General features: G+C 40.6%; 8 protein-coding genes and 1 non-coding gene across 14 annotated transcripts; 4 read left to right on the top strand and 5 right to left on the bottom strand.

Annotated features, from left to right (window-relative positions):
* The first annotated feature begins 12,759 nt into the window (after nucleotides 1-12,759).
* Nucleotides 12,760-26,709, top strand: cdc42ep1a (CDC42 effector protein (Rho GTPase binding) 1a). The gene is made up of 4 exons (XM_073489305.1): nucleotides 12,760-12,877; nucleotides 18,445-18,550; nucleotides 20,571-21,456; nucleotides 24,992-26,709. The coding sequence occupies exons 3-4, from the start codon at nucleotides 20,985-20,987 to the stop codon at nucleotides 25,717-25,719; spliced, it is 1,200 nt and encodes a 399-aa protein (XP_073345406.1). The 5' UTR covers nucleotides 12,760-12,877; nucleotides 18,445-18,550; nucleotides 20,571-20,984; the 3' UTR covers nucleotides 25,720-26,709.
* Nucleotides 26,710-26,917: 208 nt separating this feature from the next.
* sh3bp1 (SH3-domain binding protein 1) lies at nucleotides 26,918-39,477 on the bottom strand. Its single transcript, XM_073489304.1, has 18 exons — nucleotides 39,208-39,477; nucleotides 35,139-35,181; nucleotides 34,905-35,009; nucleotides 34,740-34,816; nucleotides 34,306-34,417; nucleotides 33,726-33,802; nucleotides 33,554-33,641; nucleotides 33,392-33,460; nucleotides 33,192-33,282; nucleotides 32,938-33,074; nucleotides 31,872-31,983; nucleotides 31,412-31,493; nucleotides 31,248-31,328; nucleotides 30,549-30,662; nucleotides 30,050-30,147; nucleotides 29,532-29,703; nucleotides 28,988-29,358; nucleotides 26,918-27,801 (listed from the first exon to the last, which is right to left on the bottom strand). Exons 1-18 carry the CDS (start codon nucleotides 39,255-39,257, stop codon nucleotides 27,515-27,517), a joined length of 2,166 nt encoding a protein of 721 aa, XP_073345405.1. The 5' UTR covers nucleotides 39,258-39,477; the 3' UTR covers nucleotides 26,918-27,514.
* A 2,053-nt stretch (nucleotides 39,478-41,530) lies between these two features.
* On the bottom strand, nucleotides 41,531-47,386 carry pdap1a (pdgfa associated protein 1a). Its single transcript, XM_073490133.1, has 6 exons — nucleotides 47,218-47,386; nucleotides 46,299-46,381; nucleotides 46,145-46,219; nucleotides 43,872-43,996; nucleotides 43,568-43,719; nucleotides 41,531-42,866 (listed from the first exon to the last, which is right to left on the bottom strand). The coding sequence occupies exons 1-6, from the start codon at nucleotides 47,228-47,230 to the stop codon at nucleotides 42,832-42,834; spliced, it is 483 nt and encodes a 160-aa protein (XP_073346234.1). The 5' UTR covers nucleotides 47,231-47,386; the 3' UTR covers nucleotides 41,531-42,831.
* A 558-nt stretch (nucleotides 47,387-47,944) lies between these two features.
* cby1 (chibby 1, beta catenin antagonist) lies at nucleotides 47,945-49,550 on the bottom strand. 2 transcript variants are annotated; one of them, XM_073489942.1, is made up of 5 exons: nucleotides 49,466-49,550; nucleotides 49,132-49,230; nucleotides 48,841-48,946; nucleotides 48,587-48,699; nucleotides 47,945-48,432 (listed from the first exon to the last, which is right to left on the bottom strand). In XM_073489942.1, the coding sequence occupies exons 1-5, from the start codon at nucleotides 49,469-49,471 to the stop codon at nucleotides 48,352-48,354; spliced, it is 405 nt and encodes a 134-aa protein (XP_073346043.1). In that variant the 5' UTR covers nucleotides 49,472-49,550; the 3' UTR covers nucleotides 47,945-48,351. The 2 variants fall into 2 exon arrangements, with proteins under 2 accessions (XP_073346043.1, XP_073346044.1); XM_073489943.1 differs by lacking the exon at nucleotides 49,466-49,550 and adding an exon at nucleotides 49,381-49,443.
* A 437-nt stretch (nucleotides 49,551-49,987) lies between these two features.
* trnar-ccu (transfer RNA arginine (anticodon CCU)) lies at nucleotides 49,988-50,060 on the top strand. Its single transcript has one exon. It is a non-coding gene; the product is annotated as a tRNA-Arg (tRNA).
* A 925-nt stretch (nucleotides 50,061-50,985) lies between these two features.
* plbd1b (phospholipase B domain containing 1b) lies at nucleotides 50,986-58,728 on the top strand. Its single transcript, XM_073490170.1, has 10 exons — nucleotides 50,986-51,215; nucleotides 51,951-52,034; nucleotides 52,371-52,512; nucleotides 52,605-52,751; nucleotides 53,495-53,639; nucleotides 54,858-55,058; nucleotides 57,741-57,881; nucleotides 57,993-58,178; nucleotides 58,336-58,442; nucleotides 58,552-58,728. The coding sequence occupies exons 1-10, from the start codon at nucleotides 50,986-50,988 to the stop codon at nucleotides 58,726-58,728; spliced, it is 1,560 nt and encodes a 519-aa protein (XP_073346271.1).
* Nucleotides 58,729-60,064: 1,336 nt separating this feature from the next.
* Nucleotides 60,065-83,113, top strand: kctd17 (potassium channel tetramerization domain containing 17). 4 transcript variants are annotated; one of them, XM_073489102.1, is made up of 7 exons: nucleotides 60,065-60,478; nucleotides 71,801-71,909; nucleotides 73,663-73,754; nucleotides 74,644-74,739; nucleotides 76,202-76,327; nucleotides 76,839-76,977; nucleotides 78,978-83,113. In XM_073489102.1, exons 1-6 carry the CDS (start codon nucleotides 60,116-60,118, stop codon nucleotides 76,935-76,937), a joined length of 885 nt encoding a protein of 294 aa, XP_073345203.1. In that variant the 5' UTR covers nucleotides 60,065-60,115; the 3' UTR covers nucleotides 76,938-76,977; nucleotides 78,978-83,113. The 4 variants fall into 4 exon arrangements, with proteins under 4 accessions (XP_073345203.1, XP_073345201.1, XP_073345202.1 ...); XM_073489100.1 differs by having other exon boundaries at nucleotides 74,644-74,787; XM_073489101.1 differs by having other exon boundaries at nucleotides 74,641-74,739.
* Nucleotides 83,114-83,195: 82 nt separating this feature from the next.
* Nucleotides 83,196-99,905, bottom strand: gucy2cb (guanylate cyclase 2Cb). The gene is made up of 26 exons (XM_073490169.1): nucleotides 99,900-99,905; nucleotides 98,966-99,033; nucleotides 98,493-98,708; nucleotides 98,008-98,123; nucleotides 96,455-96,557; nucleotides 95,929-96,043; nucleotides 94,390-94,531; nucleotides 93,592-93,674; nucleotides 93,319-93,427; nucleotides 92,619-92,704; nucleotides 91,490-91,588; nucleotides 90,925-90,984; nucleotides 90,763-90,834; nucleotides 90,572-90,676; nucleotides 90,291-90,377; nucleotides 88,878-89,010; nucleotides 88,649-88,786; nucleotides 88,415-88,491; nucleotides 88,231-88,322; nucleotides 87,911-88,069; nucleotides 87,137-87,329; nucleotides 86,879-87,053; nucleotides 86,551-86,649; nucleotides 86,240-86,334; nucleotides 85,998-86,074; nucleotides 83,196-84,976 (listed from the first exon to the last, which is right to left on the bottom strand). The coding sequence occupies exons 1-26, from the start codon at nucleotides 99,903-99,905 to the stop codon at nucleotides 84,763-84,765; spliced, it is 2,919 nt and encodes a 972-aa protein (XP_073346270.1). The 3' UTR covers nucleotides 83,196-84,762.
* Nucleotides 99,906-108,410: 8,505 nt separating this feature from the next.
* On the bottom strand, nucleotides 108,411-118,750 carry csdc2a (cold shock domain containing C2, RNA binding a). Of its 2 annotated transcripts, XM_073488953.1 has the most exons (5): nucleotides 118,574-118,750; nucleotides 112,794-113,166; nucleotides 112,393-112,515; nucleotides 111,319-111,517; nucleotides 108,411-108,635 (listed from the first exon to the last, which is right to left on the bottom strand). In XM_073488953.1, exons 2-4 carry the CDS (start codon nucleotides 112,979-112,981, stop codon nucleotides 111,355-111,357), a joined length of 474 nt encoding a protein of 157 aa, XP_073345054.1. In that variant the 5' UTR covers nucleotides 112,982-113,166; nucleotides 118,574-118,750; the 3' UTR covers nucleotides 108,411-108,635; nucleotides 111,319-111,354. The 2 variants fall into 2 exon arrangements, with proteins under 2 accessions (XP_073345054.1, XP_073345053.1); XM_073488952.1 differs by having other exon boundaries at nucleotides 108,411-111,517.
* Nucleotides 118,751-122,425: the final 3,675 nt, after the last annotated feature.

The raw sequence follows: 122,425 nt of genomic DNA, 5'->3' as shown, positions 1-122,425 counted from the left end.
GACAGCCTGTGTGAATCCATAAATCATTCAGATCTCAGATCTCGGGACACCCAGCTGACCTGAAAGGTGACATGGCCGAGGTCACAGGCTGAGACATGGACATTGTGGTCAGAAACCCATGCTGGAGTCCAAGTAGTTTAAATGTGGTTTGCAGAGGCTCAGTAGGTTATAATAGCTCAACAACCCAAACTGTGCTGCATAAAGCAGCAAAAAAATGACATTTTTAGACTACTGCAACCGCAGACCTTTCCAAATATGATCATAAAGTTTGCCACGATAATCAGTTGAGGGTAGATGTGGGTGTATATCCATGAAAATCATCATGTATAACTAGAAGAAAAGTCTATTTTTTGTTTTTTTAAAGAGCAACTTTACCTCGTGTGTTTCAACTTCTCACTGTGCTGCAGTGATGTAGAAGTGTTCTCCAGGGCGCATCAGTGTACTGTGACATCACTGTTGGGTGCCTTTGACATGATGAGCATATCCACCCTTCTAATGTCATGTTCAGTCAGTATGGACGCTGTGGTAGTGTTGGTTGGAGCAGTTCACAAATTGCTTTTTTATGACGAAGCTTTATGTAAAAGTTTTTTGTCCTTTATATGTGTAAAACTTACTGTTTTTCACATATCAAGCCATTACTTTCTGTTTTGGGCCCAGGATTGGTTCAGAAACTTGTACTTTTGGTCACTCTGACACACAACCAGACATCAGTTGGTCTGGTCATGGTCTAAATAGAATTTTAGAGGCTCCTGAACCCTAAAGAAGTAATCAATGTGGTCAAATTTAAAGTTCAAAAAGTGACTTTAAAACCTCACCAATTAAAATATGTTGTGTAGTGTGCAAACACGTGTTTGTGTGTGTTACTTTAAAACTAGGGTTGGTAAGAAATCTATTAACATCCTGACAGCAATCAATAAATCAAATGCTCTAGGCCTCCAATAAGCCTATCCAGTCATTGTATTCGGTTCGAATGAAATGATTGGACAGCCTACGGTGCATGACCAGAAGGCTTAGTGTGGATATATTGCTAAAGTTATTCTCAAGCTAGGTGCCCAAGAATGACAGAGAATGTGCAGGGTAAATTTCCCAACACTAACATACTAACAATGGTCCACAGTAGCGACAGACTGTTGTTCAGCAGCTAACTCGGTAACCCCTGAGTCAAAGAACAGAGCATCTGCAGAACCAACAGCCTCATCCAGCAGCTAACCCAGTTAGCACAAAACACACCCAAAGCAAAGAGTAATAACTGTCAGGCCAGTCTTTTTAGACTGTGGTACGTTCATGATAGCTATTTTGCTTGTGTTTATGAGATTTTTGTATTCAACAGAATTGTTTATGAATGTATTTATTAGACTGTGGAGCACAAAGAACTACACACACTTCTCCCAGGTGGCCACCGAGAGCGTCAGGACAGTCGGTCTAGTCTGGCAGTTGATGTGTTTTGGAGGAGTGGCTCTAAAGGGAAGCCTGAAGAGACACTTTCAAAATGTAGCTTGCTCTTGCTGGTTTCTACAATCTTACCCACCCCAGCTTTAAGTATGTACACACCTTTTTCAAATGTGTAATGTTTCCATGCACTGTATGTATGTGTGTTTTACACAGATGAATGAATGGACAGAAAGTGAAAATCCAGCATAGTGAGAACATTTCCCTGCTTCTCACTATGGAAAGGGATAAATTTAGGTTAATGATTTTAATTGGGTCTATAATGAGGGTTTAAGTTTAGCTATTTATTTAAAAGGAAGATCAGGACAGTCAATTGTGCTGTTATTGGAACATCCTCATACAGTAGTGTGCGTGATTAAGAAACAGGACAGGGAACATGACGGTCTTTGCCGGGGTCTCTGTGTTTGTGGTGTGTGTATGCATGCGCCCGTCTTAGTGCGTTTTCCTGTTTTAGCCTCACATGGACATAAAGTGTGGTCTCACAATAGCCCATTGTCCCGTCTCCCTACACGCTTCCTGTCAGGTCAGAATTCACGGAAATAAGGACATAGTGCAAACAAACAGCGGCGGCTACAGCTCTCTCTCCGCCGACTGTCGGGCCCTCCAGGAGGAACCCGGCTTTGACTCCGGGGGTGGGTGGTTGCGTTCCTGCCAGGAAGCTAATCAGCGTCGCATCCCAGTTTAACGAATGTAAGAGATCCACATCTACAGTATGCATGTGTGCACTTGAATGTGGAGTGATGGGGACTGGAGCAGGGGGTGGTGAGGTGTGGAGGGTGGAGTGCAGAAGGGTTGGGGTTTGAGAGACTAAACCAGGAATGGTGGGGATTTTCCAACAGAGGGCTTTATGGTTTACAGTGTATCAAATAGAGCGTGATTACACTTACAGTATGCTGGTTTTCTTTGGTGGGAAACTTTTCACAGTTTTAGGTTTGGGAGCGTATAGTCGAAACATGATCACTCTCTTTTTCAGCAGCCTGAGTTTAAAAAGTAAATCTCCCTTTCAATGTTGACAAAGTTATTACAGAAAACTACTACGTAAAGAGTTTTACACCTTGAACCATAGATGTGACCTTACAACAGCTGACTCACACACAATGTAATGTAACAGCTAGCCTGGCTCTGATTTGAGCTTCATACCACCACCTCTGAAGTGCATAGTTAACATGTTTGTTTGTACAAGAACAAGATGAGCAATAACAAGATGACAAGATGAATCTTTACGGGGGGTTATGTTCCTGATTATTTGTATTTAGCCAGATGCGGTAACCTCTGGGAGGCTCTGCAGGTCATTTTCGGTATAGAATCTGTTAATTCATGTGCTTCAGATGTGTTGTCATGTTGATTTTAACTCACCTTTGAAGAAAGTCAGGCTGGCTCTTCCCCCTGGCTTCCTGTCCTTATGCTAAGTTAGACTAACCAGCTACAACTACTGCCCGTTGCTTTATACTTAGCGTGCAGACATTGTTGAGTTGCGTCGCTGTTCTCATCTAACTCCTGGCGAAAAAGCGTATGAGGCGTACTTCAATAATGTCTAACTATTCACTACTACTACTACTTTAACCTGGACCACTTTAAGCTCCTGAGCAAAATAACAGATTTACAATATAACAGTGTTGAATGTGAAATTCCAGTCCAAGTCAATCATTATAACAGCCAGACAGCAGGCTTCATAAAGGTAATCAATGAAGGTTTTGTGTCGGATAAGATGGTCAGGTATTCGTCTCTATCATCTCTGTCTGTAGTCTCATTTAACTCATGCAACTTAAATGTGTATGAATAAACTTTACAGCTGTTATCAAGTGGGCCAGGTAACACCATCAATCTGCGAGTGTATTTGTGCCTATGTGCCTGCATGCTTGGAGTCCAAGCACGGTGCTTACTGAAGACCACTATAACCACTGGATTTTCCTTTGATCAGCGTTTTTCATCCACTGTGTGTTTAGAGGACTTATGGACTGCATGTGTGTTCGTGTGTATGCTCAGACATGTGTGCATGTGCAACAGGTTGAGGGGTTTCTGTGTCAGTGTTATAACTGCTTTTGTGTGTACATGCATATTTTCCTACAGAAGTAAGGATGACTGGACTAAATATTTTATGGCACAGTTATGTATGTGAAAGTTTGGATGTGAGATAAAACGTTTTTTCTTTCAAAATGTTAATTTCTTGCCTGTAAATTGAAAGAGCCTGTAAATTTTTACATCTATTTCAGAGGCTGAAGTAGCTGAAATTGCTAGTTACAGCTGAAAGTAATCTGTAATCTTAAAAAGGAGCACTTACCAGACATGCACTAATGCATACAATCACTCTTCACATATACCAAACATAATACTCACATCCACATGAGCACACATGCACAAAAACACACACGTGTGCTGCCAAATCCACAGACAGACTGGGGAGCAAAGGCTGGTTCAGGAAACACACTTGATGAAAACAAGACATTTGGGATTCTTTTCAGTAAAATAGTAAAACAGCCCCTCCTGAACACATAAGTCAACCAAAATCCTAGACGAAGGGAGAAAGGGAGTGAGAGCGCCAGCACCTGTGTCCACTGCAGACTCCCTAGACGGACGTTTGGTTCCAGACTCCTGAAAAACACAGTAGCTGCTGTTATTCTAGGAGTCAAATTAGCGGACGGGCCGCCGAAGGTTGGAGAGGCCTAATTTAAACCAGTCTGGTCTCTGGGGAGCAGATCATGCCGCAGAAACAGGATTTACTAACTGGGACTCAATCGCTGTTTTAATGTGCACCGCTGCGATAAAAACGAGGATATTACTTAGACTGAGAATTTGAATTTAATTAAGTTTGGTTTTGTTTGAAAGTGAGAAATTTGTGCTTTAAAAACAGTCTGTTGGCAGGCAGATCGTCTGCTTCGGTGTCCAAAACTCACACAAAGGACACTGGGACACTCAAAGGCATAGCTGGATTTTTGGGGGATTTTACTCTTTTCCTACTTTACCAGTGAGAAGAAGTCATGTCTGTTTTCTTAATGTCTCAGCATGTACTATTCATGGCATGCTGAATGATGAGATCAGTCTGTTTTAGCTTAATCCATGCATGTTTATAGGATCAAGTAGCAGCATTGTAATAAAACTCTACCAAAACACGACTATTCCTGTAAGTACACACATTATATACAGTACATAACTCTAATGTGGCTGCACAGTTTGGGAGTAAGACCTTTTTCCAAACCATTACTTATAATTTCAGAGGGCTGTTGTTCATTACCTGAAAATGTCTCTGGTCTCAAATGAAAATATATTACAGTTCATGGCTGGCTCAGTGGTGATTTTCTTTGAAAATTACTTTGGTAATTGGTTGAATTTCTTGGGCTTGCTGCTGGAAATGTTTCCAGCATATCTGGCAGGCGTTTGCACTGTGTGAAAGTAATTTCCTGGAAAGACATCCCCACGTTCTGACTGTGAAAAAGTCATCCTGTTCTGACACACCAACTCACTCCCTACACATCTTCCTCCTCTTCTCCTCCAGCCTCCCTTAATCTGTCTTCCAAAAACTGTTTCTCCTCGATCTCATTGTCTGGTTTTTAGAGCTCATCTTGACATAAGATGCTTTGAATTGACTGTTTGCGAAGGCCCACACCCCTTAGTTACTTTTCCAACCCTTGCCAGACTGCCCATTCTCTCACGGCACATTTCCATTCTCTCACACAGTTTACAACAATAACAATGGCACTTTTAGCACTAAACTCTTGGTTATTTTTTAAACATTCATTATTCATTTTAGACAGAAGTAGAAAAAAGCACCATCTCATTTCTAGCCAGCTATTGCAGATTTTGCCAGCTTAAATGACAACTCTTGGTAGCAGATTTTATCAGCTGCAGCTAGCTCTCAATTAACATTTCAAAAAACAGGGACTGGAGGGTGTGCTCCAATTATTAGGGTATCACGTTGCTCAGTCTCTCGGGAAAGCTTATGCCAGGGTGTTGGAACAGTGGACCAGCTTTTTACCCTTTCAAGGCTGTTTAGAGGAGGTCATGGAAGAGGACGTATGACCTTGTCCTCTAGTCAATCCTGTGGGGGGGAACTGCAGGAGTTTAGGGTACTGTTGTTGTTGAGTGTTTTGGACCTTATAATCAGTGGGTGTTGGACTGCACCAGGGTTGTCCCTCATCACAGATTCTGTTTATGATTTTCATAGATCTCAAGGCGCAGCCAGGGAGAGGAGGGCATCAGGTTTGGGGACTCTAGAATTGCTTTTCTTCTCTTTGCAGATGATGTGGTTCTGTTAGCTTCATCAGACCGTGATCTTCAGCATGCATTGGAGCAATTTGCAACCAAGTGTGAAGAGGCTGGAATGAGAGACAGCACCTCAAAGTCCAAAGCTTTGGTCCCCCGCCACAATACAGTGGATTTTTGGGCTCACCCTTAGAGATTGGGTAAGGAGCTTAGACAACTGGAGGGAGCTCAAAGTAAAGCTGTCAAAAGAGAAGTCCTTTGATTGGAAAATCACTGTTCAGAAGAGAGGTTTAGTAGACGGTAAATTCCCTTCTCCCCTGTGGTCAGTGTATTTCATAAATATCCATGACAAACAATTCTGCTTGCTCAATGTTTAAAAGGAAAACAATTATTGTCCTTGTTCCTGAACAAAATGCTGCGCCTCAGGCCAGCAGCTGCAGCATAAAACACATTATTTGCACACTCCAGCTGACAAAGATCATGGCTGAACTTTGCCTGTTCCAGACACCACTTGGAAGGATTCACCAAGACAACAAGCCACAGACAAATTGGTTGAGGCCAGTAGAGCAGCTTTGACATTTGCGGAACAAAACGTAAATCACTGCGAAAGGGTCAACAAGCGCGTCAGACGCTAACGCTTGTCGTCACACACCTACTTATGAGGCAGTCTCAGGGATTGATTTCAGACCAAAAAAAACATGTATTCTCACAATCATTGCTACCACTAGTGGTCATAGGGAAAAGATCTGACCCTAAAAACCAACCCCCTCCTCTTTCTCCGTCACTCTCTCTCTCTGTTGTTTTCCCTCTAGTTGGATATAATTACCCCTTCATCATGCTCGGGAAAGCAAAACAGTGATCTGTATCTCTATATAGGAATGGTGGCCCAGTCTAAACACAGCCGCTGTGTTGCCGTGCATACGCATGTGTGCGTGTGTGAGATGGGATATAAAAAGAAGCAGATCTCAGCATGCATCACCAGTAAGTGACACATGGAAGTGGGTGTCTCTGTCTGTGTGTGTTTTCATGCAATAACATGAAATGTAATTTGTGTGTCAGTACACATCACCAGGTAGGCAATGAGCATGTCTGGGAACCTGTTTGTGGTTGCACCAATTGAAGATGGGGAAACACACACACACACACACATACACACACACTGACATGCATCCTTGTCATCAGAACAATGTCCACTTCAGGTCATTACACTATAAAAGCTTTTCCAAAGAAGCAAATGCCAAAGTGGGAGTGTTTCGCCACAGAGTCACTGAAGTCTGTGTTGTGTGTTTGTGTGCGACTCTCAAAGGGACTTGACACAGGGCTGCCCAGAGCTATGAGAACTGGTGCTCGGTTCTCCCCTCGTGTGTTAATCAGAGAAGAGTGATGAAAGTTCCCGAAAGAGAATAAATCAGCATTTAACAAACAAGAAGGGAATTCGAGGACTCCGTATGGTCAAACTGGTCGGACTAGGAGGAACAAAAGGTCAAACATAAAGGTGGCAGGGCGTCGAAACTCACACGTTTTGGAATCACTCGGGTTCAAGTGAGAGATGTACGAGTCGTGAGAGAGTTGGAGGGAAAAAAAGAGCAGTGTAGACCAAGAAAAATGAAAAACAGAGGGGGAGATTGTGAAAAAGCACTAAATTTGTAATCTTGCCTCCCTTCGGAGACCCAGATCTGAACGGCATCCAAAAACTTGTGAGCTTTTTTGAACAAATAGCTGACATGCCTCGGAACAGAGGTTGTTTATCTTGGGATGGAGTGAAGGGGAGAGAGAAGAGGGATGCAAGGAAAGCATGGGAGAGAGGAAGGGGGGAGGGACAGGAACAGAGAGATGGACAGGAGGATTTGAGATTGTGCAAAAGAAATACAAGAGAGAAAGAAGAGAGATGAGATGCATGGGAACCAGGCTATAAAAAAAAACAAATGACAGTTTCGGCAGATCTACAGGAATAATATTTTGCTTCTCAAACTCACAGCAACAAAGACCCAAGCAGCCTAAAAATCAAGACAACCAACAGGTCCAAACAGAGACTTAATGTAAGAATGTGTGAAGTCAAGACTTGTCAAACAGTGCTTCAAACACACCAGTAACAAAGTGGTTTGGAAAGACAGACGAGGACTGGACAACACCATGGAGTCTGCAGGAGAATAAGTGACAGACATAAAAAAAAAAGAAGTTGTACAAAACTCATTTTTTAGTTGTAGTATCTTAAAAGGCTGAAGTGCTGAAATCATTACAGATAACATATCAGCTAAGATAACATCATTTAAAAGCACTGACTGAACAATTAGATACAAAAGACATATTTCAACTAAGGAGTCATGACAAAATGAAAATACACACCACTGTAACAAGAGGACTGTTCACAATTTACTATACAAACACTTCAAATATAGACCTATTACCAAGGCAAACTTAAAAGCAGCCCTTAGTCACTGTAATGACTCAGGCATTCAAACGTTTTTAGAGTATGAGGTTGGATTAAGTCCATGATTGAACCAAAGCCAAAAACAAAGGAAAGGAAATCTCAAAAAAATAAGTAAAAGAAAGTCTTGAGAAAAGGTGTAGCTTAAACCTTTAATGGGAACAATGCAACAAGCAACAAACATGTTTACCTTGTATGGTTGTTACGGATAGCATGTTAGCTAACAGTTGCACATTTACACACCCAGCAGACACAAAGCAACGTTAGCATTCAACTGGATTTGGTGTTTGGTTTTAAACTCCGCTCCACTCCAACATTAACTCTGCTTGAGGCTCAGTTTTGGTCTCCACCAATGCTGGACACTTGAGAATGAACCAAAACAGTAAAGTTGCAGGCAAGAAAACCAAAACAATGAGCTAAAACTAAGGGGAAGTTTAGAGTTAAGTGATAATTATCTATGGGTTTGACAACACAAGTGACAGCTTAACATTACATATTGGTGTCATTATGAAAGTATTGCTTTCCTTTTACCGAGATGGAGGTAAATCTGGAGCTCGGAGATTACTTTTTAATATTTTCAGGACTAAAGTGTGAATTATCTTCACTTCTGTTTATCAACTTGACTCCAGCTATGATCCACGGAGGTGACCTCCATTGTCGGGTTTTTATGTACTGTAATGTTGACTTCAGACTGGAGCTGGAGTGGAAATGTTTACTTCATGAACATAATGTTACAGAGAGTAGAGGGGGAAAGAAGAAAGAAAGCCACAGTCTGTGGTGAGTGCTGAGTTGAGTGATTGACCTGAATTCAAACACACAGACACACACAACCTTGGTTCGTGCTGTGCTCACTATCTTACAGCTAATGTACAGTAAAGTCACCTGGCTGGGCGCTGGTGGTGAATAAACCATTAAACAACCACTATTGCTGACTAAAATCTATCTGACATGACTTGGGCACAAATGTTCACAGACAAGGTAATGTTTTAGTTTTATTCATGTTGTGTTTAGTCTTGTATGCCGACTTCCTTCCTCACTCTCTGACTCACTCTAGGAAGTTAGAACAGGCGACCAAATGAAACGCACCGTTACCTTCAGTAAACTTGTGGATTTCTCTGAGTTTGAACATTTGTGGAAACATTTGGGATACTGTAACTCGATAAAATGTATAACAAAAGATCCTTTTTGGACATTTTAATGCAGACTTCTTACATATTTTATGCTGTTGTTTATTCTACATTTTTCTTTTTGTCAAAATCCCAAAATAAAGACAAAAACCAACAATGCATTAGTCTGTCTCTCAAAATGTTTTGACTTCCTTACTCTATTTGTGGCTTATTCTCTGCATCTTTTTTTAAAAAAAACATAAACATAAACATAAGGTGCTTTTGTTGGTGCATCACCATCATAGTGTATGTGGGATTGACTCAAACTACAGTGCACATGTTTATGGTGATGATGGAAATGTCAACCAGTGTGACAGTGTGGCTTATTAATGTGTTTTCAATTATTCAACAGCGGGGGTTGTCCAATGGTAAAGAGGAACAAGCTATATCAGGCTTTGGCTAAACAAACAATACTGGTTAATAGGAATAGTTCCATGTTTCCGTCTCTTCAAAGGATTTGTCGACAATACAAATAAATATAGTATATCACCAGCCTTACTCTTTGACAAACACACTCATATTTGTTTAGTGTGCCAGCTGTTTGCATGCATCCTGAGGTGTTAGCTAGTCGTTATCACGGGGAATGTTTTGAAAAACCAGTACAAATCTGGATTTTCGGTAAGAAAAAGAGCTTGTTGATTCTGAAAGTTAACTGGATGCCAACTTTTTTGCCACCTTTGCCAGAAAATCTGGAAATTTGTTCAGCAAACATCCAAAGTGAATGTTGCCTTGTGAATCTGCTGAAAGCACCGTGCAGCCTGGCTGCTGACAGTGTCAAACCAGTGTCTGTTGGAGAGGCAGTGCCAACACTTCATGCCCGAGAAGTGTGGGCATAGGTGGCGGCTGGAGACAAGACAGACCAAATACAGACATGCTGTTTGACACACACCACCATGGAATTCACACACACACACACACACACACACACACACACACACACACACTGACACACAGGCAGACACTAATCCTTTAGATGCCCTCCAGTACTGTATATACAGATTAGAGGTGGGTATTAGACAGTGTCTGTGCTTAAAGGACACCATTCAGCTCCTTTGTCATGAAAAAGCAATGAATCATCTGATGCTATAATGATACGGTGGATTAAACAATTAAATGAGTCATACTGAACACAATTGAAGGCACAGTCCTCAGAAAAGGTGGACCCTGATTGGCTGACAAGAAAACCTGTTGTCCCCCCCCAAAAAACACCCACACATCCCGGACCAATCAGTAACAAGTAACAACGCTTTGTTTTGTCATTTGTCATTTCCAAACACTAAAACAGACAAACAGCATATTCCCTTAAATTTCAACAAAGTCCTGTCAGTGTGAGATGTTGTTCATGAGGGGAAGACAAAATGAATGAATGGACAATATGGTGACCAAGAGGTGAATCTAGTGATTGAGCATGACCCTGTTCAAATGTAGCAAAGTGCCCTGATTGGATAGATTTTAGTAATACATTACTGATTGGAGCCAAGTATACTGGATTCATTAAGAAACTTACCTTTAGTGAATGTTGAAAATGGAATAACTGCAAATTTAACCATTTAATTAAAATATTCATTTTTTTAAAAATCTTTCACAACATGAGTCAACAGAGACTGTTAACTGCTGTGCGATGAGGAAGGGTGTTGTCTGAAACAGTGAGGGATGGTGGTTTTCCCGATGGTGTGTGATTGTGTTTACTTCCGCCTGCCTACGTGTGAGCTCGTAAGTGTGTGTGTGTGTGGTATACTGCAGGGAAGTACTGTAGCACTAAGAGGTGGCATGTGGCTGTGGTGTGATCGGTCGTGGTGTACGCTGGCAAACTTACTGGCCACCTCGGAGCTTTAACGACAGACAGACCTGTTGGAAGCCTTTGAGGACGGGGTGAGGATGCTTCTGTTCCTGTTGATAAGGCTCTGTTTCCTGTTGGACAGGTCAGCAGTGGGACCACTGGCATGTGCACTTTATGGGACTACATCTCTGACGACTGTTGTTCTCCTAGCGTTGAATGAAATTTTGCAGCAGTCAGTCAGTTAAATGAAGTTTAAGGTTGAAACTGTGGAGATTTTTTACGTAAAAATCTACTTACCTCATCAGCATAAGATTAAAAGGTGTGTATGCAACAGAGTAAAATCAATATATCCCTCTAATGGAAATGGTTTAATGGGGATTCACTATGTTTCATGTATGGTCACTTAAAAGCAACATACAAACCGTATCATAAGCAGCAACTCATTAGCCATTTGTCCAATGACTCACTAGACTCTTGATCTGGTTTCCTTTAGTTGAATCATTACACCACAACATGAGCAGACTGACGTCATTTCTTTAAGGCTTTCAAGGGATTTCAGTTCAGTTTTCAAACAGTTACATGGCAACGTGAAACACTGCCCCAAGTGCAGATTTTAGCTTCCATTGTTAGTAAAAAATATGGACAGTTTGACAGCTTTTAACACACAAGAACAACATATATATTCACCTGCCCCCACGTGGGCCTATTGGTAGCCAAAGAGTCGCCAGATTATAGCTATATAACAAGAGCAATAACACCTAAAGCAATATTAAACTGTGATTTAAATGCAATAGCTGTTAAAAGTAATATTATATTGGGAATAGGGAACTATGTATTTGCTTTTTTGCAGAAAGGTCAACTAAAAGAAACCACTCTCATAATACTTTTCAAATGAAAAGCTACAACCAGGCGACATTTAGCTTAGCTTAGTATAAAGACTGGACAAGAGGAAACAGCTAGCTTGGCTACATTAAAAAGAAATAGACCTAGTAGCTCCTCTAAAGAGATATAGCTGATATTATGATATTTTTGTCGAAATTTTATGAGATATAACATGTTCATTAGTGAGTGTTGGCATGCAGATTTGGTTACCTTCGGACAGAACCAAGCTAACGCTAGCTGTTTTCCTGTTTCCAGTCGTTATGCCATGCTAAGCTAAACGTTTCCGTAGCTTATACTGTAGCTAGCGTACAAACATGAGTGGTATCAATATTTTTCATGTAAGAAAAGAACAAGCACATATTGGAAAATATCAAAAATGATAACTGCTCATATTAGCCTACCGTGAACAGATGGTTGGTTATCTACAGGCCTGCAGTTTCACTTGTGTTAGCCTAGTTTAAGTTATTGGACAAACTGAGTCACCATGAAACAATTTCATAACTATGTGTTTCCCTCTTGCTAAGCGTCAGCAGAGGCTCAGCTGATGAAGTCTGATGATTATCACTTGACAGATTAGAAAAGACGGATGTAAATCACTCCTCAGAATCATAATGAGTCATGTTACAGCGCCCCCTAGTTTGGCTGTAAAAGATGATTTCCCTACATGTTTACTTTCAAATCGTGTTGACAAGTCAGTTGACATGTTGCAGAGAGAGACATCAGGCCGGAGCGGGGCAGCGTGTGGGAGCTCCCTCTGATGGTTTAATCGGTATCTGATCCACTGCCCGCCCCGCCCCTTCCTCCCCTCATCCTCCGCGCTGCGCCGCTGCACACACCCGGCGCACCAGCGGGACAGTCCGGCTGCAGCACCGGCTCACTCGGACCGCGCGAGCCTCAAAGACGCTCCTGTTGGAGGGATAATTACCCCGGAGTCAGCCAGTCTCCTGCTTCTTCCTGTCGCAGCCTCCTTTGGTGAGTTTATTCTCAATTTTAACGTGAAACCACTTTAAAGAAAGACACACAATGAGTCTGTAACAAGCTCATGGGGAAAAATCTGTTGTGACTTTTTGGTGCATATTGAGACTTGAAGTTTATCCGCACAGTGTAATTTAATCATTGTGGGTATGTCATAGCCTATGTCCTGCAATATCCCTCTACTATGATATTCTTTAAAGTGTTTTTAATTAGTTTTGTGTGTATTATTTCCTCCAGTACGTTCTGCTGCTTGAAGGGGCAGTAACTTAATAAAAGAACCTATCAGTCATCTCCTTTTAGCAGCATATAATGCAGTTATTAATTATTAGCAATGTTTTCTCTGCTGAAACCATCAAGTGGAAAGAAAAATCCTCCAGAGAAAGAAAGCAAACATATTAGGTTTAGTTTCAGATAAGGTTCAGACTGTTATCAGACATGGTGTTAACGCTGGTGGGTAAGTTGTTTTAGTGCTGTGAGAGCCTTTTCTCAGATGTCAGACATGAAACTCAATCCTCTCTGTCACATATTTATATCCAGCGGCAGTATATCATTACTATTCCCCCACGTTACCTTGGTCAGAATAAACTCCACCACTGCTTATCACTGTGCCTTATAATTACAGCAGTTACATGACATAACCTATCAATTTTCATACATGTCACTGACATTACTGGTGCAACACGACATGGTGAAGTTGAAGTTGGTGCCCTTGAGGTGTTTTAATTATGGAGACCAACAGGCGGGCACAGTGCTGGACTCATTACAAGCTTGGGGGGGGGGGGGCCAGAGGCCTTGTGACCTCTGCAACCTGCCAGCAAGCCACGAGGGGAGGCCACCATGTGAAATACCACACACACGCACATTGATCGATGAGCTTGTTGGCCCGACAGTAAACAAACGTGCTCATCGGTGATCAATAAAAAAGCCAGCCGGCTGTAGTGATAAGAACACAGAATCCAATGAACAACATGAAGTGATCAATTCAGCCCTCGTAACTGCAGTGGACCTGCACAGCGTGAGGCTTTTTCATGTTTAACTGGAGCCATAATTCCCCAGTTAGTCTCCGCAGAGTAGGCGTACAGTATATCCTCCTCGAGTACGTGCTTTGATATTTCCGTGTCGGCCTCCTGTATGCCCTCAGCTCAGCCAGCAGCAGATTATTAACACATGCATGTAATGTGTTTCATCAACATTCCCCTCATATGATTTACACTAATGATACAGCAGGACTTTACAAAGTAAATGAGTACAGACCCTCCCTGGGGTTTTTCCAGTCTGTTCCCCATCTTTTTTTAAAAAATTTTTACCTGAGTTCTACATTCCTCTGAGGGGGACCTTTTGTGACCTTTGGGTGTCATTGACGTAACCAACCAGGAAAGGGTCAGAAGCAGAGGTGCGAACTTTCAATCCAATAGCTGTATTTGTTTTCACACCGCCTGGTTCTCTGGCTTTTATTTCTTTCTCTTTTTTGCCACACATGATGATGTTGGTTAAAACTGCTCCATCATGGTCTGTTGTAACCAAATGGTCACAGCTCATCTATAACAACAACGCTCCAGTAAAGGATGACACCACAACTGGTCACTGCTGTCAGCTGTGTGGAGGAACGACTCCCAAATCCTGTTCACCAACCTAAAGTAGTTATCATGGATTTGCAATGAATTTAAGATACTTTAGGAAACAGATTTTAGTGGACCGCGTGGGTGAAACAAGAGGACATTTTTGACCAAACCGCCGTGAGTTTTAAGTTTGAAATACAGGGATAGGCTGAGGTCTGTTTGTTGACTGGCAGCTTTCCAAACTTTGACTGCATGTGAACTTCTCGTATGATTGATGTGGACGACTGTGAAGTTTCCCCAGCTCTGGCCGGACTCCACCTCTCGCTGTTCCCCCTGAAACTATACAGTGTGAAACTTAAATATGAAACTGAGAGTATTTTGTGCTGGCAGTGTGAGGGACGAGAACATAGACAACAAAATCAGTGGGTCCAAATTCTTGTTGAGGGATAAGTACCTTTATGAAAGAGCAAAATATAAACTTAAGTTTTAGTCTTTTATCAAACTTATCAAATTGTTCTTGAATGAAAGTTGTTACTGGCCAATATTGACACTGATATCAATTTGAGAGTTTAAAAAATGCAAAATCATAACATCAGCTGACATCTGTTTCTTAATATGAACGTGTGACAACAATCCCGACAAAGAGTTCGACATTTGCTTTCTTGGTAAGATCAATATCACTCACATGTGTGTATTACAAACATGAAGCTACCAGCACATCCTTAACTTAACTTCCATACCTTCATACTTTATGTATTCAACTTAAGTTACGTCATTTAAGTGACTACATTATTAAGTTAAAGCTACTACAAGGAACTTTTTTTTTAACTTTCTTTGTTGGTTGATTCTGGCTCGCCCTGTGGACAAAAGATGAACATGCTGAAATATAGTAAACATTGTTTTAGTAATTCATCCTGAGCACTCTGGCATTGAGGATAACTTTAATTACTACACAGAAATATCCAATCGTCTGCAGGTTGCGTCTTCTTATTTTGGTCATATAGAGGCATTAGTGTTAAATTGAGATTGTGTCATCACCAGTTAAAAGTTTGTTGTAGTATATTTAAAATAACCCAGTGTTGACTTTTGGTTTCAAATGTCTCCAGTGTGAAAGTCCTGCGTTTGTTTGACCCATCCATCCACCACATCCTCCTGCCTATGTGGACTAGTCATTACTATGGCCACTTGAGGTCGCCACCCAACAATAAACGCAAATAAAAAGATCGTAATAACCTGCTTTCACAGTCAACCTTTATGGTTGTTTTTCTGTTGAGGACAGGCTGGACAGACACCTCCTAAGCTCACTAATTAACCTATGATATTTAATTTCCCCCATGTTTCCCGTTTCTGTGCTAAGCTAACTGGCTCTAGCTTCATATTTACAGTACAGATATGAAAGTGGTATCTATATTCTCATCAACTCGTCAAGAAAGCAATTAAAAGGTTTTTTTTCTAATATGTCAAAATATCAATTTTAAGACAGAGCTGGACATTTTGCAGTACATAAATAAACTTGTCACTGCTCTCTGGTGGACAAACTCTGTAAAGGGGGACACTGTTTCAGAATGCTCTTAGAGATGCCTTTGCATTCTGGCACCGCAATTTCTTGATTCTATTGGCCAACATGTACAATGATACCAATATACTGTATATGTGATAAGATAAAATTGTCCAATGATACCAGTCATGCATGTCTCAGTCTGAGTGCAGTGTCTATATTTGCTCAGGTAAACTGACCCCTGTAATGAAGAGAGGGGGACTCTGCATGTGTAGTGGAAAAAAGCAAGATGAAAAGAAGCAAGTTTATATATGAGCACAGAAGAGATATAAACCAAACAAGAGAGGCAACAAAGAGGGCAAATTGGTACTGCCATTTCCAGCAGATTCAGGAAGCAGGCAGCCTCAGAGAGTATGGATATTTGTTGAAGCATGAAAATGTTTTCTTGGCTGAGGAGGAAGTGTAGCCGTGTTTTGCTTGGACTCGGGCTGAGCATGGACGGCGAAAATAGGAACGTAATTGAAAGTCAAAGGGTGAGCCTGAAAAATGTGGCCTTATCTTGTATGTTTGTTCACCTGGTTAGCGGGGTTAGTGAGTGAAGGACATGAGAAGAGAGGGACGGTGAAGGGAGGGGAAAACCCCCCCATGAAACACAAAGTTCACTGCTGATTTTATTCAAGACAAACTGTAGCAGAGTAAACATTTGAGTTTAAGTCATCAGAAATAGAGATTAATGGGTGCGTGTGTGCCTGTGTGGGCCCAACAGCTGTTTCAGCCTCCCCAAGTCAGTCAAAACACTCAAAGAGAGGCAAAGAAAAGAAATGAAAGGGGAAGAAGAAGAAGAGAGCAATTAAAGAGAAAAACAGGAACAGAAAAAAGAAAGGAAAAAGAGGGTCAGAGAATAAGCAAAGGGAAGAGGAGGAATAAACAAAGAGAGGAAAGGATTCAGAATGGGTGTTAAGCGACGGGGGAAAGGAAGAAAGAGAAGATAAAAGAAGACAATTAAAGTAAGTATGGAAAAGAAATGAGAGGGAGAGAAGAATTGAGAGAAGCCGAAAGAGAAAGAAAAAGTCAGGAAAGAGGGAAAGAGAATGAAAGAAAAAAAAGATGGTTCACTCGAAACGTGGTTTCAATCAGAACCAAGGTTGAGAGGAAAGATGTTTGATGGTCGTAATCGAGAGAAAGACTCAACCGACCGATGCTCTGCTCAGGAATGTTTTCGTACACACACACACACACACACACAACACACACACACACAACACAACACACACGGCTCCTATTAGACTGTGGTTACTCTGGTTTACATCCAGCAAAGCCACCTCAAGCAAATACTGTACATAGTGACATGGAAATATTTTATTGAGCCTGTCTGTGATGTACGAATTCACCAAAATCCCCTGAATTGTGAGATGCCCAAAGAAAGCAACTCGAAAGCTGCAGCAGAAAGATGAACTAACAAGTTTGAACGCAGGTTGTTTTTTTGCCCCCAACATTGTCTGTACTACTGATCTCTTGTTCCAAGATTTCTGGGCGTCCAACAATTTTGTCTGGGACAGCGTTGAAAAAAAGCTTACAATCAGTGTCCGACAGAGCGTGTCAGGCTCCAGTTATTACACTCCTGATCCTGCAAGAATGATGCAGGTGTACTTTTTTTTTTTTTTTTATTAAGTCATGAAGACACAAGGGGAAGGTCGTCTTGAAACATGAAACAATGCAGTGGTTTAAGAAAAGCATCTAAGTCCCCAAAGATAATGAACTTGACAAGTGTCAAAGGTTACAATACTTCAGGACAAAAGTCATGATAACATGATAAATAGCCATGCTACCAGTTCAGTGCGGTACTTTGAGTTAAATGCTAATACCAGCATGCTAAAATGCTCAAATGGGGGGGGGGGGGGGGGGGGGGGGGGGGTAATTGAGACATTTCTCTGAAAACGATAAATGTCAACTTCATGGTGGCACCAGAGGAAAGGTCATTGGATCACTAAAGGATTCACCTTCTGGGAACCACGAATGTGCAAAACTCATTCTACCCAATAGATAAAGATGAGGCTAAAAATGGTACACACAGATGATAGGTGTCAGAAATGTTCAATGGTGCTTATTAGTGCTGATAATATAAAAGATGATCAATCTGATTATATATGTTCCTGAGCAGAGTATTTCTCTGATCGCATCCATACACTGAAATCTGAAAGTCTTTTATGTCTCAGTTGACATATTTCTTCCTATCATTTTGCCCTGCTCCCCTCACATTCTCCTCTTTTCCTCTCTCCTCATCCGACCTTTCCTTTTTGTCTCATTTCTCTCAACATCCATTCCTGTCATCTGTATTTCTGCCTTGAGTTGCCATCCTCCCCCTTCACTCCTTTCTGTGAAAATGAAACTTAATGTTTTTTCATTCCCTGCTTCCTTCCATCACTTCTCACCCTGCCTCGCTTCAGTTTCAATTGACTCCCATCCTCCTTTAAAACTCTTTTTGTATTTTATTTCTTCTCTGACAGGAGCCAGTGAAGCAGCCGAGGAGTGTGGTAGCAGCCAGGCCTTTCCCAAAAAGAGGCACCCTACCAGGGGTAACAGAGGGGATAAAGGATTAGAGGATAATCCAGGGTAGGTCCAAGTCCCTCCTGTTGAGAAGTCCCGTACTCTTTTCTGATATCCAAGAAGCAGGCAGGCAGCCTGCTACTGGGATTATAGGGTTAAAACTAACTACCTTTTAAAGACTCAAAATATTGGAGGTTTTGTCCTTGTGGTGCTTTTCAGGCCATTTATCGCCTCGGGTTGCTGGCTGCTGTATTTGTGTAACTCAGAAAACAAAGGAGCAAGTGCAAACAAGGATCACAGAGTGGAGGGAACTCAGGAGAGTTCAGTAGGATAGAAGCGTATGTGCAGATAAAATGAGCTTCGCCCGGAGGGTCCAGATACATAAGAGGTTTCAGAGGGAGCGACCCCCTCAGAGCTGTGGTCAAAGGTCTTTAACAGGATTACAGGCAGAGACAAAACACCAGAGCTTTCCGTAAGCACACAGTCAGAGTAATTAATGGCTCCTTGTGTTTTCCTGTAATACTGTAAGTTATCAATTAGGCTGAGGTTTTTCTTGTCAAACCTTGTTATAGCAAGACAAACTTTTGCCCTTATTGGGAAGCACATCGTGTCTGTCACTGGGGAGCTGTAATCAGATATGTGGCCCGTCGCTTTAGCGCGGTTCATGGGAACGTGCACAAGGTCCCAGCAGGATCACGCCGTATTAGATTCGACATCACACCTCAGTATACTGGTCCCTTGCGTCCCTTTGTGAGCCTTGATATGGCTCTGCTCGGTGCTGGTATGTGGCGTGTTTCCTCCCTCTCGGCTCCCAGATGCCCCTCTTAAAACGCCAGCAAGGGGAAGTGGAGCGGAGGGCCTGGGACTGCGGTCAGCAGCAAATTAGAAGGGCTGCCTTGGACCTGACGCAATCCCCATCTCTTGAACCATAGCAGGTCATTAATGAAGCCAGACGGGGCCGTGCATGTGTGGGAGGCCCGCCGACATTTAGCTGCTGCAGTGGAAAGCTTTTAAAGAGAACCAGAGGTCCTTGTCAGGACTGCCTTATGCTATCAAAATATTTTAGAATTGGATATCCATTACTCTGCTGGCAAAGAACAACACATGAGAAAAGGCCAATTTTTTGTCTGCCTTCAATACAGACTTATAGACTTATGGAGGTATGGAGCTCCAAAACAGACAAAAGGCTGCCAGTCAAGTCAAATTATCACTGAACACATGAATTAATAATACTATTAGGCAAAGAAATAGCTTTAAAGCTTACTTATATTTATTATATAATGTTGTAGCTATATATTATAATATAATAATAATATATAATAATATAATATAATATTTCAGTGAAAGTCATTGACCTATTCTTTATTTTCCTGTGGAGTGTGAAAAAAGCATTTCTCTTTTTTAGCTAACTGATTTAAAATTCCATTTTGATTATAGCATTATTAAATCAATTCATGTATTCCATTTTTGAGTCATCCAAAACTCTTTCACTGTCTTTTGACGGTGCTGAGGCTCCATACACAGGCAGTCTAGCAGTACTTCTCGGTAGCAGCGGTGATTTTCTTATCAGCAAATTTTCATTATCTCTTCCTATCTCGCCGAGCATACTTTGCCTGTTTATAAACAAAACTAAGCCCGTTGAAGGAGGTCTGCTGCTCGGCTTTAAAAGCATGATAAGTCTTTTCAGTGAGATGTAAAATGAACTTTGTCCAACCTTCAGGCCAGACAAAGCAGGACAAAATGGAAGCAGGAATTCCCTGAAAGTCCACCCATTTTACGGATACGAAGCAGACTTTGGTTTGGTGCACAGAGCAGTGACTGTGGTCTAAATTTAGATGGTTCCAGACCAGCGGACCTTTGGAACGCGGAATCCTAAAAACCTGCGGAAAGACAGATTGTTTCAAAATGCAGTGAGGTTACTTTACAACTACGTACAGCATTCAGGGTAGCGGTCTCTCGCTGAATCTCGCTTCCACAGAATGAACTGCAAATGTCATCCATTTCTCTCAACATCCCTCAAAATCAAATACATCCCTGCCTGTATTTTTAAGATAGATGTTTTTTTCCCTGCTTTTACTCTCAATAGATGGTTCCATGGTGCGACCGCAGAGCCGTTTGCAGCTGGACTCAGACCTATTTCTGAGCTGATGTCGACAAAGCCAAAACCCGAGGCAAGCGGGGGAAACCAGGCGACCTGACCACATTGCTTCCAGGAACACAACTGCACAGTGTTCTCCTCAATTTATGTCTGTTTAATTGAGCCAGCTATGCATAACAACGAGCTACAAACAGTGGGACAGAGTTTGGCCTGCACATGATAAACAGAGATAATATTCCAGTGAACTATTTGGCCTGGAGTTCAACTTTTTACCATAAGAAATTATCGTGGAATAACCTTTGAGAGGAGAAAAGTTTGCCAGTTCATTTTTGCCATTCAGTGGGATTTAAGGACATCGTTTCAGTCTGATTTTCAAGAAACAGTCAATCACCTCGTTTGACCATGAATCTTCAGGAAAAGCTGTCAGGCCTCAAAGGCCTGGTCACACACTCCCACAGCAAGCGCCGCTATAAAGGCGACCTCACATTGGACATGATCAGCCCTCCTCTGGGTGACTTCCGCCACACCATGCACGTGGGCCGTGGCGGCGATGTATTCGGGGACACCTCCTTCCTCAGCAACCACGGCGGCTCGGCCAATGCGAACAACGGGGAATCGGATTCTATTTCCAGCCCCGACAACAAGATCGGGGCGTTCTTCTCCAGGACGCTCCGCCAGATCAGGAGGGGCTCTGACAACCGACCCAGAGAAGTATCCAAAGATCTGTCGCCGCCACCGCCTGTCGTTTCTCCCATCATCAAGAACGCCATCTCCCTTCCCAGGCTGGATGTGGATATGCCTAATGGGAGTCCCACCACCAAACTGCTCTTCGGCAGTTCTCAAAACACGCCAGAGGAGAAGAAAAGCTCTTATGGTGAGTCCTAAAGCTGCTATCATCAATATTGTTACATCAATATTGGATCAAACTACTGTGTGTATGTGAAGTTGATCGCTGTTAGTGAGGAATTATTTCCCAACTTTCCCTCAGTTATAGAGATTTTTGCATCTTTTAGCTAATTGTTTTGGTTTTCCCACCTTAACTTTACTGTTTGGTTGACTGTTATTCCTAATGCAGCAGGCAGTAGTTTTCAGAAATACATTTCAGATAAACCCACTGTAGTACCTGTACCTGTCCAGGGAATGACAGGCTAAGTTAGCAATTTGCTGGTGAACATAGAGGAGCAATTAGCCGGCCAGTATATCCCTCAGGGGTTGGTGGAGACCAAAACAGAGCTAAATGTAGAGAATATATTGCTTACATTCATCAGGTGGCCAGAGAAATGAATCTTTAAGGTGTTCTTTGTCAAACAATTGCACAACACGTTTGCCCTATTAACTTTAATAGGTATTCACAGCTTCTTTCTGCCGCCTCCAAGTAGTTTCAGTCAATCCGTTAATCTGTTTCTGCTACTGGAATTACTGCCTGAACTTGCTGTATTCAGTATGTGTAGGTGGAGAGCATAGTGTCAACACAACTTTGTTGTTGTTATTCAAGATGCATTGTGACTGGTCTATTGAGGCCTCCGTGTGTGTTAAATTTCTTTTGAGATGAATTTCACCACTTAAGATGAATGAAAGAAGCTTTTGCTCTTTAATTCTGAAGGTCTTACACCAGCTGTTTTGGATCAGAGAAAAACTCCTGTACAACTTCACTGGAAATTTCCCAACACGATGTCATGTCATCTTTTTTTACCAGTCATTCAAGGATTAAGAAAAGTACACCATCAAATCCCAAAATGGTCGCTAAGATTAAGGGTAGATGTTTTCTTCCAATTAAATGTCACCGTTGCTAAACATGATGAAACGCGTGGGCAAAGGTCAAATGAGTTGACAGTGTTAACTGTAAACTGCAGAGAGGTGCAAATATCTGTAGAGCTGCAGTGAGACTCATCCGTCAGTTCTACCTAGTAATCAAGACAGATTTGCGCCAGATGTCCTTATGAATCACCTTGGCTCTTTATCAGCAGCGCTCACACTGATAACACACAGAGATCCAGACAGTGCTGGCAACAAGCTGTCTGAGAGGCTGTTTGAATGACCCACATTAACACCACAGGCATGGCTCATACAGTCTGACCACCAGCCTGCGTGTGTGTGTGTGCTTGTGTGTGTGTGTGTGTGTGTGTGTGTGTGTGTGTGTGTCTTAAGTGGTGAATGTAAATGCGACATGGAGGAAAGTTAATTTCTTGTGTCACTTTTTACAATATCACTAATTTCCATACATGACAGTCATGACATGTTGGGAAATACGCTGGTGTCTAGATGAGATTGATAGGCTGCCACTTAGCCAGGAGACAGTTAGCTTAAGTTAGCATAAGCAATGAAGACACAGAGCCCAGCTCTGTCCCCTGTCAAACCACAGCTTGTCATTTTTTACACTTTTTTTCACCACGTTTGTACAAATTTAACAAACAAGATATAACCTCTGAATAACTGGACTTTAATTTTGGAGAGAGCAAAGCTAGCTGTTCCACCCTGCCTCCAGTCTTTATGCTAAGCTAAGCTAACCATATCCTGGCTCCAGCTTCATATCCAACATAGGCCTACAGATATCATAGTGGTGTCAATCTTTACATCTCACACTCGCTAAGAAAACCAATATTATATTTCTGTAAAAAGTATTCTTTTTAAAAAATATCTGAAAGGGATTAGAAGATATAACTGAGTTTTTTAATCTTTGAAATAGGATTAGCAAACATTTTGGAGTGTAAGTAACCAAATCTAGAGTCTATTAGTTCGTGTGTGCATTTTATCTAAAATCTACAACAAAAATCATATAACACAGTTACTTTTGTAGTGATAACTGAAGCTAGCCTACTTCCCTCTGGAGTAGTTATTTTTAATGACACATGGATGGAAGACTCATCAGGTTTTCATCCAACCAAATCCTCCATGTGCTGGTTTCAAAGATTATGTCTTCCTTACTCTCTGGTAAAAGTGTGTTAATCTGTGAAATCAGACGCTGTTTTCTTTGGTTGGTTTAAAAAAACCTCCAGACTCTGCTCGGCCCTTTATGGCTGGCATTGAGAGGTGCTGCGGTAATTTTACCCGTTAGGGTCATGAAGGCAGCAGTGTGTGAGTGTGTGACTTGTTAAGTGATCTGGCAGGCTCAGGAAGATGATTCACTGTTAACGGCGTGGAACAACTCAGCACTTTGCAGGATGGGAGTCTGCTGGCTTGTCATTGTCAGGATGGGGTTACACTGCCCCCTGTTGGAATTGTTTGATAATCCACGTTAAGAGTGTGACTCATAATATTCTGGATTATATTCAGGGTTTGAGAAATAGGAGATTGTTTTCAAATGCATCATCTGGACAATGTGCCATTAAAGTGTTGGTTTTGGGTCAAAACATTTGTGAGGAGGCTGCTTTCTTTCTGTCAGTAGTTTCCTTGTGCCCAGATGTTTGTCTAAAGCTTATTTTGTGTTTCTCTCTGGTGTTTGCCCCTGTCCACACACACTGAAAGGAAAAGTTTGATGTTCATGGGAAATGCGCTTTGTTGCTGGAAGCTAGATGAGAAGATCAATATCATCCTCATGGTCAATATGGAGCCACTGCCAGCAGCTATTTAGCATAGCTTAGCAAACAGAGACCAACGGTTAAAAACAATCTGCCTCGCAGCACCTCTAAAGCTCACTATTTAACATGTTATATCCTGTTTAGGGATGGACCAGTATGTTTTTTCAGGGCCAAGACTGGTACTAGTAATTGTTAGTAATCAAGAAAACCGATAATTGGACATTTAGAATAACCAGTGATGGAATGTAACTTAACGTAAGTACATTTACTCAAGTATTCTGCACTTTACTTGAGTATATCCATTATCTGCTAATTATTCTTCCACTCCACTACATTTTGGAGGAAAAAATTGTACTTTATACTCCTCTACATGTACATGTTAACAAGTTGACACATTTTGTCAACATATTGACAAAAACACTGATTCTGATAATTGGAAAAATGCTCAGTGTCAGATCCAATGATCAGCCAGGCTGATCATTGGCCAATCCCTAATCCTTTTTGCTTAACATGCACAAAAACTGACAGAAAAACAAGAAGTTGTCGTTGTACAAGGGGTTGCTGGAACATTTTTAGGCCTTGTCACCATAAAATTGCGAAGAAACTAGTGGAGACTCCAAGAAGCCAGTGCTGCCCATGAAGAAATAGTCCGGCACATAACCCTCTATAAAACCCCAACTTCTCTTTTTGCATGAATTAAACAAATGGGATATAATGTGTTGATAAGTTCGCTTTAGATGTGCAGGTAGGTGGTTTTTGTTTGCTGGCTGTTTCCCAAAAAATAAGCACATTTCCCCAAAATGTTGATATATTCCTTTAAAATGCAGTACATAAGACAAACTACAAAAAACCTTCTACTGGTTTCATGTGTTGATATCTGTGTCTCCTCAGGTCTGGACTCTGGTTTCGTCACTCTGCCTCGTCTCTCCCGCTCTGAGCGCCAGCAGCCTTCCATCTCCCTCCCCATTTCCTGCTCCCCTAACATCCACCGCGGCTCTCTGACCGACCCCACCGACGCCATCTTATCCACCTGCTCCACCTCCATTCTGACCTCTGACCCCAAACCCACCACCACCGCCTACTCTGACTCCCTTCCTTCCCTCACCTCCCTGGACACCTTCACCTTTGACCTCGGCCCCTCCCTCATGAGCGAGGTGTTCGGCCTGATCGACGGCCACCCTGAGGAGCATAGCCACGCCTGGGAGGGAGAGGAGGCGGGCTCAGCGTGCGGGCTGACCACTGAGGGATCAGAGATGGACTCGGCTACTATCTCATATGTGGATTCGCTGTTGCGGGAGGACTGCGGGGGCGGGAAGAGCCCGCATCAGGTGGAATGGGAGGAGGAAGAGGGGAGCGTGACGGGGGTGAACGGAGTTGGGCTTTCTGTTAAAGTGCCTGATGTGGTGATGGGATCTCCTGAAAGAGTGAGGTTGGGGATGGGGATGGAGAGCGAGCGGTTCCAGAGTGCTACAGATGTGCTCGCACGCCACTATGGTGGCAGCCTCTTAAAGGGACAGAGCAGGATGGCGGTTGCAGATTCAGAGATGATGATCGTCAACGAGGCGAAGAAGAATATGTCCTACAGTTACATGGACGACGAGGATGAAATCAAAGTCTGAGCTGAGCAAATCAGAGATGTTTTGACACTAAAGAACAAACATATTCATCTGATGTATGACTTCTCTGTTACTCTAATCAACTCAATCATCTAAAATATTTTCACGGTCAAAGAGGCTGGCTCTTTCGACAGGATGGGAACTACAACGTGAATCCAGTGTCCTTAATGTTGGATCCTTTACTTTTATACAACCGTGCTTCAAGGATGTACAGTTTTGATGCCAAACTGTTGCTGAATGTATCGAAAAGGAGTGAAAGACTTTTTCAAAAGGTCGTGACTTTAAAAGGACTGAAACATAGAAGAGGCACGTAAAAAGTGAGGATGTGCCAGAGCACGTGTTTAAGATGGCCTCAAAGGAAACACCAGCTTTATTTACTCAACGCCTGTCATTCACTTTATACTTTACACACTTCCTCACATACGAGGGGGGAAGAGTCCTGGTCACTAATAAGAACACAAAGAGGAAGTGGGGACTAGAAAAATATATTTAATCTTAATACAACCTTTTTTTACAACCTTCACTACTATCTCTTGTCAGCGTTTCACTCAGGAATACACTACCAGGAAACAAAAAAGGGAAAGAAGAGATCTGGAATCTCAGACCTCCATCGATAAGACCAGAGAAATTCAAACATCTCAGTGATTATACTACATGGACTGAGGGAATATGACAAGTATTGCCGGTATTTGCTAGCTGCAACTAAAGCCTAAATCATATAATTGCTCATTTTATGCTGCAAACTTTCTATATAGATACCCTGTGCACCTTCTATGATTATGAAGTCCGACTCCTGTATTGCTTTTTATAGAAGAATTGTCATTTATATGTTCTTTTATACAAGTGTACATGAAGATTTCGACTGACCTCCTATAATATGTACTTACAGTAAGAGCACCTGCAGTACGCAGTGCAATTCACATTCATATGCTGCAGTCAGTACCAATGATATACAATGATGATATAAATTGACAATAAAGATGTTTTTAGTTACATTGAATTACCATTTATTTACATAGTGTCTCAGGTTTCACATTTAAGGTTGGTTTAAAGGAATATTACACCCCAAATCAAAGGTAGACCTGAAACATGGTTGTAAAAAGTTTGTTAGTTTTGGTCACTATTGATAATTGCTCACATGAATGCTAATTATTTTGTAGATTGATGGTAAAATCCACCCTAAGAACACCACAACTGACAATTTGATTTGGATTCATTTATTGTGTAGCTGTTTTTTGACCAGAAAGTCTCGCTTTCCAGCACTAACTTTGCATTCTGGGAAATACAGTATCAGTAAAACAGTATAACTGAAGAATAAATAAATGATATTGGTTACAGAAAAGATGCTGGACCCAAAAATTAACTGAACTGCGACACTCCACAACTTCAAATGAATACAGAAAGGTACTGAACAGCGGATTAACAATATTTTTAACAATGCAAATGTATCAAAGGGAAGTTTTTTTTTTTTTAACAAAATACACAAATATGTGTCAGCTACTCATAACCAACCAGGCATAAAACCTTGAATGTTTAAGAGTAACTTAACAGCAGGGCTAGAAAGCAGTGTTTCATTGCCTTCTCAGATTCACCTCTGACCACAGCCAGCATCCCTTATAAGTGCTCTTTGCACCTGTAACGACACCCACCAGTGATGTCATGGGCTCCTGGAGTACAACTGTACATCACTGTGAAAAGTTAAACCACTGGAGGTCAACAACGACAAGACAAAGTTCCTCTTTTAGAACTACCACAAGAAAATTTACACTATTACTGAATGACACATACGTAATTTTTCTCACTGTGCTAAAGATGGAACCGCTTTTGGCTGTGATGGAGGAGGAAGAGGCGGAGGGCAGTTCGGGGCTCTGAGTCCAGGCTTTTTTGGAGGAGGCTTTTTTTGGTTGGCTGGCTGACCTCTCGGTGCTGGTACGGGCTGGGTCCTTGTGTCGGCATCCGCTGGGGCTGTGGTGGGGAGTGGAGGGGCCTGGAGCCTGGGAGGTGCAGGCGGTCTTGGTTTAGTGAACTGAACCGTCACCTGCTCGTTAGCTTGGTTGGCTTTGGTCACGTTGAAAGATCTTTTTGCTGTGGGATGAGAAAAGCAAAACAAAGGGATTATCAAGAAGCCACCTGAGATGACCAGATTAAGAAAAGGGTTGTGATACAAAACAGTTATCTGCAAGAAATGTATTGTGATACAGTCTAATGTGTTAAGTATATATACAGACTTTTGTCCTAAGCGGATGAATCACTCAATCTGATTTATCAGTCTGGATCTTGTCAGTGTTTAGACGACCACTATTCTGTTCTCAAGTTGAGGGAAGGAAGTCTAACATTTGTCAGACTGACTGTTGGCAAAGAGTGCTGCACTGAAATTATATTTTGTCAGAAACCAACCTGGAAGACTAACTTTACTCAAATTTGGAGAAATGTTCAATGTAGGTGGAGGTATATGCTCTGTTTAACATTATAAAATACCTCAGTGGGCTGTGATGTTAAAATACGTAAAACACTGCTGCTTAACACAACATCAGATGATAGTAAAAGTAAAGTAAGAAATAGTTTGTCATGGGAATCAGTTAGTCAGGATGAGAGGACTTAAGGGAAAATAAGGGAAAGTATTTCAGCCTCAACCGGCAACTGAGGCAGTTACAACAATGTGAGAGATGACGCATGACCAAAGAGACTGATATTTTGGTCAGTGGTGTGAGACTTCCTGTTTCCTGTGTACTTCCTGGTTGTTACAGAGAGAGCAGTAGATTTATTTTCTCTCTGTCAGCTCAGCTTGACCCAACAAGCCGCCACTATGACTTTGAGAGAGGAAAAGGGTCGAAGTAAATAATCTGTACAGGACATTACACAATAGAAAAAAACATGCTGTATTAATAATGAGACATGCTTTTGCCCCCAGTCCACAAACAACTATGAGAGAAGGGGCTGCTGCTATTGTAGGAAAATATGTTCTTTTTCTGTGGCTGTGAAGGGACCTTTTTACGAAATCTGAGAAAACCCTGATGATCTCATGGTGATGTCATTGAAAATCTGTGTTGTTGTTGAGTGGTTAAGTTTGAAGGAAGTGAAAATTGGCCAGGCATGAAGGGTGTACCAAAAACACTATTGATTTGCATTATGGGAAATGTAGGATCCAGTGTTTTTGGTCCCCAAATTGGGATTTCTCAGCTAAAATATGTCTCTTGAGAGAATCCCAATTTGTGTCTCTGAACAAAGTCAACGTTTGGGGTTTAGACAGCCACTGGGCACAGTGACTTACGTTTATAAGGTGAGCTGATCTTCACAAGTGCCTTGGGAGAGTCTGGTGGGGCCTCCAAAATTGGCTCAAGCTGGCCCTGGTCTGAGCACTGCCTCTGGGTGGGACTCCTGATCTGACCTGTGCTTGGTGCTGGTCCTGTTGCTTTGGGAACCGGGGCTGGGCCCTGGTTTGCTGCCGAGCTACAGGCAGTGGAAGTGTTGAAAGTCACAACTGGGCTGGGATTGACAGAGAGTGGGCTGCTGCTGGATGTTGTGTTTTGATGGGTTGGTGCTGCTGTCTCAGCTACAGGGCTGGCCCATGTGGTGGTGCCACTGCGACTCACAGAGCCAGATTTCACCAGGAAGAAGCCACCACTGTCCTGAGAGGCTGTGCTGATGGAAAGAAATAGACAAAGGTTACGTTTTTGTAACTATATTGGAATGAGGTCCAAATATTACAAACACCCATCTGCTGCCATTTGGAGCCATTAGAGTTCAAACCCAGGGCAACATTAACTATCTAACCCTGAATGCAATTTGTGAATCCTGCCCTTTTCGAGCAGTACCTGTTTGTCTTTGAGAGAGGGAGGTGAAAAGAGGAGCAGGAGGAGGTTGTGGATGACGAGGAGGAGACTGTCCTGCTCAGTTTCATCCTTTCTGACATCAGAGACTGGGCAACAGGAGCTGACAGGGTGTCTTCTGGGACTTCAGGAAGTTCTGGGATCTCAAAGGATACAGCTGACCGAAAAAAAGGGAAAAAACATCAAATTCATGAGAGCTACATCAAATAGAGAACATTTCATTTGAGAATTGGCCACCTATAACTAATACATACACAATGCAAGGTAGGTAGGAGAAACAAAGGTGAAAATAAGATCCTACAGCTAATTTTACTTGTCCCATCATTTGACTGGTTGTAGTGACGTCGCCATATTCTTAGCGATGAATTTGATAAGTACAATGTAGAATAGAATAAAATATGTTGAAATTAAAAAATTACATAACAAAAAAATCCAAGAATAACCCTTTAAAGACTTAATGCTGATGTCACATGACGGGGTACATCAATGTTTGGTGTTTGTACCTTCGGGGAAGAGGCTGGAGCTGTGCTGAATAAGAGGCTCAATGATCGTCACCACTTGGACTGAAGAAGCTGACGCCATGTCGAACAGAGCAGCTTCTCTAAAGAGGCAGAGATGTGGAGAAGATGGACATGTGGGACAGAGAAAGTCATCACGTTAATTAGCAGTTATTTTAAGATAAACTTAACCAGGGTGTCGCTAAAGTAAAAACATTTATCTACTTAGCTTGAAAAGAACTCTTAAACCACTGAGAGTGTAAATAATGCACACTGCACTTGCACTTGCTGCAAAGAAAGTGTGAGCCGAGCAAACCACCCGTCACTCTGTCTGCTAACAGGAAGTTGCATGCGACCAGCAGGACTGGTTGATGAAATGATTTGCTCTTATTCATCCCTTCATATGAGGACACAAACATGGTGAAAGAGGAAGGAGCAGGCAGGACAGGGAACACGTATGAATGTAGAAGGGTAAAGACGGAGAAATCGTCTGATCACAACGCACCCTTCGGCTCGTGGCCAGAGTAGATTGGGCCCCAGGACGATGGCAATGTTGCTGGGCGTCATCTTGTTCACAGCCTGCTGCTCAGACAACAGAGACAAGAACTGGACCAGGTACCTGACAGGGAGAGAGGGGTTACAAAGTAAGTAGACTAGGGATAAAGGAAGGAAGTCAAAGAGGATTATAAAGGTACCAACAAGACTACACATTAATGCTATCAGATGAAAACTGAGACATCCAAATGGGGCGATTTTAATGTTATAAAGGTGTAATTTGTAAAATATAGCCAGGTTTCGCAGGTACCTCCAAAAAAATAGGGGGCAGCATATCACCAGAGTACAGATCTTTGGCTGTAGCTAGCTACCGTTAGCTAATTAGCTCATGGCTCAGATAGCCGAGGAGCAGTGACGAAAACACTGTTATTTCTTCACACTCTGTTGATAAGTTATTTCTGGAAAATTCTGGCCATATCTTACAAATTGTTGCTTTAACCTGTTTCTAATCTTTTTGCAATAACCAAACAAGAGTCATGCTAGCAGCTCTGTGAGGGTGTAGCCTACTTAGGAACAGGGTTGCTTTGAGCTAAATGCTAACATGCTCACAATGACACTGCTCGGAGATAAGTTTTTAGCCCAAGTGACAATAAAATGTAATCTTTTACCGTGTCATATTCTTTTTTTAAATGTACACTAGAGCACACACCTGAGGTTGTTGTAGTTTTCAGGTGGCAGTCTCTTCAGAAGTGCTTTGAACTGCTCTAGCTTCTCTGTCAGGTCTTTTTCTCTGTGAAGAAGGAAATGAAACTCAAGAAACAGGCTTGAAACCAGAGTTTAATGAGAAATAAACCATGTAGATATCATACACACCCTGCTGCTTTGAACCAGTCACTGTAGAGTTCAAAGGTCATCAGAGGTTCGGGGAGTTCTCGCAGGTAACACTTCAAAGCCCCTGTCACAACACATTCAGAGAAGAATCGTCACAGGGTGATATTAAACAAGCGAAGGTCATATGTTCGCTTAATTACTGCCCTTTTTTGTGTTGTTAGAGACCTAGTAAAAATTAACAATCCATGATACTGTCATCATATTGGCTGTTTTCTTACTTTTGCTATATTCAACTCATGACAGCGTTCACATTACTGTTCTAAAAATTCTCCAGCACACAGGAAATTAAGCATTTTACATTACTGGAAGCTGCACCAGGGGCTGTATTTGGAGCAAACAGAAGAGGAAGTGGGTAGCTAGAGTGGGCCGTGAAAGTCACATTGGCTGAACAGTGCCCACAACAGAAAACTCAAACGAAAAAAACAAATGGGCACATCATTACCAGCCACAGCGTGAGGGTCCATGCTGAACTCGCTGTGGTCGAGCGTTTCTTGATCCAAGCAGGTCTTCAGCCTCTTCACCACTGAGGCTGCCGCTGCCAGACGGAACAGACCCTGAGGGACAAGTAGACGGAGAAAACCAGTGAACCAGTTTTTATATGATTTGATGAAGATTGAGTTGATGAAGTGATTAAGAAAGAGAGCTGCAGTCAAGACCAGCCACGACGACTTTAAGTCAAATTGAGGACCAGGTTAATGGGGTTTTAGTCATGATCAGATGCAAAGACCAGACCAGAGCACTGCTTGTCAAGAACACTTCACAGCCCATTAACAAAGATTACATACATATTACATACGTCACATACTGTATACCACATACTGTATATCACATACACAGTGAAGCTAGTAACATGTAATTAGCAATTATTGGCACGCTAACATGCTGAACTGAGGTGGTTGTCATGGTGCACATGCTTCAATGCATATTAGCACTGTCATTGTGAACATCGTAGCATGCTAAGTTAGCATTTAGTTCAAAGCACCACTGTGCCAGTACAGCCTCACAGAGCTGCTAGCACGGTAATAGATCCTTTCAAACAGATCTTTCAAATAGTATCTACGAGCAAAATGTCCGCTCGCATACATTGAAACACACAGGTATACTCAACTGTATACACAAGGACTGTGAACATGCTGTTTCTTCAGCGGAAATACCTTTCCAGTGCCAAGGAAAAAATATTTACATTTTTTGTGTTGCATCTTGTGTTTTGTTTCCTTGTTTTAACTTCTCTAAGTCTGGGCTTCCTTGTGTTTGGCTTGACTGTTGAGTGTTTACTCTGTTTTATTGACCTCCTGAGTTCCCTGCTTTTGCGTCGTCTGTGTTGGACCCAGGGAAGGTGTAGTTTGTATTAAGGGAATTCAGCTAATAAGAAATGAATGAATGAATGAATGAATAAATAAATAAATAAATGTAAATGTCTTAGTAACTATGAAGTGAAGGTAATATTAAGCACAATTTAAATGTGATTTATGATTCATCTGTGTGAAGTCCGATCCCGTCAGTCCTACCTCCTCCCTCATGCCCGTTCTGAGCAGCATGTGAATACACTCCTGGATCGGTGCAGCGATTTCTCTGTCGCTTTCAGACAGATGAGTCAACAGAGGCTCCCCGTAGACCTTTTGGTTGGAGAGGCTCAGCGGTGGCCCTGCGAAATCAGATAAGTACACAGAGGAAATAAGTACACATGCAAGCAGAACACATGAAATATTGCAATTGACAGTGCACCAAATAAATGCATAGACTGCTGCTGAAGTAACTTCACCTTTTTGACTGTGATTCTCTTTGAGCTCGCTGATGTTTTTGTTCAGGAACTCGTGTGAATTTTTGTGGTACTCTGCTTGCAGCTCGAGAAGCTATAGCCAGAGAAACAAGAGAGGTAAATCTGAAGATGAATATGCAGACTTTTTTTATTATTATCACACTCAGAAGAAAAAATACTGAGCCATCACAACTGCAACTCACACGGATGAAGTAGTTGGCGTAATCTTCTTCCTTAGTTGCAAAATGATACAGATCTGCAGAGTATTGGTCCTACAGAGACAGGAAAACAGAAAGGTCAGAGGTCAAGACTAGGTTCAATGCCTTGGGGTGGATCCTTGCTACAAAAGAAGGAAACACTGGTACCTTGATGCTCTCCAACCTCCTCCACGCTTCTTCCACTTCCTCCCTGAGCCCATCCTGCTTTGCCTGGGGACCTGTGCTGGCTTGGCTCCTGAAGGTGCACACAAAAAAATACATAATGTGTATTAGTCTCTATTTGGACACACATAGACTTAACTGACTCTGTGCAGCTCACCTGGTTCTTGCATTGTTCCAGTCTGTTGTGAGCTTCGCAAACTGCTTCTTGTTCTTGAGAATCTCCGGTAAATCGTCCTGGAGGGAAAAGAGAATAAAAGTAAAACATAGGGGCAATTTGAACTGGTTTGTCAATCAATTTCTTAATATTGTGCTTTTTAATTTATCTCAGTTCTGTGTGGAGTTTGCATATTCTTCTGTGCATGTGTGCGTTTGTCCTCTAGGCTTCCTCCCACAGTCCAAAGACATGCAGGTTAGGTTAACTGGCATCTCTAAAGGTTTGTCTGTTTTATTTCCATTCCCCTAGTTGTAAATATGTTTATTCAGTCAGCGTATAGCGACAGAAATGTACAACAATAGTTACACGTGCACTTCTAGATAGATACATACTGAGGATGGAAAAAAAATGACACAGGAACCCAGAGCCCAACCAAAGCACTACAAAACCAAACCAACCAGTGCAATAAATAGCACAATAAAAATTTACACAGGTAGCGCAGCTGTGGTCATGTGAAGCGGGGCGATCGGAAGTATTATATTAGTTTTTGTTGTAAACAACATGCAGTGAGAGTCACTCGCACCTCGCTGAGCTTGTTGAGGGGCTCCAGAACGGCCTTCTCCACTTTCATCTCAAAGTCTGCCAGCATGCTGGCCAACATCTTCTCCATGAAGCAGCACATCTCCAACACCCTCCTGACACACAAGAAATTAAAAAATTATAAAAATCTTGCACATTGCGTTGAGCTTCCAACAAGAACTAAATGCCAGTAAACCCTAGTAGCTCTATCAGAGCCCAGAAACTAAAAATAAAAGACATGACTAGTGACAATGGTCACAAGCTGTAGACAGTGTGTGGGATCCTCTTTCTTTTTCATCCAAAACTGAAAACCAGCGTACTACAGTCATGAGGTTGTCACATGACTGCAGTCAGTTGTTAGTCAAGAGTTCAGGTCAAGAGCATGAAGGGATGGATGGATGGATGGGTGGATGGACTGCAGAGGATCAAACCTGTCACCTGATAGAGGACTCTGCATCGAAGTCTTTGAGGCTCTCAGCCATGCTGATGGACAGCAGCATCAGGGGGAGCTTTTTCTGTGGAGACAGAAGCAGATGTAACACCTGAAAGCAACTACTCAAATGCCTCCCGGCCTCCACCTCATGGAGACAGCACTTTCAGTACCATTCGTTTTTCGGCGTCCAGCCCCTGCTGACTCTGCATGCAGCCCTGCAGCTTCTTGTGAAGGACCTGAGCCGCCTTCTTGGCCGGTTCCACCCGCTGCTCCACCTTCATTCAGTTAGAGACACACAACCATGCAGTAACACTTAGAGCTGAACTACGTGATCTTTTAACCAGCAGAGCTTGTGTCTGATGTTTTATGCTGTAGAGATAAAGGAGAATGTTTTCTTTTCTCACCAAAACCAGGTCCTCATGCAGAAGATCAGTGGCATCTTGTGTCCTGCGGAGGTGTATGTTGTGTTGGTTAGTGAATATACAGGTAAACAATTCTGGCCCAGAAACAACTGGTTGAAATGTATTCAACAACAATATGATATTTAAAATGTCCTTTTATAATAATGTAGGGCTTGTTCATCATTTATAATTATTTTGAATATCAGTCAATCTGAGGATCATTGTCTCCATTTCTATATTAGTCTATAAAATGTCACAAGGTTGTGAAAAACACCCCTCATAATATCCTTAAGCCAGAAAAAAGTGACTATGTTTTTTTAAATGTTGAATTTATTCCTTTAAACAATTATTCAATTATCAAAATTGTTGCCAGTCATTTTTTTCTGTCGACCGACTTTTTATTAACCAACAAGTTGTTTATTGTCTACCATAACTGTTAAAGTCATTCATTAAACATAATGTGAAACATCTGCTGCTTCTCAGATGTGAGGCTTTGTTGTTTTTGCTCTGTTTTATGATGTTGTAAATAAAACATCTTTGGTATTTGGACTGTCGGTTGGACCTCTTAAGAAGGTTTTGGATAGAAATGAGCGGCTTTTATAAGTTCTATCTGAAGGTAATAAAAACACAAAGCCTCAGTGGTTAAGCAAGTACTCAGATCCTTTACATACTGTCAGTAAAAGTAGTAATTTATACATAAAGATGTATAAAGTAGCATAGAATGGAAATACTCAAGTAAAGTACTTTAAACCTGGACTTAAAGAGGCAATATGTAAGAAATTTAGTTGAGAACATTCAACCATTAACTGAAATTATCAAAAGAATGTAAACAAAGAGCAGTTTTGTCATTATGCCGTCTGCGTGTTATGTTGCAAAGCTCTGTAGCACGTTAGCATCCACACCTTGTATGTTTTCTACATTGCTGCCTTTATGTGCTGGTGGGACAGTCAGAGATGCAGGTTTTTATAAGATATTTAGAAGCTGCCTTCTAAGAAGCCAGATAATAATCAGATGAAAATAAAATATAAGCCGCTGCAGTGTCTTTGCAGTTCAAAATTTAAGTACACTTCCTCTGCTCTGAGCTCTTGATATATCTGCTGTCTGAGGACATTTTTGGGCCTGACTGACTGAGAAGTGACATGAAGCCAACAACCTAAAGCTGGAGTGTGAGGGCTGCCACTGTGTTTTAGTTCAGTACCAGCTCTGTGAGAGGACGGAGAGGCTGAAAAAACCAAAACCCCTCTTCTGTCTCTGCCGCCACACACAGATTCTTAAATCGGAAGGGAAGGAGATAAACAGACAGGTGAAACACAACAACCCCATCTGAGAACATCTTCAAGCTCGTTTCATGGCAAAAGGAAGCCCAGCCCAGTTCACAAAGAGGTCGCATGAGCTCCACCACCTCTGAGATGTAGTTTCTTGTGAACCTGACATCTGATGTTTCAAAACACAAAAGGACAGGCTCCCCAGTGTGTTTGAACCACTCGTCAGTTCCCTTTTCTTAACCTCTCACTCTCATTTCAACAAAAACTGATTATTCCACAGAGAATGAAATTACATAAGAGCATGTGAGCAGACATGCTGTATGCTAACTTGGGAAAATAAAAGCGCCTGTGAAGGCGTGCATGCTCATATAATGGATGTAGCGAGCTGACCACAGTGACAAATAGAGAACTGACATAACAATCAGAATCAATGTTTTGTCACACTTTGGGGTCTAAAACTGATCAATTCATACCTAATGTACAATCCATGTTCATAATTTGAGTGTGTGTTTTATTTGTGTATGTGTGTGTTCATCTCAACCACAGTCACAGCGTCTCTACAAACTGAGAACTGGGTGAAGTGCAGCAGTGATAGTTGAAGCCCACGTTGCTCTGCTGCAGATGCACGCTGTGTAGGTTTATTATTAAACCACGGTACGTCAGAGGTATAGAGCCAGCATGGCCTGCACACACACACACACACACACACACACCTTCACCCCTGCTGCATGCAAGCGTGTACCAAGAAAAACCAAACAGGGTGTGGGTGTCAGTTGTTTAATGTCAGTGTCAGTCACACTAACTTTTTAGGTCAGAGGTATTCAACCTGTTCAGCACGGGAAAGGTTTTTGATTATTAAGTTGATAAAACTTCAATAAAAAAAATAATATAAACTGCAATTACTTCTTTTGTGTCAAAGTTCGGACAGCCACTAGATTAACATCGGGTGCGGCCAACATAAACCAACATAAACCACAAACCCGACTAGTCAGTCTACTCAGGCGTGCTGAACCTTTCTGGCTTTCACGCATAGAAGAGCCTGAGGTTTCCCTCAAAACCCAGGCAGCATGCTTCACTTTAAAGAGGAACCAGCCACTGTGAGCATGTCAGCTTTACACACTTTTCAACACCTTGTTTGCAACTCTGAAAACGAGAACAGGGAAACCAAAGCAGAATTCAACATTTCCTCAAAACAGAATATGGCGCCGAAATGAAAACTTCTCCAGTACAACAAGTGACGATGCACAGGAGCTTTGTGAAAGTCGATAAATGTTTCTGGACTTGAGGAAAGTAAACTGAGCCTTCAACGTTTTTATACATGAAATGATCCATCCACACATTAACACTCCTGAAGACAACTTTTATTTAGATTCACAGCAGCAGCTTAAAAGTGCCTGATAACTTTGACTGAACAAAGGTCACCATAGCTGGGACGTGACAATTACAGGAACAGTGTATATGACAAAACGTACAGTCGGGAAGGCTCCAGACTAACTAAGTTGGCAGCTTTGCACCAATACCTATAGCTGACATTAGCAAACACAAGCTATATTAGATATAAAGTGATGTGTAGTAGGGAATAGTAGCAAAACCTCAAAGTGTACTGCTTTGAGCGAGGGTACGTTAAAATGCCTACGAATTCAGCGTTTCCTGTACTGATATACTGTACTTAAAGTTCATATTAGCAGTTTGATGTTACAAATAATTTTTAAAAATATATACTACATTTACAGAGCTTGTAGAAAAGAGAAGAATAAAAGAAGCTCTTCAACTTCTATCAAGCTTTGTCATCTAATAGTATATAGTATGAAAAAAATGTAAAAAAGCCTGAGATACGCACCAGCATACCATACTACAGCCCAAACATTAGCTAGCATTAGCAATGTTAAAGGTAGCTAGTTAGCGTTACCAACGTTAATGTTAGCTAGTGTGTGCAATATTAGTATTAGCTAGGTAGCGTTAGCAATGTTAATGTCTGCTGGCTAGCACTAGCAACGCTAGCTAGTGCAACGACCTGGCAACCACTTAAGGGGGGGGCCGCTGATTCGAACAACAGCGCTGTTGTGGCGTGAATGCAACGGAAGGAGTTGCAATTTTGACATACTTGTCCTTTATTTGAGTATTTCCATTCTATGCTACTTTGTACTTTTACTCCACTATATTTTTAAAGACAAATACCGTAGTTTTTACTCCACTACATTGATTGGATAACTTAAGTAACTAGTTACTTTTTACATCAGATACCTTTCTTTTCTTTATCAGAGCCAAAGTAGCACATTTTTAACTTCACACCATCAGATAAAAAAAGAAAAAAAACATTGAATCTGATATACAGAAAAAAACTGAAGATCATATCTTGTAATCCGGTGACTCATATGATACAGTATCTACATGTACATATATGTATAAATCACTTTCGCTTGTACTTTTGATACTTAAGTACATTTAATATCAGATACTTTAATATCAAGACTTTTACTCAAGTACTATTCCCATGGACAACTTTTAAGCAAAATATTTAGAGGAAGTTTTTGTTATTTCTTCTTCAAAAGTTACTTCAAAGTGTTGCTTTAAAACACTTCCTATACTGTGTATCTACAGTTATTGCTGTGATTACTGAGAAATTGAAATTAATTAAGCTATGATACCTTAACCTGACATACATGATCATGTATAAATCATCAGACCAAGATCCTATCCTACACCAGACCATGCCACTTTTGGATTCACACAAGATCCCAAAGGCCCTGATGTCCAGTGTGACGGCCTCAGAAGAGATACAGTACATACCAGATCAAGGCACTTACTTTGCACCAGAGCTGAGCTGCTTCAGGATGCTCAGAGACTGCCGGAGCATGCTGGCAGCGGAGTCCAACCAGCTTTTCTACCTGACCTTCTCAGCCCTGCTCAGCCTCAGGAGATATCCTGATCCAAAAATGTCCACGCAGGGTCCAGCTGTGTTACTTCATCAGGGAAAGAAGGCACAGACGAGTCTCCTCTGCCTCTGTGGTTGTTGTTTGTGTGTCTGTTTCTGTGTGCGTGATTGGCCCGTAAGTTTTCGTTCTTGTTTCAGGAGTGAGCTCTTGACACAAGCCAGTGAATGAGGAAGTTGCACATATGAGGTGTCAGCTGTGAGGGGGCAGAGAGGTTGTAACTACCACACTATGATTTAAAAGTTAGATTTTAAAGGCACACCGCCAACACATTTGGCAATTTGGTGTTAACCCTGAAATTATAGAGATACAATGGCAGAACTTTTAGTTTTTATTCACTCTCAGTGAAAAAAAATACTATTTGCAACAAGTGTACGAAAGGAGATATCTCTATATAAAACTTCTGCCCAGAAATATGACATTTGCAGATTGATATCTCAATAAAAATCATAATTTGTGCAGTATTTTGCCAAAGGTCTGCTTATAACAAGAGTGACTCACTCTTAAAATGTTGTTCTGGCAGGTTGTGGTTAGTGTGCACTTCTGTAAATTCCAACAATATGTGCTAAAGTGTTAAAAGGATGTGAAAAGACCAAAAGAGGAAACTATCAATGCTGCTGGCTCTGCTAACTGATTTTTATTTTCAGTCAGTGCGAAAATTATTTTTATTTCAACACGGCAAGCCTTGAACTCGGGCCTTTTTGTCATTATTTGTTGCCATGCCATTATATTTTTTGAGTTAAACCTTTTCTTTTCTTTACAGTTTTTTTCACCTGCAATAACATTATTATAATTATTATTATTTGGGCCATTTGGGGGGAGCAGAAACAAGCTATGAACACAACATTGACATATTACTACCTTTTATTCAAAGCTTAAATTGTTACAACTCCAAATTTCATTATATTATATTAATATATTTATTTATATATTTAAAGGTCCTATTTTTAAGAAAAGTTGATTTTTGAGTTTCATTCCAAACTCATCAAATACTGTCGCTTTGGGCTGGTAGGTTAGGACAATCTAAAGTTGCATTCTGATTTGATTTGCTGATCACGTCTGTAATCCAATGAGCAATATCACTGTTTTAGCTGTTTCTTAGCCGTGTGTTGTTGTGTACTTTACATTTTAGATGCTGGTTTGAAAAAATTTCTACAAGTTATACTTGAGAACTTGTTTTTTTTTTTTTTGTTCACAAAAAAATGCTTTTGAAAAGTGATGGGGACGGCATCGGCCATTTCAAAAAGTGGTGTGGACGTGTCTCAAGCGTCACCTATGTAAACGAGACCTATGTATTACACATTTCTTTGTAGTTCATTCCAGATGTTTTTACTAAGTTTTCTATGTCAGTTAAGACGGAGTATTGACAGATTACAGACGTTCTGATAAGATGGCTACATAAAAGTAAAACATACAATGGATAAAGGACATCTAGAGATCAGAATTGCTGGAATAAGATATGAATTACATTTAGTACAATATTACATTTTCAAATATTTTTTTACTCTATTTTTATTTTTGCGCATATTGAAATCATGAGTAGGCGACTAACACAGAATGAATTAATATTTAGTTAAGATTTAGTTGTTTTTTTTTTAAATGTCCTAAATTGTTTTACAATGTCATGGTTATATGACATATCTTGTATGTGCTTTTTCAAGATTTATTTCATGTTATATAAATATAATTCATAGTGAGAACTTTGATTCTCCATTAAGTGTCTCTTTTTTTCACAGATTATTCAACTTTCTCTACTCAGATACAGGTAAACATCCAGGATGTGATTGGAGTGCACATCTTAACCCTGAAATTGTGTTGTTCAGTCAAAGTCATGGTTCTGCAGATGTACGAGGACACCACTTGACATCTTTTTGTGCCAAGTTTGGTTTTGTAAATCAAATCTGGTCTATGCAGCTTTATTCTGGACTGTGGCATAATGGCATCCGGCTTTATTTTCAGTAGATGCATCAGGAGCAGCACACTGATGCTCGGCCGGAGGTTGTGTTAAACCTGGTGCCTGTCAGATGCTGCAGTCTAGTGGTGGCAACAGCAAAATGCAGAGGACAAACAGCAATTAAATACCCACCCTGATTTAAATAAGTGGCATCATCTGACTTTTAACAGAATATATCAGTATAGCTCCAGGGCGAATAACTGACAAAACAATCACAATGTACATGTAAATCACGACACAGCCTTTTATTTATTAATGAATTTATTTTTTAAAAATGACTTCAAATACATGATGGAAAACTTGAGGAATTCATTTTACGCTGAGGCTACATTTCTCACACTTTGTGGTTCCAACAGGTTGTTCTGTCAGCTACTTCCATCTTATTATGATATTATAGGGAACACTGATTTCCTGATCAAGGCATATCCAAATCCCCCACATACCGAGTTACCAGTTCATCATGTACACCTTTGTGTGTGTACCTAATGAACTAACTCAGAGTGGGTTCTTTGTAGTACTTCAATTACAGGTGACAGTGAACTGGCCTGCGTACACTTTGAAAAGGCAACAAAGACACACTCCCTCCTATAGAACCACAGAGACCCAATCAGAAACAGGGCGAGGCCACAGTTACTGAGGTGGTACGAGACGATGCTTTCCAGCCCTGATGTTTGACAACTTAAAAATGCTTATTATAGGCAATTCAAGTAATATTCCTGTTGTTTTTGAGCAAAGGAGTACAAAACAGAACTGACAGCAAAAAGGTGATTCAGGTGAGGAAAGTGTAGAATTGGGGAAATGATGCATAACAAAGCAAAAGAAGCTAAATATTTTCCAACTTCTAGATGTGTTGTGGTATGAGGACAGCTAATTCTTCTGACTGTGAACTGAAAAAAAAAGGGGCTGAAGGGGACAAAATAAAGCTAGTGGAAATAGATGATTCTGAGTTTTGATGAAAAAACTTTTACATCTTTAGAAAATTATACCAATATCTTGTGCAACATATCCAAATACTAAACTACACTGTATAATTCCTATATATCAGTTTATCCTCTGAATAGTGTTCTTTTCTCCGTCTGTCACCCATTTGTATTCTTACAAAGCAGGTGACGTGGAAGGAAAAGTAAAGCACCAAAAAAATTCTCGTGCACACTCACTGTTATATTTGTTGAGTCATTAAGTAAACGTGTATTAGGTAACCTTGTAAAGTTGTATAAATCAAAAACAATGGAAATAACTTCAGCAGCTTTAGAATTAAAACCATCGTGAGTGGGGAAGAGAAAAGAGGCAGTGAAGCACTTGGAAAACCTGCGATTATTAAAGAAAAATAGAGGCATCCCAAATGTTGCATTTCCTCTTCAACTCGCTGCGCTCCACCCGTTTTCCCTGTCCTGACCACACTGTCATGGAAGACTCACGCCCCTCTGATTTGAAATGAGGGACAGGAGTTCAGGAGCAACCCTGATCTGACGCCACTCGAATTGGTCCCCTCCCCCTTTCTCCACGCTGAGACTTAAGTGCACGTCGAAGCTGTCAGATGAAGACTAGCGCTTTCCTTTGGCTTCTTCGGCATCTTTTTCTGAAATAAAATAAGAAGCGACTTAGGGGACTGTGAGTTTCAATATCGTAAAACTTTCTGTAAAATTGCTTTAAACAACTTGTGTTCAAAGAAAATCAATTGCTCTGGGAATCCTTCAGTCTGCTGCTGGAAATTGGAATTATCATCAGACTGATGGATGTTTAGGATTAATTGATGAATTGCTGTCAAGAATTTAACCGATTAAAAATTTATTAACCACCAATCAGTGATGGGCACAAACACATCAAGCATCTTGTTACAAATTACAAATACAGGCTTATCAAATATATCAAAATAAAATACAAGTATTTGTAATTCAAAAAATATACATCTATACAAACTGACATTATTGTCATTTAGTAGCCTAAAAGCTTAAAATCTGCATCTCTCCATCAGACCATGCTCAAACAACCCAATAAATAGGAAAATCTTGCATGATTCAAAAGTAGTCGTTATAGGTTTACAACCTTCTTCTCTTAACTAAAATTCATTGCCATTTTCTGGCCTTACGTGTCAGGACACAGTGTGTACAAAGTAGATGTCCAGTACATTTATGAACTGAATATAAAATGTTCAAACTATGCATTTTCCGCTACTACATATGTTTGAACAGAATTGAATAATAAATAATAATTTGACATCCAGTAGAAAGTTTTAACTTTACAGAACTGTTCAGAGTATTAATTGATCAATCTTCTCACCTTTCCTGAGTTCGTCTCTCTTCTTGGCGGCTTCCTCCCTCTGTTTCTTGATGATGGCAAGTCTGGCCAGGTCGGCCTTGGCCTGGTCAGTCTTCCCCTCAAGATGGAGCTTCATGTAGCGTTCCTTTGATTTCTGCTTCTCTATCTCCTCTCTGAAAGAGAGAACAGGAGGGCACACACATCAGACAAAGTATTACTTCATCAAAACAAAAAGCCTGATGCTATTGAGAGGACACTGTATGATTCAGAAATACAGTAACACAAATGGTAACATTCCTTTCCCGGGGGACTGTGTGACACCCACCTCTCTCTGCGAGACAGCTCTCTGGGAGCAGTAACGTCTACTTCAGTCACCTTCTTGCTCTTCTGAGACACACGGTTGGGGTTCTCGATCTCTATAAGCCCCTCAACTCCACTCCTCTTTTTGGACTGTAAGTAAAAAGAAACACCTTTATAACACAACGGAGACATGCCACCACCAGTACGGAGCTGGTAAATAATGGCACAGGCTGGTAAGCTTGTTTGTATACTGGCTACTACACACAACCATTTCCATCCAGACCCTTTTTTTGTAAGTTTTGAATTTTCTTAATCCCTCTCATGAAAGGCGAAAAGTAAACAATCTAACATTAGCATAGTGACAGCATTTTCAAGGAGTTAAAGCTAAATACATCATAGACGGTGCACAGATGTCAATCTCTGAACAGTGAACTCCAGACCAGAATCAGAATGTATCTTTGCATACGTCACCAGAAACATCTGAGCAACAATTCGGCTAAGGACATCACAACATTGTTCTCCCTGCACTCTTACTTTTTCCAAAGGCAATTGGAGGGGCAGCAGGTAAATTACAAACTTCCTCACAAGGTAATTCCTGGAATACTTCACCACCATATATATTCGATTAACTCTGGAAACCTGGAACAAGTTTTGCGGTGGCTGACTATCCAGTTGTAAGTGCTGTATCGTAGGCAACTGGACTTGTTTCAGTTTCTTGAAGATGTTTCACCTCTAATCCAAGAGGCTTCTTCAGTTCTAACTAACTGGAGGGGAGTTTAAAAAAATCTTTAAACCCTGTGTGGGAGTGTCCTCACAGAGTTGTTAAGGATATGTGAGAGCTCTGAGTTTCAGAGTTGTTAGGGCCACTTGTGGGTTGTTGAACCAACCGGCCTTCATGTGAGTTGCTAGGGCTAGGTGAGCCCAGGTGTGAATGGTTGTTATGCAGTCTGGTGAGAGAACCCAGTACTGCATTTTAGGTGAGTGATAGGTAGTGTCGTAGGCCACCTCCTCTGTTCAAAGACAGTCGTTCAGTTTGACATCATTCTTTTAGTCCTCTTTCAACCCATCTGTCTTCTCTAGCCAAGATGTTTACATTGTTGTCCTCAAAAGGAATATTTTTTTCTCCTTTAAATGCAAGTGGACAGCAGCTTGATCTGAAGAGTTGGCCCTCCTGTGTTGTGCCATTCATTTAAGGAGGGGTCTGCCAGGGTCAGCCAGCACTGCACAGAGGAATATGTGCAGTGCTGGCTGCACTGAGCAGCATAAACTACATTTTTCTGCTTATGCCTGGGTGTTTTGTTCTTAGGATGGACAGGTTTCTGCCTCAGCGTGTTGGCAGGTTTGAAGTGAACCAGGATATGATGTTTATTGAAGACCCTCCTGAGTTTCTTAGATATTCTTGCAACATAAGGAATGACGATGTTGTTACATCTTCCGTCTTTTCCTCTCTGTCTGCTCTGGATCTTTTAGAGGTTTTGACAAAGGTCCAGTTTGGGTAGCCACAGGTTTTAAGTGCTCCCCTGATGTGCTTCTCTTTCTTCTGTCTTTGCGGTCATGGTCTCAGCCTGAGGTTCAGGGTTTCAGTCTGGCACATTAGTCCCAATTTTACATTTGTTTTGTCTAAGGACGGATGAATTAACCTTTTTTTTAAAAATTTTAAACTGAACTCAGAGAGAACCTCAGGAAGTTTCGATTTGTTTGTTTTTTAATTAAAAAGATGTACTTCCATATGATTTTTTGTCTACATCTGACCTTTCCTAAGCAAGTTACAGCTATATATTTTAATATTATCCTTTGCTTTTTTCAGCAAAAAGCATGTGTAACCCTTTATTTCATTTACTGACCATGTAGACATGTCCAAAAAAAGTTCAGAGAGTAAATAGAAAGATTATTAAATCATAACAGATGATACTGAAGCAAAAGAAACATTATCCATTGAAACAGAACAACAAAAGTATCTTGGCTACAACCACTGCCCATTGGCAAAGAGGTAGGAAATATGTGGGTATCTTTGATGTTTTAATGCTGCAGAACGTGATGCCATGATTACCTTCACTATGGAGTCCCTTAAAGCCCAAACAAGGTGTGTGATACAGCTGAAAAGCTGACAAATTCTGCTTTAATGGAGTTTTAAAACATAGATAGGATTAGCAGTTCAGAAGTTATTAATCATTTTGAACAATACCTATTTTCACCTAAGCATCTGTCTTTGAGGGTTAAATATTAAGGATTAATCTAAACCTAAATAGAAACAGATCAACTTCTACCATCAAGTCAACATTAGACCCACTCACTCACCTCAGAGTCGCTGTCACTGCTGCTCTCTTCGTCGGACTCTGAAGAGCTTTCTTTCTCTGCGCCCCCTTTTTCCTCCTGTGAACACACACACATCAAATCACACCGGACCTGGTTTGAAGGGAACTCCATGTCTGCCATTTAAATCACTACTCACCAGCTCTCTCTGCGCTTTCATCTGTCTGTCAATCTCTTCGGGGTTGCTGAATTGCTTCCCTCTGCCCTTGTGGCCCTTTTTCCCTGGAACACAGATGTCAGAGTTGTCACAGACGAATCAAATGAATCCAGCTGTCTTTTAAAGTTTCTTATTCTACAAGCACACTACAAAGTTTGGAAAACATTTCCAGCACAAGCTAAGATTTATGTGTAAAGGAATATGATTAAATACCGTCTTGGTTTTGCTTTTTGTTGATACTGAGATGCCTGGACTAGACACTATGATCATTTCCTAAGTCAAAGCTTGTGGTGATGCAATAGTGGATGGCACTACGTGGAACAAGTATTCCTGTTATTATGTACACACCCTGCACCATCATTAAGATCTTATGCTATTACAAAGTGTGAACAGGGGCGAGGTGTGTGTGTGGTGGGTGATGAGACACATGACGATCAATGAGGGCCAGCTCTCTTCACAGGCAAATGTCATAACAAGAGAGCTTTGTATAGGGACATGATGGCAAAAACAACCAGAGATATGACTAGTGCATATCAAAACATTTGAGAAAGTCTCCGGTAATATTAACAATCGCTGAAGCGGTCTCCAGTCCACATGGTACTAGCGGTTAAACACAAATGGCCAAAAAACGAAACCATTCAAACCGTTTAAGATGCTGAAATTACCGTCAAACTGGAAGATGTGTTAACGTAAAAGGCACTAATTAATCACCATTGGTACATTTGCTATTTTTCTTCGGTCGCTCAGACCCGCAAATACACCTTGCTACCCGGTTAGCATGCTAGCAGCTAAGCATGTGAGAGTTGAACGGGAATTCGTACCACTCCAGCTAACAATTCGCTAGCTAGACTTAGCCTGCTGAAAATTAGCATTTAACGTGAACTTTAATAATAATACTCACCGCCCCGAGGCATTATCGAAAGTGAAGTTAGTACAGACGAAGTCCGCTATTATAAGGCTGAATGACCCGACAGTTGTACAACCAACGCCGATGGTTTAAAGTGCTAAAAGAAAAGGCTAGAAAGTACTTCGTCTCTCCCGCTGTCAGCAGGACAAAACGTCGAAATGCTGCATTCACTCACGACAGCATGCGCATGCGCAGTTACGACCATTCAACCAATCGCTGCACTGAGCACCGCCTCCTGCGCATTTAACTGACAGGTGCACTGACCAATTAGCTAAAGAGCGTAAATTAATTCATAAAATGACCCTGCACTGTTTTATACAACATATTTGTATTACGCATAGTTCTGCTCCTAAAAATGTAAAAGTATACTCTTACAAAAAACAACAAAGAGTACATTTCACATGGGATAGATATGTGGTAATTCAATCATATTGCTAATATTACCATGTAATGCGAATATAGTGATGCAGAAAATTCTGAATACACACATTACATGATCATGATCTCATTGCAATATTGTACAAATATTACAAGGATTTTAACAAAAAAATCTCAGCTCAAGGCTCTGACTCCAAACTTCAAACTTGGATTTAGATGTGTGTAGTTTGGCAGTCTTTGTTGTTATCCCTGTCTTCTTGTGAATGTGTCACTGGTTACAACTCAACAAAGTCTTAATTGAATAAGGGGTAATATGATAATATGTATAAAATATATAAAAATGTGAACGAAAACACATTTTTATTTTTGATCTGAATATAAAACACAGAAAATACAAAGATTACAAAGAAATATCGGCCTATCCTTGCCGTACAGATGTAAAAGATGTAGAAAATATGCTGTGTGTTGAAGAAAGACGTTCACAGTTGTTTCAGATTCATGGTGATTGTACAAATGTAGGACAGTACATTAATAATAGGCACTACATCTGACCCTGTGGTACCTGCTTTTCCAATAAATACAAGCAGGGCGGAGACCTACAGCACAATAGTCCTCATTATGAGAAAACTCATTATCACTTTATTTTACATCTGTTCTTATGAGCAAAAACAAAAACAAAAAGAAAGAAAGATTTACATCAACAAACTTTAAACTCTGATGTCCTTTTATGAAGGCATCATATCAGATCAGTCATTTCTTTCTTCGATGTTGAGTCTTTAAATCTTCCACTTCTTTCTCAATCAGGTGGTACTCCACAGTAGTCTCCGTCAACTACAAGGAAAAGATTAAATATCAGTTATTTAACAGCTTTGGTAAGACAAACAAAATTCAATCAAACATTCCTACCTCAGTGTATAAAGATGTATATTGCATCTTTAATGTGACGGAGACTGTGAGGGCATAATCAAAGCTACTTGGTTCTCACCATGTCCAAGAGAACTTCAATCTTCAGTTTCAGGAGATTGTTCTCTTCCTCAAGCTGTACATTTTTTTTCTTAAGCCGCTGCAATTCTCTACTTGATGCATTTCCTCCAGATTCTGGTTCAACAAAAACACAAACAAAACAAGAATCAATTTTGTGTTGACCATTCAGAGACCAGCAGTGAATGATCCAGCAGATGTGGCAACACACGCCAGAGCACTGCACTGGTATGTGTTCAGCATTATCAGAGTCATTACCTGTAATCCACTGTCCCTCTTCAAATTTCCAGGTCTGACCTCCAATGTTCATCGCAGGAGGTCCATACTCAAGGCCCAGCTCTACTTCTCTTGTTGACCGATCCAACTAAACGAGGTGAAAAAGAAATAAATAGCAGCCCTCTTGCACAGTCTAGCTACATCTCAGCTGTCTCAAGGCAAGTTTTTTTCAACCATTTGCTTTTGACCTCATTAGTCTTATTTGCACGTACCCATCAGTGCACTTCATTAAAACAGTTAGCTGCCATAGTACAGAAAGTGCTCCTAACTCACCGTGTGAAGGCTGGACAGAGATGCAGATTTGCGAGGTGGAGTCTTCTTCGGACTGAACGTGCTTCCAAAGAACGGCATCTTTAGTGATTTTTTAAGGTCCTGTGTAAAAGACAGCACACAAAGGGTAGCATTAATATTTTATACATAACAATAACACGTAGTCACAGTATGTGTTTACGTTACTAAAAGATACATTACCGAGCTAATGCTAGGTGGCTAACACTCGCTAGGTGTGAGTACTACTCATACCTGACAATTAATTGAAACTGTCGACTGCCTCACAGGTGGGTTAGTTGTTGTTGTGTTACTGAAAATATAGAACTTGTATATTTACCTCCATACAGACTATTTATATAAATTCTTAGCTTGGTGGTTGAAATTCTTCTCTCCAAACAAAACCATGCTTGCTAGTGCGCAAGCGTGAAACTTCCATTTCTCTGAAAGAGACGACACTGAAATATCGCACGATTTAAAGTTAAAACAGTTGCAAGGGATTTGCCCACACCAGCAAGTTAAAGGCATTTTAGGTTTAACCTTAAGCTTGAGTGCACTATATAGAGCGTTGTATGCAAACTGTAATAGTCAATTTCGCATCAGGATAACATAAACACCCCTATTTAGGGGAGATAATGGAACCATCCATGGAACGTAAACGCATCACCATGGTGACCGCCTTTCAAAGCGGTTATATTCATGCACAAATCGTGTATTCAGAGAAATTCCTTAAAAAATGTTTCATAAACGCAGCCTGTCAAAATTATGTTTTTAAACAATGACTCTACGACTAAAAGCAAGATGTACTATAAATGTTCTATATGTCATTAAATACCACGGTGACCCCGCCCATTTTCATATAGCCCCAGTGGCCTAATGGATAAGGCACTGGCCTCCTAAGCCAGGGATTGTGGGTTCGAGTCCCATCTGGGGTGAATGCTTTTGCTTTTTCAACAAAGAGGTCGATTAATGGACCTTTACCAGAATGATTATGAATACTAAAAATATTTAAAAGCAATTATAAGTGATGGCAACCGAAAACTACCTTTTCATCGGCAGCTAAGAAGTCATATTTCATCGTCGCTCGTGATCATCATAAGAACATTTATCTGTTGATATACATGACACGGGAAAATATCAGCTATCATGGAGAGGAAGAGCATCACACTGTGGGTCCTGCTGAGCGCATTGGCTGCATCAGTGCAAATACACCGTGAGTAATTTCGCTGTGGAGTGTCCGTACATGACGGAAACTTATTCTGAATCCAATATAATTCAGTTTAACCTAATGTTGATGAAGAAAGGCTGTTTGTTTACCAGGGACTCGCGTATGGGCGCATGCAGCAGCTCATGATGGCACCTGGCAAAGTTTTCAATAAGGCTAATTTCTGTTTTTGTCCTCTTCTGCTCCATTCTATTCTATTTACGTAGGCTATATCTACATATATAAGGCTACTTTAAATCTTGGAAGTATGACACATAATAATTAGCCTGGAAATAGTCTATAAAATCAATATATATTGAAGCAATTATATACTCTTTGTAAATATAATTTTCCCGTTTCATGTTTACTGTGAAAAACCCAAACATACAATAAATAAGATTTAGTTTAAAATAGTAAATTACATACCTGTATGTCCAAGTCGAAATGTGAATTAATGCTTTGCTTGTCTAATATGAATATCCATTTGGCAGAAACCATTCAAGCAACAAATAGCAACATGTAAAAAAAAAAAAAAAAAAAAAGAAAGGAAAAAGGTTGCGTTTTTTCTTATTATCCATTCTAATGGTGTCATAACATTATCTTACATAATAGTTGTTATCCAACCTCAACCCTGTAACCCTGTCCATCCTCCTACAATGGTAGAGCTCCAAGAGGCCACCGTGTTCTGGGATGCTGCCCAGAAAAGTGTGATCCTGAAGGAGGGGGTGATGGAGACGGAGGGGGGAGCCTACGGCTACTTCAATGACACCCTGCTCATGTCTGGGTGGGGCGTCTTGGAGATCTGCGCAGGTCATGGTGGCATCACACAGGAGGACGAGACCACCTTCTTCCTGGCTGGGTACCTGGAAGGTTATCTCACTGCTGGGTGAGTGTTAAAGGTCTTGTAAGCGAACTGGTATTAAAATAAATCTGAGTGTATTAACTCAAACTGAATTACTTTGAGCCCACAGAGTCAGTTTACTGTCAACGGACACTCACCTGAACACATCACTTCAAGTACATAGTATACTGTTGCTCCTCCTGAAATTTCTTCCATTTTTTCCCATTAAACTCCCCTAATTTTTGTTTGAGCCCATATATTCTATTTATTCCTTTTACATCAGTGGAAGGAAAATAACAACAAACGAAATATAGCAATTATATGAATTTACAAAAATTTTGCATTGCAGGGCAGATAAAAAAAAGTGGTTATTTTTTTAAAGTTTTACCATAAACATGGTTTCTTCCACTTAGAAATAGGTAATAGTTAATGTTATCAGTGTGGTCTGGGCTTTTACTACTATTACAGGCTGATATGTCCACTGTAAGAGTTGTTATTAGAGTTAACATATTGGCAATGCAAGAAAAGTAACTCTGTATTACTTTATGTGTAAATTATTCTTTTCTAATTTCAGTCGCTTGAGAGAAGCATCTCAGTAACAGTATTAATTATGGGAATACTCATAAGTAAAACACTGAGAGGGCCTTTATAAATGCGGCACCTGTTGCTAATCTTCATATAATCTTACACAAAGTTAATTGATTGGGTTACAGTTCTGACAGTGTAGCTAGTAACTTTAGTTGTGGTTTAATTCCCACTGTTGTTCTTCTCTCTTTGTAGACAGATGTCCGATCATTACTCCAACATGTACCCCCAACTCATAAAGGATGAGAAGGTTCTGAATCCCCTGAAGAGGTTTTTAAGGTACAGTCTTAAGATCAGTTTGTGTTCAAGATTAACTCGATGTCTGTTGGAAGCAATTGGTCTGATACTAACGTCATTGTGTTCCTCTTATTATACCAGAGTTTCATCCCTTTAGCCACAGAAAACAATGAAATTTGTAAAGAAGGGGAGAATTTTCACCTGCACTGTCCCCTGTTTGTGAAGGACTATACTAAATGCAAAAAATATATTTATGCATGCAGTGATCCTGAATTTAAATACTCAGCAAATTCAGGCTGCAGATTTGTTCAACAGAAATACACTAATTGGTAACAGAAACATCCCAAAGTGCCTTTCAGCTCTCTGAATGTCCCACAGCAAACAGGACCAGTGGGCCAGAGAGCAGGTGAAACTGAGGAGATACAGCGACCCCTTGTGGAAGCATCTGGGACTGATCCTGGCCCAGCTGGATGGACTCCATGCAGGAGCTGCACTGTGGGCCAAAAGCAAACACAGAGAGGTGTGTGAGAGTGTGTGTTGGAGAGCTGGTGAGAGCGCTGTCTCAGTATCATTTCATTCATCTATGCCACTTGCTCTCTCCTTCCTGTTCAGCCTCTGTCAGCGTTTGCCCTCCAGATTCTGAATGGTGTCGGCGACCTCCTGGACCTCGTCCCAGCTCTGACGCCTCGCTCCAACTCCTCCACAGGGGCCGGCGCTTTCAGGATGCCAGGAATGGGCCACTGCACTGCTCTCATCAAGGTTAGGCCAAGCCCATTTGGCTCAAACTTGAGGGAGCGCTTGGGAAGCCTCAACGGGCACCTAATTAGTTTTATTGTGGGGCCTTGTGCATGGGGATTCTGCCTCAAAAATATGTCAATGACTGTGAAAGGCCATTTGCAGGCCGATGTTTTCTCCCATTTACACCAATTCAGGCAACAAAGACAAAGTGCAAATACTGTAGAAGTGAGTACACTGAGTGATGCAGTGCAACCAGAAATCCTATATTATTAGGTTTCATTTAGATTTATTTTTATCCCATTTTATTACAGGAACCTTTATTTTGCTGTTTTTTCCCTTTATTTGAATAAAATGTTTCCATATAATCTGTATCTGCGTATCGTAGTTCTTAAAGGTACAATGGGTAAGAATTGGCCAACTGTCAAATTCATGCTCCAAACAAATGGAGCTACTGCTACTGGACTGGAGCAGTCATTAACTTGTTAGCCTAGTTAGCCGTGCAGCTAGCGGTCTGGAAAGGGAGCTTGGAGCACTGGGGGAGTGTTGCTGTTTTTGAAGGCCAGGAGGAGAAGGTTTTAGGTCTAAGCACCTTTAAACTGAAAGTCTTACATATTGCACCTTTAACTAAAATTGTTACATTTACCAGGAATCAGTGAAATATTCAAAAGGAGGTTCATGCCCTAACCAGTAAAAACATGCTAACATCAGGCACAACATGCACACGTCCCTCACATCAACCCCACTTTCTCTGTTCTGTATTTCAGGTGCTGCCAGGCTTTGAGAACCTGTTGTTCGGCCACTCGAGCTGGTACACATATGCAGCCACCATGCGTATCTATAAGCACTGGGACTTCAGGCTGTCCGACACACACACCGCCACTGGAAAGATGTCGTTCAGCAGCTATCCAGGTACACACAGATGCTTGCACAAAGTATAATATCACACACATGAGCTGCACACTATCAGAGGACTTGCATGGCATAAGTAAAAGTGAGATTTACTGCTTGTTGATGCAACAGTGTTTTCTGAGTAAATGACTTGAATTTTGAACAGCAGAGCTTGTCAACCTACAGTGCACCAAAGCACAGCTTTCTTGTAAAAGCCCCGAGCTGAGGTGAACAGCTTGTCCTTAATCCACACGGTTTCGTTTTCATCTTGGAAAATATAAACACTGACATCAAGGACTTAACCCAAATCCTCAATGAACATTCTCCACTGAAAGTAATTCTTCTGCTAAGCACACGGCTTAGTCAGTGATGAGGAAACATCCAGCGCAGTGTGTGTACACGCTAAACAGAGCGGTATGAAAGTATTCCCTCTCTGTCAAGTCAGGGGAGGCTGAGTAATTTGCGGACAAAGATTTGCCGAGTGGCCCACGCCATAAAAATCCTCTTACAGGCTCCATTGCTATCAGAACACAAGTGGTTTTGAAGCCGTATTTTTAGAGGGCGGCAGGGGCAAGGATATTACTTCACTACATTAAAATGAGAGATGTAATACACCCCTGCCACTGCAGGTGGTGTGTGACCTGTGCAGCCTTCTTAAGCTGCGTCCTCTCTGACAATGTGAAACATTTAGTGCACACAGCAGATCAGGGCCAACAGAATGAGAAAATATGCAGTATAAATACTTTATGTAGATGTAGAAGTAGTGGAGGTGGAAATAATCCTCGGACTATGATTTTTATTATTGATAGCACCAGTATGGCATATTAATTATTAATAGTAGCATTTGAATTGGTAGTTGTAATAATAGAAATATTTCTAAATGCTAACTGCTAAATGCTCCACTACGCTCACCAGCTAGTCGCTAACTTTTTCTCTCTGCTGCTAACTGGAAATGTATTATAGGGTGGATTTAAGTCCCAACTTGTCGAAGAGATAAAAATGTAGTATTTCCCTGAAGTAAACTACAATTACTTCAAACTTGTTCTTGAAAACATTACAATATAGGTACAGGACTTTCCACTACCGATAACTAGTCATACAACCTGCATGGAAGCCGTAGGTTGTAGGCGAGAATAAGAAATGATCTCATCACAAGTCTTAAATCATCCACCTCTCACTCTCCTCTACCCTTTGCTACTATATGACCACCACTCCCTCCTCCTCCTCCACCTCCTCCAGGCTTCCTGATGTCTCTGGATGACTTCTACCTCCTCGGGAGCGGCCTGCTGATGACTCAGACCTCCATCGGCGTCTTCAATGTCTCCCTGTTCTCCCAGCTCAGCCCTCACAGCCTGCTGTCCTGGCAGAGAGTCCGCCTGGCCAACAGCCTGGCGCACAGTGGAGAGGAGTGGGCGCACATCTTCTCCAAATACAACTCAGGTAAAATCCTGTTGATGTGAGTCAAGACAAGGGTGTTGTTTGACAGGATTTTGTTCAAAACAAAGTAGACAAAAAACAGGTGTTACACACTTTTCAAGTACTTGAATAATATCAGTCACATCGAGTAAAGTGATTGTCTGTATGCATATGTCAAGCTGAGAGCATTCACAGGGATATTGCATCCAGTTGAGGAAGAGTTAAGGTGGATACAGGATAATTATTGGGTTTTATCTCAAATTTCTCCTGTCCCCCTTAGGCTGTACCAAATGTCATGTAGATGTTTCAAAACAAAAGACAATCCATCCAACAGTCATGATATTTCAATTAAAACCAAGTATGAACCTTGAGGTAGACACTAGAGGAAAAATCTGGGAATCACCAAAGTTAATAGGATTCATCCTCTGAGAACCAAGCGTGTCTGTGAGAAAAATCTTGTGCCAATGCGAACTGATGTTGAGAAATTTCATTAGACAAGTGGAAACTTTTGACTTGCTGGTGGCACAACAGGATAAGCCACCAAAGTTATTACATTTCTTCCCTGGGTGGACATGAATGTGAGCCAAATGGCGTTTTTGAGATATTTCAGTCTGGACCAAAGTGGTGGACTGACAGAACAACATTGCCATTCTAGTCATGCCATTAAAATGGCTAAAAATACATCACTTCAACAAACAAATGAACCCAGAAATGAGAGACATGTAACTGTAATTACAAAATGTTGGTTACATTTCTTCTCATTAAATTTCTTACAGACAAACATACTGCATGCATCTATTAACTGATTAATTTATGATCATATACTGTATGTGTAATCGATTTAAGTTTATTTTGCTCCCTCTCATCCCTCGTATGACCAGAGACCTTTCCTTTTCGTGCCAGTGCGTCACTGGGTTAGAGAGGGATTGTTCAGGATGCCAGACAAGACCTTTCGTGACGTTGACCTCGGTCTTGAACTAAACCCTGGCTATGTAAAAATTCGCTAGACAAGTTTCCATAGAGATTTAGCAGCATCTCAAACAGGCCATCCTTCTCATCACACAACACTAGTGTTTGTTAATTGGCCAGCTGCTTTGATCCTTCACGTCATGTTGCTATGGCAGGGCAGAGGAGAACAGGACAAAGTGTTCTTGAGACTGAAAGTCCTCCCATCTCATCTGATCCTCCAGCAGCCGCTTAATTCAAGCTCCCTGTCCTGCCAAACTGTTGTGGTGGCCTGCAGGCAGTTAACAGGAGAGCCTTTACCTTTGTCTGTGTTTTCCTTTCATTTAAATAGGGTTAGGTTAGAAATGTATTGTCTGTGCAAGTCAGTAACTCCAGAGCCAGAAGTTTACTCTTTACTCTGTTTTTTTCCACCAGGCACATGCAAGACTGTGCATGTTGTATTTCCTGTGTCAGTCATATTTTGGAAGCAACACACCTAGAGTTTGACTGATAATGTGACTGTCTGATATTGTTATTTCATAAGATAAAGCCACCATACTAAAGTGGCCCAAATTGTGTATGTTTGTTTGGCCAAATCATGTATGTTTTATGTCAATGCCAAGGTTTTGGTAAGTATTTAGATTGATTTCCTTCCTTCTTGGATGTCAGGAGTATATGCCAATACGGTATCAATGTACTTGCAAGGACTTGATGTATAGATATGTAATGTTTTCACTGAACATGACAATGAGAGACACTGTGTTGGTGTACTGTGTTCAAGGACGTTTTGATATCTGGTTATTTTGATGATCGTTCTGCTACGTTTGTATGTACCTGGTGAGCAGCCAGCTTCACAAATGTTTAGCCAGGTTAGTGGTGTGGTGCTCGGAATGGCAATGTCAGTCTGTTGGTCCATCAATTCGGTCTAGACTGAAACATCTCAACAACTACTGAATGGATTGCCATGAAATTCATGGTCCCCAGAGGATAAAGCCTACAGAGTCTGGTGATCCCCTGACTTTACATCTAGTGCATCCAAGAGGTTGAAATCTTTGTATTTAGTGACATGTCTCAATGGAATATTGGATGGATTGCAATGAAATTATATACAGACGCTCAGGATCCCCAGAGGATGAATCCTATTGACTTTGGTAATCCGCTCACCTTTCCTCTAGCACCACCAATAGGTCAATTTCTTTTATTTTGTCCTACAACTAACTATATTACCCTCAGCTGTACTTTTTGTTTAGTGCTAATATGTTTTTGTCAACGTGCTAATACTCTAAACTAGGGTGGTGAACATGGTAAACATTAGCGCTACTTAACATTCCCATTTTAGGATTGTTGTTGTGAGCTAGTTAGCATGCTAATGTGACCTTTTAACTCAAGCACCATTGTGCCTCAGTGCAGCCTCACAGAGCTGCTACTGTGGCTACAGACTATTGCAGTTCTCAGCTGTCAGAGCATCCTTGAAAGTGCTGACAGGGAGAGTTTTGAAGATAATCCCTGCTCACAATTTCAGTACCACACAGCTATGGTGAAACCATGACCAATAATGATAATAAATATAACAAATAGTTCAGTAACCAACAGCATGCTTTGGAAATGGTAATATGTGTAGTCTGTAGTTAACAGGCTAAAACATACCTGGCCAAAACATGGAGGTCCTTTTAGTGTTGAGTGATACAGACCCTCACAACCCATGTGGATTTTCTGCGTCTGTGAGTCGGGAAACAGAGCATGCGCCTCTCTGTATTTTAGGTACATACAACAGTCAGTACATGGTGGTGGACCTGAGCAGGGTTTCTCTGGGTCACAGTATCAGGACTGGAGCTCTCACTGTGGTGGAGCAGATTCCTGGGAAGGTGATGCATTCTGATCAGTCTCCAGCTTTACGCAGAGGTAAGAAACATACAATCTATTTGTTTGTCAGCTCCTATAGGTTTTTCAGTTTTATCCAGGATGGCTGTTTTAGCTGGACAACCTCCATCTTTAGTTTGCTACAATTGGCAGGTTATTGGCCATCCTACAACATACCGTTTCATGTTGAAATCTACAACCTGAGTGGGTACGGCGTGATGTGGAAGAGATATGGAGAAGACTTCTCTTATGACCTCTGCCCCCGAGCCAAAATCCTCCGCAGGGACCAGGCCAGGGTGTCTGACCTCAGCTCCCTCAAACACATCATGAGATACAACAGTAGGTGGAACAAAAACTCTTCCATTCTTTATATCTCATAATTTCCTCAACTCAAATGGCTTTAGAGATGTGACAGAAAACCCAAATAATTCAGGATATTGTTGCTATTTTTAGACTGCAAGCAGCATGACTAATAGTCACATTGCTTCTTTTTCAGACTATAAGAGAGACCCCTACTCCAAGGGCCATCCATGTAAAACTATCTGCTGCCGTAACGACCTGAGACCAAGGAGGCCGCGTCCAGGAGGTTGCTATGACACTAAGGTCAGAGTTCATCAGCACATTCATATTAAATAAATTCACTTTCTCCCTTTTACTCACTAATGCACTCCTTCCTTTGTGCCATCCTTTCCATCTCTGTCTAATGGTTCAGGTGACGGACTACCAGATGGCTGTCCACCTGGCTGCAGAGGCAATAAATGGCCCCACGACACAGGGGGGCCTGCGTCCGTTCTCATGGCAATCCTTTAACCTTTCTACTCATCAGGGTCTCCCACACACCTACAACTTTTCATTCGTGACCATGAGGCCCACGCTGCATCAGCCATGACAGAGACAGAAGAATACCACCCATCCAGGTAGAACAGGTCATGCTTTCCTGTTCAAAGTATCGGGAATCCTAGTATTTTTTGTTACAACACTGAATATCCTGTTGGTACACCAGTGATTAATGGGAACAACGTAAAGTTCTCAGACACTGAGCGTTATCACAGCTTAAAATTAGTCATTAAAGGGTTAAATGCAGACATGGGGAAGTCTGATTGACTCCATGGTCAAATGTGCAGTCTATTAAAATAAAGTGTTATAAACATTAATTTTAATGTCAGTCTGAGGTAGAAAGACACCAGCTTGATTGTGTGTTTCTTAAACTATTTACTAATCCATCAGTTAATATCCTTAAATGTATTTTGGAATAAATCAGATTGTTTTGACTGAAGATAAGCCATTAGACACAGTGAGATGTTCCTGTTGGGATCACTATTGCTCTTATCAATCCAAGAGTGGCACTATTATGACAGTGTACTCTGAATTAACATGATAGATACATCAGCAGTGTTTTCACAGTCAACGATTTGGATTTTAGCCATCAGGGAAATACCCTATTTTCATTTTTATTATTTTGGGAAATAAATACTAATTTGTTTGTTTGTTGTTTGTGTTTTAAGTTCTATGCAATATTTACTCAGGTTTATGCAGTGTGGAACAAAAATCATCTCACTGATTTATGCAAATATATCCTATAATAAAGTTTTCATATAATGTAAATTGTGGTGTGTGGTGTTTTCTCCCTTATCCAGTAGCACTATTAATGAAAGTTTAACAAAGAAAACTACAAGTCCCAGTTCTTTTGGTCTTTGTCAAGTTTTCCTAAGAGAACCAGCCCAAACCCGGAAATGGGGCAACTTTTGCTTACAAAATAATATGTTTAACTAGACATAAAGAAACAGCTCAAATGGTTAGCCAATTTGATGCATACTACCAAATATTTTTTACCTGTCGGCTCACAACTCAGGTATACGTTTAAACCATTAACCGGCCTCAATTTCTGCAAATAGTTTGAAACAAATAAGATAAAATGCGACAATATTTGTGTGAAGGATTTGTGCACACAATTCAGAAAGGCGAGTTGGTGATTTCTTAATTTTTAACAGAGGGAATTGACCCACTTTGTAACAAGTTTTATTTCTTCATGAATGCACAAAATTCATAATGTGGGTTGGCATTGATAGAGAGAGTAGAGCTTTATTTTGAAAGTACTTCTCGGGTGCACTATGTGTAATTTCCGGAGTTCTGATCCTGAGTTTGTGCGGTTTGGGGCGGAGCTTAGTCGGTCGGTCGTTTGGTTGGTTGGTGGAGGGGAGAAAGAGCCGAGGCGACAGCGGACACGGACGGACGCCCTCGCTCGTCTCCACTTCGTGTCTAACGCCTGTTTCCAAATGGCAACGACGGCGGACGAGCAGCTCGAACCGGCGGACGTCGCTGCCCCGTCGCCGCACCCCGGCTGCCACCACCACAACAGCAACAACAATAACAACAACAACAATAACAACAACAACAAAGACAACGAGGCGGGGGAGAGCGCGACCTCCGCCACCGCCACCGCGACGGAACCGGGCGGGACGGCGTCGCAGAGCATCGGTAACGGCTCAGTCATCAACCCTACCGGGGGGAACAACGGGAAGTGGGTCCGGCTGAACGTCGGCGGCACGGTGTTCCTCACGACGCGGCAGACCCTCCTCAAGGAGCAAACTTCGTTCCTGTACCGGCTGTGCCAGCAGCAGGACCTGCACTCAGACACGGTGAGTCCCCTCAGGTCACTTTATAAGAAGCTAAAATGTATTATTACTTTGTTATAACTGGGGCTAATGTGTAGTAATAAGGTGTCATTGACCTTCTACAACACTGACCTCTAAAGTTTACTTAGTTATTTTGTGTCTCAGTTAGCTAACCTTGTACATTCCTTATACACACATATGTGTAAGACCTAACCCGTAATTATAACGTTACCCTCTGTAAGTATATGGCCAAAGAAAGCTGGTGAAAACCCACTTAAACATTTTATAACATTCCTGTGGTGACTCATAGTTGCTCTCAATAGTGAGTTTACATTCATGTGTATTACACCACGTGATAACGTTGCTATGCCCTGACAGGTGGCTAAGGTTTGGCTTGATACACATTTGTTTTATTTGTTATATCACCATGAATCATTTTGATATGCATTGCTGTGGTATGAGAGGTGGACTTTTTCTAACCTGACACAAGAGATTGGCTAAAATATGTGTGCAGGTCTTGGCATGAAGGAAAAGCTCTTTTTGGTCTAAATGATAATTGCCCATTTGTGCACTGTGATGTCTTTATCCCCTAAGAAATCACAGTAGTCTTAAATGAACCACCCAACTGTATTATACTATAACTGTGTTATCTGTATGCATTTCCCAGAACCTATTACTTAAATTCTGTTCTGGTCCGGAAACACAGCTCCAGAGTAGGCGTAGAGTTGTCTAATGACCAGCTGATATACTGTACATGTGCAGCAAGAAGCTCTCCCACTCTCTGTTTCTCCTCTGTGTGTGTGTGTGTGTGTCTCAGCATCATTTTGTGGTGTGAATGTAGCTTGGGTCAGATGGATGAACACGTGCCTCCTCTTCTGCAGCGAGCTGCACAGTCAGTAGCTGTACAGCTGGCATCTTATGGAGAGAGAGAGAGAGAGATGTATTGTGCGTCTCCCTGTCACATGCAGACTGAACACAGTGGAAGAGCTGGAAAGGCTCATGAATAATGCAGATTTCTATTATCATCCAGCCTTTGATATGCATGTGTCTGACAGGGAGGGAAAGGGGAGTTTGCTGTAAGCTGACAGTTTTTTCGCTGTCAGGTAATAACCTCTTATTGAATGTTGTTCTCTGTTTAGCAACTGTGAGAATATCATCTATAGGATGGGGTGATGTAGATAGATGTACTTACAGTAATTTAACTCAATTTGGAAATAGAACCTTATGCCTTTATTAGATAGCATAGTACAGGGCTGATAGACAATGAGTAATTTTTTAAGCAACACTGGCAAAAATGTACTTGTTTCATCTTCTCAAATGTGAATATATTCTGTTTATAGTCTGTTTTGATTTTTTTTGTTTGTTTCTATGATAATAACCTGAATACTTTGGGGATTGTGATCATTGGTCAAGCAAAATAAAACATCTGAGGACGTCAAAATTGCTTTGGAAAGTTGTGGTTGGCAGTATTTGCTGACATTTTATGGACCATATGTTAAAATGAAGGAACTAAAATGTGCAATATGTAAGAAGTTGAGTTTAAAACACTCAAAAATAAACCAAAATTCACAACCCCTGTGAAATGACTCGTTATACTGTCAGAATTTGAGCCATTTGGTCCAATAAAATTTGGAAAATCTAGAAGAGCCGCCCGATTAAATTATTTTACCCCCATTGAAGTTAGCCAGGGGCTAAACTGGAAGTTAGCCGGCTCGGTCCTTCCCTGCAGCCGTGTTTATTTTCGCCAGGCAATAGGCTGTTAGGTCAATCCATATCAAGTAAAATGTGCAAGGCTTATCACCGAAATCAACATAAATTTGATCACGAGCCCAGAAAATCGTTTAATCGCCCAGCCCTAAATGGTGCCCCTTATTTCTTTCGAGTATGAATTTGCCAATCCTTACATATTGCACCTTTTTATTGCACCTTTTTTTAATTGTTGGACTAGTCCAGTCAGTTTTATTTGTACAGCCCAACATCATTAATCACTAATTTGCCTCAAGTGCCTCCCAATTCTGATAATGGAGGAAACAACAGAGCAACAGTGGACAGGCTCCATCTCCCAGGTTTATGGATAAAATATCAGAATGTCAGTTTAAATAAAATGAAATAGAAAAAATCAAAGTACTTTTGCAAAAATCTCATACTGTAAAACAGTCCTGCTCATTGATTCACAACATCACCCGCAAGGTCTAACATGCCCAGAGATACTAAACCACAGTACAAACTGATGACAGACTGTCTAACTGACTAATTTATATCATCTCCCAGTATACATCGTCATGTGCTGATCCTAATCAGCTCATCTTTAGCGTCAACACCATGTGCTTTAGATGTTATCCGGTGGTGGGTTTCACATTGTGTCACGTGTCCATGGTCTGCAAACCTCAGTAGATGAACAGGTCTTTCTGTAGCTGAAGCCACTAAGCCAAAAAACATCCACCAAAATGAGAGTTGGGAGGTTTTTCACCCGTCAGCAGCGATGACTGTTCCCCTGCTGCACCACTAGGCTCTGTGGAAAGAATATTCCCATGTGACCTTCAGCTGTGACCTGTCAGAAGCTCCCTCTGCACCGCCTTAAGACATACAGTTGCACACCAAATCTCTCTCTCTGTCTCCCTCTCTCTCTCTTGCACATGCACAAACACACCTACATCTCTTTCCTTCCCTCATTGCCGCTCTTTCCATCCCTGTCATCATTGTCCTGTCCTCTCCTTATCCTCGCTCTCAAAGGCTGACTCACTGTGAGCGCTTATCTCACGTTTGTCCTTTCTCGTCTGCGTCTTATACTTCTGCTCTTTATCACAAACTCTTGTCTCTCCAGAGACACAACAGAGGGACTTCATTTTAGTGTTTTTGTTTTCTGGCTCCATCAGACTGCTGTCATCCTAAAAATATGAAGTGAGCTGTAGGCGAGGCTCTGAATCCTCCCTGGAATGTAACCTATGGTTGTTGAGAAGCAGCAGAATAACTGCTTTGGTCAGGTATTTAATGCAACCATCTCAGTCAATATGTAGGATTTATATGTTAATAGATGGGGCACTGTAAAAAGACTAAATGTGAGTTCCTACCAGAGAGAGACATGCTTTAGGTTATTATAAGGGGCTTTTCAGTTGATGCTAGAGATGTGTATCATCTGTTGTCAGGTCTCCGGTTCCTTTGTGGTAAACAAATCATTCTGATTTTAAAAATCAAGAACATGGTTTTGCTGGAGGCTTGTATTAAGCAAAATATATAAGATCATCAGTTGTATATAGAGCTGCAGTCCAGTGTCCAAAGGAAAATGTAGTTTGATTAGATAATCACTACACTGCTAATGAATTCTCCCCCATGTGAAATTGCAAGGAAAAAAGTTTTTTTAATATTTGTTTGTAATCAGTGTTTTTCTCAAAAAAGCATCCTGATGAATACGAACCATGTTCCTTTGAATCGGTAAGACCCACTGATCTTAACAGCTGTGAATGCACACACGCGTGATTAATATAACAGATTGGATGCACAGTTAGCCGGGGAAAAAAATCTTGTCTCATTCATGGAATTATCATTTTTGAAAAGGCAACAAAGATACAGCTTTGCCTGTCTGCAAGTTCAGTTACTGTTATTCCTCTCAGCAACACATTGAAGCTAATATTACGGACTAGTTGACTGCAAACATCATACCACTACAGCAGAACATCATTGGTACCCATCTTCCAGGCATCAGTAATACCAGTGAGGGGAGGTGTCTGCACAGAGCACAAAGTATACTAAAAGACAACATCCACCCCAGCCACAGTCTGTTCACCCTGCTGCCATCTGGCAAGAGATACAGAAGTATCCGCTGCAGTACCACCCGCCTATAGAGCAGCTTCTTTCCTCTGGCAGTGAGACTCCTTAGTTCATCCCTCGTATAATTTTTGTTTTGTGATTAGCATAAAGGGACTACAATTAGCATTTTGTTCTACAATCCTGTGTTGTGTATTGAAAAACAAATGAACCTCTTTGTATCTTGTTAGCTACCTACATAACAATAATCGTCCAAGTCTGGCACATCACTCTACAGATGATGTTGCGCAGGATGTCTCTCAGTGTTTTATGGCAGACCAAGCCTGAAATAAAGACCATATCCTCTAACCTCATAAAATTATTAATAGACTTTTATGAAAGAAAACAAAAACCCTCAGGGAAAAAGAGCTACTGTTGCTTTTGTTTAGGCCGTCAACTACGAACTAAATGGATCAATAGATGCGTCAGGATCTGGGTGGCTCACCACCTCTGCAGAAACTGTTGTTGCCGACAGTGTTCCTTGTGCTATCTGGGAATGAATAAATTGAACACACAGCCTCGAATCTTGTCCTGAAATTAGACACTGGGATAGTGTTAGCTGCATACAGGGTTGCATACTGTCTTTCCCACCGGGCAGAAACCAGCCTCTGCTCGGGTTATTTAGCACACAGAGCAATCTGAAGCTGAATCACAGGGCAGCAGTCCAGGCTGTGTGTTTTTCATCCGTCACACAGGAGAGAAGCTGATTTTATCCGTGCTGGAGTCCCCCTCTAATCCGCTGACCTTAGTATGTTTCTGCTCAGGGGTTCTTGGCTGTTTTTAAAACCCATGTGCACACACACACAGACTGTCTGGCTATGTGTGACTGTTTTAATAAGATTAGAGCACCTCAGATGCCCTGCCCCCACACCAAACCCAACCCAGGCCTATCTGCCGTTAATACAACCCAAGCTGACCTGACGTCCCAAGACATTTATATAATGTAGCTAAGATTCAGCTTTGATGATGCTAAGTGGTGTTAGGTGAACAGGTGTAACAAGGCGGCCTGCTGCGGACTATAATAACTACATGATCGTATTACTACAGATTTATGATTATTGATGGCTTAATCATATTAAATCCCAAGGGGATCATACTGGTGAGTTTTGATGGTTCAATTGTTGTTAATTCAGTTATCCGTACAAATATTCAAGTATTCTTTTTGTTTAAACTCTGTGGGAGTGTTTGTCCCATCTCACAGTGGATTCCAGCACATGCCTGGACTCGCTTTATCATTTTATCTTTGCTCCAAGATGTCTAATGGGAAGCTAATGCTTGAGCCAAGGGCTTTATTTGAAAAAACAGTACATAGTTGTGTGGACTTGTTCCTTTTCAACTATCAGGATATACAAATTAGAGTTGGGCAACACAGTAAGCATGTTTGATATATAGTTAGGGTTGGAATTCGCAAACCCATGGTAGGGAAATATATTTCCAGTTATTTCCTTGACTGCTTTGCTAAGTTAAACTTAGTAACAAAATCAATTCAGATGAAAGTAATACAGATTTCATTTCGGGAGAATTGCAGCAGTTATATCCTTTTAAACATGTGGGGAAAAAAACCCAATATATTCTCATATCTAGATTAAAAATTTAGTTTGCAGAATAACACTTACAAGACTTTTGAAGAACATCCAAAAAGTTTGTTTGTTTTTTGTGAGAGAACTTATGAGAGAACTTGTGATATTAATCTACAAGGCCGTTTCGTTCACACAGAAAGGAGCGGAAGCACATAAAATCGCATGTGTGTATCCTTGTAGAGCTGCCATGATGCCTCCTTCACCAAACATGTGTCCTACACTGACAAATCGGTGGTTCAGCCAGACCATCTGTGATGCTGGGGACAATTAAATTAGGCTGAGCCCTAATTAGCAATCACACTCATGTCCAGAGTTTTTTTCCCCCACAACTCTTGTCCACGTTAAGATCAGAACTACATGGACAGCCCACCCATGTGTATGTTTTCACATTCTCACTGAGGCAGGATATCATTTGGGCATCTACATAACAATGTATGCATATGTTATAGTCACAATGCAAAGGCCGCAATGTCAGAAGTGAAATAGTACCCACCGTGGTTCTCGATAAAAGTAATTTTGATAGAAAATAGAACATTAAGTGTGGCTTTTTTATAGCTCATTGTTGAGTCTTAACCGTTAAGTCCATCTGATGTATAAGTTAATTACTTCAGATTTAAAGCAACACACACTGTGGCAGACGCTGTGGTGCTTTTGCTAGTGCTGCACACAAAAATGCTATAAAGAAATATAGGACTATAACTCGCACACTTTATAAAAATGTATCTAAATCCTTGACCAAAGGAATGAAATGCCATCATGCACCTTTTGTCCAAGGTTGCCTTGCTAGGACTTTACAGTAAGTGTAAGACATGCCTGGATTAATCAATGAGTGTTGATTGAATGAGACTGATGGGTAGGTGTCAAGTTCAGTCAACCATAAAATTGAACGAATGCCCTAGTTATGCTAGGGCTATGCTCTCTTTTTGATCTGCCTCTAGAATCATAAAGTATTTCCAAATGAAGCTTCAGTTACACTTGGCATACACACAGGTAATGTTTTAGAAAATGTCACAGTGGATAAACATTTCACAATGTTTTTCGTTTTTTTTCAGTGTCCTTCATTGCAAATGTTTACACATTGCTCAAGCAAGCAGCAGAATGCAGCAGGCATGTGTGTGTGTGTTCGTGTGTGTATGTGTTTTGCGAAGTGAACAGGGCTTTTGTTTGGCTTTTGGTGATACTGCAGCCTGTGGGATTTATTTACATCTACAGGGAGATGTTGTGGAGACACATCCTATTTCCCTGAACAAATGTTCTGTAAACCATTAACTCACCAACTAGTGTCCCTGTCTTCTCAACAACTGAAAATATTATCTTGTGAGCAAGTTGGTGTACTGTGGCTGCAAATGGGTCTGTCATAACAGATAACTACTAATTATGTGTGTGTGTTTGTGAGGGAGAGAGAGAAACCTCTGACACATTGAGGAAGCTTTTTGCCAGTGTTGTCATGCCCACACTGTCAAGTCAAGTCACGTTGATGAGGCGTCGGCCTGTCCTCCACTGCAGCTCTTCCACTCGTTTAGAATGGTGTGTCTGCGTGTGTGTGTGTGTGCATCTGTGTATGCTCTGTGCTGCAGCCACAGCCCTTCTACGCTCTAATCACTGTGATTTTATGTGCAGGCACACTCTCCACAAGCTGCCTGTTGGTCCTCATATTCCATCCCTCCATCCTGTCTGTCTGTCTGTCCCTCTGTCACACACAAACACACGCAAACCCCATGTGTCTTCATCTTCCATCTCTATGGCTGTGTCCCTCTATGCTTCTTTGTCTTTGGTATTTTCAAATACGTCTACCCTTCATTTCTAATTGGAGGTTATTTGTCGTACAGTTTCTCCTAAGATATTTGTCTTCCCACCATTTTCTCTATCTTTCTTCTTTCCCACTAATCCGTCTCGCAACCAGCTGCATCTCCATCCTGCAGACTGCTTTACAGTCTGAATCTGTCCACTTGGGTACGTAGGTTTCCTCGTTCCTTGCATTCGTTTTTTATATAATTAAGATTGGTTGGACTTGAAGGGATGAGTGTCAGGTACAAAGTGATATTCCTAATATTAATTGGCTTGGCAACACAGTAGTTATCATTCAAAAATGTCTTCTTGCTCCTAGCAGAACGGGCCTATTCATCTGACTGTCGGTCTATGTTTTTCTGTACTTTTACCACTAGGCTGTCACGCTGGAGATGATGGGTTAAAGCTCATCAAAACAAAGTAGAATAGTTTTTCTGTGAACACCATTAAAACTGAAGGAATATCTTAGTCAGTAAAAACCTGCAATGTGTAAATTGGTTGCAGGAAATATCTGTTGCTGGCCAATCTAAAGCAATCAAATGTGTTAACAGGAAGTCACGGTAACATCACAAGCTGGAGCATAACCTCAAAACATTTTTAGGATTTTTTTTAGGATGGTAAAAAAGATAATAAACTTGAGTGTTGATATTTTTTAAATCACTGCTTTTCAGTGTTAGTGGTATTCATGCAGTTTAGAGTTAGTTGGGGCTATCCACTTATGCTAAACTAGCTATTTAATTAGCTCATCTAGCAAATTAAGGTATTTTGTGAAATGTATTTTAATGTCTTTACAGCATATATTATTATTAAACAGCATTTTATGAAGTGAGGTCAGATGTGTTGACCACATATATGACCTCTTTTACTTATAACAGTCACATATTAGCAAGTTAGCCTTAGTTTTTTTCAATCAAGTTAGCTCAGTTAGCCGTTACGCAGTTACATGTTGCAGTTACTGGGTTTAAATATGTTGTAATAACTAATAACTACTTCAGAACTACTATGTGTAATTTAATTGTAATTTATGTGTAATGGATAAATCTCCACTAACTTTAAACTGAAGTGATATTTAGGCTAACCCCCAGATTGCGCTGGGCAAGTCTGCATCGTGTTACGGATGCAACATGGAGGTGAACGCTGCCGTTCTATACAGTGTTTGTGGTTCCACAAGCTGATCCACGGCACGTTTCAAAAATGTCCCGGAAGCAACTCTCCATTTTGCTCTGCAGACTATGCAGCAATTCTATTTTTGGTGGAAATTGACAGCAGCCCTGTGATGGTGTATGGAGCAGATCGGGCCAGGCAGGAAGTCAGACAGTGGAACAGCATAGAGCAGGGCTGCCCAAAGTGGGGCCCGCAGGCCAAAGTTGGCCCACCATAAGGTTTAATTTGGCATGCCAAATGTTTCTAGTGGAAAAAATAAATAAAAAATTTCAAAAGTTAAAGCAATGTTTATGCTTTTTAATGTTTTGTGAGGTAAAAATATTTATAATCCCTGATTATTGTTAATTTGTGCCTGGCGGACACTTTGTGCAGGTAGTCGGTCAACAAAGGGACATTGGGGTTCTAGTACCATTTTACATCTTAATAATATAATACAGTATAATGGGTGCTTGCTTTTGGACTATGGCCCATCACTAAGTTTCAGTATTGAACCTCCAAGGAAAAAAGTTTGGGCACCTCTGGCATAGAGCATCCGCTCAATTTTCATAATAAAACACCCTGTGCAGACTCGGGGTCTGCACAACAAAATGCAAAATAATAACAATAAACACGTTTAAAGTTGCCATAAGTGATATATATCTTTTATTAAAATAAGTACTAAACAGCTCTGTATCCCAACAGTAATCACTGTTATAGTGTTTTGGAACAAAACAGCATTGCACATGTGAGATTGCAGAGACGCGCCCAGTGGAATCAAGTCATAAGTTTAAACTTATAAAAGAGCTGATGCAACTACCTCCAGCTCTACAAGATGGGAATAGAGGGAGGACTCTGGTGTTGATGTTTCTGCTGGAGTGTATAGGGTGATGTTCTCCCATCACACCACAGAGTCTTACTGGTGTAGCTGTCACGATGATATTGATATTGTTTGCAGAAGCTCTGCTGCATCCACCTCCCACCTGCAGGATCTCCAGGCTGTTTGAAGCACAGGTTTGCTCTCAGACTCTTGAAGCAAAAACATTAGCAGAGCGCCTAGGGTAGAAGAAACTTCTTCAGAGGGCTGGGCCAGAGTGACCTGAAAGCCTGTACCTCCATGCAGGAGGAGGAGGGACACAAGAAAAGTAAACTGGCTGTAAGCCAGCTCATTTGTCTACAGTCCAGTTGGACAACTGTATCCAGCTCCTATCTGTGATCTGGAGCTCTCAGGTGGAGGACAGGAGATGATTATATTGCAGCTCCAGATAAACAAGTAGGGATTTGTACAAACAACCTGAAAGCCCATTAAATATTTAAAGCAGCACTAAATCCTAATTGGTTCTACCTTCAGCAGCCAGAACAGGACCATGAATGTCAGATACATTACATTACTTTAAAAAAAAATAAAAAAAATTAACCACTGAAGAAATGTAGGTCTGCCTCTTTGGCCAGGGTTGTACTCAAATAATAGAAGTTCATAACAGTTGCTGTTAGGTTGAGTGATTCTGTGTGCATGAGTAAGGACCCGCTAATAAAAGATGCGCCTGCTGCTGCTGGAGGCTAAGGTTAACCGTTGCTGCTTCAGCACACAGCCATAAAAAAAAAATCAGTCATGTGAATAAAGCAGGTTCTCTTTATTAAGCTGAACATCCTCTTCTCATTCTCTCACTCTGTAAATGTTTCTTTCCCCCATATACCCAGACCCAAAAGCTGCACAAGGTTACGGTTTAGTCGCCCAGTGATAATTGATGGAAGTGTAAAAGACTTCACTGAGCAGAAATCACATGACTTTCCTGAATTTTTAGGTCTGTTCTATTTTTAAACATGTAGTTGGTGTGGACTGATGAAAGTGTTTTTTGAATTCTGGGAGTCCTGCCTGTCCTGTTTGTATCTCTGATAAAGAGACCATTGAGCTATGTGTTAATTTCACACAATCAGCATAAGCGACTGATGTAATTTAACTTCCTCTTTCACACAATTCCAAACAAATCGTCTTCTTTTCCCCCTTTATATCCCTTCGCTTGGATAAGAGCAAGACTAGTGGCTCTTTTGTTAATTCAACGCTAAAAGGGGGTTCCGCTTCAAGCGATCATCACGAGGAAGAGCAGGGGGAGGATGAGTGTGTGTGTGTGTGTGTGTGTGTTGGAGGGGCAGTAAGCATGACATAACAGCCAGGCAGGCTTGGCAGAAGTAGCCTGGAGGTGGAAGAGAAGCAGGCTGTCGACGCACGTGTGATAACAGAATCACCAACAACTCTGGAGTGCCAGGAAGCAGTAACTTCTGGTTCCAGCTGCAAAAAACAGCTGCTGTGGCAGGAAAGTCTTAAGGGAAAAAGCAAAGTTGTGTTTGAAACAGGAAGCAACAGAGTTTTTATTGAATATTTGGGAAACACAGAACTTTTACGATAAAGGCTGCAAAGTTACTCTTTAATCTTACTACTGGGAGTTGCATACATTTTTTACACCGAAATATTGCAAAATATTTGTCAATAATTTTCCTTCTCAAGAACAATAAAGCATCACTTCATTCTAACATCAGCATAACCTCCACTTAAGGGGGCTTTTATTTTGGAGACCTCTGAAATGCATCTTGCATACGTACGTCCGTTCTGGGCAGCCAGTACTGCATACGCCACATGAAAATAGCCAACCAGGATGTTTTTCTCCAGCTTGTGAACTTTTGTGTCTAAAAATAGTCAGTATATTACAGAAGAGGTCCACTGCTTGAGGAAGCAACAAAAAGTATATGTGAGAAATACCTAAATACATACGTGTGAAGTAGCACATTGAATTACACAACCACAAAAAAGTTGTCTCAAGCACTGTAACAAGTGACAACTTAAACAGTTTATAATATAATAATATTGAACTCAATACCACCCTAGTTCAGGCCAATAAACCCTCACCATGACATAGATAAAAACACATGAAAAACTGGTTAGTGAGGTAATGTAGTTAGATGAGGCATATGATGTGATAATGTTATAATGGACAGTGTTTTTTCTGTCTGTGTCTCTGATCTCCCTCTGTAATAGGATGAGACGGGCGCCTATGTGATTGACAGAGACCCTACCTACTTTGGTCCCATCCTCAACTACTTGCGGCATGGCAAACTGGTCTACAACAAGGAGCTGGCTGAAGAAGGTATTTGACATACTGTTAACTCTACACAGATGGGTCCTGGATGCACGAGGTGGAATGAAGAAAATGTCCTAGGATATAATACATGCCTCCATTCTATCTCATGTGATGTTGTTTCTTCTTGAGTGTCTCTTAGTACTTCAATTTCTAGTTCGGTAAATATGAAAATATACAATACAGTAGTGATTTCCAACCAGGGTTATATGTACCCCTGTTACTTGGACAATCTATGTAATTTTATAAAACAGAGATTAAAAGATATCTTAGCCATAACACCTGAATACCACAATAGTGTATGAAAAACAGTTCAATAGTTAGCTAAAAGTAATGGACAGTCGGTTAGAAAAAGTGAGCTAAAACTCTATCCTTTTATCCATTTATCCATTACTTTTAGCCTATAGCAGTGGGTCCCAAACTTTTTCTTTTGTAGATAAAAAAAATGTTTTATTTAAAACATTGTCTGTAATTAATACAGAACTGCAACTTCAGTGTGTGACATGTTACTGAAAAATCTAAATAGGAACAAGACGCCTTTAGAGTGAAGCATTAAAAGTCGCACTGCAGCATGCATCTTCTAAATTCAAGATTCAACAGCTTTCAACAGATTTTCTCAAAATTGCCTCTGCACAAAACTGGCAAGTTTACCAACTCCCTGGGAATAAACAATAACATGAACATTTTCTCTGCAAGACTACACTTCTTTTCAGTGTATTTTTATTTCATTTTTTTTGCAGAAAAGCAAATCCTCCCTCAAATCTTCGCCATCAATGAATCTGACGTATGCTATTAATAAACAGCTTTTGTTACTGTCAGTTGCTTCATCCATCTGCAGAGCAAAACAGTTGTGTCGTATCTTCTCATTAAGCTGCTCCTCTGTGTCTTTTGATATGTCATAAATTCACCTCATGATAGTATTGTCTGACAGTGGAATAGCCTTTAGTTTGCTTGCTGTTGCTTCATCAATCATAGTTGAAGCCATATCAATAGCGAAAGGTAGTATTAATTCCTCCGCTATTGTGTGCAGCTTTTTATACTGAGCAACTCTGTACACTACTTTGTAGGAGGCGAGTTGAGCATTTGAAGGCACAGATGCTGCTTTAGTAAAGCAACTCTGTTGTGCACGACTGTTGTGTTTTCTCAGTTTTTTTCTGAAGAAATCAATGGGCTTCTCTTTGTGTTCGGGACAAACACAACACACTGTGGTCTTTCCTCATTATCCACCGTTGTACTGGTGAAGCCGAGGGCGAGATTTGCCTCGTCATATTTTCTTGTCTTTGTTTTGGTAGTTGTGACATTTGGTGTAGTTTCATCTTCTGCTTTACATTTACCTGGCAGTCCTTTTACAAACTTGTCCATGATTTGCTAGCTAGCAGTGCAGAAGAACGATGCATCATTTATATTTAGCCTCGCCGTGCCCCCCCGTCATAACTCAGGGCCCCCCCTAGGGGGTGCGCCCCCCGGTTTGAAAACCACTGGCCTATTGTAATGGGGGAACAGTGAGTAGTTAGCTAAAAGCAAAGGATATTCAGCAAAATATTCATCTAAAAGTAGTAGATAAATGTATGAAAAAAGGAAATCCACCTTTGGATCATCAATATTTAAATATTAACCGCTCACGTTTTGGTGTTGTCGATGAAGGGGCTCTTGAGCTCGTCTGAAAAGGCTGTGAGGTTTGTCTGTCCGTCTCAAACTGTTGGGAACCAGTTTGTTCCGGTCGACACGCAGGAGCTGAGCCGTGTGTTTCTTTTGTTTCAAGGTGTCCTGGAGGAGGCTGAGTTTTACAACATCACCCCACTGATCAAACTGATCAAGGAGAGGATCGTGGAGCGGGACTCCAAAGCCACGCAGGTATACACAGAACTGTGTTTTTACGATGAAGGAGTTTTCCGCCTCGCTCTGCTGTAATGACTTTAAAAGTCAAACACAGATCATATCAGTCACTGCAGTCATTTTTATTAGGCTATTAAATACAATATATCATGTGCATGTTATGTTAATGTTAAAGATATACAGTTTGTTTCAAGTCAGATTAATCTTCCAAAACCATTACCATTTTTATTATCCAGCAGCTATAATATCTGCTGTACTGCATATTTCAACCATCACAGTTGTGATGTAAGTGCAATGCTATTCAGTCATTTTCTCTTTGTGAGTGATTTCACCCTTCTGCGCTCCTCTGAAGAGAGCGCTGCTGTACAGGCTTCTCTCTCCTTTCTTTTCCTTTCTCAGGATGGTTGCACTCACTCTTACATAATCCCACTGCCCTCCCAAACATACACCCACTGTCCCTGCGTTTTACTGTATTTTACTGGACTCACTGCTCGTGTTTGCCTGGGGTTAAATATGGTGCTGAAATATGAAAGTAGAGGTGCTGGCTTTGTAGCTAGCCCACGACTACATTATTTATTTCTCTTGAATGTGTCCAACGCCTTCAAGTCATGCTGCAAAGATTTTGTCTAGGCAAATAAATACGGACTAAAAGTGACCGAGGATCGGCTTTGTAAAGGTTCATTGACCAAATGGTCATTGTGTTTCTGTTATGCTGTTGTGGGGCCTCGTGCATCTGTTAACTTGAATTTTTGACCTGTTAAAGTTAAGCAATATAAAATAAAACTGTAGAACATAAGCTTGCTTTTAGCTTTGTTCATATTACAATTACGTTTTCTTTAAAGTTGAATGTACCTTCCTTTTGGTCCATCCTGTCTCTTCAAACCCCTCTCCTGTCTTTCCCCAGCAGGTGCCCCCCAAGCATGTCTACCGAGTGTTGCAGTGCCAGGAGGAAGAGTTGACCCAGATGGTCTCCACGATGTCGGACGGCTGGAAGTTTGAGCAGGTCAGCGTACGCGCCTGCAGAAAGCCCCGCACCGGACTGCTCTGGACTGTGGGTTGGACTCACGCTGCTGCTGACCCTTTAATCCTGACCCTTGGCCTGACCCCTTGGCCCTAACCTGAGCCCTGCTATCTGCACTCCCAAAATGATTTTAGGACTCCCATAATGCACTTATTTATTTTATTTATTGATCTTAAGTGGGAATAGTCTAGTGAGTCCATATAATATTTTACAGATAAGTCAAGAAGTCTAATTTTAAGAATTCTCCCTTAGACTTCAAAATCCATAAAGACATCATACCTCTAAAGATGCAGCAGACCCTAATCTTCAATATCTTTTACCTTCAGCCTCTTACAAAAGGTTCAGAACCCAGATATACCAACCCAGGGTACCAGCTGCAGCCTGGGGTAGTCACTGTCCTTGTTAAAGAGGTTGGTCTACAGCTGTTTGAGAAATACGTTTGGAGAAACATTCTGTTTATTTATCAAAGTTAAAAACAATCAAATGTACACTTTGTGACAATTAAGTCTACTATGGATTATAGGACTTGGATTCCTTTATTAGCACAAATGGTGTGTTCACATTGTGAGCAAAAAAAACAAACAACGCGGAATAATTTGTAAAATTATGCGTCTGTTGTGTTCTTACATACTGTATTGCACCTTTTAAATATGACGACTTGGGCTCTGGGAAATGTGATGGATAATTTTTATTATCTTCTGAAACTTTATTGACCAAAGGATTTATCAGATAATTGAGAAGAATATTTGTGAGTTGTTGCCTACTTCAGACTTTAAACTGTGGCATACAAATGTTTAGAACGTTGTAGCTGCGGATCAGTATTTACTCTCACACTTTCAACAGCCTGTTAGAACAGAGCAACCCACTGCAACATTGCTCACAGTGTGAACACACAGTACAAATAGGCACAACTATATTGATCTTTTGAGTCACTATAAAGGCAGCAGTAGGGAAAAATCTTTCAGTGTTAACGGTATCTTTTAAGGTAAAGACCTGGCCTCCAAAGTTGAGAGGATTAAGTTCGTTGATGCCTTCTCCAATAGTGAAACTCAGACCTTCAACTCAAAGCCTCGTGGAGTCTTAATAGGTCAGCCTTTCCACACTGTAGCCTAGAAGTCACATTCAGACCCTTCTTTCCCCTGCTTTGGCACTAAGCTCCACTGCATGCCGCACAGCTATGATTTGCACAGTTTCCTGCAGAAGCTGACCCACAAGTGAAAGATGCTTCTTGTTGAGTCCACTGCCGAGTGTGTAACAGCAAGCTGCTCCCCCTCACCATGCATGAGAAGACTCTTTCCTCGCTGTAGTTTGGGATCTCTGCTCTCTCAGTTGCTTTCTCTCTCCTGCTTTGTGTTTTCTCTAATTCTTCCTGACACTCACTCTGTCTTTCTGTCCCTCTCCCCTCTGTATATCTTTCTGTATCTGTGTCCCCGTCTATTTCTAGATGGTGAACATCGGCTCGTCGTACAGCTACGGAACAGAGGACCAAGCTGAGTTTCTGTGTGTCGTGTCCAAGGAGCTGCACACTCCTGGATCTGGGCTGGGTACAGAGCAGAGCCACAAAACCAAGGTAAATCGCACAAACACACACAAGTGTATGTTTAAAGACTCACTGTAGGAGCAGGCTGCCAGGCTGTGTGTCCATGTGTGGTCCTGTCCTTGTTTATTATGTGTGTATTTCTGTTTTGTTGCGGTGTGTTTGAAAGAGAAGGGGGGTATCTCCTCTCATTGAAGCGGAAACGAGTGTGCTTTGATCCTGCGCTCCTCACTGAAAAGCTCCAAATGTCACTCGCCTCAAAATGTCATTCACAAAATCATTCACTCATCGTTCACACAGCTCTCCCTCTCTTTCCTGCTATTATCGATCTCTCACTTTGTCTCCCTGTCTATCTCTCTCTAATTTCTCCCTCTTTCACATGGATATATAGATATATATCTGTTCATCTCTATACTTCTCCTCTCACTGCTTCTCACTGTCCACTCACTGACACTCATCAGCGTGTTCATTTTTTTGTCGTTTTCTGTCTTGTTTTTTTTCCTTTCCTTTGTGTTTTCCCCTCCGTCCTTCGTGCCGAATGAAGCCGGCGGAGATGCAGGAGGAGGAAGCCGCGAAGGAGGAGGAGGAGGAGGAGGAGGAGGGAGGGAGAGATACCACACCAAATGAGTGGCTTAGAGAATGAGGGAGTCATGTTTCTTTGTTCCCAAGAGAAGCGGGAATGGGTGAGGAACTGTGCGATAGATGTGCTAGTGGGTAGACCTGGTAGATTTTAGTGTGTGTGTATATGTGTGTGTGATGTCTACAGAAATGCGGGGTATTTCACGGCACAGCATCGAGTGTGACCTCTAAGCTGTCCTGGGTTTCAGTAACCCTGTGCTCACTGAACACTGTGATAAATGGGCTTAATAGACGAAAGCAAATAGCAGTGAAACACTGAGTACACTGACATTTTCTGCAGATTCAATATTGCTTGTGACTACAATACTCGAAAAATTGTTATCTATGCCAGGAAAAAAAGTTAGTATAAGACTACTCTAAGACTACTATAAGTACTCTGTGACCTAGAGCGCTGCTTTTATTTTGAAAAGCCGATATGGACAGAGGAGGTAGCATTGAAAAAGATAGAGGTGTTTCACAGCAACAGCTTGACTTTATCCTGGTGGCTTTTTACTTTAGGGTTAGGCAAGTTCAAATAATCCTGAGTTCTTTGCAAACAAACTTATAAAGGATCTTTGAAAAAGAAAATAAAACCCAACATCTCCGGATACGGTGCACAAAGGGTTGAGTGTCTGGAAGTGCAGCTTCAGGTTATCGGTAAGCTATCTGTGTCGTCTTGGAAGTGCAATATGGTGATATGTCATACGTCTATCGTTTCCTATTAAGCTCGATCGTTTATTTTGTTTTGTCACAATTTTTCTGCATTTGGACAACACTTTTTGTTCTTCTGCACGGCACAGGTGCAGGCAGGAAATTTGTGTGAACACAAAGACAAACAAGACAAAACAAGGGATGAAAAAATATAGACTTTCCATATAGTCATTTCACATAAAGTACTTATTCATTACATTTACAGAAAAAATGTCCTATATTGGAATATATACCATTATCTGGATATGACATGAACTATATTGGGATATGAAATTCTGTTCATATCATTTATCATGATATTTGTATGTTACAATACTCAATAGCATTTCATAGTATTTAAAAAAAGTCTTAATTTTAGCATTTTTAGCACTAATTTTGAGATTTTACTGATGTAGAGCAGAATAAATCTATACTCTTCATCTTGAAATGAGAGTTTTAATACAATACAAAAACTATTTACACTGATGTTGAATTATCGCTCAGCTGTACTGAACACATGAAAGAAGAGGAAGAAAAAAAATCTCATCATTAATTCAGTTGCAGCCCTCCAGTCCTGCTGCTATTTACTGATGACCTCAGCTAATGAACCAGGCTGACCTGGAACAAACCACATCTATTTGAAAAAGCTGCAGTAATATAGCTTATTTTTATTTGGGAGTAGATCATTTTTTAGCATGTCAGACTCTCAAAGCATTTCCCTACAAACTGAGGATGCACTATGCTTCAAAGTTAGTAAATACAATTCTATAAAGTCTCGTCCTCCGGCTGAAAATGTGTCCTCTGTCCCTCATTTGATCAAACGGTTGGCATACGTGATGATTTTTCGATAATAGGCCTTTGGATGAAAATGTCACTTTCTCGTGCTGTTTGTCATTATGACCTGAACCATGTGGAACACGGACAGGCTCAGTGTGGTCTATCAGTGACCCGACACAGTGTTACAGATATTGATTGGGCACCATGTCTCTATAGGCTCTCATTACCAATGCTGTGACATGAAATATCTCTGACCTTTCAGTGCAGCAGTAGTGTTAGATGTCCTTCCCAGTCTGTGCACATACTGTATATACAGCCTCAATGTAGAGTCACACACAGTTACACCACCAAATAATGGACACAGATTGAATAAATGTCAAAGGGGCACACATTTTAAGACATGTAATGTGATTAAGACATGGCTGTGTATGTTTTTGTTAATGTTTCCAGCCATTATGCATGTCAATAAAGTCATTCTGTCACCATTTTCACCATCATCACCATCATCACAGCCAAATTATAGCATAGATTGTATATAATCTGTATAAAATACATTTCTATGGATCTGCTAATATCTGTTTTTTCTTTCATTTCACAGCTTTTCCAGATCCATGGGTCCCGGATGTAGAAATCACAAGAGTTTCTGTTTTTTTTTAGGCTTATTATGACATTCTGTACATGGTGTATGTGTGTGTTGCGTCAATGGACAGTCATCCAAACAGATCTGTAGCATTCCTATCAGTTCATTGACAAAATGCCAGTTAGAGAGATAACCAAATGACCAAAAAGGAAAAAAAGAAACAATTAAATCTCCCAGTCAGTTGCAGCAATATCTTTAAAAGTATTTTTCAGTTAAACTAACTGTATTAGTAGAAATAATCAATTGTTGTTGTGAGCAAATGTTACATTGCCAAGGGAAGTAGTGGACCTTAGTAAATTATAACCAAAGATCCAGATTAAAGCTGGCTGATCCAAGGTGCTCAACCAAAACCTGACAGAGAACTGCCTGAAGAAAACTGACATTGTTGACAGCTGTTACTGCGTCACTATGGTCTGATGAATGGTGTATAAAGATCAAATAACATCGGTGTTGTGGAGCTTTGGATTATTACATTTCCTAAACAGATGGCATGGAGGCATTAATCAATTAATCGAAATCAACCCAAATTATGGATTCAGTTTTCCCCACAAACGTTGTACAGTTGGACCAGTTTGGTTAAAACATGGACTCCAGACCTTAGTAGTTAAGGCTGGACCAGATCTTGGCACTACATACAAAGCATGCAAGTGCTTGTTAAACCATCTGTTCTAGCCTTATTTAGAGATACGATAGACAGAGATGCCTCATCTGCGAGTCAGGACAGTTGGCTTCAAATTAACAGATGGAAACACGATAGATGAACACAGACAAGGGCATTTTACTGCTTACATTACAAATGTTTCATCTGGCTACAGCAAGACTGTCAGAGACCGAAACAATCACTGTCCAACAGAGCTGAAAGCGAGAGCAGTCAGCGCACTCACACTCTGCACTGACTAAAACATTAACTCACACCCTGATGTGTGCTGATACACACCTGCATCACCACGTGCCGGTGCATGCTCAGCAGCAGTGTCGTCTCAGTGTGTCTCCCTGGCTGGGATCCAGAGCCAGCTTTGGCCACAGCTGACAGAGCACTGTTGGTGCGAATTAGGAGAGGATGTAACAGAGAGTCACAGAGAAGGGTAGAGGGTGAGACATTAGAGCGAGGTGTATCTCCGTTTTGTAACAGTGATAGTCCCACAATGTCCTAAGTCATTGTCTTTGATGTTAAATAGGGAACAGCACGTAACTCATTCTGTCAACTCTCACAGTGGGCACCTCTGCCGCAGTGCAGGTGTATGATTGAAAAGAGTTTTGAGAAGCAGTAAGTTAGATTACACTTGACTTTTAACCACCTCTATTGGCAACTTGTAGGAACTGCACCACAGATCAGATTTGTATCCCCTGCACAAGTCTGTGGCACAACCCCTGATAGTAGATTGTATAGTGGTGTGTAATGACATGAATTAATTTTTAGCTCTCATTCAGCAAATACACCTGCCAGGTGTTGACAACACTTTTACATGTAAACATTGCAGGTGTAGTTGTTGAATGCTGGAAAATACAGGATCGCACACAATTGAAAAATAACAGGGTGTTCGGTTTTATCAGCAGGTAATCAAATGTGAACATACACATTTAGCCTAGAATATATCTGCAGTAGTCCAGTGTCGAGTCACAGCCGATCAGAAAACATTTGACCACATAAACATAGACATTACATTGTGGAATATATGCTAATAGAAAAGGGGCAGGTTTCTGTTGAACCATTTCTTGGAGGCATTAATAACAAAAATAATTGAGTTCATCCACAGCGGTGGAGGCCAAACAATGGTAACAGTAACAGCTGGTTAACAGCAATCCAACATTAAGATAAGATGATGAATTATGAGTGGAATAATAGAGCAGGGTCATATTTGTTTTTTTAAATGGCTATTTCCTTACAAAAGAAGCTGAGCACTCTAGTTTTCAGCTAACGTTACTCAAACAGGTAAATAGTGCATTTCTTCAGGGGTTTTTTAGATTTAAAAAACATTAGGTAGGACAAATTAATATTTAGTTATTATTTTTTCCTTTCCTTCAGTGTTTTATAGGTTCTCATGTCAAAACAATCTTGAAAGTTAAAAAGGTCAAAGTCCGCACCAACAGGAGCTCCTCTCTCCCACAGAGAACACTGCTCCTGAAACGCCTCGTCAGTAGTCCCACCTTTAATTCCATGACTTTGTGACATCACACTACGTCACCATGTCACACAGTGACAGTATGAGAAAACTGATGTGTTTTTGAGCATTAAAGCATTAAAGTCTATTCTAGTAGTAACCCACAATATAATTATGACGCTGAAAATGAGTATGTCTCATTTATATTAGTCATTAAAACTATTCTGTACTAACCTTAAAAATATGCAGATCTTCAGCCCTGCACACCAGAGTGTACCTCAAGCAGAGAGATTATTTGTGCCTCCAAGATGTCTGCAGACATATTAGACGTTGGCTGTCAGCAGCTTATGTCTGGCCCCCCTGCCGTTTAGCTCCTGTGTAACACTGGCTGACAGGCAACATACAGTAGAGAAACACACAAATACACTTGAACTGTCTTATAAAGGCAATAAGCGGTTAGAGTTACAACGTGAGACAATCGAAATTAACATCATGGTTGGTGACTTTTTTTGATAACACTTTGATAATTAAACCTGAAAAAAATAGGCTGCAAATACAATTTTTTGTGTGTGTGTGTGTGCGTGCAGAAGATGAAGTGTCTCGTCAATTTCAACTGTAAAATAGAAACTGATATCCTGAACCTTTAAGGTTCTTTGCAATACCTTATTAGCTGGATTAGTAGAATACAGTAAATGTTCGCGTAGTGATGATACAGTTACTCATCGGGCTTCTGATAATCATACCAGTGATATTGGCAGGAGGGAGAGGTCTAAAGGAGACACAGTTATGTTTATTGTTTTGTTACTTCAGCATTTTCTTGTGGCTCTTTTTAACTTCAATCATTCGGTGCCTTGAGTTCAAGCAGCAAAGCTGACATGTCAAAAAATGGTCATAGGTGTTATTACATGCATTTTTTTAAATAGCTGTATAAATATTTTAGTCTATGAATGGGTAGTTAACAATCTCACTGAGAGTCCAGGTTTGGTTTTAGTGTAGTTTTCTTCCAGTTCATATTTGCTCTGATCATTTTATTTTTCATGAGACGTTCAAGTCGAGACAAAGAAAGTACGGAAGTACAGCATGCAGCTGCATGTGTGAGGTGAAGCTGTTTCTTGTTGAAGGCTGAAGCTATTTTGTATAAAATGTCATGCCTTTTTTATTTTTTTGTACGTTCAGTTGTCTAATTTATTCTCAAGGTTACTTTTTGAATGTTACACAGTGAAAAGAATTTGGGATTTGACTTTTTTTAGTGTGTGTGTGTGTGTGGGGGGAGGGGGTTTAACGTCATCTTTGGGTGACTTTTGCTTTTTTCTACTTGATGACTAGCTTTTATGTTTGACTAACCTGATGATCTTCATCAGTTTAAAGATATATTCATCAGGTTTACTAAATATTGCAGTTCTTGGTCTCAGTTCACATAAATGCTGTTGAACAGACATTGCCCCATGAGTGCAGTTTAGTTTTCCTCTCAAATGAAAATGTGTTAGCATTAGGTCTGTTTAAAAAAACTTCCATTTATATGTCCAGTTACCTTGTTTGGTTTGCTGGAATCACACTTGATTCTTTTATTTGTACACATTGTTTCTGCTGTACAGTAGAGTTGTTTCTACATAGTATTTGATGTGTAAAGGTCTATAAAGCAGTCTTCTTTTATTATTCTGTGCAAAAAAACAAATCTGTCAGGCAGCTGTGGATAGAAAACTATTTTTATCTGATGCTGGAGTTTCTTTCTTCTGCTGTCCATAGAGCCTCAGTGTCTGTATACATAAAGAAAACTGTGTGACACATGCATTGTAACGCCTCAGATGAACCTGTACAGGCTTCGACAAACGCTGTGTTTTGATTTCATTGAACTGTACTTCATCAGGACCTGAACAATATACAACATTTTCAACAATGTGACAAAAAGGCTTGTTTTTTTATTTTATTTAATGTAAATGAATGTCACCATTCTCAACAAAAATAAATCTTTGTTCTTTGGTTTAAAATACAGATTTGAAAATCTTGTTTTTTTTTAGAGGCGGACTTCTGCAAGAAAGACATGATCATGATGAGCCCACATGTTAGCGCTTTCTGTAAATAACAGAAATAACAAAGTCAGAGATTGCAGGCCTCCTCTCAAACAAAACATGGAAAGAGACGCATGTTCACCCCCTCCAATAGACACTAAACTATTGAGCTAAAATAACCTATATTGTTGTTTGACGTAACTTTAGATTACACCAAATATATAATAACAAAGCCCCGCCTGGAGAGGCCTGCCTCCCACTTTGAAAGCCTCTGTCTTAAAGGGTAACTCCACCAATTTTACAAATTAAAGTGTGTTTACAGGTCTCGGTACTACTGTATATACTATACTATACTATACTATATATACTACTGTATATTATGTGAATGCAGAGGAAAGCTGCATATAATCTGACAATCTTGCCCAGATTTTGAAAAGGGAGAAATATGTGTGGAATAATGAATGTGATATTTCTGGTTCTGCTGTATCGAGTCCAACAGTCTCACGGGAGTGCAATTCTCAGCCAGTGGACTGCTTTTCGGAACCTGGCAACTACATTACCCACAATACCCACAACTTGGCCACTGAGTGACATCACTGGAGGCAATCTATCAGATTACATGCAGCTTCCTCTGGAGTCACAAAAGGCTTTATTCTATTTTTTCACATGTGCATTAGTACTGCCCAAGACCTGTAAACACACTTTAATGTGTAAAACTGGTGGAATTACCCTTCAAATCGTCTCATCTTAATTTCAGTGACTGAACTGTACAGCCAGTGGTCCATTAGAGATGCAACTGAGGTCAAAAGCAGTTGTCTCCAGATGTGTTATCTGGGTAAGAAATATAAATTCATAGAAACAAACCAGTGTAGAATAAATGTACATATAAAACATGGCTATATTTAAAACTGTTAAGAGAGCAATCGGAAAAATTAAAAATCCTTTACCTGTACTTCTACTCACAAACTTAAGACTAAACACTATCAAATTTCTTGCAACTAAAACATGCATTTAATTTTAAGGGAGCTCCAAAGGTCGCTTTAATCAGTTAGATTAAGAGATCTTAGATGTCAGAGACAGGTGAGTACAGACCAAAAAGTCACGATTTTTCTAAGAATGAACAATATGGCAGAAACATGTGAAATCTGATTTGTTATTCCTGCTCAAAGCATACATGTGATTGATCATATAATAAGAGAAGTGCCGCACAAGTTATTCCCGTATGTTGCTGCACGTAGGCTGGATAAATGTGTCTATTTTTGATGCCACTAATTAATTCCTTCATATTGTCCTGCTTACCAACAGACACGTGCTCTCCATTTTCCTTCAAAAATGTGACAGACATTTTAAGCAGTTGAAAAAGTAGCAATATATTGTCTCTCATGCTGCCCAGGATCCTTTTAGCTCCATATGACCCAGTTTCAGACCAAGCAGAAAATAAATTACATTTTAATCGATCAATGAATAGGATCAGTTTCACAAAAGCAGGCCATGTCCCTGCTTGACTCCCTGTTATCTTCACATCTTTCCTTGCTGCTGGGATTCTAAACAGGGATTCAATAGGCAGCACAAGGAGCAAAGAACAAGGCTGGAAATTCTGTGACAGGGCTGGACTTCTACAACAGGTGTGCACTACAGGAAGGTACTGAGGGTGTTATCCACTGTGGCCAGATACAGGTACTCCGGAGGGCCCTCCTCAGACTCCACCTCTGACACCCCGTCCTCGTCGTCCTCCTTGCTCTGACTCGAGAACGGCTTCCTCCTGCGGACAGAGCCCCGAAGGCGGCGCTCCAGACACGCTAGGATCATCTGGGCGAGGTCCTGCTGGAGCCGCTGGAAGTTCTCTCTGGAAAAGCAGGAACCAGGTTTAAGTCAAAGCAAATGAGACACAGTCCTCATTCAAATATCTACAATATGGAGTATCTCTTTTAATAGGACAACTAAGTACAAAAACAAGCAAGCTGTAACATGTTCATTAGTGGATTTAAAGGATAAGTTCACCCAAAAATAAAAATTCAGTCATTATCTACTCACCCCCATGCCAATGGGAAGTTAGGTGAAGTTTCATATTCCACAAAACATTTCTGGAGCAAATGAGGTAGATGGGGACTAGATTTAAAATGTAATTAAATAACCCCCAAAAAAGATGAAATGTCTCCGTACAGCTTGGACAGCGTACTCCAAGTCGCCGGAAGCCCCAAGATCCCAACATGAATTCAAAAGACGTTACTTACACCCCTGGCACGCAGTTGAGCTCCTGCAACCACTTTTGGCCAGCAGTGAAGATGTTAGCTTTAAAAACGGTGTCAATAACATCTTTTCAAATCAATTTAGGATCTATGAGCTTCTGGAAACTTGGAGTAGTCCCCAGAAGACCCCATCCACTTCAGTTGTTTAGGAGAATCCTGCAACGCTGTTTTGCTGTGAAGCTCCAGAAATGTTTTGTGGACTACGAAACCTCACCTGACTTTCCATCAGCATTAGAGTGAGTAGCTAATGGCCGAACTTCCCTTTTTGGTTGAATGTATCCTTTAAGAGGTGTTGGTAGGCAGATTTTGTTACTGTGGACAGAGCCAGGTGAGCTGCCTCCCCACTGCTTTTGCTTTTTGTTTTCAGCTAAGCTAACCAGCTGCTGGTTGTTGCTTTTTAATTTAATGTACAGACACGAGAGAGGTGTTAATTGTCCCATTTAACTCCTGGCGAGAAAGCAAATAAGCATATTTCCTATTTTTGTAACTATATTTTTGTAAACTGATCATACTTGATACAGAATTTGAGAGTGGATATGTAAATCTATATATTCAGTCCATTCACACTGAGCCTCAAACACCTCAAACAAATTTTAAACAGGATGAAGGTTTGCTTACGCTGTGGGTGGAGTTGGGAGATCATAGTCTTCGCCCGTCTCTCCTGTCAACCAGTAGGTTGTCTCTGTGCCTTTACCCTTAGAAAACACACACGTACACACAAATTTACATTATTTTGCATCCATGTGTGGCAGTCAAGTCCACCACTTCCTGCAGAGTGGAATGCCTCTGGATTCATTTCAAACTGGTTCATTTGTGTGACATGTGCAGTAATTCAAAAAATGGAAGAGACTCATGTTTACCTTCAGATACGTTTCTCCTCTGATCTCATACTCAAACTTGCAGTTAGTCCTCTGCAGGATATCTATAGTAGGCTGACTGACATGGATCCGTAGGGCTGGAGGAGATTTTCAAACAGAAAGGCTTCATTTGTTTTATGTGGAAGTGGAAATTAATTTAATTAAGTTCATTTGTAGCTTCTGGAGTTGTACATGAGTATTGAGCAGCACATTGCTTTAGCAACATAACTGGACCAAACTAGTTAGCAGCATGGATGTTGTCAGTATACATCAGTTCGTTCATTAAATGTCTCTTTATTTATTTCTCTACTCACGGTGTCCTGTGGACTCCATACGAGATGCCGTGTTGACTGTGTCTCCAAACAAACAATATCTGGGCATCTTTATCCCCACAACACCTGCTGCACAGGGACCTGGACACACACAAACGCAAAAACACATCTTCAGTTAGTTTTACATCACAGATTACAGAAAATGAGTGGAAAGGTCAAAGGGTGGTGAATCAACTGAGCAAAATGATTTGGGGACCTTTAAAGCAAATTAACAGACCAAGTCATTCATTTCCATTTATAAATAATGTGTATTTTTTTTATTGAAACTCCGTGTAATAATAAGCACAGTTACGGATTTTGTGCTGTCTACCTGAGTGCACGCCTATGCGTATCCACATGGGGATGCCAGGCAGGTGTCTGAGCTGGAAGGTACCCATGAAGGCCAAGATGTCCAGCGCCATGCGACAGATATCCACCGCGTGCCTGTTCCCATTTCGATTAGGAAGCCCAGAGGCCACCATGTAGGCATCACCAATCGTCTCCACCTGAGGGCAGATGGATTAAATGATGGTGTCTGTGACCTGTGCTGTCTATTAGTCTATCTATGGAATTCAACCCATGTCAATACCTTGTATACGTCGTGGTGGTCGACGATGCTGTCGAAGCCCTTGTAGATGTCGTTGAGCATGTCCACGACTTCCATGGGTGTGCTGTACTGGCACAGAGTGGTGAAACCGACTATGTCACTGAAATATACGGTCACTTCCTCGTACAGCTCTGGCTCCACCACACCGGTCTCCTTCAGGCTTTTCACCACAGGCCTACAGAGAGAAACATGTTCAAAGACAGACGAAACAGGACGATCCACCTGTGCTTTCATTCCAGATAAATCAGCTAAAGCAGGTGTAACTGTATTTGGCACTTTCAACCCTTTTTTTTTTACATGAATTTTAATCTGTTTAAACAGTTCATCCATTACTATTATCTATTTCAACCTCACCCATTCCTCTCAGTAACTGCTTATCCATTACTTTTAGTAAACTAGCATATTCAAAATGTTTATCCATTACTTTAAGCGAACTAGTCAAACTGTTTATCCATTACTATTAGTTATCTAGGTCAACCATACCCATTACTTTTACAATTTAAACTGTTTAGCCATTATTTTTAACTATCTATTTGAACCATTTATTTATTACTTCTAGCTGTTTATTTGCTATTTTTCATGCACTCTTGTGTTCAGGTGTTCATGCCGATTCAATGTGTGTTGGATTTTTAATCAAAAGGATTTGCATTCGGCACCAAAATCAATCTTCTACCAGGGCACATGTATGGTCTTGGTATCTGTGTTTTCAGGCCAGTGTCTAGAAAATACGTTATGCTCCTTTAATTGTAAACAGACCGAGGAAGCAGCATGAAGTTGAGGCAGTCTGCTCTGTCCCTCTCAGCTTTGTAGAGGACCGTTCTCTCCTCCACCAGGTGCTCCAGGTTTCTGGAATACATCTGCAGCCGTCTGATCATGTTATCCATGTAGCTCTCATTGTCCTGGTTATGAATTTTACTGGAGGACAATGAAAGGAAAGCAAAGCAAAGGAGAGGAAGGAAAAATTAAAAACTCACTTAAATCACCCAAAAATAGCTTCCTTAGGCTAAAAATGGCAAAATATATTGATCACATCTTTTATGGCAAGAAGAGCCCTTTATGGTAAAAGCGGTGATTACCTGATGATTTTCCCCAGACAGTTCTCTATCTTCTTAAAGTCAGGTCTTTTTTCTGGATCCTCATCCCAACAGCATTTTATCAACATGTACACCTAGGAGACAGAGGACACATAATTTTAAAGACATATTTGACAATACACGCACATTGGCAGATAAAGTTGTCACACATTTGTCGTTGACTTACCTCTGATTCTTTCTCTGAAGCTGTGTCAAAGTTAAGATCAGGTCTGAAGTAGGACATGATGACCTTGGAGAGCTTTTCTGTTGGGAAACACACAAACAGTAATTCCCTGCTAATTCACACAAATAAGCAGGTGTACAAAAATTATTATTACTTTCTTTTATTTAGATTATGGCCTTCGCTCAGAGTCAGTGTGGGGGCTTAATTTTGGACAGTGGTTGTGTAAGTTTGCCACACCTGCTCTGTCAGAGCAGCTCTCGGTGTAAAAGGTGCTCTTTCTGAGAACAATCTCGTGAGCGATGATGGCAAAGCTGTAGACGTCTCCTTTCTGAGAGGTGCCCTCTTGCCTCAGATGCTCCGGAGCAGTCCACAAGTCTGAGAAAAGGAGGAGGTGAAATGAAAATGTAAGGAAGTGATAAAATGAAGGAATGAACAAACACTCAGCGAGGAAGGACTGTAGTTTCACCTCTGCCGTGGCTGAGAAAAGTGTTGCAGCCAAAGTCAGTGATTTTCACCACCATGCGGTTGTCCATCACACAGTTGGTGGACTTGAGGCGACCGTGCACCTGGATGTCACTGGCATGGAGATAGGACATGCCCTGCACAGAAGAGAAGGAGATGAGAAGGTTTGGATTAGGGGCAGTAAATGATCTTTACTGACATCTAGTGACTGCTGGGGGAACAACAACATTCCTAATGATGTATTTGTGTATCATTCAAGTCCAAAAACATCCAGCTCAATACAAACCTTAAAAACATACAGTTAATAGTATTGTACTCAACTTGTGTTATGGCTTGATGCCATTGCTAATGGATCAGTTACACCATGAATCACATGACGTCTCCCATAATTGAGTAGCAATAAAGCATGACTTCTTTTTAAATAACCACATTACAATTACTGAAAATATTTCTGGACCTATGCGTTCTTCCTTTCTGATACAAATTTGCAAATCAAAAGGAATTAGCAGTGTAATCATCAGAGAGGAACTAGTGAAATATACTTGTTACAATTTAGTTTAGATCTAGTTTTTGAGAAGATCCCCTATTAAAGAGATTAGTTGAACACATTTAAAAAGTTAAACTTTTGCAAAATTACCTAGTAATTGCCAAGTAATGGTGAAGTTAGGTGTATAGATACTTTCACTTTAAGAGAAAAAAATTCTAAAGCTGTGTAATTACAGCAAAACTTCTACTCCACAGTGCTTTTTATTTTGAAGAGTTCAAGTTTCTATGTGTCCAAAACACAAAGTAAGGAAATAAAAAAAAATGAAACAAAAATTCAAAAACGGCTACACGCAATCACTGATCACATTAAAGGAGAAGTTGACCAGAAAATGAAAATTATTATTATTAGTCATTATCTTATCACCTCGATGCCAATGCAAGGTTTTGTAGTCCACAAAACAGCGTTGCAATTTCCTAAACAACTGAAGTAGATGGGGACTTGTTTTAAAATGTATACAGCAAAACAAAACAAATAAAAAATCAACTGTGTTTCAAATCAATTTGGGAACTCTGGGCTTCCAGAGACTTGGATTATACCAGACGATCTGTAATGGAGCCATTTAAAAAATATTTTTCATTGTTTTTTTGCATTTCAAAACAAGTCCCCATCTGCTTCAAGTGTTTAGCAGAATGTTCTAGTGCCGTTTTGCTGTGAAGCTCCAGAAATGTTTTGTGGACTAGGAAACAACCTGATTTTCAATCGGCATGACGATGGGAAAATAATGACTGAATTTTCATTTTTGGGTAAACTTATCCTTTAATTTAAAAAAAACAGGGTAAGTCTGGTATAATACTAAAAAGAGTACTGCAATGTACAATAAAGAGTGATGTAATGTGTCATTCTTCACAGAGCTCAGCATTCCTGTCTCACCTTGGCGACGTCGTACATGACGGAGATCTTGAACTCCCAGTCCATGAAGGTCTCTTCTGGGTATGAAACCTTGTCGTTCAGCACATACTGTAAGAAGAGAGGGACAGAGGGTATTTGTAAGGTGCAGCTACTTTGTGCTCTCAATTATTATATGATGGAGACATTTAGAAAAGAAGGACAATCACATTAAATCTGGTATTCTGAACTCACATTCTATCTTTTCTTGCCTGTTCTATACAAAGCTACCTTAAAAATATTGACTTGATATATGCCATACGTACCCTGAGTGACCCCCTCTCTCCATACTCAAACACTCCGAACACACCCTGATCAAACTTCACTGTGCCATAAAACTTAGTGAGGTTGTAATAGTCGATTTGCTGGAGCTGCAGAGAAAAGAAGAGCGTCAAGACATCAAATCAGTCAACATCAAACAAACCACCTGCTGTGTTTGTATGCGTTTATATCTCACCGCGTTGAGTTCTATCATCTGGGTCTCGTTGAAGTTCCCGTCTGAGTGCTTCAGCTCCTTTAGAATCACAATCTGAAAATATCACAGCAGGATCAGTCACACCAGCATTCGAATAGCGTGTTGATTGATAGAAAACTACTGCAAGGTGTTGTGTTCAGCTACCTTCTTATCGTAGAATGCACGGCGGATCTTGAAATCTGCTTTTTTCCTCTCATCTTCAATCTGATGGGGGCAGGTGAAGGACATTTTAAGGACCAAGTTGCAGGTTGGAGACACCAGTAAACAACATGTACAGAAATTATGTACAAACTTGAGCAAACATGTGGAAACAGATTTTCTATGCCCATGCCGATGGAAAGTCCCCATCTACTTCAGCTGTTTAGGAGAAACTCTGTTCTGCTTTGAAGCTTCAGAAATATTTTGTGGACTACGACACTTCACCCGACTTTCCGTCGGCATGAGGGTGAGTATATTATGACCGAATTTTCCTTTTTTGGGTGAAATTTTCCTTTAACGTGTGTGCTAGTGCATACATGTTGAACAAAAGGTCAATTTGAGTCCTTCATAGAGAAAAAAGAAATGGTTAGAAGAGTGATGAGAGGTAGGAAATTAGTCTGGGTTGAAGTTTTCACTTGATCAGATTTCTCAATGCAGGATAAACTTCACTGTCCTGCCCGGATCAATAATATGTGAGACCATGTTGACACTGACTCTACACCTCATTTACCTTAAGAGAGATGACATTGAGTTCATTGTTCTCCAGAAGTATGATGAGGTCAGAGGAGATATGGAACCAGCGATTCCTAATCAGACGATCTCTCCTGTTCTGTCTAAACAGGAAAGAAATACCATCAAGAGGTAATAATTTCATTAAAGGAGACGTATTATGCTAACTTTCAGGCTCATAATTTTATTGTTGGTTACTACTAGAATAGTTTTACATGTTTTAATGCTCAAAAAACATCAGTTTTCTCATACTGTCCAGTGCTGCAGCACTGTATCCCTCCTCTGTCTGAAATCCTCTGTTTTAGCTCCTGTCTCTTTAAGATCCCACTCCTGAATGCCCAGTATCCTCCGATTGGTCGGCTCACACACACCTGAGCCAGCATAACAACAACAGAGCAGCTGTGCTAAATTAATTGTAACGTGCCAAACTAGCCGCTAGCCATACATTATGCAAATGAGTGACACTATGATGCAGTGTGATGTCACAAAGCCACAGAATTAAAGGTGGGACTACTGATGAGGCGTTTCAGAAGCAGTGTTTTCTGTGGGAGAGAGGAGCTTCTGTTGATGCGGACTTTGACCTTTTTAACTTTCAAGATATTTTACATTCACAAGAACCTTATAAACACTGAAGAAGAAACAAGAAAAGAAAAGAAAATGAAAAGGCATAATATGTCTCCTTTAACTTGCCATGAAGATGTGCAACAAAGTACAGAGATAAACATCCAAGGGTACCCGACGGAGCTCAGCAATTATATAGTTTACAATTTTGTAATTTTCATGTAAAAACATCTTTTGGCTCTAACATCAGGACAAAGAAAATCATTCAACTGGAAATTCTTCAGCTGGGTCATAAAACTCTCTTTCAAGAGATCCAGAAAACTACCTTTTTTAAATTCTATTATGATTTTAAAAACAATACTCATGCATTGCAGCCACACTTGTTTATATCCATCTATGGAACATTATAGTTTGCAGTCTTGTAACCTTCAAGTATTTGTGCAAGCATCCAGAAATGTCTCAAAAGTGATCACCAAGCCTGTATAAGGAAGCTTTTACCTAGTGACTGACTCTACTAAAAGTGTGACGTCCTTAATCTGAGGTTTTATGCACTAAAGCTGGTTGGTCACTTGCCTGTAGAAAATGAAGGCGATGGTGGCCACCACAACCACTGTGAGAGCCAACACGATGACAATGACGTTGTAATATGCAGGGCCTGAGGATGACAAAAAATACACAATGGAATTTAAAGTTAAGGGATTTAAGGTTGAAAAACCTGACTCACCCATTATTAATGATGCCATAATGTTTGAGTTTATGTCTTGAAGGACACGTAACGATCTGCAGAAAAGGTATAGAATAATGATATACAAAGTGGGTTTTGTTGAAATGCACTGAATTTAGACATAACTTTTGTTTGTTTACTAGAAATCTCCACAGTGTCCCTTCAAAGGTCCAGTGTGTAGGACTGACACACAGGATCTGTTTTGTGCCTCCGAAACACAACTTTTAACTGGGACATTTCCTTCTTCACCTTAGAGACTGTAAAATCTTGAACAATAATATAGTTTCCCTCTTTATAACACATCTGGAGTTCAATCTCATCAACAGTCCACTGCAGACTGATGACGCATCTTATTATCAGCAATAAACAGCCGATGGTCGGCTTAACGCTGTCACCTAACAGGTGTGCTATGTGTCTGTTTGTGCGCTTTTATGTGTGTGTGAATGGGCGTTGGAAGACAGTTTATGATTATAGGTTGTGACAGCCAGCTGACACAATCTGACTCTGTGTGTGTGTGTGTGTGTGTCTGTGTGATTTAGCTGTACCTCCTTCTGGTTTGTAGTTAGGAAGTCGATTTCCCCAGATGAAGAAAGGGTCTGTCTCAACCACTTTGGTTATGTTGTATTCGGTGTCAAATACGTATAAAGTTCTGAACTGAGGATCACATGACAGGAGAAAATGACCATTTCAGCATAAATCACTGTATGCACTGTGTGACAGCAAGATATTCAGCACTGGAGGTTTTTTGTAAGACATATATGACTATTAATATTTCCAAAAATTAACAGGCAAAACAATTAATACAGGTGACCCAGTACCTTGTTGTCAGTAGTGGTGTAGATGATTGAGAAATCCACGTCTCTGTCTCCATGAATGTCTAGCTTGTATTTTCCAGCTATTCCTGAGCAGAATCACAGAAACATCTTTACACACAAAACATATTGAAGACACTTTGTTCACCACAAAATCAGCCTCTAGTGTCTGTTTTCTGGTCACAGTTATCACCACTGTAAACTTTTCTACTGTTAAAAGTTAACTGAATAGATTTTTCAGATATCTTTTTGTCATTGGTGAAGAAAACATGAACAAAAGAGCCTGACAGACGTGCATCAAATTATGAAGGAACTCTCAATCACACACTCAGACCCAATCACACACACACAGGCAGCTGCAGCCTGCAGGCTGTAACACCTCATCACTTCATCAACAGTGATAGCGGCTGACAACTTCAGTCTGTTAGGCCTCACACACAACAGTAACTCATGTCAACTCTCAGGGCTGTTTGTGGACATGGAGGTTGTGTCATCACTATATTTTCAGCTATCTGGGAGGAGTTATGATTATACAATTTTAAAAAATGCACCGTGTGAGTATTTTATGAGATAATTCCAGTATTTTTAGACTCAGTCTTATTCTAATTGACACAAAATTAGACTTTCCCTATCTCTCTTGGTTGCCTATAAAAGCCTGTGGACGATTTGTTCAAGTAGTTTAATAAAATCAAATTTAAATTTAAAGGCTGTGACTTTATTCACGTTCTCGAGTGCCCCTTTAAAGTTCATTATGCTTTCATTTCCTGTCTCCTTCTCTCCAGCTATCGCCTCCTCCTTCCTTACCATTGAAGGAGGTGTTTCTGAAGTAATTCACATTGACGTACTCCATGTTCTGAATCTCTGACAGATTCTTTGCACTAATGTTCCTCATCACCTGGCCAATCAGCAGCACTGCGTCATGGTACGCAGCCATGTAATCATTCATCTGCAGAGAGAGGGAAACAGGTTTATGATTAGAACTACTGTCTGGATGTAGTTCTTGTGACAGCTGTTGACACACTTCCTCTTCAGAGTAACAGGAACACTGATGTGTGAAAGAGATGTTTCTGTAGAACTTTTTAAACATATTAATAGGTCCACATTTTGGAAAATACACTCATATCCTTTCCCACTGAGAGTTAGATAAAAGGCAACCATAGCAGAAAGTCATTGCAGTAGGCAGTTTTTTAGCCAGGCTACTGTTTCGAACCTTCAAGCTAAGCTATAGACCTTTATTTTCACAATTAACAACAGGTGACCAGAACAGCTGACTCAACAAAGACTGAACTAAAGACTGGACTTAAAAACAAACTAAACTAACTAGAAAATGAGGTGCAGGTGGAGAGAGGCAGAGAAACACAGGTGAGGGTAATGTGTAGGGGAAAACAAAAGAGCAGGGAAGGAGCTGATGGGCTGAGAAGAGCACTGGGAACAGGGCAGGGCTAACGAAGCTGATGCAGATCAGGCTTGGAGGGACAGCAGACTGGGGAGGAGCACAGGAACAACACAACCCAGAAAACACAAGACAAAACCCAGAAAACTGAAAACACACATAAAAGGATGCAGAAATGACGGGACCAATCCTATATGCTACACTAAGTCTGAATTTGATTGGCTGTGACACATTCCAAAAAAAATAAAATAAAATATGGGCGTGTTTGTGCCTGTTTTACTTCACATTTTCTCTGAATGACACTCATAAAGTGTTTAGAAACTAAAGACAGTGGAAGTTTTACATTTTCAAAGTGAATTTTTTTCCCCTGCTTTTTCCCCCCTGCTTCCAGCTGCTCAACAGTCAGTTGTCTTTTTTTTAACACGTTTTTATTGGAAGACATGTCTGGACTGCAGGCAGACAGGTCTAGTACCTACACTCTTTTACTATGAAGCCACACTGTTGTAACGTGCATGATGTGGCTTGGCACTGTCTCTCAGGGATGTCCCTGAATCTGTATGGCAGCATATGTTGTTCTAAAACCTGCATGTAGCTTTCAGCATTAATGGTGCCTTCACAGATGTGCAAGTTACCCACGCCATGGGTAAGATCGGCCTTGCCACTTACATGCAGAGATTACTTCAGATTCTTTGAAGATATAATAGATTGTAGATGGTGAAATCCCTAAATTCCTTTCGATGTGTGTTGAGAAACATTGTTCTTACCATTAGACTATTTGCTCACACAGTTTTTCAGTAGTGAACCTCACCCCATCCTCTCTTGTGAACAACTGAGGCTTTCGAGGATGCTTTCATATTTTATTATATTTCATATAATAAAATTCAATTGGGATGTAAAAAATGTTACAAGGAACGAGGAAGTTGAGTAATTTTGAAATCCTGTGTCCTCACCGTGTTGTTGCCCTCAAGGTCTGTGTTGATAGTGTAGCTCCTGGTGTTGGGCATCGTCAGCACCAACACGTTCTTCATGGATGACACTGACGATGTGTTGGTGTAGTACTGGTCACTGTGGAGAGGAGGCAGGCAGCGTACCCAAAAGTCATACTTAAATATTACTTTGATTAAAGTCAAAATCACCCATATGAAGTACTTGAGTAATAGTCTTAAAGTATCTGATATCTAATGTATTTAATTATCAAAAGTAGAAGTAAGTTATGCATATATTTATCTGTATATATATACTGTATACTATGGGTCCGGCAATTATTGGCCTGATAAATTATTGGATCCAATATTCAGCATTTTTCTGGTGATCGGAATCAATATTTTTTTTACATAATAAAGGGAAGAGTTACACATTTGTCATATAGTGTTCTATATGCCAAAGAGAAGATGGAGCATTTGTGAACGGTACAGAAAATGCAAACTGGAGATTTAAGAGATGGAAAAAGAGATTGAATCACTGAGGAGCGCTCACTTGTAAAGATCAATGAGGATGAAGAGAATATCACCGTTGTCCGCCCCTCTGATCCCACTTTTCACCTCCAGTATGTCCATTGGTGATCCACACATGATGAACACTGCAAACACAGAAACTGTTAATGAACAACTACAGTGTATGTAGGAACCTTGGCGGGAGTCAAACCGTCTGACCCTGATTTTCATCTAAATTTCCTCTTCAACCTTGAAACCAGTTAATACCAAACCCAAATGTCTTCTTTTATAGCTGTATCAACATGAAATGAAAAGCTATGAGGTATGTGTACAAGGGACAGATTCGGACTTAGTTTTACATTTGAGTGGTTTGGAGTAAAGCTTTAGGCCTTGAGATGTCATTGTCGACCTCTGAAAGTCAAATACACAGATATGCAGTTTTCATGGTTTTTTTTAAAATTTTCTTATCGGAGGTAAATAGACAGCAAAGCCTGTTGATTATCCATTCATCTACATTATATAAGCGACTGATATTGGAAACAGAGCTGCAATTTTTTTAATGCTTCAAATACTGTGAGCCTATGAATGATAGGTCTAGCTGTTCAATGAGACATCAACAACATAGCAACAGTGTTGGCAGAAAGGGGAACATCAGCATTGTTTCTATCAAACCTATGGATATATTTTTCTGCTGGTTTCCTTTTATTTGGTGAGAGATTTCTTGAGGTCAAAAGCCGAAAGCATGAAATTTGGCAACCCTGTGTATAAACTCTACTGTAAGAAATACTTTAATGGAGACATATCATGCTCATTTAATTGTGGTTTACTACTAGAATATGTTCACATGCTTTAAAGGGGCACTATGTAGTTTTGGAGAAGAAAGAAACTCAGAATTTGAATATTAACAATATTAATGAGGTAATAAAACAAACTGAATAATACATTAATACATAAAATACATTACTGAATAATCAAGCTGTTCTCAGAGGAAAATAAGGTCCCCAGAACACTCCCAACAACTCCCAGTTTGAAGTTCAAAAAGTGGCAGGGTCCACCAAATATAAACAAAGTAAAACAGTTTGTTTATTCAGGGAGGAAAACAAAGAGAGTTTGTTTATTTAGTTAGTTTAGGCATAGAAGATCAGTCATAGAAGATCTTTCTCTTCTGATTAAAATTTCTTCCCCATAACTACGTAGTGCTCCTTTAAAACACATCAGTCTTCTCAGACTGTCCATTGCTGCAACACTGTATTCCACATCTGTCTGAAACGCTCTGTTTTAGCTCCTGTCTCTTCGAGGACCCCCTCCCAAATACCCAGCCTCCTCAAACTAGCCTCTAGGCCTTAAATTATGCAAATGTTTGACATGGAGCTGTAGTGTGATGCCACAAAGTCACAGAATTAAAGGTGGGACTACTGACGAGGTGTCAGTTAAATCTGTAGTGCTCTCACTGTCACATGAGTGAATGCTGTTCCAAGAAAACTAACAGTCTTTCACGAATCACACTGCACTTCCTCACACACCATCTATGACAATAGCTGAGCATTTAAATCAGACAAGGAGATGCAAGTTTTATGTTTTTAAAAAAAGACTTACAGTTGCTTGTCCTGTTTTTGGGTGATCTAAGTACGTTTTTCAGTTCTTCAGGTTTGTGCAGCACCGTTACTTGAATCACTAGTGATAAACTGCCTTGACCCAGTGCACTTATATACCTGCAGAAAAAAAAAAAATCAGGACAGCATTCATGGCATGTAACAGAAAGTCAAATCACTGTTTTGTTTCACTTCAACACACAAGACATGCCATCCTGTCACTCCTGGTCACAAAGCATTTCAACATCATTAAGGTCCTAGAGGAGAAGTGTTTGTGGCCGATCATATTGGTACCCAAAACTTGCAACTAACAAAAGTATCTATTAATGTACCTCAGAGATGTGAAGTGCAAGGCATGTCAGAGATTTTTCTGATTGTTTTGGACTAGAGGAAATAATTATTCTATTTTCTAATTTCTAAAAAAGACCTGACATTCCACTGAACACCAGACTGGAACCTGAATGACTAGGCTAGGCTTAGGCGACTCACCAAAAGCAATCCTCAGTGTTGCTGTCTTTCTTGTAAACATATGCAGACTCCCACCGAGGTTTGAACTTGTTCTCGTTTTCCCAGAAATTGACGAAGAAGTCAGAGAGCTTGCGCGCAGGCGGCAGGAGACGCTGCAAGTTGAGGGTGTTGTCGCAGGAGGTGCCGAAGCTGCCAGCCGAGATGATGGGTGTACTGAGCTTCAGACCCCTTTCCGCACTGACAGAGAGAATAAAACAGAAAGGAAAGGGAGGCAGTGAGATAGAGACTTATGTGTCAATGAAGGGGTAAAAGGCTGAGGGGGATTTACAAACACATCCACAACAAAACTACCTCATGTTAGCAAGCATGTTTAGGAGCAAATTCCAAAAGCACCATACTAAAACATTTCTACATGTTAAACCCCGTCTGGATATGTGAACTGTCATATTGATCTGCACTTGTGTGATTGTTACTTTTTAAAAAGTGGCACTTACTTAACTATGTGAAAGCTAGCCAAGGTGCAGGTTGGCCCGAGCACGGCACATCCCAGCTCGCCTGAACTCTGCAAGAGAAAACAAATGAGTGTGAGTGATTGTGGCTGTTTGATTTACATGAGTGCTGAACTAGCTCTTTACTGTGATAGCTGCCCCCAAGTGTTCTGCCTTTCTTTGCAGCGTTGCTTGTACACGTCTTCACAAATCATTTAAAAAAACATTTAAATTGGGGCAATATTTTAGGATCGGAAGTAATGTGAGCAACATAGCTGAATTAGCCTTTAATCCTCAAGGTACAAACTAAGCACACAGGCAAGTTAACGGGTACATTTGGTTAAAAGGCAAACAGTCTAACAGTGTGTTCCTCCAGAAAGAAGAGTGAATTCTTCACGCGTCAAGATTACATACAAATTAATGCAAAGACTCGAATGTCCTTCACATATTAACCCAGGGAAAAAAAGCATGTGCTTTGCCGAGTGTTGTGCAGGGCGAGTCATGCAGAGTGACAGGGCTGCTCAGCTGCTCAGAGCCAGACAGCTCTCGAGGAGAGAGTTGGATGCAGAGCTAGACCTTCTGGAGGAATAAACACCTGGAGTCACATCGGATTCTGCTCTGAACCAGAGCTGTTTATCGACAGGAGCAAGGCTCAGAGATTACTTTTTTTTCTCCAGGAAATGGAATGAGAGAGAGGGGGGCTGACATGCAGCAAAGGGCCACAGGCCACATTCAAACCCTGGGCCGTTGTGGTGAGGACACAGCCCCTGTTCATGTGGTGCATGCTCTACCAACTGAGCCACTGACACGCCTCACTGTCCAGGCGATTTTGTCTTAATTGCGCCCCTCCCTTCAAAAGGCAAGCATCTGCTTCACACTGCCAAGGAATTCTGCCTATTTGGAGTGTATAAAACACGAGCATAACAGTGGAGGTACTTACGATCATGCTCTTTAGCTGTTCCACTCCCGCACAATTGGTATTCTCGCAGGTTTTTTGTCGTTGATAGGTCAGGTTGAGCCCTCGAAAGTTAGCCGTGAAATTTAAATTCACATCTTCATTGTTGGTTAAGGAAAGAAAGAAAGTCAGAAAAAACAAATGATATTTTAGTTTTGTAATGGGTGTCAACTGACTGCTTGCTAAATCCCTTCCTCAGACAGCACACAAATAAATTAAATAAATAAGTAAGAAATCGTTAGGGGCTGTGATATGCTCCGTTGGATTCGGGAAAGTTAAGCCTACACTCCAGCAACCATCCAAAGTCATCATGCAAGCTAGTGTCACTTCACCAAATACAGTGGTTAAACCATCCTTCAATCTGTTAATGTAGTTTCAGGTACAGTTGAACGAATCATATCGGTGACACGCTAATCATACATCAAATAGCCTACTTCCTATTTCCACTGCAATACAAGAACAATGCTGTTTCTTTATCTTCATTAGTTTGTGAGGATAAAGACTTTTTGCCTGAGCTTTCAGCTCAACATCATGTCATCGATCATGTACTTTAGACTTCTTTACTAGGTTCTCTTTTCTATGAGTCGGTTGAGATTTAAGACGTCAGTCAAAGATGGTATGGACCTAACTAATGAATGCAATGTTAGCTTAATGAGCTAGTTAGCTGCAGCTGTAAAATCTAAATAGCTTTATATTCCAACAGTAATCCCTGTTATGAGTGTTTGGTCAGTCTCTCCTCTCCCTGCTCATGAAGTAAAAGATAAAAGAAATGTTCTGCCATCCCTGTCCACTTTATCCAATCAGGACAGAGAACTCCATAAAGAGGTGGTCCTGTCTGCTTGTGAACACGTATACAGGAACCTCCTGTTTGCTGTTATGTCTGGTGTTTACCACTCTGCGTTCATGTGGAGAAATAGAGAGGAAGGAGAGGATCGCTGAGATGAGAACCTACTTTTTTCTACCGCTGTCTGAAATCAAGCACCTGTGTTATCAAAGTCAAACTGCCATTCGGGAACAGAAATGGCGTAGAAACAGTGATTAGCCTAAGGAGTACAGGCTTAGGAAACAGTCAGCTGGATGTCAATATAACAATTCACCAGTAGCGTAAAGTATGACATCAATATACATTTGTGTTTAACCAAATGATTGCTAACAATATGGGCCCACAACTACTTTTACCAAGGGGCTCACAGCAGGTTCATCCAGCAGTGTCAAAGTGAGTCAAAACTTAATGAATATTATCATCACGCTGACCAAAGATCAAACTGAGCAAGCATAAAACAATAAGCTAAGATTTATGATCGTTTAATTTTGGCTCATATCTTGTATTTCATTACACAGATTACGTAAATGTTTTGAATCATTGCTTCACTTCACTCCCCTGATATCTAATAGATGTTAGTTTACAGTGGAAACACTGGATGAGCTGAAAGGCAAGAAATTAAAACAGTAAGATCCTTTCAAAGCTGTAGCTTTGGGGAAATAATTTGAAATTACTTACATATATGACAATCCTAAACAACTCTGAGCATGTGGTGTCACACAGCAATATAAATGAATCATGCGTAATGCAAATGTGTCCAAGTGCAACCAGCTATGTTCATAGTTTTACACAGACATATCAATAATTTTACTACACTACTATGTGTCATAAAATAACAGTCAACTAATATATTCTGTACATTTTTGCACTGATAGTGTCCCAACTTTTTATTGTTGGATCTACAGTCATACAGAATAATGTCCCATAATTCTTTGTGCATGTAAAGATGTGTTTATGTTGCATTTATAGTTTATTATCTTACAGCTTACCTGAAGTATTAATGGCATTAACTGTCGCTATCGCTTTCAGTACTTCATCTTCCACAAAGTTCAGACTCCAGGGAGATTTGTTATCATCCAGCAGGATCACATTGATTGTAATCCCTTCCACACATGCGCCCCGACATGGAGCAGCAAGAATCCCCAAGACACACAAACACGACCACCACCACCCTGATCCCATTTTCAGCCCTGAAGTTCAGTCCATGATCTGATAAAGGCTTCTGTTTCTCACTGCTCCTGCTCCAGGGTCCAGTTCGTCTGTAGTGCAGCAAACTCTCCAAGAACTTCCTCCTGAAATTTGTTGCAAATTCCTGAAAAGGAATGATGTCTGGGCTCTATTCAGAGTCCAAGTCCTTGTCTGTTTTCTCCTCAGAGTTGTTCACTCCTCAGATTCACGTTCCCTTTGAGTGGCTGCTCACCTGCCCTCTCCTTTTCCACATCAAGTTGTTAATGTACAACCTTTAAAGACACAGAGGCGGGCCATATAACCTTCTCACTGTTGTTGTGCCAAGGTCTGCGTGAATTACGAGCTTGAAACAAAGGCAAACATGCAAACACAGGGCACAGATTCAAACTGGTTGTTCGCTTGTTGGTCATAAATACAGAAGACAAAAGATGAACAGTTAAAAGGAAATGCCACCAAGTTAGCATGCTTACCAACTAGCCGTGGCCCATCCTGGTCCAAAGCATCTGTGCTAGCGGAGTTAACACCAACACTCCCCCAGAGCTCAGAGCTCCCAGTCCGGACCATTAGCTGCACGACTAACTGAGCAAACAGCTAACAGTAGGTACAGTTAGCAGCCATCAGCAGTTACTCTGGTGACATGCTACTCCCTATTTGTTTTGGGTATGAATTCAACAAGTGGCCAATTCCTACATAATCCACCTTTAAAGGGGCTCTGTGAAACAATTTGTGGCAATTGACAATATTAATCACTCTTGTATTGGCCATAGATGAACAGATTGTAATGTGACAGGAAAAATTAGACTTTCCCCGTCTCTCTTGGTTGCCTATAAAAGCCTGTGGCTCCGCTTACAGAGAGCATCAGCAGCTAATGGTAGTTTAGAAATTAGGTCCACTAACATCAACTAGCTATCATCCGCTTCCAGCATATCACAGAAATTCCACAGAGCCCCTTTACATTTAATATTTACAGACAGAAGTTGAGGCAATACTCTGACTGGAGCAGATTTTAAAGAAATAGTTCAACAACTCGGATAGCTTAGCTTAGCTGAGCTGAGCTTATAGCGAAAAGACTGAAACAGGGGAAAGGGTTCCTAATAGTTACGAAATCCACCAACTACCACCTCCAATATCAAGATTGTTTATTACATACAAACGGAAAGTGTAAATACCAGAATTAACCATTTTATAGGAGGTTATGCGACAAAAAAAGCCCTGCTGACATAGACACAGGGTAGAAAGGCTAATCTGTATCTGAAAGGTCAGTCAATCAAAATTTGCTAGTATGACTAAAGTTTAGATTAAGAGGAAAAGCCACAAATTGGCTTATATTTATTGGATTGAACAAATCAATAACCAGTCACTTTAGATTTGGGATGAAAAACGGTGTGTTAGATCAAAAAAACAGACATTTTGAAATAAAACCAGTCTTAATTTATGTTGTAATAAGTGTGTATTACAACAAAGAATGGGAAATCTGTCGACATCCTGCAAATTACGGATGACAGAGCTCATCTATGTGAGTGAGTGGGATTTGTTACTGTATATGAAAGCGATACCAGGCAGACAGCAAACACAGACACACAGCTTGTAAATTTCTGAAAGACATTGCAGGAAAAAGGAAAGACAGGAGAGAAAAGAGAAGAGCAAAGGTTGATCAGGCCATAAAACTCATCAGAGATAACGTGCTGTAAAACCACACACACACTCCTGGGTTTCAGGTCAGAGGCTTTTTCTACTGTTTATCTGTTCCATATACAATACATACAGCCGCACTCTGCAGTCACTGGAAGTACATAAATCCCACAGCTGATTACAATCCTCATTAAATTACTACAATCTCTTCAGCCTGATTAAACGTCTAAATGATCAGGTTACATGCAGGCAGTTAACTCTGGTGTCTGATGGTCTGAGCAGTGTGACCCATTACACACACACACACACACACGCAGTTTAATGACAGGAATTAATTATCAACTCATTACTTGGAACAATCACTTTACAGAGGATGTCTTCATCCCCTTCCGTATGTGTGTGTGTGTGTGTGTGTGTGTGTGCGTGTGTGTGTGCATGCGTGCTTGTGTGTGTGTATATCTCTGTCTGTCTCTGCCACACACACGTTTCCCACACTTCTCTTCCACGACACAAATGTCAAATGTTCCTCATCTATCACCGTGACATCGAGGGAACCAACCAGAACCTGGCCATAAAAGTTTAAGTGTGTGTGTTTCTTCATACTGAGGATGTCTGCATGGCAACGGATGAAAATAAATCAAATCAAATCAAATTAGTAAAACATACTTCCTCTTTAATTCAATTCAACTTGTATTTTTATCCAATGGCATTGCTCTGATTCTCAGCATGTTGTTCCACTATTAGTGTCACCTTTGTTTCCTGTTTCTTCATGTCATTAGGAAATCCTGATAACACTTGATTACTTAAATATCTTGTTAATAATTTGCCATGGAACGCTTGCTTCATCCAGAGATTAGCGAGCACACCCTTTTGTCCCTACATGTGGTCTGTTCTTTTTGTTTTATTCTTTCATCAGGCCAAAGATCAAAACAATAAGTCACGTCTGTGCCTCTGTATTCAGTCAAATCAGCTCAAGTTCTACTCTCATGTTGTCATACTCTCTTGTTTCAGTGTGATATGAGTGTTCTGTGGGTCAGGTGGTAACAGCCCGGTAAAGAGACGGTCAAGCACACCCTGCTGTTGCTGATTTTCTCTGATGAGTTTCTCCTTTCTGGGTCATGTTAATCAAATACATCAGAAGCTGTAGTGTTTCAATTAAAAAAATAAAAACCACTCGAAAACAATGGCTCCTATGAAATATGGCTGCAGTCTTTTAAAGATGTGGGTCAATATAAAACGTCATTTGTTAAAACTGAACAAACAGTGTGTATTAATCTGACCAAAGTCCTGTCTTTTCTGTCTCATTATGGGTTTCCTTGTGTTTGCTTTCCTCTATTCATGTTTTATTATCATTGTCTATTATATTGATTTCATGTTTGTAAGTGTTTTTTATTTTTTTCTTGTACATTTTTAAAGCATATTCTTTTTTTGTGTGACTCATTTACAGTTCACTGTGCGTGTCCACTGTCTTAACCTCTTGGTCTTCAATAGCTTTACCAAAGTGAAACTGGAGCCTAGTGAAACCCTAGTGAAAAAAATGAGCACTCATATTTCAGATTCATTTTTTCAAGCGCTAAGGTAATCTGATGTCTCCAGTAGAACTGTGCTAGAGGCTCTGGAAGCAGATTAAACAGGAGAAATATTTTCTTTTGTTGTATTCAATATATGCAAAACCTCTCTCAGCAGACTTCTACAAAGTGGTTTAAAACCTCAAACAGGGGAACAAACTGACAGTAAGTGACTTTGGAGCAAGAGTACATGCTGCAAAGTGATAAAGCGGACACATTTTTGGCTGATAATCTGCTTTAAGAGCAAAACAACATCAAAATAATTGTATGCATCCCTTTCAGTTAATATTCCAGTACTTTTGAGTTGCATCATGGGATACATCAGTGGGACACACTGATGTATTTGAAAATGTTGCAACCAAGCATGATCACTCTCCCTATCTCCCCTTTGAGTGGGTAGTATCAGTATCTTATCAACTGATTCCTGACTTTTAGTCACAAAAATCTGTTCAAGACCATGGAATACATTGTTTCTTCATTTATCTGGAATGGTAAACATGCTCAATTGCAGCATCCAAAACCTACCAGGGGCATGGCTCCACCTATATCTCCCAGTTTTATTATTGGGCTGCAACAGAGCTCCGTTTATTGTCCTTTGGGATGCATCATCTGAAACCTTCATGTCCAGTTAGGGTATCTATGGAGGATAGTTAATGCAGTCCAGTCTCATCACTTATCATTGGGCACAATAAGAGACAAATTGAGATAACGCCACCTGTTTGACTCACTGTTCCTCACTCAGCAGAGAACCAGTGAAACTAAACTTTACACACTGCTGACACCTAGTGGAGAGACGGGCTGAGAAAAAGAAGCTGTTCAGAGCTGAAGTTACTTTACAAATTCAGATTTTGACATTCAAAACATATGATGAGCTGATAAAATGTGATGCATTGTCATCCAATTACAACAATAAAATGCTCTTTTCATCAGTAATAATAATCCAATAATATAGCATAAGTGTATACAGTGGATATAAAAAGTCTACACACCCCTGTTAAAATGACTGAAGAACATTTCCCACCTTTAATGTGACCTGTAACCTGTACAACTCAATTGAAAAACAAACTGAAATCTTTTAGGGGGGAAAATAAAAAACAGAAAACTAAAATAATGTGGTTGCATAAGTGTGCACACCCTCTTATAACTGGGGATGTGGCTGTGTTCAGAATTAACCAATCACATTCAAACTCATGTTAAATAGGAGTCAGTACACACCTGCCATCATTTAAGGTGCCTCTGATTAACCCCAAATAAAGTTCAGCTGCTCTAGTAGGCTTTTCCTGACATTTTCTTAATCGCATCTTACAGCAAAAGCCATGGTCCACAGAGAGCTTCCAAAGCATCAGAGGGATCTCATTGTCAAAAGGTATCAGTCAGGAGAAGGGTACAAAATCATTTCTAAGGCATTAGAAATACTATGAAACACAGGGAAGACAGTCATCATCAAGTGGAGAAAATACGGCGCAACAGTGACATTACCAAGAACTGGACGTCCCCCCAAAATTTATGAAAAGACGAGAAGAAAACTGGTCAGGGAGGCTGCCAAGAGGCCTACAGCAACATTAAAAGAGCTGCAGGAATTTCTGGCAAGTACTGGCTGTGTTGTACATGTGACAACAATCTCCCGTATTCTTCATATGTCTGGGCTATGGGGTAGGGTGGCAAAACAGAAGCCTTTTCTTACGAAGAAAAACATCCAAGCCTGGCTCAATTTAGCAAAAACACATTTGAAGTCTCCCAAAAGCATGTGGGAAAATGTGTTATGGTCTGATGAGACCGAGGTTGAACTTTTTTGGCAATAATTCCAAAAGGTGTGTTTGGCGCAAAAACAACACTGCACATCACCAACAGAACACCATACCCACAGTGAAGCATGGTGGTGCCAGCATCGTGCTTTGGGGCTGTTTTTCTTCAGCTGGAACTGGGGCCTTAGTCAAGGTGGAGGGAATTATGTACAGTTTCAAATGCCAGTCAATGTTGGCACAAGACCTTCAGGCTTCTGCTAGAAAGCTGAAGATGAAGAAGAACTTCATCTTTCAGCACGACAACGACCCAAAGCATACATCCAAATCAACAGAAGAATGGCTTCACCAGAAGAAGATTAAAGTTTTGGAATGACCCGACAAGAGCCCAGACCTGAATCCGAATGAAACTCAGTGGGGTGATCTGAAGAGGGCTGTGCACAGGAGATGCCCTCGCAATCTGACAGATTTGGAGCGTTTTTGCAAACAAGAGTGGGCAAATATTGCCAAGTCAAGATGTGCCATGTTGATAGACTCCTACCCAAAAAGACTGAGTGCTGTAATAAAATCTGCTGGTGCTTCAACAAAGTATTAGTTTAAGGGTGTGCACACTTATGCAACCACATTATTTTAGTTTTTTTGTTTTTTTGTTTTTCAATTGAGTTGTACAGGTTACAGGTCACATTAAAGGTGGAAAAAGTTCTGAAATGATTTATCTTGGTCTCATTTTTTTACATCACAAAAACCTGTCATTTTAACAGGGGTGTGTAGACTTTTTATATCCACTGTATGTTGTAGTAGCATTGGTAAAACAACGAGGGACCATTTTATTGTATTATGAGTACATTTACCTTTATTACTTCAAGAACATTTTGCTTCATACTGTATACTTACATGCTTTTACTTACTAAACATTTTCAATGAAGGACTGAGTATTTCCACTGTGTGATATTGCTTCTTTTACTTCAGTAAATGATCTGAATACTTCCCTCCTACTCTTGATATAAGTGGAAAATCAGTCTGTGGAGGCGGGTTGCCAGGTCAGGTCAGTGGTTGCCTGTTACTTCTCAAGGAGTTGAAAGCCAGTCTAATTTACTTTTTTTGTCTATTTAGCCCCATTTGCTTTCTTTACTTTTTGTTGCAAAAACTTGGTTTGTGGTTTTCTCCATCAAGTCCTTTTTTTTCAACCCGTGTTGTTTTATTACCCATGGTTTTTCCATTGACCTTTGTAATGAACGAGCAGATTATCTGTGCCGCTGTGTTCTCTCATGGACTCCAGTGAGACAAAACAACATGTGGACACAACGTGGTCTATGCCAAAACAAACCCAGACTAACATTTTCAGTTTCCAAACAGCTGTCTGAGACACTGAGGCGAAGTTCACTGCAAGAAAACTTTGTGGAAGAGGGCTCCTTAAAATAACCGCCCTAGTTATTCCATCTTTGTACTGACACCAGTGAAGACCGAACAGACTGAGGGAAAATGAGCACAGAGTAGTCCTCTGCTCTATATAATCCGAATAATAAACACACAGGTCTGTGAATACAGTAGTAAGTTTTATTCAAACTATTTCTTAATGACAAAAGACAGTGTCACAGTGATTTGAAAAATAAAAAGTGCTTGCGAACTTAATCAAACTCATTTCCCTCACAGTAAAGAAACTAAACAGATACAGTGTGTTACAATGATGTTAAGTCACAGTCATGGCGAGAAATCAAAGATGCATAGGAGACCTGACGATGCTCCTCGGAAGGCTCCGACCGTGTTACTGCATGAAGAAACAGAATCAACACATTCTACGTACAAATTACGACAAACGGTACAGAACATGCCGATTTCCAAAACAACAAGGCTGCTTGTTGTTTTGAACATCACGTAGTTATTAAAAATTAGACAAGGATTATGTAGAAATTAGAAACTTGTGTTCGGAAAGGCTGAAGGTTTTCTTCTTCTTCTTCCCTGTCAATGATGACATGACAGTAGCAAAGGGATATTAACAGGGTAGTATCATTAGAGTGAGGTGTGCAGTGTATTCAAATAGGCTTACATTTGCACAAATACTTATAAATGCAGCTTTTGATTACCAAACACCTGATGGTTTCATAGTTACAAATGAAAATAAATAAGTCAATAAATAAATAGTCTTTTTAAAATTACATCAGGAAGCTTTTGCTGCTCTGTTTTTATGTTTTTTTTTAATTTCACAGTCATTTGCCGTGATGAATGAAACTTACTGGACTCCCCGGTCATCAATCTTCCACCTAAAAATCAGCAGTTCATCCTCCTGAGCTTGAATTTGATGTGGTGATGCTTATTTTCCTGTATCAGTTCCATTTACTTGGTCTATATTAAAAAGGTGCAGTATGTAAGAACTGGCCACTTGTTGAATTCATTTTCAAAACAAGCAGGGTGCAGCATATCACCAGAGTAACTGCTAACTGCTCAGTTAGCAATGTAGCTAGACTTGGACCGCAGAGTAAAGGAGCCTTGTACTGGCGGGGCTAGCTGGTAAGCATGCTAACTTCAGTAGATATCTTGCAACACAATAAAAACTTAAAAAATAAAACTTCAAAACTAATATTTCTTCACATTCTGTTGATAATCTTGGTTAATTTTCATTTTAAAAGGAAAATTCTTACATATCGCACCAGAAAAATAAGAAATACAGCATTTCACAAGAAGGAGTCATTTATCACAACAATAAAAAAACGTGGCCATTAAAGCTTTATCTTTGAAATGATAAAGTTTTATAAAGGATTTGAAGGAAAAGTTCAACATTTTGGGGAATAAACGCATTCACATTTTTGACAAGAGTAACATGAAAAGACCGATACCACTCCCATGTCTGTATGCTAAATATGAAGCTACAGCTTGTTTCTTCTTTAGCTTCATAAGCAGTTAGCTTAACTTAGCCTAAAGACTGTGTCATTTTTACACTTCAGTTTTTGTATGGATTAAACTGAGATGTAATGTGTTTTAGAGGTACTGGTAAGCAGATTGTGTTAGCTAGCTATTTCTCCATTTCCAGTCTTTGAGCAAAGCTAAGCTAAGCTAAGCTAAGCTAACCGGCTGCTAGTGGTAGCTTCATATTTTGCATGCAGGTACAAGTGTGGTATCAATCTTCTCGTCTAACTCTCAGCAAGACAGAAAATTTGCATATTTCCCCAAATGTCTAACTATTTCTCTATGTTATCAAGTTAACCTGACAACCAATAGGCTGAGAACTGCCGACTTTCATTTATCGTCTTCCCTCTTGCACGTGCTTTATAACATTTCCAATCAAGCTGTGTCTGAGCTCAAGTACATCTACAGGTAATCACTCCATCCTCTGCCCGTTCCCTTACCTTCCTTACACTCCTTTTCTGTTTCCTTCCCTAACCCCAAACCCTCTGGCCTGGTTTCCCAGTGGCAGGCCCTCACAACATCCAGCTACTGTCTCTACCACCAAAACTTTAGACCGTCATAGGAGCTGGCTACAAGATCACTGGATTTCTACATTTGTAGAGTAGACAAAATACAGTAGTGCTACAATATTAAGAAGGAAAATAATTCCTCATATGTGGAGCTTACCACAGCTCCTGAGGCCGGAGCACATTAAGAGCCATTTGGATCTTTGTCAGACTTACTCTCCACTGTTAAGTGCATTCATTGTTTTCATTTGGCAGCCACGCACTAACCCCGGTGGTGCGTGAAACCACCTTGAAAATGTTTTGATTTTCTGAAGGCAGTAAGATGAAGGCAGATCCTTTAACGTTAAGCCAACGCAGATCAAAAACAACAGAAATAAGTGTATTTTTCTTGTATTTCTTTTTGATTACATGTTCTGCTGTGAGGCAAACCTCTCCATCTGTCGTTGTAAACACGGACACAATATGGCTATATTGTACTTTTTTTCAATCAGATGTTTGTCACATGACTTTTGGCAGTGGTGGCACGTAATTCACATCCGTTGGTTGCTTAGTTGTAAAGAATAAAATCGGGGTTAAGATTCAGAACTCCACTGAGCTGGTCCCTTGAAAGTTTCCTGTCTGTGATGTGACCATGGAGCGGCGAGATAGCTAAACTGGGTCAAATTTCTCAAAATGTGATTCGGCCTCTTCGACATCCCGACTCTTTGCAGACATCGCTTCTTCTTGAACGACCGCTGATTCCCAACTAAAATATATTTCCTATGGTAAAATTAAATGCTAGCACAAAGCCCTGACAAAACCTTCAAACCCTAACTTAAACATTCAAACCCAAATGATGACCTTCAAAAGGAAAACATTCAAACATATACATTCAAAGCTTATTTCCCAACGCTAACCTTTGTACTCAAACGTTCACCCTTCCATAACCGAGCTACCACAGGCTGAGCTCTGCTGTATGCCAAGCTCCGATCCCTCTTCCCCAGACCTGGTACCAAACCTCACAACTGAAAACATAAAACCTAAAATTACATTTAAATCCACCTTTGCCTTTGCAGTCTTGCAGCCTGGAGCGCTGGTCTAGGAGCTGATGATCTGACCTGACCAGGTCTCGTGCTTGGTGCCTGGATTCAGGTGGGTGATCACCACGTCGACAGCCTGGATCTTCTGGTTCTTGGGGGGGATGGGGCACACCTTGTACGTGACCTCGTCCCCCTCCATAGGCACGTACTCTCCCTCAATGCTGCACAGGAAACACAGTCACAAATTCAACATCATGTTTTTCATTGAATCATGGGCAATGCAGCAATTTACTACTGCACACACAGTTGGGGGACTTGCTTAAGTAAGATTTAAAAATCATTTAACTAAATTGACGCAGCTTTATGTTGTAACTTATTTCTTTCTGATCAATCTTCTATTTTATGTTGTGACAACACTGTGCTTGTGATCCTGTTATGGTTCATATGACACATACAAATGTCAAAATATCTGTGGTTTGCCGAAGCGTTAACTGCCAAAGTTTAATTCAAGGTAATGGGCTGCTCTCCTTCTTCATCGTCTCCTAAAGGTGCATTTAGGGATTGGAGGTTCCTTTATGATGGGAGAGGGGGAACGATTTTGGGTAACAAGAGGTGAGAGGACACAAGGAGGCATAAGTTAGCCTATAAGTTTCAATGGCAACTTGGCAACAATGTAGCTTGTCACACACTCGTAGTGTGAGCAAAACATTAGTCTCTAAGAGTAAACTCAGATAACCCTGATGAAATCACCATGACATCATCAGGGGTTATATTTTCGGACTTTTGGAGATTTGGTCATTTTCAAAATTAGTGGAGTGCTCCTTTAATATAAATGATAAAATATAAGTACTTCTATATTCCTTTAGTTGTCTTCTTGTCTGTTGTTGTTTCTTTAGCAATAGGTGCTGTGCTTAAAAACGATTACATTAATAAATGTGACTTAGTGTTGCATGGAAAAACTGCAACGTCAAACTGATTTGCTAAAAATGCAGATGGAAAATCACAACCTTTAAATAATAGTCTGTCTAAAATCATTGTATTGTGTTTATCAGCTATTTTAGCGACCATGTTGACTAAACAAAACAAATTCACTCACTCAGAGATGTGGACAAAGATGTCCTCTCCTCCGCGAGAGGGGCGTATGAATCCATGACCCTGAGACCTGGAGAAGTTTTTACACACCCCTTTAAATACTGGACCTGATCTGGCTCGCACTGTCCTGCAGAGAAACAGGGTCATCATCACAGTTATTCTGAGCTGTTAATGAATTCTTGAGACATTTTATAATTAAATTGATAGCTGTTATATTAGAGAAAATCTCTGAATTCTGGTTGTGGGCTCAAACCTTGAGAAAACCACATGCCTGTTTTACTGTATTTTTACATTATTAAACCCATTACCAGCAATAATAAATGATTTATTAACAATTATTAAAGCAATATAATGTCCAAAAAAGGTGAATGTCAAGGTGATGAGACTAGAATCTGTCTGACTCACGCTGAGTATGTGCGGGTGCGTTTGGTGGGCAGCGGGCTGGGCAGCTCTCCAGGCTGTGGAGGTTTCCTCTCCCTCTCCCAAACCCGGCTGCCCTCCCTCAGGAAGGGGAAGGACAGCTGCAGGGGTGTCCGGGGAGAGGTGAGTGGCAGCGGAGGGTCTGCCGGTGAGGAGGCATCAGGTTCTGACATCTTAGCTGGTTACAGGTAGAAGGTTTTGGTCTTTTTTTTTCTTCTTCTTCTCTGTTTTAGGTGTCCTCCGATGGTGCACAAGAAAGAAGAAGGCGGAGGGTTACACCTCCTGCATGGCAAGAGTGTGTGGGAGGGTGGGGAGATGATCAGAGAGGAGGTCTTATAGGTTGAAGAGCAACAGTACCCTGCAAGAGAGGAGAGAGGGAAGTAAATAGAGAGAGAAAGAAAGGTTTTTATGGTTATTTTGGAGAGTACACAGAGATATTTTACATTTTATTGCAGTCTCATTATGTATCTAGTTTCCATCAGCAAAGTTTATGTGCTTAACTGGACCCGTGTGCTTGGTGCAGTTGCAGATGTCTGAAAACAGTGATTTATTAGTCCTTGTCCGAGCTTATCATACACATAGATGCATGTTCTCCAGCTAATGGATCCAAAAAGCTTTCCTGTAAGATGCTGACTATCTCACATAAAACAGGAAATCAGCTCCCTCCCATCATCTCGAGAGTGCACATTAAGTTGGACATCGACTTTTGCCAACACAGGGAAACACATCTATCGTGGCTGTCCTCTGATATCTCCAAATATGGTAACATGGACAATTTCAGACAAACAAAAGGCTCCTTCATGAGTTCAGAAAAATCTTTTACTTTTTAAGACAAAAATAAATCATTAGATTACCTAGAAATGTGTTGCTCCAAAGCTGAGGAAGAACATTTGAGCTCTTACATTGAACAAAAGTACCATTCACATACCATTTATAGTGTCATATATCAGGCATATTTGTGGTGTCATTGGATAAGGATGACATCTAACTATAACGCCAGGAATCTTTGTCTGTCTGTCTTTCTGTATGTCTGTCTCATATCACAAGAAATACTTCACACTTGGTGGGTGTATGGCTGGGGACCAGAGAAAGTGCATTGTTGAGTGTGAAGCTGTTCGGATCAGAAATTAAAAGATATCTTTAAAAGAAAACATTTGTGCAGACGCATATCTATGACTTACAGCAGCCAATCAGGTGTCGTTTTTGTCTCGACAACCGATAATGCTAACAATTTCACATCTGGCGGCTGTATTGCTGAGGAAGTGCAGTGTCGAGTCTGAGAGTGTGGATGAGCAGTTCTTGAGAACGCTGCAAGCAGCAATACAAGAGGCCAAGCAATCAGCACATACTAGTATTTTTGAGAAATAATTTCCCATTAATAATAAAAAAGACTGACACATCGTTGACCCTGAATAGTCTTCCTCAAAATTCGTGTCCTCTGACTGCTTTGCTTTCTGGTCCTTTGAGGCTCTTGTGAGTGGAGAAGCTGTTCTCAGTACCTCTTATACATTTTTCTCTGCATTAATACTGAATGTTGGTGCTACACACTGTAGTGAGTTTAAAACGGGGTTCAGCAACCTGTGGCTCTGCAGTGGCTTTGACGAAAAAAAAAAAAATCACATGGAAATGAATAACGGTTATCTTTTTTTTAACAATATCAGTGTTGTAGGCCTATATATATTCTCTGATTGTAAAAATGCAAACACATGGTATCTGTTCTAGCAAGTTGTGATTTTGTCAATGAATTGAACGACCCTGAGCTGATTCTGTTGTGTTTTATGCTCAGGGCCGAGGGTTGGTGGGGTATATGGCAAGCTTGGTACTATTGTCTTCTGATAGGCTACTCACATCGGTTGAAAAATGTTGTTTAGGCTGTGTTACCTTCAATACAGGGCTTAAATATCTTTTGCAGCTCCAGACACATTTCTTTGGCAAGGGAGGGGTGGAAAAATGTCTCTTTTGATAATAAAGGTTGCTCATCCCGGTCTAGAAAGACACCAGCGCTCTTTGATTTTTTAGAGGCTGACACCAACAGATTTCTTGTTTCAATGTTTAATCAGACTCCATTGTAGCTCAAACTGTGTACACTGTCACATCAATGTTACAAGAACAAATGAATCACAAAACAACATAACTCAGACACTGTCTCTAAAACAGCAAAAGCTAAATATTTTATAGCTAAAGTGTTTTGCAGTGGATTTTCCCTCAGTTGTAGATATAACACCAGGTGTACAATAGCTGGAAGCTGCTGTGATCAAAATGAAAATAACAGAGCAAGTTGATTACCGAGCACCAGCCTGCAATCTTGCTGGCTTTGAAAAGGTCCCAAGATGATGTGCATAACAATCCTGCCCCGGAGGACCTCGCCTCGGCTCATCACGCTCGATTATATTAAAATCCCCACTCGCCCAAGACTGACATCCATTAGAGGATCGCTCCTTACAGTGTGTATAAACAACAAGCTGCTCTCTGGACCGTTTCAGACAGTCATTTTGGGACGAATGAGCTCGGTCACCGTGCCTTGACACAAACCCAATTATCATTTTATAAGTGGGAGTTGTGATGAGCATCATCGTGCAGCTCATTATTTTTGACACTCACTACACACTACAACAACAACACAAAGGGCTGCAGGGCATTGTTCTACACAAGCTGAACGCCTACACTGAAATCTAGTGGATGTTGTTGGGGTTATCAGCAGCCACCTCCCACTATATCTCAATATTGATGTAACATCTGCAGGCTGAATGTTTGACAGGGACTGATGAATTCAGTGTGTGTCAGAGTCAATCCCACAGGCTCCGTTCAATATCACACTCTGCCTCTTTCGCTGTCAGTCTAAATATAGCAGGTTAAGTGTGTGAGAGTGTGTGTGTGTGTGTCCGTGGAGAGAGATGGTAGCTGCTTTCACACTGGACAACGAGGGTCCTGAGGCAGAAGTTAACAAGCCTGATGTATACACACTTCATATCATAGATGCAGATTGGTGTTGCACAAACAGTTCTGAGATCCAGTCTCCAATCTTTCACTTCTTTCTGAGAGGAGGGTGTGTTTGAGACAGATATGTAATAGTTGTTCAAGTTTCCATCCTGGGATAACAACTTCTACTGCACTGGAAGCACCAATGTTCATTTTGATCTGTGTTGTTTTCCAAATTTGGCACTACTTCTCATTACCTAACCCTCTAACGAATGTAAGACTACTTTCCTCCTTTTACTATTTAAGGAGTAACTGTCCTTCTAATGTAAACAGAAGTTATCAATGAACAAAAACAACAGACCATTAGAATGACAAAAATAGGCTATGAAAACAGAAAAAAATGAGATAATAATTCAGGGGTTAAGAGGTTAAATTGTTTCAGGCTAACAGTTTTGTGGAATCGTTCTTGTTATTTGACAGTTTAATAGTTTTCAACTCATCATGGAGGATTTATTCCAGACAAATTGTGAACAAATGATGAGCTTTACAAGGTAGAGTTGTTTAACTTTACATTTATTGAGAATAATAAATTCAAGTTACAGCCTATGAGAGCGAATGATGCCAACTTGTGCTAGCTAGCAGAGGTTTAACACCCACGTGGTCACTTGTTCCTTTAGCTTCTGTGGAACCAGAAGTAACTTTAACAGTCGCATTAAAACAAAAGCCATGCTAAAGACTCTGTGAGACTGTACGAGTAACAGCAACTATTTGTGCTAAATGCTAATGGCAGCTTGCTAACATCCTACACAATGACAATGCTAACTTGACGATGCTAAGCAGGTATAAACTTTCCCATGTTCAGCATCGTAGTTTGGCATATTAGCATGCTGACATTTCTCTTGTTCGCCCTGGGTCAAGTGCTAGGACCCCAGTGTATCTGCTTATAGGTCTGGTTCTATGTTTGACTTTTTATTTATGATATATGTAAATATTTATTTTAAATATTTATGTAAAGGTATTATGTAAGAACATAAAACGAAAACTTCTGCTGAAATTATCAACAGAACATGAAAAAATAGCAGTTTTGACGTTGTGCTGTCTTTGTATTGTGGTGCAGAGATATCTACTAAAGTTAGCACGCTAACCAGCTAGTTTTGGTCCATCCCGATCCAAAGCTCCTGTGCTCCCGGTCCAAACACTACCTGCACAGCTACCTGAGCTAACTAGCTAACAGCAGCTACAGACATTAGCTAAACCACTCAAGTCCTTGAGATAACAAGTCAAAATCCTGAGATGAAAAGTCATATTTTTTACATAAAAAGCAGCCAATTTTTACATATTGCACCTTTAAATACAGTCTTTGCTGTTGGTAGAATGACATCACCTGGTCACCTGCTAGCCTATCTGCCATCTTTGCTAGCATACATGAAGGACTACAATGGTTTAACATCTCCCAACTCATAATGTCAGATAAACTTAAATAAACTATTAAATCGTAGAAATATAGAGTAATACCGGAGTAACAGTTCATGTTCATATAAGGTTTGATTCTGTTATTTAGCCCAACTCTTATTCTACGACACCGAAGCATTTACAGTTAATATAAGTGACACTATCATTACGTGGGCCTAATGAGTAAGTAGCTTAATTGTGAGGTAGCATTCATATAGCTATTCTTGGAAAGACCTTGTGGCTCAATAATTATCCATCTGAAAGACTTAATTTCTCTATCAAATTTTAAAAAGAGGATTAGAGAGGTGCAAATTTTACTTGAGTAAGAGAACTAGTGAGGTTTAGGTTGGCTTCTTCCAGGCACGACCAACCACACATCCAAATAGGCCAAAACTAGTACAAGGGTTCAAAAGGTCCCCAGCATCATCAAAGGAGCGGTTTTAATCCCTCCGGTTTATGAGCTCATTTAGCCAGAAGATCCTGCAAATGGCTGATGATGAGTGGGGCTTTTATCCCCCTGGTATCATGTTGGATGGTGTTGATGCAGTGATGATGAACAGGCACATCTGTCATCGCGGTGGCACAGGGGAGAGGACTGATACCACGGCTGACGGATGACGAGGCAGTAACCGTGTAGCCTAAATAATTTAGCAACTTGACCGGTCGAGCTCCTGTTATTAGGGCCGAGAGTGGACTCCTTGGATGAGTCTGCAGTGCCTCTGTGTCAGATGAGTTGATGAAACATTTAACATTTAATCAGGGGGGCTAAAAACAAACAGAAAAAGCCAGATCATAGACTGACTGGAGGAGCTTTGAAAAGACAGACAAAAGGCCAAAAAGCACCTCCCTGTGAAACCAGGGCACTGTGGCTGTCTGTACTCCCCTGCATCAGCATGGCAGACACGTCAACTACTCTGCACACACACACACACACACACACACACACACACACACACACACACACACACACACAGGGAGCCAGCCAGTCTTTAAACTTTATATTAAGCCTTTAAACACACACACACAGCCTGGTTTGTGATATAATTTGTTTGAATGTGAAGCTGTCAGAGCCTTAATAATTCACTACAAAATAAAAGCCCTTCAGGCGGCTTGTTTCCAGAACATTCTCACACTGTGGCAGCTTGAGACAACAAGGCGAAAGGATGCTTCACCGGTGGCCAATAAACGTGACACCAAAATGGGTCTCGAAATGGGACACATATAAGAAGATGCAGGCTCAGATTGGTAAATCTGCGCTATGGGTTGAAGACATTTCATCACAATGCTGCCACAAACCGACGCCGTCTGCCCGACACGGAGAATAAAAGGCTCGGATGTGTAAAGCCACGCTCCAAAATCACACATAAACCCCGATCGATTACACGATTGCTTACCGTCAAAGCGCCGATCAGCTGTCAGTCACACGATCATCGACGCGGCCCCGTGTTTTTGAGGCGATTTAAGGCAATTATGTCTGATTAGAGCCGGCGAAAGCTGCGGGGACATGTGGTGAATAAGTGAGGGGATCTTGGTATGGATGCGGCGCACACAGGCGGGATGAAAAGGCAGCAGCAAATGAAAAGGAGGCAGCAGAGACGGGGCGGGGGTGCAGGGGGTTACTGTGCTAAAAACAACAGCGGGCTTCACCATACTACAGTCCACTCTTTGTTCTCCTCATGGACGGTTTCTTAATGTTTATATTTTTTTCCTTCTTCATCAGACCAGTGAGATTTAACTGGGTGTTGAATGGACAGGGACAGGGTATCTTTTATTGGATCTTCATGCAGGCATTGTGTATGAAGCTTGAGCTAATGTCCTCTAAAATACTATTTCAATGTCAAATCTACTCATGTTACAAGTGATGGATTCTTCCTTTCTTTCTTTTTTTACAGCGCAAAATAAAATGTCATTATTTTTTTTTATTATTATTATTTTTATTGTTTCATGTATCCCGTCATAAGATGGTGTGAAGCAATTTTGATTTTTTTTCCTTTCAAGAAGATGTACGTAGCCTATTTATTGTACTGAAACCAGAAAATGCACTGCAATCAATCGCCCTTTTCCCACAAACTCTCCTACTACATTTCAATGGACCCACTGCTATGGAAGCACATTTCTGCCAAAAAAAAGGGGCCCCGACTGCATCATAATACAACTGATTTAAACTTTATTGATTATGTGTTGGGGGTAAATAAATCACAAATTCATCAAGCAGACGGAACCATTTTTAAATATAAACAAACATAGCTTAACATTTATTTTTAGATGTTTTTAAATATAAACCTAATTTGTGTATAGAATGTTCAGTTCTTTCATCTTTTCCACTGGGCTTTGATCTGACGAATCCATGAGAATATAATATTGATGTAGCCTGAATCATTATCTGAACACCACTTGCTTAAAAGTAGTAGTGTGAGAGGAGCAGGAGATCTTTATAAAGTAATCTTTATAATATCGCTAAGGAAGACATTTATCTAGAATCTATTTACCAACTAGGATTTCTACAGGACCAACAAGGATTTCCACAGGACCAAAAAGGATTTCTACAGGACCAACCAGGATTTCTACAGGACCAACCAGGATTTCTACAAACATGTTGAGAAAAAGCCTGCGTCTGCAGCGGTCAGGATATTATACGGAAGAAGGAACTCCATATATATCCTACAAGGAGGTGATATACAGGTCAGTTCTCTGTGCTATATGAACACATTCTGTATGCTTACAACACTATACATAAAATCTTCACACGTATCAGTCTTTTCTAACTTCCATTGTATCCTTCAGGGTCTTTCGGAGGAGGAGACTCCACAGCCGTGGTCACATAAGTGCCATTAACTACGATGGAATCAGCTCCCAGGACTCTATTGCCGGTGACGACCATTTCGATGAGTATCAGGACATGACTGACGACGAGGAAAGCACTCAGACCACAGGGACTAAGGCATCACTCAGGTCTACTTGTAGCCATGTGATGAATGCCACTTTCCTCCTGCTGGTCCTTCTGGGTTTTGGTGAGTGATCTCAAACTTTCTGCCATAATCATTTCTAGAACACAAATCAAAACCTGGGACAGCTGGTTTTATTTTAGTCCCTGGTCCAGGTTTTAGGTTAAGTTCTTTGTTAGTAGGAATGTATGTATGAATTACTGTAAGTCGCTTTGGACAAAAGCCTGTCCTAAAATGTAAATGTAAAATGTAGGAACCTGTCTAACCTTTGTGCTTTGCATCCTTCAGTAATCATGACAAACATGATAATGCAGCTGAGAGAGGAGGTGCAGTCACTCAGACAGCAGAGAAACACGGTTATTCCTCTGGCAGACACGATGCCCAACTTTGCCTTAGAATCACAAGGTAAGTTATCTTATTGTCCATCATCCGTCATCAGTGTCATGATGATTCGTATGTGTGTTACTGTGGAACGTGTTTGGAGGTTGATTTCTAACTTTGTGTTCTTGATTTGTGTGCATGCAGGTGCTAGAGTTTGGCATAGTTTATCCTCGGACACATATTGGCACCGGAAACCCATCTGGAACATAATGGACAAACTGAATCACTGGTGGTATTCATCCATATCACAGCGACGTGTGATCCAGGTAGGAATTCACATTCACTAACTCTCCTAATCTTTTCTTATAAAACTTAAAGGTGCACTATGTAGTTTTGGGGAAATCATTTTAATCAGTCATGATTAATTCAGTCATGGAAAAAAAATAATATTTCTGAGTTTGTATTATTACCTCATTAATATTGTAAATATTAAAATTTTAAGTTTGAATTTGTTCTCCAAAACTACATAGGAGAAGGCTTTTTTACAGTGTTCATAGATCGTTTTACAGTGGATTGTAAATTACACTTTTGCAACTTCTGGTAGTTCATGTGATCATAGAGAAACAGTGGTAGTTTATGGAGTGTGGAAACTAAAATATTTCATTTCTCTCCTCAGGGACATTCACCATTACAACCAGGACATTGCTGGTGCTTTCCAGGCAACCGTGGACATATCGTTATCTCTCTTTCCCACCTAATCAACATCACTCACGTGACGATCAGCCACATAACAAAAAGCCTTTCCCCCTATGGCAACATTGCGAGTGCACCGAGGGAATTCACTATCTATGTAAGTCAGCCATTTTCTGTCATTATCCTAGATATATACTGCATACATTGCACATCCAAAAGTTCAACTAATCACTTTCTCTGTTTTTTTCTACAGGGAATGAGGAAAGAAGATCAGAACATCTATTTGGGAAGACTAGTTTACGATGAAGACGGTCCAGCAATACAGACCTTCAAAGTGCCTGTAAGTATACTATAATTGATGCAGCATCACTCCCATGAACATGCATTTGTAACCAAAAACATTGTGAACATTGAACAAAAACATTCCCAGATTATTTCACAATATACATGTATGTCTCTGTATAGGACATGAAGTAGAGATGAGCTTTAACTGTTTAGTGATCTTCTCAGAATAAAATCTCTTTCTGCCATAATAATGGCTGCAAACTGAGGCAGTTAAACTAACCTTATAGAGGTAGAGGTAGAGCTGCTATTAAAACCTGATTCAGAAAACACCATGTGGTCCATATAGATGTTAGGTGGATCAAAATGTAATCTCTATCTCTGATGTCCTGTCCTCTTATCTGTTCTGTTGCAATGCCTGACGCTCTTTATTCATGTGTCTCTCTTGTCTCTTACCAGTACCAAGACAAAGGTGTCTTCCATCATGTGAAGCTACAGGTAGACAACAACTGGGGAAACACGAACTACACCTGCCTCTACAACTTCAGGGTTCACGGTGAACTCCCCACCTAACTGTCACTGTCATTTCATAGATAGTTATTTAGTGAATATTTCGTTAGTTAGTTAGTTAGTTAATTATTTTGTTAGTTTTTTCGTTAATATTTAGTTAGTTAGTTAGTTAGTTAGTTAGTTAGTTAGTTAGTTAGTTAGTTAGTTAGTTCGGTAGGCAGGTAGGTAGGTGGTTGGTTGGGTGGTTGGTTGGTTGGTTGGTTGGTTGGTTGGTAGGCTGGTTGGTTGGTTGGGTGGGTGGGTGGGTAGGTTGGTTGGTTGGTTGGTTGGTTGGTTGGTTGGTTGGGTGGGTGGGTGGGTGGGTAGGTAGTTAGGTAGATATCTTTTTAATCCCCAAAGGAAGGTAGGTAGGTAGGTAGGTAGGTAGGTAGGTAGGTGGTTGGTTGGTTGGTTGGTTGGTTGGTTGGTTGGTTGGTTGGTAGGTTGGTTGGTTGG

The sequence above is a fragment of the Pagrus major genome, chromosome 20, assembly GCF_040436345.1.
Source record: "Pagrus major chromosome 20, Pma_NU_1.0".
Classification (NCBI taxonomy): domain Eukaryota; kingdom Metazoa; phylum Chordata; class Actinopteri; order Spariformes; family Sparidae; genus Pagrus; species Pagrus major.
The sequence above is the reverse complement of the archived record's forward strand: the minus strand, read 5'-3'. Positions and strand labels throughout refer to the sequence as shown.

Bases quoted from the DNA above. Each gene is read 5' to 3' on its own strand.
- kctd17 (XM_073489099.1), top strand. From the start codon at position 60,116: ATGGCAACGACGGCGGACGAGCAGCTCGAACCGGCGGACGTCGCTGCC. The intron at 71,910-73,662 runs GTATTTGACATA...TTTTGTTTCAAG, and splicing joins CAAGGAGCTGGCTGAAGAAG to GTGTCCTGGAGGAGGCTGAG. The intron at 73,755-74,640 runs GTATACACAGAA...GTCTTTCCCCAG, and splicing joins GGGACTCCAAAGCCACGCAG to CAGGTGCCCCCCAAGCATGT.
- sh3bp1 (XM_073489304.1), bottom strand. From the start codon at position 39,257: ATGCTCCGGCAGTCTCTGAGCATCCTGAAGCAGCTCAGCTCTGGTGCA. The intron at 33,461-33,553 runs GTACCAGTGTTT...CTGTCTCTGTAG, and splicing joins GGAGGTTGGAGAGCATCAAG to GACCAATACTCTGCAGATCT. The intron at 29,704-30,049 runs GTACAAACACCA...TTTTTCGGTCAG, and splicing joins CTCCAGCCTCTTCCCCGAAG to CTGTATCCTTTGAGATCCCA.
- plbd1b (XM_073490170.1), top strand. From the start codon at position 50,986: ATGGTAGAGCTCCAAGAGGCCACCGTGTTCTGGGATGCTGCCCAGAAA. The intron at 51,216-51,950 runs GTGAGTGTTAAA...CTCTCTTTGTAG, and splicing joins GAAGGTTATCTCACTGCTGG to ACAGATGTCCGATCATTACT. The intron at 52,752-53,494 runs GTTAGGCCAAGC...TCTGTATTTCAG, and splicing joins ACTGCACTGCTCTCATCAAG to GTGCTGCCAGGCTTTGAGAA.
- cby1 (XM_073489942.1), bottom strand. The intron at 48,700-48,840 runs GTAATGACTCTG...TTGTTGAACCAG, and splicing joins AGAGGGACAGTGGATTACAG to AATCTGGAGGAAATGCATCA. The intron at 48,433-48,586 runs GTGAGAACCAAG...TTTTCCTTGTAG, and splicing joins TTGAAGTTCTCTTGGACATG to TTGACGGAGACTACTGTGGA.
- gucy2cb (XM_073490169.1), bottom strand. The intron at 90,835-90,924 runs GTAGCTGAACAC...TGATATTTTCAG, and splicing joins GTGCATTCTACGATAAGAAG to ATTGTGATTCTAAAGGAGCT. The intron at 88,070-88,230 runs GTAATCACCGCT...ATTGTCCTCCAG, and splicing joins TGTCTGGGGAAAATCATCAG to TAAAATTCATAACCAGGACA.
- csdc2a (XM_073488952.1), bottom strand. From the start codon at position 112,981: ATGTCAGAACCTGATGCCTCCTCACCGGCAGACCCTCCGCTGCCACTC. The intron at 112,516-112,793 runs GTGAGTCAGACA...GTTTCTCTGCAG, and splicing joins CGCACCCGCACATACTCAGC to GACAGTGCGAGCCAGATCAG. The intron at 111,518-112,392 runs GTGAGTGAATTT...TTTCCTGTGCAG, and splicing joins ATCTTTGTCCACATCTCTGA to CATTGAGGGAGAGTACGTGC.
- cdc42ep1a (XM_073489305.1), top strand. From the start codon at position 20,985: ATGAATCTTCAGGAAAAGCTGTCAGGCCTCAAAGGCCTGGTCACACAC. The intron at 21,457-24,991 runs GTGAGTCCTAAA...GTGTCTCCTCAG, and splicing joins GGAGAAGAAAAGCTCTTATG to GTCTGGACTCTGGTTTCGTC.
- pdap1a (XM_073490133.1), bottom strand. The intron at 43,720-43,871 runs GTGGGTGTCACA...TCTCTCTTTCAG, and splicing joins GAGCTGTCTCGCAGAGAGAG to AGAGGAGATAGAGAAGCAGA. The intron at 42,867-43,567 runs GTGAGAAGATTG...ATTTTATTTCAG, and splicing joins GAGAGACGAACTCAGGAAAG to AAAAAGATGCCGAAGAAGCC.